General features: G+C 39.9%; 2 protein-coding genes across 2 annotated transcripts; one reads left to right on the top strand and one right to left on the bottom strand.

The window, feature by feature from the left end:
• The first annotated feature begins 3560 nt into the window (after positions 1 to 3560).
• ndufa10 (NADH:ubiquinone oxidoreductase subunit A10) lies at positions 3561 to 10552 on the top strand. The gene is made up of 10 exons (XM_063888475.1): positions 3561 to 3725; positions 4969 to 5137; positions 5486 to 5701; positions 6331 to 6417; positions 6530 to 6651; positions 7033 to 7112; positions 7208 to 7262; positions 7354 to 7439; positions 7720 to 7828; positions 10345 to 10552. The coding sequence occupies exons 1-10, from the start codon at positions 3651 to 3653 to the stop codon at positions 10411 to 10413; spliced, it is 1068 nt and encodes a 355-aa protein (XP_063744545.1). The 5' UTR covers positions 3561 to 3650; the 3' UTR covers positions 10414 to 10552.
• Positions 10553 to 33909: 23357 nt separating this feature from the next.
• On the bottom strand, positions 33910 to 129327 carry cntnap5a (contactin associated protein family member 5a). Its single transcript, XM_063888714.1, has 24 exons — positions 129149 to 129327; positions 110318 to 110428; positions 108752 to 108945; positions 97638 to 97785; positions 93234 to 93437; positions 91924 to 92108; positions 89508 to 89651; positions 84433 to 84700; positions 77236 to 77379; positions 75798 to 75957; positions 71612 to 71718; positions 69615 to 69734; positions 66007 to 66207; positions 60893 to 61049; positions 58973 to 59100; positions 57433 to 57603; positions 56184 to 56402; positions 50382 to 50621; positions 48486 to 48713; positions 45012 to 45145; positions 43298 to 43385; positions 42982 to 43182; positions 38008 to 38082; positions 33910 to 36542 (listed from the first exon to the last, which is right to left on the bottom strand). Exons 1-24 carry the CDS (start codon positions 129219 to 129221, stop codon positions 36346 to 36348), a joined length of 3897 nt encoding a protein of 1298 aa, XP_063744784.1. The 5' UTR covers positions 129222 to 129327; the 3' UTR covers positions 33910 to 36345.
• Between the last annotated feature and the right edge of the window lie 14852 nt (positions 129328 to 144179).

The following is a 144179-nucleotide window of genomic DNA, read 5'->3' as shown; positions in this document are numbered from 1 at the left end:
CAAAACAATATAAACCTCGAAAGCTTTTTAGCCTAAAAGCCTTTTTGGATATTGATTATCCCCAGAGGATGAATCACAATGTTTTTGGTGACCCTTTGACCTTTCCCGAAGTGTCAACAGCAGGTTAAAATGTCCACTTGCGCAAAAGATATCTCTATGTAACTTGTGCTATTCTAGGATCGTATTGATTATGTTGACCCCTCTCTAAACGCCGTCTCCTAAAATTATTGTTTTTAAACATTTAAGTACACTAAAAAAAATGAAATGTTGACTTTAATTAAATGTATTATGTGACCAAAGTTCACTGAACTATAAGGTATTAGGTTAGTTGAAAGCAATAGCATTGAGTTGAAGCTATCTGTTTTGTATTGAAAGTTAATATTATCCTATATGTTGAAATTATGCTTTTAAATATAGTCAAAGTTTCAGTTTTTTTCAGTGTAGTTTTGCCTAAATTCCTTTTGGACAGAAGTTTTTCCTTCAGGGAAAGTTTATCCGTGCCGTCCGTCCACTCACTGCTTTGTAATTTTGTTCGCAGACGTCATAGAGAGGGCTGGGGTTGGTGATACAGAGTCCAGAACTTTGGCAATGGAAACATTTTGGTTGAGGAAATATCAAGTTTTGGTAAAAAGTAAACATATCCAGACTCTTGTCAAGCCGCAATCAAACATTTTTTCCAAAACCTAAACCAAGTGTATTGAGTTTCCTAAACAAAATCTTGAGAAAGTTAAACATGGTTGAGTTCCTAAGTGGATATTGTAGGGAAAACAAATGTTTTGCAGATAACGTGAGGTTAAACATAACGCAACTTTGCAGGTTGTTGTAATATATTGCATTTTAGAAGACAGGGTCACCCTTTGACTTTATCTATTGCCTTTGTCTGCAAAAATGTGTTTACCACTACAAATGCAACACTTCAAAAACGGCATGTCATGATGTGAAGTGTAAAAAACCCTGCAGTCTCTGGCGGCAAACATTGGTGCTTAGATTCTAGTTCAGCAGGTTCAAGTACTCTACATTATAGAAATGTTTACCTAAAATGTGTTGCCAAAAGGAACATGATGCAGCCTCTAATATGACAAATACAAGTAAAAAGAGATTCCATTGTTGGTGTTGTTTGCTCTGTCATGCTGAATTGAATTTAGCACTGCCACTATTTTTTGTACGAGCAGAGTTGACTGTGTGAGGCTGAAACACTAGCGCTCATACTGAATGGGCTGTGAAATATGAAGCGGTGTAGCTCACTGTCAGCAGTGTTTACATTGGTGGTTTCCTAGCCTACAGAGGAAACAGCCAGTGAGTCACACTTGCATGCTGACAGACTGGGGGCGTTATGAAAAGTTTCGAGAATTCAGGTGCAAGTGCCCAGAGCTCGTATAGCTGTGAGGGGAAGTGCATGACAGATGAGACTAAATAAATCCGAAGATGGTTAGGGCAAGTCACAGTGAAACCAGAGTATGTAAGATCATTCTTAAAAAGTAGATTGCTTGGGTTCAGTGGTGGAAATAAACGTGATACACTACTCAAGCATTGCTCTTTGAGGTACTTTCATTTATTATTTCTTTATTCCTGACACTTTTATAGGGACATGCATGTATCTGTATGTATCTCACATATTTACTTACCCAAAAAATGCATAAAAACACTATAGTGTATATAGTATGTGTGCAGCAAACTAGCTTGCAGTTCACACAAGAAAAGCTTTGTCAATTCATCAGCTATCCCTTTACAGATAATTATAAACAATCAAGTAATTTTGTAATAATTCTGAATATTGTGGAGTTGTGTGTGTGTGTGTGTGTGTGTGTGTGTGTGTGTTTAAGTTATCCGAATACTTCCTCGAAAACTGTTTTTCTGTGTTACAATAACAGTTGCTTATCATGATCTTATCACCACCATCTGCACTACACTACAATGAATCATCACTGAACTAAAATGACATGGCGACGTGTAATGCATTTTTTCTGGTCTATTGGTGTTGTGTTATGACTATGAAAATTATGTAAATTCCAGTCAAGTCATAAAGATGAACCAGAAGTATTAAGAGAATTACTTTGAAGGTTTTCCCCTTGAAGTGTGGCTGAATTCAGGGTGGTAGTGACAAAATAAGAGACTGAGATCATGTTGCTACAGGCTGAACAAAGAAGGCCTTCAGGAGGCGTTTCCTCCCCCTGATATAAACTGCTGTATCCAACAGGATAATGTGATTTAAATCCTGCTGTTCACATCGTCAGATACAAAACCTCAGAGATACTTTTCCCGTCCAGTGGTGTAATGTTATGACTACCTATATTTCTTGTGGGAAACAGATTTAACTTAATTATTTATCGCATTTGTCTCATGAACCTTGTCTAAGCCTTTTAGCTGTTCACTCAAACCATGGCGATGAAATCACAAGGGCTTGTCTGAGAAAGAGACCATTTGTACTCCTGACAACGATGGTAGCACAAATCGGATCATGAGAGAAGTAATAGCGTCCAAATGTTGTTGAAGTATCATAAGTTAATCAACTCGTTCTACCAAATACCACATATCATACTGTATTTATAGATCATTAATCATGAGTTGATTATATTCTATAATGATCATTTTAGTCTGCCAAGTATGTTGTAAGTAAACCTGCACAATCAATGCAGTGAAGTAAGAAGTACCATATTCCCTCCCAAATGTACAGAAAAACTGAAGGACAATAAACTGAAAATACAGTGCAGAGTAATACTTTCTTTACCAAATGTATCCCTGCCTACTTCAAATATATTTTCTTCTGAGAGTTTTGGGATTGACATCAGTGGTGAGGCAGGTTTTAGTCAAATCAAATTAATACTGCCACCTGCTGGTTCGAAAAGACACACAACCACACACACATGCACGCACGCACGCACGCAAACATACACACACACACACACACACACACACACACACACACACACACACACACACACACACACACACACACACACACAAGGATATGAGAAATATTTTAGTTGTTCATTTGGGGGAACCTTGTATACATGTAAGATATGTCAAGAAATGTCTGGTTTATCATATACAGTTAAGAAAATATAAATGTACATCAAATATTTTATACACACAAAACATTGACGTCAGGGGTACATACCGTACAAAGGTACATATACAGAGCAAACCAAATCAAATAATGTTAAGAAAATATGTATAAAGACAATGGTGATAAAAACAAAAGGCAAGATTTCAAGTAAACATATTTACGAAATACACATTTGGATTTGATTGCCTTCTTATTTTCTGCTATTTATAAAAGTGGTGCCATATTGTTGTAATTATAAGTAAATATATATATATATATATATATTTATTCAGGCAATATTTAGACAGACTGCAAATACGTGCTGCTTAATTTGTTAATTTTATAATGTTTGACATCTATGTATTCACTGTTATTGGCTGTGTATTGTGCTCTTATTCCGATTCTTGTAAGGTCAGACATATTTGGTTTATCACATTCCTTAAAAGCAAAATATCATTCAGGCAAAATGTAGATATACTCATACGTACAATATACGAGACAACAGTATGTAAGGCCCCGCCCTCCCTCTGACGTGTTATTCAGTCGCCTGGTAGCTGTGGTTTCGGGTCAGGTCGGAGGCTTTTTGGAGGACAGTTTATTCATCATGGCCCTGAGGGTGATCCGACAGATCATCCCATCGGGATCAGCTGCTGTTAAAGCTGCACACATCACACAGAAGGTGGGGACCGAAACACAGACACTGTGATTTCTCCTTATTGTCCTGTCAAGTTCACAAGGGCAAGCTAACTAGGCTAGCCGACTAACTAGCCGTTAGCATCACAGTCGGTTGCCAACAGGCTGCTGGTTTGTTATTGGTTTTGTTGGGAGTTCAGAGCAGATAAAGTAAGCTGTTAATAGGACTGCATCTGAGTCCATTTTCAATGATGTTTTATTGATATGACATGGTGTTTAATATGCTGTTTGGTTAGGCTGCTGCCAGCTAACTCTGCACCCGTATATGGTTTTGACAGATCCATTAGCTTTTATCCAAAGAGACGAACAATAAGAGCAATAAACCATAAAGATTCAAGTTAATGACAACAAGAACAGTGTTGACATATTCAGTTCCAACAAACAAGATCATTGTCAGTGCTGCTGCATCGGGAGGAAACTGCATTTCCCTGCTATCCATTTTTTCTATAATATCTACAATTATAAACATTAACATCTATTTATGAGTTTAGGGCAACATAAAAAACAGCTGTTCTTCACAGATCTGACAGCTGTTCTTGTGTATTTCTTTTATATCTTGTTGCATAATGTTTATTTTTAATGTGTTGTGATTTTGCAACTGCCTGTTCTCTCTTGTGAATTGATCTCAATGAGACCTCCTGTCAAAAAACATTTAGATACCAAATGTCCTTTAAACCAAATATTTGACAAGTTAAAGTTTTTTGTTAGCCTCAACACTGGTGATTGTTCTTTAATGGAGCAGCGTGAACGATTAGTCAACTGACCATATGAAATATATTCATATATTTGATTTATGGTTGCTGAAAAATACTGCTTTCAGTCTCTCAAATGTGTATTTTTCCTGCTCTTCTCTGCTCTATATCATATCAAACTTCATATCTTTGGGGTTTTACTGTGTTGTGTACCAATACAAATAGAAATGTAAGGTCCTGATGGTAGTTTGGGCCTTTGACCTACACTTATGTTTCTCCTTGTGTTATATCTAGTTCAAAACCTGTAATGTGCCAATTAAAATAATATTACATATTCTCCAAAAAAACGTAAGTTGACATTTTCAGAAAGTAATAGCCGTAATTCAAAAAAAGTGCAAGCTGGTGTTTTATGTGTTTTTTTAATACATTTGGACGTGGGCAAAAGTAGTTGCAGGTAATCTGTGTCGAATGATCTGGATCTGGTCAGTGTTAACCCCAAGTGATTCATTCAAATGTTGTATTTTTTCTGTCACACAGGCGAGTGTTCACACGAGCTCAGCGAGGAGCCTACAGTATGGCTGGCTGACCTACGCTTTGGGCGAGAGGACGACGCCAAAGTTAACGCCGACCAGCAAAATCATCACCGTGGATGGCAACTTGGCCTCAGGGAAAGGGGCTCTGGCCTCCAAGCTTGCTGAAAAACTCGGTACTTATTTCAACATTCATAGATCAGTGATCCCCTCACTTTTAAAGTCATACAGTAGACGGAGGAAGGCAATCACAGGCTAAACATGTTTTCGACTGTGATGACGATTACCAACAGGGAAGTTGATATGTCTGTGATAATCTATTATCAGTCAGCCAATTTATTTACAGGCTTTCCTATATAAATAACTGTTAAACTCTTGGCATTTTGAGTAATATGATAAATTGTTGTCCAAATGGGAGTTATGAGAGGGGAGTCGCACGGCAAATCACTTGAAAAAAATTACATAACGACATCATGGACAGTATTTATGTTTAAAAACCATAACCTATAAATCTGTCTCTACAGGGATGCTTTACATGCCTGAGGCTGACACCCACTACATGGACAGGATGAGCGGGGAGAAGGACCCCCTTCCTGTTGACTTCAACGGGATGTGCAGCATCGAGAAGTTCTACACGGATCCCAAAGCTGCGGACGGGAACAGCTACCGGCTGCAGCTGTGGATGTACAACATGAGGCTGCTGCAGTACGCAGACGCCATCGAACACATGCTCACCACAGGTATCACTGACTCAGAGGTGTTGCTTCCTGTGCTCAAGTTAGTTCATTTAAATCGCAGTTTAGATTATATAAACAAGGAGTTTGCTGCTGTGTGTCGTGGTGCATACTTTACTTGAACACAGTGAGGAATAATGTTGTTTAAATAGGAGGAAATAAAGGACTATTTACAAAGTGTTTAATAAACTATTTAAAAAATATAAGAATAAAAGAGGGTTAATGGGACATATTAATATACAAAAAAAGAAATAAAACCCAAACAGTGTAATTCTAAATGTTTGTTGTATCAATTCAATCAGCAGTCCTGTTGATAAAGGTAGAATAATGTACATATCAAGAGATAATATGATAGAAAAATAAACATGTCTAATAGAGGTATAAATGTATACGTTTGCAATATTGCTGTGATCAAATATATTTTAAAAGGTTCATAGAGTAATCAGAAGGTATACTTTTGGTAGGAAATAGCTAATTCAACTTCATCACAAGCTACTGCCACCAGAACGATAATGAAGTTTCACCAACCCTGCTCCAATACAGTAACTCTAAGTATAAATATATAAAGGGTTGTGTGTGTGTCAGTTTTTATAGTGTATTAATCTCTTGCATAATCCTGGTTTTCTGTGTTTTAGGCCAAGGAGTGATCCTGGAGCGCTCTCCCTTCAGTGACTTTGTGTTCCTGGAGGCCATGTTCAAACAGGGATACATCAGGAAGGAGTGTAAGCACCTAGTGTCACCAGCAACCTACAACAGCATTTGCTTACAGAATTAGCAAAAACGGAATAGTTCTCCACATAATACGCACGTCTTAAATGTGTGTTTGTCTTGCAGGTGTGCAGCACTACAACGAGATCATAAACATCAGCCTGAATGAGTTCCTGCCTCCACATCTCACCATCTATATTGACGTGCCCGCTGAGGAGGTGCAGAAGAAGTTGAAACAGAGCGACAAGGTAGTGAGACACGATCCCTACATTTTTAAAAGATGATGTAGTGACATGGCATAAACAAAAAAGGGAAATACAGTTAAGAAAAACATACATCAAGAACTAAATAACAAACCAGGGAAAGAGAGAAGAAAAACAAACTGATTAAATACAATTTTTAGGATAAAGATAACGGATACAACAGTCATTGTCACATCTAACCAGAATGTCATCATAACATTCTGGAAAATGTCGAGGCCTATTGCCTATAAAGAACACCTGATACGCGATCATTTCTGAAAAAAATGAACACTCCAGAGAATCAAATAAACTCGTTACAATTTACAAATAGTTGGAGTGTTTGAATCAAGCTTGGGTTACAATATATTTCTATTCTTTTTCTCCCAGTCCTATCTTCACGATGTGCCTCTGTCATATCTGAAGAGCATTGAGGATGGCTACAAGAAGACGTACCTGCCCAAAATCATGTGAGTACTTAACCACTTGAAGGAATATTTCACCTGTAATCACTTTCGAAATACACCAGAATAATTTTGATCCTCTTGTGTGTTTCTTCTTTTAGCGAAACATCAGAACTGCTTGCTTACGATTCAAACCAAGCCTTAGATTTTGAAAGGGTAAGACCGCGAAGGATCGTAGAAGAGGTTTTTGGGTGTATTTTTGATCCCTGTGTCTGCAGACCGTTTATTTATTGTGTGTTGTCCGCAGGTGGCAGAAGACATCGAGTATCTGAAGTTTGAAAAAGGGCCGTGGCTGGAGCAGGACGACGTCTGCTACCACCACATGAGGCTGCTGTGAGTTCTTGATTAATGACATCAATTCCACATTTAAATGCAAATTACACAGAGGAAGACCTCCAACAGGTGAAGTCGGATTCACAATCTCAGCCTCAGCCTGTCATACTCATTATGGATAAATATGCAAAGTACCCGAAACGAATCACGGCGAGGACTCAAAATGCAGATTCATCCCTGATTGCATTTTTATATGCTGTCCTCCACCCATAGATCAGCATACATCAAAGTTTGCTATGAGCTGATTTATCTTTGCTGTCGTTTTTTCTGTGTTTTACAGAGTGGGAGACAAACAGGGTGTGTCGCAGCTGACCCACATCGCCAGGTTTCTGCCGGAGATCACCATCGGGGCCCACGATTACGACGAAAAGTTCTACGCCTATAAATCGGTACGTAAACACACCTCTCGCTGGATTTCAGTTTTTCTTTATGCTGATATTCAGCAAGGATATTTTTTCATGTGGTCTGGTTTCATCAAGCCAATTTATTGTTCAGTTCTGGAGACTCAGAAATGCGCTATAATGCATCCAACACATCTTTACTATGTCAGTACTGCTAGAGAAGTGCAGCCATGACATATTTTTGTAGACCCACCCAGAAGTTAGCATCACAAAAGGGCTACCTTGACAAAAAGCGATGGGATATTTACGTTGGATTGTAGAATATCGGAACAAATGAGTTCTGTGGCTAACACACTTTTTATGATAGGCACAAGTTCTGTGTAGCAGGGATGATAAAATAAGATGTACTTAATTAATCCCAAATTGGGAAATGTCTTTGTTGCAGCAGCATGTAAAACCAAGTGTTGCACATGATAAGAAATAAAAAATAGTAGAAAATAAACAATTATCATCAAATAGATATATAATATATATAACACCACTTTATCACAGCATAAATGCAACTTCCAGAAGTAAAAAGCTAACGGTAGGATGTTAAGAACTATTTGACGGTCCCTGCTAAGCTAAAGGCAGCTAGTGCTAGACATTTAGTAGTCTTGATAGCAACGGTTAGCAACAGCAGTTTAAAGATGCTTTGGATACTGAAGCGTTTACATATTTAATTTGTGTTCTATGTAACGACGGAGAACAAACTGTGTCCCCTCAGCTTGTGTTCACCACAGACCTTATTTCAGGCATCTATTGCGTTCAAAAACTCATCGACTTTAAGACAAGAAGTCCAGACTCCTTTCCAGGTTTTAGGACCTTCCTACACCACACTACGTCTGGTTACATATTGGCTGCGTGTACACGGATACAGAGGTAGTGTGTCTTCCGTAAACTAATACCTGCTTCGTCTTAAGTTCACAGTAAACAAAGAATATTTTAAAAAGCCAGTACAGATTAATTAAACAAAAGGTTGTAATGCTGATCCCACAGATCAGCTGGGGACATCCCTAATGAGACACTTGCTGCTGTCTGCTGGTCACATTAATTAGCTGTGTTACTGGAGTGTTGGTTGCCCTTTCGTTTTTAAGTTTTGTAATTATCTAAGGAGAACTTATATAATTGTGATGATCACTTCATTAAACGTCACACAGAAGAACCCTGCCTGTGTCCCCAATATCCTTTTTATATTGAATACTTCTACCCTTTATCTGTAAGCCTGGGCAGTCCTGTCCGTGTAATGGAAGTAATTTCCTTCCGCAGAAATATTGAACAAGTCGTACTTACAAGAAAGGCAAATGCCAGATATGGAATATTCTACAAGGCTTTTGGTATCATCAGTCTTGCAGGGAAACATTTGGGACTGACCTTTTGTGTTTATTGACAGGAGACTTTTTTGTCTCCCCTTGCTGCGAAAAAATCCGGCTGCATAATTCTACAGGAGGCTGTGACCTGACATTTAGTTGTGAGCCTGGGTCTCAGGAGTGAGGGAATGAGAAGTGTGGCATGTAATCTCCCCCAGAGTATACGAGCTGACGGAATAAAGTCACGGAAGGACATTTGCAACACTGTGTTACAGCTTTCATTAAATGTATGACAAATATGACATAGAGATAGAAAAAATCCAAGATATTCCCTTTCCTAATGGTTTGTTTTACTCGCATAATTATAGTAATTGATACGCTATCAAAAGTGAGCCTTACTGCTGTTTGAACAACAAACATGCATTTATTTTAAAGTGTTGCAAGTTTCATATTCAACTCTGCAAGTGACCCAATTATCTTGATTACAGGCTTTTTAGCTTTTTCAATTAAAACAAATGGTTTGAAATTGAAAGTGACTCTTAAAAAATGTTTTGCACCTATTACAGCTGGCATCAACTTTATTAAAAAATCAGAAATAATAATAAAAGCCCTAAAAGTATTCCCTCTCCAAATGTTTTAAGTACACGGGTGATATTGTTTTTTTAATTGCATGATTTAACTCATTGATAGGCTATCGTAAATGAGTCTTTCTGCTGTGTTAATATAAACGTGCATTTATTTGAAAGTGTTGAAAGAATCATATTTAACTCTGCAAGTGACCCAGCTATCGTGATTAGTTTTCAATTAGAGCTATTTATTAGGAATTCAAAATTAGACTTGTCGTTTTGTATCTACTGCAGCTTACATTAGCTTTTACAAAAACATATTTAATAATGATAAAGACTCTGAAAGTATTCCCGTTGCAAATGGTGATGGGTAAAGGTTTATCTTGGTCTTCACTCGCATGATTTTACCGATTACAAAGTGAGTCATTTTCTTGTAAATTAAACCTTTTCGTGCTGAAAATATCAACGTAAACTCTGCAAGTGACCCAGTTATTTTGATAGGAGGCTTTTTGGCTATTTCAATTAGAAGAAGTTCAAAAAATACGTCGGAGAAAAAAGTGATTGAGGTATTTCTATGTGATTCAGATATTTTTGAATTGTCCATTTTGTTACTTTATCTTTCTCCTTTTTATTTGCTTTGTTCTCGTAGCTCCCTGGAAAGAAGTATGTTGCCGGTTATAACGCAGATGTGGGAGACAAACTCATCTGGCTGAAGTGAATCCACAGCTGCTCACTGTCATCGGCTGATCCGCTCTCAGAGTGACCTCCAGCCCACTAGTCAATTATTGATATAGTTCTATCCTGTTGTACATCTTAAATAATATGTATGTATTAAAATAATACATTTTGAAACCACAGCATGTCTCTTTGTTGTTGTTGCGCCTCTGCATGCCAGAATTAGTCCTCGTAAAGCAACTCAATTAAACTGCTTTGAATGCAAAGCCAATACATGGTTACAATAACATTCTTTTCTTCTTGCCATTGGGGGCCATCCCTCGTATACAAATTGGCACTGTTTGAAAGGAAATCAATAAAGAGGGGCAGCAGCACTGCGCTCTGGAGTGAAGCTACTAGACAGTGTTGGATATGTCTGAAAGTGCTTCGGCAGCTTCCTGAGAGAATCTTAACACCCTGGACACTGCAGGAGATCATTTACTCCTAAAGGTGGCAGTAGTGCAACATTAAGGTTGCATGCTGCCGTAATAACCTGGAGAAGAAGAAGAACCTTGGTTGGTTTATGGAGGAGACGCTGCCAGTTTACATCAAAGTTTATACGGCATGTCTTGGGGTTGGTTTAGGAAGATGATTTCATTGTAATGCAATGAATCTGCCAGCTGAAGTTACAGGGCCAGTAAAGTCCATTTGTTTAGACGACTTCTCTGGTCATTGGTTTTAATCCTGTTTGTCGGACAGCCAAATGAACACGTCAATGTCACTGACCATCCTCCCTCATCCCTAATGACGTTTAAATACAACTCGTGTCATTCAATTATTTCAGAGTCAATACGAAGTGTGAGTGGATATATAATGGAGTTTATTAAGAGTCTTTTTTTCACCATCAAATTACGGGTTATATGTTTGGTATATTTGGTTTTATTGTTTCAGCATTTTCAATTTGACAAAAGGCTCCACATTTGTATCTGTAGGCCCAATGTCACTTTTCCTAGTCCAATTTAATCAAAAACAGTCCACGTTGCAGGAAAATGCCCAGTCTGGCAACACTGGGTCAATCTGCCCTCTTTTTTTTCTCTTCAAGGCGGTGGTGGCAAAGTCCATAGGGGCTTGGCCTGGGAACTGGAAGGTAACCAGTTCAAGTCCCCGAAAGACCAAGTGCCACCGTGGTGTCGCTAAGCAAGACACCGGTTACCTACATTGCTCCCCGGGCGCCGTACATAATGGCAGCCCACTGCTCCTAGCACTAGGATGGGTTGAATGCAGAGACCTAGTCCAGCAGTGGCTCAGTAAGTAGGGGCTTTGACTGGGAATCGTAGGGGTCGCCGGTTCAAGTCCCCGAACAGACTTGAAAATATGGAAAGTGGACTGCTACTTGGAGAGGTCCCAGTTCACCTCCTATATCCTGCTGTGGTGCCCTTGAGCAAGGCACCGGACACCTCCAAACCCACCTCCCCATTGCTCCCCGGTCGCTGCACAATAGCTGCCCACTGCTCCTAGTACTAGGATGGGTTAAATGTAGAGGACCAATTTCACTGTGTGTGCTCTGCTGTGTGCATGTATGTGACTAATATAGAGGGTTTCATCCTCCGATTCTATCTAACTTTCCTCCAGAAACACATGTTCTACATCTGCAGGTATTTTGACAACAGCCGGTCTTCTATGCAAACTCAGGGTTAAAAAGCAGATAAAGAACCCCCCTGTAGCTACGAGCTGCTCGAGGCCTTTGCTATGTGTCAACACTATCAGAAAAAGGCCACGAAAATAAACAAAATCAACAATATTTTATGCTACGTTACCATTAGCCTAATCTGAGCTATCTAACTGGGTTTGTTTACTTTTTCCTCCTCCTAACAGCTCCATCCACACTAATATGTCTGACTTCATAATGGGTTGCGAAATCTCCAGAAAACACATTACGTTCCCAATTGTTAAAAATAAAAAAATATATAGTAAAGGATTTCCTTATTTGAATCAGTCCTGTGTTCCCAAATCACTTAGCAAACCATAGCCTCTCTATTCAAAGCTCAACAGTGTTTTGTTTATTTAGTCTTACATTTTATTCTACCCCTCTTTGAGAGAGATTATTATAGTGCCTGTTTTCTGGAGGAGGCTCTTGTTCTAATCAAACAGTGATCACCAGCACAGATACACGGATAAACTGGGCTCAGTGGCAGAGTATACTGGAGGAATGTGAGAAAATTTCCAATCTCTTTCTTCCTCACTTCCAGATCTCAGCCTGCTCTAACCACAACAGATTGGTACAAGGCGAAGACCGTACAATGTTATCTAGATGTATCAAATAGCTCCCCAGTTGATTGTAAAAAAAAAAGTTACATCCTATTCCTCGCATAGCAGTTACCCTGGAGAACCGGTGACACATATAACCCCTATAGGGACAAATATAAGAAGTATTTTTTAAAACCGCAGGGTCAGATTTTATCACAAGGTGTGGATTGCAGAGGAATTATACAACGTCTCACAACCTAAAAAACGCTCGTCTTGGTTTTGGCTTGAAAGGGCACATGATTGACTCATTGGCAGACACATAAAGAAATAACAAGAGTTTGTTAGTGCTTTGATTGAAGACGCCCTATTCTGCACTTTGGAGTTTTCCCTTTCCTGTAGTGTGTTATATAGATTTCTATGCATGTAAATGGTCTGCAGAGGCTAAAATCCCAAAGTTCCTTCTTCTATTGGCTAGCGCTCCAACACATTGTACTTGATAGGTCAAAGGGCGGGACATCTGTAAACGGTTGACCAATCACAACAGACTGGCCTAACAATCAGAGCAGACAGGGCTCTGGCAATGGGTCAATAGATGTGGAGTGCAGTATAAGAAAAGCATGAAGCACAAAATGAAAATTTGAACCTGAAAACTAGCATAATAGGTCATATTTAAGTATTATATTTGGCTCGATATGATACCATGAGACTGGTAAGAAAATGCGTATACCCACATAGTCTGAACCTGTTGTATGGTGGGCTGAATTCAATCAGAGGTTTTTCTTCCTAGCATCTTGAAGGCCAGGCTTCCATGACCCTGTTGCTGCAGCCATCAAAGAACATAAAACAAGTTTTTCTTTCCAAATGTTCAGCCTCGCTGTCTGGGGGTAAAGGATAAGGCCATGAATCTTCAATCTCCATAACCTTTCATTCTTATTATATTATTAAATTATGCTGCCCTAACAGTCCAAAGCCTAATCAAAAAGACATCATTATCTATCAGCATCTCTTATCAGATTTTAGAAGGGTTTTCATTCAAACATATGGCCAGATCAAAGAGGACCAACTCACCACAGTGCCTTGCTTTTTGTGATAATGATCGCTACATAAAAACAAACTCGGCCAACTGGTTCATTGAAATATTTTTGGACATGTTATCTGACCATGAGTAAGTCTTCAGCGTAAAGAAAAAAGGGGATCTGCTTTTTGTGATAATCGGCTTAACAATATTCAAAGAGCGATCATGGACGCTGAAAAGTCAGTTTTTTCTTCAACCTCTTTATTATCCTGTCATACAAATGACCGGCTCATAGAGAGTCTCCAGCCTGACACTTTCCACTGACAAAAAATCCTGCTCAGAGCTGGAACTACTCATTGTTAGCTTAGCATATCTTCATATACATAGTATGGTGGCAGACAAGTGCAGAAATGCTACAGCGGCCCAAAACATTTCCAGAGACAGGTGGATGTATAAAGAGAAGTGTCTGCAGCGTTGGAGGCAAAGCCTTGTTTCTTCCAATGAAATGTGCGTATTTGTGTTTGACTAGAATGCAAAATTACCCAGATCTTCCAATGCTTTTCAAATCCATTGGTCCCATAAAACTGTTTCTCCTAGCCGCTATACATCACGTCTGGTCTTTGCTCTGTCAAGTTACTGAAGTTGTAATTCTTCTGTTTATCCTCTAGGATGCTTTGCTTTAAAAACCACTTCCTAGGGGCTTTCATGGAGCTTGCCACGTTGCTCGCTCATGTTTCTGCAGTCGCCCAGAAGAAAGGACAAATTAAACATTGGCTCTAGAGAGGGACTTACACATTTTTGTCGAAGTTGAAGTTTGAATGCATTGAGAAAATAACTGACTGCCACTTGGAAAGGGAAGGACGGCAGGAACTCAACCTCACTGCTTTGATGTCACTAAATCCTACACACTGGTCCTTTGAGTGATGACAAAGACAGAGAAAGTGCTACATAAGTGCAGTGTATTTCCATTTTCCATTTAAGTCCATCTTCACAAGAGGGCCTGCGTCTTTAGAAGTTTTGTTTTCCAAGAGAGCGAAGTAGTTGTGAGGATGTCCACTCCCAGAGAGAAGTCTCCTCCAGTACAGAGAGCTGGTTTTGCCTCTGTAAAAATGTATTTTATGTTATTCTCTTTCCATCACTTCAGACCCTGAAGTGCCCCAAAGGAGCCCAAGGGGAGCTCTGTCTGACGGTTCCTGGAAAGATCCGAATACCCTGTGTTGAATGGGAAGTTGCCTAGAGCAGTCGAGATATTTCTGTCTGTGCAGTTTCTATATTTCAGGTGTGGTAGACAGTTACATCCCTTATAACAAGCTCAAACTGCCCTAGGAACTGAAGAGGTGATAAATGATAAAGGAGGAAAAGGCTGAAGTAAAAAGAAATAAATGTGCTTGTTATAAAGTTCCTCCCATTTGTTTTGATGTCAGGTAACATGCAATTCTTCCTTTTCAAAAGACACTTGAAGCATACAGTACAATGGATCCTGACTGATTACAGCAAGAGTTGTGAATTAAGTGGGAAAGAAAAAAAAAGCACTTTACAGGTCACTCAACGTGGAATAAAGAGAGAAATCAGCTGTGGACAGTCAGCAGACAGGGGGGCCGGGGGCCTGCCAGGAGCTGAAAAGAGGTTGTCTACTTGCACTCCTGGTGCCAGAGCACCAAAGCTACTCAGACAAAGGAAGTGTGAATAATTGACAGCAAAGCAGCCTGGTGCAGTCACACTGAACTAATGGAGGATGAAAAACATGAAGTCTGGAGAAGGGGAAGCTGGCGCACTACCCTGTCTGGGATAATGTGACACAGAGGTCTTATCAGGGAGGGGAAAAGGTCACATTTCAGAAGGGGGACTGATGTGGAAAAAAATAACTATTGGTGAAGTGAAACCCACAGACTGAAGAGAAAATAAATTCAGCACACACTGTCAGGGGAGTTTGAGAGGGAATAGAAAACTTAATTTTCATGAGAGTGCCCAGGTGAGACAGGCACTCAGCAACCTGTAATGGAGTGAGATACCTGTCGACAGGAGGCAACACTCCAGGTTTCTAATCCATGATGTTTACATACTTTACTTAGACAGCAATACTAATATACAACTTTCTTTAACTAAAACTTTCTGCAGATGTTCTACTGTAACTCAATGCAAGAGGACATTCAGAGAGAAAATAATAGAGATAACGTTTTGAACTGGTAACTTCAATAAGTTAGCTCCCTTCCGGAAGTTGCAAGATAATGAGCTTCTGTGGAAAAGAAACCTGTGCAAAAAGCAGAATAGGAATTGGGAATTTTCTTTAAAGATACATAGTTTTATGCATTTTGCAAAACCCTCAAGTTTAACAAGGTATAATATTGCTACTGATATCACTACAAAACTTCCCCAGTAGATTACACCCATCAATAATGCATCACACATCTTTTTCTGTTGAAGTTATATCTCTTTAAATAAATCATGCCTTACTACCAGTATTAATTTATGATTACCTTATCAAAATTTAAATTATAAGAAGGCTATACTGTACTCAATCCATCACCCCCTCTTTTGCCTTGAATCAGTAATATACAATAAATATAGATGAAGACTTGAATTTGGCAGATTTAAAAGGAAAACTCCTGTCATTTATCATCTGGCTGAGTCTGTAACAGGAACATGAATGGGTTGCAGACTTGTGGATCCAAATGGTGACTACAGGGGCTTTGTCATGTGTTAAGGATTTTGGAATTGGACATCCCTGCAGAGCACTTCACTAAAAGCCAACATTAAACTTTCATCTAAAACTCACAGCTTCCAGGATTAAAACTAATTTACCGCTATACAGCAGACTGGTATTCAACGTGTTGCATCAGAAAGAAAATGTAGCTCTGTGGAAATGCCTCGGGAAGCCTTGCAATAACTCAGCGATGAAGCTGTGGGGAGATTATTGATGCTGGGGTTCATTTCTCAACTGCAGTGAGCTGTGGCTGCTGCAAGGTATCATGGGAGCCCCTGAGCGTAGAACCAAAGCAGGAGGGAAAAGGAAGGTTAAGTCCCAGTAATCACAAAGGCTAATTACAATTTATTAAGCAACGCGACAAAATCTGCTTACAATAATAACTTCATGTCTTTTTCAGGGTGTGTGTTTATTTATGAACGGCTACAATGCATGCTGTGGTGATTATAACACAGCAGGTTTTATTCTAGAGGCAGCAGATGGCAGTGTTGCTATCTGGATTCATGCAGTGTGAAGAGGAAGGGTGTTAGTATGTACCCCTGGGCACGAGCCTCTGAGTAACACCGCTGCATGGTGAAATATAGATAGCCTACTTGAGTTATTGTGTGAAACACCTTTCCCTCCTCACTTTGGCTGTTGTTTGTGAGATAGGTGTGTAGAGCTGCGAGGTGAGAGGAGCTGCTGGCTACTGAAATCATTTCCCCGCTGCATATTCCCACCCTAATGTTTTCTTTTTACTGATATATCCTCAATATTCATAGAAACGCTGGATGAGTGATTATAGAAAATGATGGATGGAAGGACAGAATATGGTCTGCTGGATGATTATTGCTATCGCTATTACATACATTTTATGGCCACCAGTATAATGTATTTCCTCCTTGGTTCAAAGAAACTGCTTCTTCGTCTTTTGGCAGATGGCTCCAAATCCCCCCCATTGAACCTCAGCAGCTGTTGCTCTAGAGAAGAAGACAGAGGAGCAACATGTGAATATGCTTTGTTTCAATTGGTTATAAAACAATGTACCTTAGTTGTTGACTTCATCCAAAATTGACCCAGTATTAAAAGGAAATTCATTTAAACTGAATGCTTTATTTCTGATAGAGCATAACTAAATGTTAAAGAGGACATATTAATCTCATTTTCAGATTCATAATTGCATTTTCTGTCTCTACTGTGACATGTTTGAGTGTTCAAAAAGCTCTTTATTTTTCTCATACTGCCTGTGCTGCAGCACCTCTTTTCACCCTCCGTCTGAAACCAGAGCCCAGTCTGCTCTGATTGGTTAGCTTGCCGGCCGACTCTGTCGTGATTGGTCCACCTCTTAGAGATGTCCCGCCCCTTACAATGTGTTGGAGTGCTAGCCAATGGAAGAGCGAGTGTTACATAGGGAAGTCAATATGTTACTGAAGTAAACAAAGGAGTTCAATGGCGGCGTTTGATTTGCACATGCACAAAACACTAACACAAAGGACACAGAAACCTCATAAAGCATAATAGGGCCTCTTTAATTTTGTGAATGTTGGTTCTTTACATAAATCTTGCTTTGGAGGTATACACGACTGGTTGATATATATTTGTTTATTTTCAAGAGATTCCACAAAGTGTTCCTAACATAAAAGGCATTATATTCTTTGAATGTCTCCAAATTCCTTTCACTTTTATGTGGCACTCATTTGTTATTTTCTTTCTGATACTAAAGATATATAACCAAGAGGAAAAGAGAAAATATCTCAAACAGGAATGAAGGGTGTATGTTTCAGCTGTGAAAAAATAAATCCATATTTGCTGCACTAGTGAGTGGCAGGATGTATGTGCGGTTCATGGTTATGAAAGAACATGTCACTCAGTGGAACAATGGGACTTATTAGAGTAGGCCTATTGTTAATAGCTTTGGGGCAACAATGGGGTCCATGACACAGAAGACTGAGCTACATCAGGATTTGGATGAATGGACAAGAAGCTGGTACTTTCTAGATTTTCCTTCAATTGTTTGTCTTCACAGGCTTTTTCTACATGTGACGTTTTATTACAGAACCTGCAGTTTTGTAACACTTTCAATGATCTCCTGTACTATTCATGTTCAAGAGGAGATATAATGCTAATTTTCAGGTTCAGGTTTGTATTTTATGTGTCTACTGTGACATGTTTCCATTCTTTATGTTAAAAAAGGTCTCTGTTTTTGTCCTACTGCCTGTGCTGCAGCACCTCTTTTCACCCTCTGTCTGAAACCAGAGCCCAGTCTGATCTGATTGGCTAGCAGGCAGGCTCTGTTGTGATTGGAGATATCCCGCCTATTACGTACAATTTGATGGAGCGCTAGTTAATAGAAGTGAGTGCAACATAGGGATGTTCCAAAGAACTTTCAGATTTTAGCCTTTGCAGACCATTTATATATATAATATATGTAACGCTACAGGAAATATAAAACCCCAAAAGCATAATAGGGCGTCATTAATCCAAGAATTGGCTGTAACATTGTTTTTAATTAAGGTAAAATGTATTCGTGCTGTACTGGAGTATGGTTTCCCTCCACATCTCCATTCCCTGCTCCCCACTTTCCCATGAGTAATGTTGTTCTCTACACAAACACACTTGCGTCATCATCTGCGTAACATGTATTGACAGCCAACCAAAATATACCAATCCCAAACAATGGAATAAACTTTCGCACTATGACAAGCATTGTTTTTCTGGACGTTTTTGCAAATTGTGGAGAAAAAGTCAAAAAGAACTTCTCGAATGCCTTCTTACTTTTTCACCAATGGCTGTGCAGTTCAGAGGAAGATACCAGAGCATGCTGTGCACTTGCTCACATTTCAGAGAATAAGTGAGTTCACACTAATCAAACCAAGTTGACTTTGGGGTCAGGTGCATCAGCTGGAGGCCAGGGACCCTGATGTGAAATCCTCCGTAGGCACACTCGATTGTCTGCAGAACATTTCTCCTTCTGGCCAAAGCAACACATCCAACTTAACATGTCTTTAGGGTTCTGTTGTTGACAGGAAGCAAAGGTGCTTGCTCTTGATTAAAGTATTCCCACTTCACCTTGCTGTCACAGGAAGCTCAGTTCAACTCATCACACATACTGCTAAGTGTTATAATGTCACAACAACAGTTTGGATTGCTAACAGTAGAAGAAATAGGGAAAAAGTGTTAGATGTGATGTGACATGGTGGCACAGTTCTCTGTCAAATATTCTGACAGGTCATGTAATAGGGTTATTGATAATCTGTCACCTCTGGTTCTTTATGTGTTGCTGCGGTTCAAGTGTGATATTTGAGCGAAAGCGCCTCAAGTACTCGCCAATGTCTCCCCCGGAATAACACAGCATGAATGATGTGTGCAACATTGACCTGACCTGTTATTTCCATCCTGTCTGATTCCAAAAAGTGTTACCAATATTTTCCTTTACAATATATGTGCCTGAAGAGCTGTGTCGAATTATAACTGATATCTAAAATCAAGGCCAGACACAAGGACACGAGTAAAATACCAGATATGAGCAATAACCAGATATGTATTGGAGAAGTTGAGCCAAGGACTTACAGTTCTTTGCTTCTGAATAAAAACCATGAAAAAGTCCATTTTTAATTCCTTTTCTTCAATTGATATGATGTTTCGCACGCCTTCTTCAAGATCAACGACGAAATATGTTTTATTAAAAACCACATCTGATCTGTATTCTGACTTTATTTTTGCCAAACTATGAAAAAAATGTACAAAACGAAACATATTTTCTACTCTCGGCATCTACTGCAGATTACTAAATGGACACTTAAACCGAGACTCTAAAGTGTATTGCGACTGTAGGAGCCCAAAAGAAAAAGCCACGAGCGGCTAGATACAGCAAGAAGACACTTTCACGAGCTTAAAACTTAAAACCCAGTAGTAAAGTGCGATGGAGATGAGGTGGTTGCAGTGAGAAATGGTCTGAATTTGCGATAGATATTGCGATGGAAAATGCTATCAGCAGAAAATGTTACCTACCAACTCTCTTTCCATGTAAACTGAATGCTGCCAGGTTAAACCACCTCTAACTCACATAACACGGCTCATACAAAAGGGATAATGTATTACCATCCATGTTAGGGTAATATAATTTGGTAATAACAATTGGTATTCATCAATATTTTTGACTTCCTGCCTGCTGCGTAACGGTACACATGTGGTGGTAGGAAAGGAACAGGATGTACAGTACATATGAACAAGAACGGGATAAACGTTTCTATTCCTCTGTGGAAAACACCACCCTGTGTGCCATTTTCAAACTGTAATTGAGTGTCCTCCAGCCTCCTGTGCTGCCTGTCCCTGAGCTGCTTCACTCAGAGCATTGTGACACTTCTTGAGACGCACTCCGAGGAAGATAACTCAAAAATATGTAAGCTGGTATCTTCAAGGAATTTGGGGCTCAGGTGAAGACTTCATCTCCTTTGTCGGGAATTTTCATCAAGATTTCCCGTGTGTTAACTTGGAAAATCACTCACTTGGACAAGAGGAAATTTCATTGCATTATCTGACAAAAGGTCCTACACATGTGCTGCCTGTCTTGGAATCTACCGCTAATTAATGTGCGTGATACAGGCGTGCAGGATACATTTGCAATTGGTTCTTGATAAGTCTGCAGAATACGATAGTGTGAATGAAATTTCCTTCGTTATCTTTTGACTGGTACAAATGGTTGTATAGCAAATGTAATTTCCAAGTCATTTCCTTATCTCTGGCCCTGGTTTCCCATACAATAGCATTGCTTCTCATACTTGTGGAGAAATAAGATCATGAGATGAATGAAAACTATCCCTTTGTTTCATCTTACAACCGTGGCAGTGTATTTTTTTTTTCATTTGCTTGGAGCACTTCGGAAGGATATTCTCAAGGAGTTGCAAGTGATGGTCATGAGGAGGTGCCCTTTGCTAGAGCTCAAAGAACAAAGTAGTGAAAAGGAGCAGTGAGTTTCATGATTGACAAGCTGCAGCCAAGCCCTCTGAGGGGTGGTTAATCTTCCCCTGCGAGTGAAGGAATTATCTGGCTGGACCTACTGCCCTTTCGCTAAGAATAAGAAGTCAAGTTTGGGAATTAGACAGCGCAGGGACGTGCCTCATCATGTTTCAGCTGCACAAGGGAGGAAATTTAGGGAATATCTCATTTTCCTCAATAAGAAGGTTAGGCAGGTGTTTCCAACAGTTTCATTTGATTTAAATTCAAACCAATGCAGAAACAGGAAGGGGAGGTGATCAAAGCTTCCTGGGGGAGATTGTGCTGATTGTACTTCAACCTAAGGACACAACTAATGAACAAGTGAATTAAACAAGAGATAAACACACCCTGGTTAAGATCATCCTTACATCATGTTCTGGATCAAAGGATTTGTTTGACATTCTGATGCTGTAGAGATTTTTTACTGAAATAAGCATGCTTATCGACTAGCCACAGTCTTGTAGTATCACCCGTTCCTCTTGAGGCGATACCGAGTCACTGTAGAGTCATTCCAACGCCCGTTCCTCTTGAGGCGATACCGAGTCACTGTAGAGTCATTCCAACGCCAGTCCAGTGACTGAAGAAGAGATGGCCCAGAAATTAGCATCACAAAGATTCCCTCGAAGAAAAAGTAATGGGATTTTTCCATTGGATTTTGGAAGATACATGTTCATGATACCTAAACATTTTGTTCAGCAGAATACTTCCATATAATAAGACTCATTTGTGATTTTTGAAGTGTAAATGCAATAATCAGAAGAAAAAGCTAACATCAGGCTATATAGTAGTCTCACAGTTTTTACGACACATAGATGCTTTAGAGACCAGTGGGGTACGACATATGTGTTGTCGTTGAACATAAGGTGAACATCTCTTAAGCTTTTGTTGACCGCAGACGTTATTTCAGGCATCATCTGACCAAGAAGCAGTCAACTTCAAGACAAGAGAACCAGGGCTGGTAAAATGCTACCCCTTTTCCGGGTTTTAGGACTCATTCTTGCACCACTCTATATAGGATTTGTGGATATATCTTTATTTCATTCAATGGCAGCCACAGCAACGAACAGCTTATGCTTGAGTTTAGTTGTCTCCGCCGCCCTGCTGTTTGTGAGTGATTGGCTTTTTATTTGTTAATTGTGTTTATCACTGACGTCTGTAAATGTAGATTGTGTGAAATCAGTGCTAGAGGTGAAATGTTGCCCCCTGTTTGTTTGGATCATGTGACAAGCCGTGAAAGATTTCTCCTTTAACGTAATGTTGATCTCAGACTCATTATTTTCTTATCTCAAGCAAGCAGTCTTGCTGAGAAAACAAAGCAACTTCCTTGCAAGCCAATTGTGGAATAAACAAGGTAAATAAATGTACCTACAGATCTCAAGCATGGAGCTGGGAATGAGCTTCCTGTTGTGCATGGAAATCAGAGGGAAATAAGAACTATTACATGAATATACTTCAATTAACCAACCACACAGATTCTGATCCAACAATATACTTCTGTTCTAAGGAGGCATATGTTGTAGTTCTCTTTGGATAATTGGTTGTCCCTTGAATACATTTTCAATAAACGGTTGGTTAGTTATTTTAAAAGTGGGGAAAGCGTCAGAGAAATTAACCCAACATTCTGAAAACAATTTCTCCCCATTATTCAGTAAAGTTTGCACATTCAAGAGTTCTTATTTATACATTTTGCCCTCATTTGTATAGCTCTAGGAATTTTTCTGGCCATTTAAGTGGACGCTTATGTACACCATCCTCTACTAGTGAGTAGATCTGCGAGAAAGCATTGGTTAAAAATAGAAGCAAACAAGAAATCAAAAAAGAACAAATAACCAAATGAATATATTCTGAAAAAAACATATGAATCATCAACTAAACTGGATCCATAATTGATTACATTGCTATTACAGAACTAAAAATGGTAATCAAAGGCTATTCAAGTGATAATAATGTATTCAAGGCAGACCCCAGCACCCTGTCACTATTTGCATCTTAGCTGTCACTGATTTCTGCAGGACCTGAACCACGCCAACTGTCGGATGCAAACAATGGGACCTTTTCACAGCAGACACTTTGACATGTCATAGTTTGGAAAGTGCATGTGCAAAAAAAAAAAACAAGATTAATGATGGCTGAAATCCATTAGGGGAGCCTTAGTTTCACAGGACTGATATTGTGCATGCTGGCTCACTGTCACACTGTCATGGCTTACTGGGACACTTGCATAAAATGGACCCTTAACTAATGCTATTAGTAAATCCTGTGTTTGTCCTACAAGAAAAAAATCCAAAGGGTTTAAGAGGGATTTAAATTATGCAGTGTCTCCTGTCATCAATGGAAATATTTATGTCGTTATACACTCAAAATTAAACGACGCAAACAAAACCATTCTATACAATAATTCTCGCCTGTGAATATTTTGCAGCAAAAGTACTTATACCAGCTGTAACACAAATCTACAACAGTTTCACCTCAATTTCTGTAGACAAAATGCCAAGTATGAGTCCTGAAACCTGGAAATAGACAAGCAATTTACCACTTCCTGTTTCCTTGTCTCAAAGTCATTCGTTTTTTGACATGTTTATTAATTAGATGCCTTCATGTTTTGTGTTACGACATTAAATGCGTCCCTTCTATATGTTATAAAAACGGCAGTTGCTCACAAGGGACTAAATGAGATTACTAAACATAATCGAGCTGAACATTAGCCACCTTTAGTTTAGCAGGGATGACGCAGATCTTATTCTCTGTATCCAAATGGAAAAATCCCATTCGTTTTTTCAAGGGAATCACTTCAGTGTTGCTACAAAAACATGTCATCAATGTACCGCTCTACTCACAATACACCACAGTCCTATCTTTTGCTTTGGTTGGTTGAAAAATATTCCTGAGAGCGGTTTTGTTTTGCACATTTGTATGCACATGTAACCAAAGCTATTGTGAGTAAAGGTTAGGTTATCTTCTGGTTCATCCTTGATAAACAACAGTAGTTGTTACTGAAGTGTGTTGTAGCGGCCATATTGGTATTCCAGTCACTTCTGTGCTCATGCTTTTGTCTGAGTTTCTCAATCTCTCACTTCCACTTGAGAGCACGCTGTTGGTTAATTGGAATTTTTTTTCTCTCCTTGGCCAGCAAGAGGAGACATGCAAGCTTGTGACAGGGGCAGGGGGCACACACCCCCCCACATCCCCCCCCCCCCCCACACACACACACACACACTGGAGCCATTAGTATTTGTCGTAGTGTATGTTAATTATAATTGCTGTCCACACTGTACTTGTAATTACTATCATTATGGTGATGGAGTTTATTAGCGGTTGATGTGAATGGGGGTGTCGGAGAAAGCAGGTTAGAGAGTCAGAACCATTAACACCATTCACCTTTTTTTCTGTAAATATCTGATCAGCATATGTGTTGGTAATATCATGAGTTTTAATAGGGCTTTTTTCTGTAGTGCATATGCACCTGCAAATCAACACCTACATGTAGAGATGAATGCCTCATGTTTCCTGATGATGTGTGAAAATGTTTGTGATGTTGCTGAAAGAAAGACAGCAAATTAGTATTTTAATTTCGTTCTTGTTATTTTCCCTTTATTCCTGGCTTACACTTATTATTTCTTTATTAGATTTTCCAGAATAATAGACAATACATTATGTCAATATGCACACCTACAGAAGACAATTGAAAACGACAGTACATTTAATTACATAAAAGGAAAAAATACAACATGGCAGTTGTGGTGATGTGGTTGGCAAGCTGTAGGAGAGAGTGGGGTTGAAAATGATAGCAAGGCTGCACATCTGGGTGCAGTGTGTGATATTTGAGCCATCAATGGTGACTAAAAAGGACTTGGCAGAACCGGTGAGGGAATTTGGTCTGATGATGAATATTTATAATTTGTTGCAGTTTATTTGAAGTAGGTAGCTATAGTCGCTTCCATAATTTAAATTCAGTGAATGTGGGGACAGGTGGGGAGGGTTGTGTTCTTGGCAGAAAGGTAAAGATGAGTGTGATCGGCATAGCAGTCGACATGGATGCAATACTTCGGGTAGGTTTTGTCCGATGGGACTGATGTACAGGATGAAGAGGAGGGGACCAAGTCATGCACCCTGTGGGACGCCATAAGTGGATAAGAGTTGGAATGGGCAGTTATGTCGGTTAGGAATACATGAAGTGAACTGAGAGGGAGGGGCCAGTTTTGCTAATGATATATTGAAGGGGTGAAGGTGAGTTGTTACGAGACAATTATTGTGCTGGGCTTGCAATTAATGAATTTAATGGTTACTTCTTGGAAAAATGGACAATGCTGAACTGCTAGTACATTCTGTTAATGGTTTCTCACCTTTGCACACATAATGATGGCAGAAGACTCTCATATGTTAGTTTAAATGAATGTTATTTGCAGCAAATTAATTGCAACTCCTGTAGTAGTGTTTTTTTTGTCTGAGCTGGAGAAAAAAAATCAACAACAGCAGAAGAAGTAGTGAACTGCATTTGGATCGACAGCTCGATGGATCAGCCCACAGGCAGCCCGATGTGGGAGTTGTCGTACTGGCTCATGGTGGCCTGGCGGCGTTCTGTATATCCTGAGTGTGGAGGCTCCATAGGAAGCATCTCATCAGTGGATGTCTGCGGGCAGACTCTGTTGAAAAGTACTGAAGTCCTACCCTGTCACTTGGCTATAGACTCGGTTCACCTGCATCTGAATATAAAGGGTTCTTCCTGAAAAGCTGAAATATGGTACTGCGGTTTCTACGCCTGTGCATCGAAAATAGCTTATGTTTTAGAAACTAAAATAGGCCTGAATTAGCTCTACTTGCTGTTTTAATGTATTCTTATTAGTTTCAAAAGTCTGCCTCACTTTCTATCCTGCTGACTCAGTATATGTCATTAAATGTACAATGAGAAACTAAAATAATTGTGGAACAGCAGCAATCTCCAAAATAATGCTTACCTGTGTGGGGAAGAAACCTTTCAATGACCCAGCAGCACATAAAGATCAGCAGTGTTAGAGCTATTGGTTACAATACAGCATATAACATTCATTAAACTGATGATTTCATTCCTCTATTATTTTAGTTTCAGCAACGTAACTCTCATACAGGAAGTAAAGAAGTGTGCTTAAAAAGGGCACCTCATACACCTCAGCTCATTAACTCAGAAGTTTGGTGCAAAGTAACTCCAAGTGTCTCCAACTTTTCCCTAATGCTGAAAACTGTTTCTGTGCTCCCTGGAGATGTGTAGGTGGCCCTGAAGTCAAAACAGAAAGTAACGCATCTAATGAATAAGGAGTGGAGGTGATTCTACGCACTTCATTGCATTTTCTCTGGTGTGTTAGATGCGTAGTGTGTGTGTCTCTGTCTGTGTGTGTCTGTGTGTGTGTGTGTGTGTGTGTGTGTGTGTGTGTGTGTGTGTCAGGGTCTCAGGGACAAAGCAGGGAGAAATTCAACAGTTGGTGAATTGTAGACATGTGAATCAATCTCTGGTGATTTAAAATGAGTACCAGCTGTGAGGCTGTTACCAACATGGAGTCATTACTTCACTTCTGTCATTTCATTACATCAGACTGATAGAGGTTCACTCAACACAACTCGTGTCTGGTACTGTATATTTTCTGCCCAATTTAACATGATTGGCATGAATAATTATGCTCCACAAACTCTAGGTACACAGATGGAGTCCTTTCATAGTCGGCACTGCACGTCTTTGCAAATATGAATATTGTAATTAACACACAAATCAAAAGGTTGTGTTACTAGCATGACTGTTTTGAGGTGTGGCTTAACTGGAAGGCAGGATGACAGGATGCCACAGGCCAGTTTTTAAACAAACACTGCCAAAATTTCTCAGATAAAGTGAAAACTAAATAAAATTGCCATAACTCATCTTTTATTTTCCATTTAAGTGACTTACTAAGCCAACTCATCAACTAAATGAACTTGGCCAAATGCTAAACTAGGTCAATTTGACAATATTACTGCATTTAAGAGCTGTAGCTGCATTTTATTTGTAATTGCTTTTGCTACATTTGAGTTTAACACTAAACACCTCTTCCATCATGCAAGCACTCAAATATCGGGATGATTAAAACACAATAAAAGTCTTTTTATGCATTCTGGCCCTTTTTACATTTGAAGTACAACACAATCCCATTGTGAATCCATTTGTGTTCATTGTTAATTAACAAATGGTCAGAGGGCCACCCGGCTCCTCTCTGCAATAAATCACATACATTTGCAACCCCAGCAAAGATAACATTTCAAATTTGTTTTAATCAAAAAAGCTGGCAAGGGTCAAGCTCAGGTGGACAGATCGAGCAAACTCATCCAACAAGAGACAAGACAGTGATTCAGGCAAGCAGGCAGGCAGGCAGAGGGAAGAGCAAGGTGAATGCAAAATAGACAATCTGGCAGAGACAGAGAGGAGACAGCTCTGAGTTTTTACTGCTTGACTAATCAGGGGAATGTGGAGCAGGTGAGTGTCTGGGTGGAGGGGGAGTGGCTGGATGAGTTAGTGTGTTGCACAAAGCTGAATGAATGTCTGCCTTAAGTTCTGAAGAAAGAAAAAATATTAAACACTTACATCATAACATGGCGCTTGAAAAAACCCCACCTTTGTGGCTTAGTTTGTAATTAGGACGCTAAACCCAAGAGTGTTCACAGAAATAGTTATTTTGTGTTTAATTGAATCATAATGAAATCAAATACTAGATCCCCCATCTTCAAAATAATAAAATGATGGCCCCTCCTACTTTCTGTTGAAAGGAAAGAATTGGTAGCCAACATTTCTTTTTCATCATACTTAAAAGCTGCTGTGTAATTTCCTGCATGTCAAACAACAAAACAGAGCCAGAGAGTACATTTTTCTTTACTTTTACTTTGGGAAAAGGACAGGAAGATTAAATATGGGTGCTTCACATCCTCCACAGAGAAGACGGAGATGTTAATCAATGGGACCCCGGTCAGTCGACACATGTACTTCTGTGGGAAACACCTCGACTCAGCTCCATTATGACGCTTATACGGTTCACGTCAATTGTCATTAAACAGTGCTAATGTCAAAGTACATGCATTGAATTATGAGACACTGACAAGCCAAGGAAATCCCAGTTTCAGTGTTATCCACTTTGTCCACTGGCTGACAGAAAGGATATCCATCCCCCATTGATTTTTAATTTCACCATAAATGGAGTCCAATCATCGATCTCCAATGTAATTATTTGCCTGACTGACTATCGTAATTGGGCTCTTTGAAGATAAGAAAATGCATAGTATGCTTAAGTTTTTGATTTGATTGACGGGAACCTCTGAGTTTGTGTTTCCTGCCAAATGACACTAAGGTCGACTGAAGACTGCTTAGTCAGGAAAACAAAAAAAAAGAGTGGCTGCTTTTCCAAAATCCTTAAATATGGGAGATTAGGGCAGACGTAGAACACCTTAGCAAACATTAGCCAAGAGGAGATTGGGAGCATGTAATAATGCTAAATAAATATATTATCATGCATGTAGTCATAATTAAATACTTAGAAATGTATACATTCCCATCCCTAAAGGAAAAAAAGCCAGCTAGAAATGGATGCCACTTAAAAGCTGGTGCAATCTGCAGGTCAAATCTGCAGGTTGCAAAAAGTGTTAGAAAGTTGGAGTGATACAGCTGTCATTATAAGCGTGTATTTGTCATACAATGTGCAAAAGCTTTGCACGTGTAGCTAGGCAACATAGTTAGTATGGGATACTTAACCCTTCTGGTCAAGGTGAGTGAAATGATGATACCGCCAACACTGACTCCTTGAAGTGGGAAGTCTTTTCTGACACCGACTTCCACATGTTGCCACATTGAGTTTAATTCATAACGCAAAATAGCCGCATACGATCGTTTTGTGTATTCAAAGAATGTGAATAAACTGCGGAATCAAAGACGAAACTGGTGGGAATATCCAAGAGGAACCACAGCCCAGCAGCACTTAGGAGGGCAGGAGGTGAAAAGCACATCAAATCTCACAACTAGAGAAAGCTGTCCTAGAAATAAAGTGTAAAATGTACAACTGCATACAAACACAGAGAAAGAGTTGAAGGAAATGTTGATTCTCAACTTGTCTTCAGGGCTAAAAACTGAAGGTTCAGACGTTGAATCAATACACATTGAGCACATTGTTGAATCCCATAGTTTTGCATTTTGCAGCGCTGACTAACTTTTATTAATAATTACAGGGTTGCAAAGTTTTCATGTAATACAATTGAGAGTTTCTATAACTGTATTTTTAAACAATGCAGCACTTTTATTCCAATGAACTCAGGTCACATCAGATGGGCTTCTGTATTGCGTGCTCGAGGGTAAAACACCTACTTTTAGCTCATTTAGTTTGGAGGACTTGTCAAGTTAAGCTGACTAAATTATTTCAATTTAAGTCCATTACTTCCTTATTCTGGAGTTTTAGAGGAAAAAGACCTTTGTGATAGAGCAACAGGAGTGGGTATCAAGGTACAAAAGAAACTCTGATTAAAGAAGTAGGATGTTGAGGGACTGTAAATGCATCACCTTTTTATGAAATCAGTTCCAACTACAACACATACCCTTCACTCATATGAGTACGCTCTGTTGCCAAATATGTCAATCAAACTTAGAGCTCCTCTAAATGTTTGTTCAGACACAAAGACATGTTTGCCTGCTGTGTTTCTGTGAATTTGACCTCTGGATTGCTCCGCTGTTGTTTGATGTTTGCCAAAAAACTGACAACAGAAGAGCGATGCAGGGGTGGGCCGGTAAGTTGACGCTCGACCTTGTGTGTCTGTGGAGGAGAATATCCATTCCCCTGGCTTCAAACTAAAACAATGTGCAAGCTGACAACGTTTCATAAATTGTTGATGAAAGTGCAGGCTACTTATTGTGTGCAAACATTAGCAGAGTGACACGTTAGAAGTGAAGTCTTCCAACTTGGATGAACCTTAACCGCTCTTATTATAGCGCTTGAAATACTATTTGAAAAAGACAAATGTTAAATATATCACAGCGGTACCGTGGATGAATGTTCTTTTCATGCATCAATATTTAAACGACAGTACATCCGACATATTTAAAGGTGTGTTAAAGGGGCCCTTTTGTGGGTTTTGGGTTATTATCCCTTTCCTGTAGTGTTTTCAATAGGTTTCTGTGCATGTAAATGGTCAGCAAAGGCTAAAATCCCAAACTCCCACACAGTCCCCCCCTGCCTGAAATGCCTCCATTGGACTCCTTTCTTTACTTCAGTAACATAATGACATCACTATGTAGCACTCACTCTTCTATTGTATGTGATAGGCTAAGGGGCGGGACAGATCCGGCCAGCTAACCAATCAGAGCAGACTGGGCTCTGGTTTCAGACAGAGAGCGAAAAGAGGTGCTGCAGCACAGGCAGTGTGAGAAAAATAAAGAGCTCTGTGAACATTAAAGCATGGAGACATGTCCCAGTAGAGACACTAAATACAAATATGAACCTTAAAAAGAGAATAAAAGGGCGCCTTTAAAGATGTAGTTGAGCTTATCAGACAACATGTGTATCTACTCCAAGGTAACACTGAGCAAGGCATGTTTCCAATGTATGAAAGACAAGAGCCTTGATAGAAGAATAGGAGAAGTAGGCCACCATGGAATAAATAAGACATCAAATTCAAAGTGTGAAATTGAATTTACTTTTGTTTGTGCAAACAGTTCAGGCACTAGGAGTCACACAGAGCATACAATGAAAGCTTGAAGTAGCAGAGACTAAGGGGCACCACGTACCAAATAGTTTTCTTTGAAAATATATCCGTACCGGCATTTGAATTGATAAGCAGAACAAAATGAATACATTTACATATGTTACAGATGTGCCTGGCTGAGAATGTCAGACGCTTTTCAGGGTCGCGTACGTTTGTTGCACTTCTGACATCCTGTGTGAGCGGAGGATGCACTCCGGGTAGACAAATGTTAATGATATCTGATGCTCAAATGTCATTAGATTAATTGCCGGTGTGCACGCAGAGCGCACTGGTTGGTGTGGGCAAAGAAGCCATTGTAGCTGCTTTTACTAAATAATAAGAAAAAGTGTCCCTCGCTTTCAGTGCCGCCGCTCCCATAACGCGCATTACGCGCTGTGCGTAGGGCACCAAGTGTCGAGGGGGCACCACCAAAAATAGCCTAATGAAAAATCGTCATAATAATTATAAGGCCGAAATTATTTCAGTAGACTATAGAAATATGAGGCACTTTTTAGGCATACTACTCAAAGGTACCGATGGTGCCCCCCTCTCCCCTCCCCCCTCCCCTCCCCACTCACTCATCACAACTCATAATGTTTTTTTATTGGGGGGGGGGGGAGGGCATCATGAAGGAATTATGCTTAGGGCACCAAAATGGCTAGCAGCGGCACTGCTCGCTTTTATAACTCACATAAAGAGCGGTCTGGATAATGATGGGAGTCATTTGATGATTTGCAATTAAAGCTGGAGTGCAGAACTTTTAAATGAACGTCTGTTACATTCAAGCCCTTTCCAAACGAGTTCACGCAATGCTTATTAAGCCTCTCGCCGGCAGGGAAAGCTGTCTGGATATCACATTAAACACACAATGGCGAAGCGTTTCATGTCAACCGGCTAGAGCTAAAAGGGAGAGAAAGAAGCGACGAAGCAGCAGGTATGGGGAAGCAACGGCGGAAAATCCTATGAAAAAAAGTTGGGAAAAAGTGTATCGAATGGATTCCCCAGACAAAAAAAAGAACCCTGTGTTTAGACCAAAGACTAAAGTAAGGAAATGTACTATTCTCAGCCCTGCACTTCATAAACATCAAATGAATGCATTTGTTTTTATGAAATCAGATCCAAATATAACACATTTTCCACATTATTATTAATATTATTTCATTGATCTTCGTGTGCAGCAAAGACCCACGCAATACTTTGTATGGCTTTGAGAGTCAGTGATTAGTTCGACCACGTCTGAAGCCTTTCATGTTTTGGTTATGAGCGCTCAAAACTCTTTTTACCAGCTTCTTGCAGATGCAATATTCATCAAATTAGAACAGGATATAATGGCATGAACTGAAAATAGTAAATTAGTTTTATAATATTCTATACTGCTTTCCATTTAATTGCCAAATTAGCATAGGCTGGGAGTGTTTGACATTAACACGTGACCATATTGCAACAGAATGGGACTTCGAGCCATCCAGGAAATTTAAAGGAATTCCATTTGTTCCGATAATACCATGATGCAAATGCCCTTAAAACTGAGGTAGGTGGGATATTTTCTGCATCAATGGGCATAAAAATCCGTTATAACCTTAAAGCATATCCTATACCCTTCAAGTGACGACGATTAGCAACACATTGGGGACAGCAGTAGCTCGGTCTGTAAGGACTTGACGAGGAAAGCCGGTCCAAATCCTGATCAGACAGAAGTCTCTGACAAGACTCCAAAAGATGCATGTGTGTGTGTGTGTGTGTGTGTGTGTGTGTGTGTGTGTGTGTGTGTGTGTGTGTGTGTGTGTGTGTGTGTGTGTGTGTGTGTGTAAAACTGAATTTATAGGACTTAATTAACCCTTGTTGTTGTGGGTTTGATAAAGTGCCTTGTACTTCTATGAAACCATTTTCCATTGTTGTCCTGTATGTAATCTCTAAGGGTTTGCCGTCCCGCAAGATTGCAAAGAAAAAAGGTCTGTTTTATCCCATAGAACCGCTGAACTTCAGAACAATCACGATAATGTTTGTACATGTACAGGTTAGTGTTACAAGCACATGCATATCCCCGGGCTTACATGCAGGGTGGGGCGTAGGATAGGGACAAAGAGGAAGGCTGTATTTCTTTTAATTCTGCCATTCTCTTTACCTTTCCTGGGGTACCACTTGAATTACAACATGCTGAAAGGTTATTGTGGTATTTGCTGCCAACAATACACCCACTTCCCAAAGCATTAAGTCAGTGGTTAGGACTCCAGCTTAAAGGTTTGGCACCAAAATCCATTTTGGACATGATTTAGGCCAGCTAAATTAACATAATTAGGGTCTTAAATTCTCAAACAAAGGATGAAAACACTTTCAAAATTCTAGTCTTTTTGTAGCTTGAGATGTTTTTTAACTCATTTTGGAACTAAATAGAAAAGAATAACACTTTTCAGCACAACATGGGAGCCTCTTACAATCCCTTTCCAGATCCCCCAAAAGGTTTACCAATGTTGGATTTGAAATGTACTTTGCACAAAAGAACTACTTGCACAAAAGCACTACTTGCACTACCGTCAAACTGTGTTGATTGTGTCTAACATATGTATATATTACTTAGTTGTTGTTTTGTATACCCTTTTTTACCCACCTTTTTTTTCTAGGCTTTTATCTTTTTATGTTCTTTTATATTTGCACTGTGGGACTGCCAGAAACGGTATTTCAATGTTCTGTATGTATAACACATGTGGAAACTTTGACAATAAAGTGGACTTTGACTTTGAAATGAATTTGAAGCTGGGGAGAAATACACAGAGGACCCTGTTCAAAGTAGTTCAAGTCAAGCCATTTCACAACAGAGGGTTAATCAATATATTGACTTTTATTATTAAATTATACATCTATACAATAGATCCTTAATAAAACTGCAGCTATACAAATCATTAAGAAGAAGAAGAAGAAGAAGAAGAAGAAGAAGAAGAAGAAGAAGAAGTAACCACATGATATTGCCTATTGCAATACAACCAAAACACTCTGAGAGGTATGTATTCATTCACTGATACTTGAAATCTGCAGACTATCACATCTTGAGACATACTTAGATTACAAGGACATGCACAGATGGGGCCCGAAGGGTGAAGACCCTATCTTCTGACCATGCCACTCTCCTGTGTCTTTTTTTCAGTAAAGTAATCTTAAGCCGAATGGAAGCGGTGGAACTCCAGGAAGTATAGTCAGTCTTTCCGTCCGTCAGTGCATTTGTCCCCAAAATTGGAGCGAAATGTCTTCACAAGTGTTGAAACGCTTTCCTGGAAATTTTGTACAGATCCCAAGAGGACAAAATGTAATGTATTCATTCATTCATGACAGAAAAAAAAAGGAAAATAGTCTCAGATTCAGATTCAGCTTTTTCTTAGAAGCTTAACCCCTCGTGTTTAGCAAGCTCAAAGTACGACTGACATTTACAAAGACAGCTAACCTGCCTGAGAGCAGCTGAAGCCTCTGCATAATGAGCCAAATCCTAGCAAGCAGATTTTTTAAATGTAGGTAACACCGCCCATCCTCGGGCAACACCTGCAGGTCAAGTTCCTTAACCTCACTAGTGGTATAGATCTTTAAAAAGACAGTCTCCATTTTTAATCCATGCTTTAATTTGTGTTCAATGACTTGTGCATTACTGGCTAGCTCTAGACTTTTTGCCTTTTTAGTGTGTATGATTTTTTTTCTTAGGATCAACTAGTGTCTGATGGATATAAAAAAGCGTTTTGAATTATATAGAAAACCCCGCTTATCCCTGTAATCCAGGTTATACATAAAAAACATGATGTCAGGTGGCCTTTTCTCAGTTGCAAAAAGCTCTAAGCGCTGCAAAATCATAGACAAACTAAACTTTTGTACCAGTACTTTTTTGAGTTTGGTACGCACCATTTATGTCCGTTTACTTGGGTTTTCCGTCTAATCAAAGCTACCGTTTTAAATAAAACCCTAACCAGTGGGACAAACTCGCTCGAGCACTGTAACAAAGTGAAGTAGAGAAATGCTGTGACTGACACGCTGACCCTGGAGCTAACTGACGCTGTACAAGCACCAATATGCCTTCTGCTGTGATTGATTGCAAACTCAACCTGCATGCTGGCTGACCCAGTTTCCGCCGGTACTCGCTGAACTCCACACTTCCTGTACATACCAATCTGCTGCCCGTTTGAACACCAAAGATGCCGCTTGGGAGCTTTGAAACTTGCCAGATTTGCCAGAATAACTGTATGTGTTGGATTTGAGCGTGTGGTTGATACTGCAGTTACCCCTTACTGTACGTGCTTGGATTATTTTAAGATATTTAAATATAATAATCCTCTCCATTCATTTCTGCTACTTTCATGATACAATATACATCAAGTCCTTTTTATTTTGATGTTCTTAAAACATGAGTCACAAGCCAATTAAATAATATCCAAGTCATTAGCTAAAGATCCAAAGAAGTGTGGTCTGAATGGTGTACAACGCTTTTGAAGGGACAAGAGAAACTGAAACACTTGAAAGCCTGGAGAGTTTTGCATCTGGTATGTATCCAGCTAACAACAGATTACAGGATTAAGGTTTGTCAATTTCCATGCTACTTTAAAACGCCTGAGAAAAAAAAACAACCCAGTGAAATAAACATTACGGAGAGATGTCGTGCATGACGGGGGAATTATGATTCCCTTTTACTCTTTGTGGTGTGGGTAGCAGAACTGAATGACAATAACCTCCTCTGTGTAAATGTGATTGCCTTTGTGCAATACACATGAATAACTTCTAAAATGTTCAAATAAAAACTTGTATGCAAATTAGGCACTCATACAGTATAGGCAGTATTGTCCCCTTTTTACTTCTTCTACAACATTCACCACCACTGAAAAAACAAAGACAGCTGCGAATGCGCGCATATCTTACAGGCTTGGCCTACATTTTTCCCTCGCTCGCGATTCAGAGAGTCCCACCGTCGCGTTGAAGGAGTCAGCGTTTGAGGATTTCAAACTAAAAAGTTGTGCGCCTTCAGGATGGACAGCAGCTCGTTGTACCCGTCGTGTCCCTTTGTCCACCCCCCGCGGAACATTCATCTTTTGCTTTACACATTTTTGCAAGGACAGAAACCACAGCAGCTTCAGTTTCACCAACATCAAAAACACTAACAGCTGTAAAGACTCAGCTGCTTGCTTGCACTGGAGCATTACGAGAGTGGACTACAGGCTACAGGTTTTGCAGAGTTCCTGGGAGACTTCCCCGGGCACGGAGATGTTATTTTATAAGAATCCTGCAGCGGCGCGCGTCCACCTGTTTGTCCTTTTATAAGAGAGAGGTAAGTTTGTGGCTTAGGGTCCACAGCGTGCACTCTGCAGTCAGATGTAGTACTCCTTCATGTTTTCCCTGACTGAGTTCTGGAGGTGCAGCTCTGTCCTGTAGTCTGTGTACATGCTGTGTCTGTTCTCCTCTTCTTTGATGCTGCCGCTCCTCCGGGCCTGCCGCTGCTGGTAGAGGAGGCGGCTTATCACAGCCAGAGCGCAGGCAGCGATGAAGACCACCGCTGTGACCACACCTGAAAACACAGCAGGGCACACGCATTAATACACACCGAGGAACAGCGCTGTCAACCAGAGCTGTCCCCGCTAAGTTTCTTCTGGATAAATAAATCCTGATTCCAACATAATGTGACTTTAATAATTGAGTGTGAGTTTCAACTATTTATCTATGTATACTCTAAACAGAAATGATATTGGAGTTCATTGTGTATAAATGTATCCCCTTTTTTAATTTCTGTTGTCATTTTCTATGTTAAATGTGTTGTTTACAAAGATAATCACAACATTTTCAAACTAAAATAGTTTGACAAATTCAAAAAAAACCTTTAGGAAAGTTAATAAAGATTTACATGAGTGTGCAGTTTTTGACTGAAGCACAGAAATGAAAATTGACGGAGCTGATTTGTGCAAATTTAAAATAATTTGAGGATTTTCTCTCCCTTTGTTGATAAGTTAGATTAGAGGATTGATGAACTCTTAAATCTGTTTAACAAAAACCCCTGTAAAATGTAAAATGACTGTTCTCACACTTTCTTTCTCTAAACAAGATACAGATGTGTTATTAATGAGCTGTATGGATGCAGGAAGGCAGACTGTGTTACTTGATACTATTGGAGCTGTACAACTCGGCTTCACACTGATGAAATAATCCATATTTTGAAACCTTATTGTTTTTAAAGGTGCCCCATCACGCTGTTTAGGGTTGTCCCTCTCCTGTAGCGTGTTGTTGTTGATTCCTTTTGCATGTCAATGGTTTGCAAAGTCTAAAATCCCCAAATTCACGCGATAGAGAGTTTAACAAAGTGGCCTCACTACACTCACTCTTGTATTAGCTATCGCTCCAACATATTGTTCGTGACGGGACATCGGGCGGGACATCTCTAAGCGGTTGACCAATCATAACATAGCCGGACAGCTAACATCTCTTAATAAGTTAAAGTCCAGGTTATTTATTGGATTGCTCAGCCTCTTCTAGGCTCAAACTAAATGTTATGCACACATCATTCTTTATTTCGTAGGTTTTACTTCCCACCCCAAACCCACCAGAAAGCTATTATCTTTTCCCTCTTTATCCAATTGTTTTGACATTTTGGTTTGGATCCAGTATGTATTTCCAAAAATCAAGTTATACCGTTTATTTATTTGATTTGTCTCTTACTGATCCTGTGGATGAGCTCGGGGCTTCTTTATTGTCCACAACAAAAACAATGCGTAAGAGGACATAAACATGCACAGATTCCCTGTTTGGAAAGCACACCGAAATAATCATCACAACTTCAATTCAATTTCTACCAAAACTGAGTTAGTGTCAGTAATGAGAATGAGCTTAAGCGATGACTTATCAGGAGACCGGGAAAGAAACAAACATATTAGGATGGAGGCAAATGGGGAGAACATAAAAAAACAAACCACTGGGAATCACTTTCAATTAAGCAAAGAAATAAATAAAGCGAGAGAAGAAGAAGAAGAGGGAAAACAAACCTGCTATCACAGCCAAATCCTTCTGTGTGCCGCCGCCGTGCTGCTCTTTATCCTTATTTGCTGTCACAGTTTGATCTGGAGAAGCACAAACAGACAAATTAAAAGACATTAAAGTGTGAAGTCAAGATCTCTGCAATCTCTGGTTGTCACCCTTACCTGTGAAGTGCAGTTTGTTACACTTTACTTTTCAAGTCCCAGAATAACACTAAACGATATTACATGATGAAAACTTCTCTTTGACTCTCCGTTTGAGCCCCTCATTATCGGGTTTCACTCCCTACATCTCTGGTTGACTTTTAAATGTCATCGTCTCATCTCGTGAGTGGGCCCACTATACAAAGTTCAGTGTTTACCCTAACTGAGTAAGATGAATTCGACGGTAAGTAAAATATTAAATTAGAGATTTTACCACAGTTGCTTTATTTTTTAAATAAGCAAATTAAATAGTTGATAATGTTTTCATGAATTAATCTGCAAGTTTATTTGATATACTTCTGTTTCATCAGTTTAAAGGGTCCTTTTTTAAAAAACCCTTAACAAGTAAACCATCAAGGTTACTTCGAAAAACCCAAACTAACCAAAACACCCCATCATTCTTGTCTAAAGTAAGCTAATGTCTAATATATGTAAGCATAAGAAATAGTGCTGGGGTGCTACATCAGTATCATTGACAGATTGGTGCATGAGTCGTAAAACCAGGAAACGAGTTAGCATTTTAGCACATCCGGTTAGAAATGCCGCCTGTGGTTAACACGAGCTAAAGAGATGTTCCTGTTTTCATAACATAAAATACATCAGGAAATGTGAATGTCTGAAGCTGATGTCATAAGAACTGTTGATGCGAACAAGTGACTTAATGCCTAAAATGTCATCATGCTTAACATGAGCCGCCTTTAGCTTAGCGGTGCTAACACATAGCCATGTGACCGTGAACATTAGTTTTTCACTTCTGGACATGAAAAAAATGTGAATTTGCCACAGATCTCATTTTCTGCAACATTCCAAACAGTAATGGAAAAATCCCATTGCTGTTTGTCAAGGGACTCTTTGCCATGCTAACTTCCTGGCAGGCCTAGAAAAATATCACTGCACCCGTTTGTGCCGGGCAGAGTCAGGCAGGAGGACGGTATCGACGGAGGAAAGATTAGCTGATGTGTGTTGGTACATTTACCCTGAGCCAAAGTGTCGCTGACTGTGGTACGGTGGTGAATGAGCCTTGAAGTCAGTGGCTGGTGGTTTCATGGCATGTATGAGCTCCACGAGATGAGCTTTTTCGTGTAGCGGCAAAAACAACGACAACATTTTCATTATGCTCTGAATGAAAGAATCGCCGTGCTTCAGCCAACTCGGAGCTCAATCTGCTGCCTCAACAGACGGGACCCCATCTGAAATGTATTTATCTTTTATGATGTAGACTTAGACATGCTGGGGCAATATGGCGTTGGCTGGATGTTTAGATTACCCCTGGTTACTGGCAGACTCTGTGTGCACATCAGTGACGCTTGGTGCTCAGACACCATTCTTTCCAGGTTGAGGAAGTCCTAAAGCTGGAACCCAGACAATTCCCCATTTTTTTACCTGATGCAAGTTTAAAATAAATGCTCTAGAGGGATGCACTAATGTTTTTGTTTTGCTTTTGTAGCATAATGGACTAGGCTGCAACCCAACCCTGTTTGCCATAAAGAACTTAAATGATCCTTGAATCCTAAAATGTGGGCAACACAACAACTAGTGCTGAGTGAGAGCGAGAACATCCACAAATCTTAATGTTTCTGAGCAAATACCTCAATATCAATATTGCAACGATATTCTAGGGTTGACTATTGGTGTTTTCACAAAGTACATACAAATTGACCCTTGATAATTCACCGATTAAAGATATAAGGACTTAGAAAATGACATTCTGTAATGCAGCCTTTAAAACCAGTTAAATAAAACTCCAATTATATTACAATTACCAAAGTCTAGGATGATATTTAGTCTCATATTTATAGCAGCTTCAATAATATATATAATATCTAAATATTTCCTAGTCCTACTTCCTCTGCTGACTCAAAACAAGATGCGAACTTGTGAAGAAGCTGTGTAATCAGTGCTTCAGCTCACACAACAAAAAACACGGTAAATCATTCAAAGTGTAAAAACGTGTGACTTTTATGACGCTGGTTTTGAAAGCTCCACTGGTTAAACTAAATATAAATCTGTTCTGTCACACAGCGGGAATGTGCCCGGCCTGGACAGACTGTAATTAAATTCACAAGTCACGAGGTACAACTCAGTCCTAAAAACTGTTAAACAGGAAGCCAATTACACTGATAGCTCTGCTTTCATTTTTCATTTTAAGAAAGCCTGGGGCTCGTGACGCAAAGAGAAGTTATTGGGTTAGCAGTTATTATTTTTAGAGTTCACTCAGGTTTTCTGGTAGCACAAAACTAGGTCAGTTTTAACCAGGGTAAATCACTATAATGCCTTTACAGGTAGGAGTCCACATTAAAGAGGCCCTATTGTGTTTTTGGGGGGTTTTCCCTTTCCTGTAGTGTGTTACACTGTACAGGTTTTTGTGCATGTAAATGGTCTGCAAAGGCTAAAATCCCTGTGTTCCCACCAGAGCGATTTTCCTCTCCCACACACTCGCCCCCTGCCTGAAACTCCTCCATTGGACTCCTTTGTTTACTTCCGTAACATGATGACATCACTAAATAACACTCATACTTCTACTGCCTAAAGCTCAAACAAATTGTACGTGATTTGCTAAGGAGCGGGATATCTCTAAGCGGTTGACAAATCACAACAGGGCCGGCCAGCTAACCAATCAGAGCAGACCGGGCTCTGGTTTCAGACGGAGGGGGGTAAGAGGTGCTGCAGCACAGGCAGTATGAGAAAAATAAAGAGCTTTTTGAACATTAAAGCATGGAGACATGTCACAGTAGAGGCAAAAATACAAATATGAACCTGGCATGAGAATAATAGGGTCCCTTTAAAAGCAATCATGTCATTTTTAAAGGACCATGACAAGGACATGTGTTTCTATTAAGAGCAGCTCATAGAATGGACACTAATGCTTTCATCAAGAAACATAAAACTTGTGTTCAACGCCTGTCAAAACACCCACACCTATTGTTTTCTGTAACAACATCGCACACGCCTTGACATCTGTCTATATTATGGGTCTGACGTGTGCTACAGGCGCCCGTAAGTGACTGACACAACGGGTTCAGTTTGTGGAGATTCACTGCATCCAGAGAGCAGGAGAGGAGTGTTGGGGGGGCAGTGGTAATAAAGAGCCAAATAGCTAAGCAGCAAAACATCAAGGACAAGAAATGTTGGCACAGGCCATAAGCAGTGGCTCAGTCAGTAGGGGCTTGGACTTGGAATCGTAGGGTCGCCGGTTCAAGTCCCCGAACAGACTTGAAAATATGGAAGGTGGACTTGGAGAGGTCCCAGTTCACCTCCTAGGCCCTGCTGTGGTACCCTTGAGCAAGGCACCGGACACCTCCAATCCCCCCTCCCCATTGCTCCTCGGGTGCTGCACGATAGCTGCCCACTGCTCCTAGTACTAGGATGGGTTAAATGCAGAGGACCAATTTCACTGTGTGTGCTCTGCTGTGTGCATGTATGTGACTAATATAGAGGGTTTCATCCTCTGATTCTATCTATAAGAGAAATTAATGAAGGCCGTAACTATCTCCCTTTTTTATGATTGTTGATTAATGTGTCAATTACTTTTTGTTAATTAATGATTAAGTCTATAGAATGTGAGTTTAGAGTGAAAATCAACCGCCATAATTTCCCCTTCAAATGACTTCCTCTGTCCCTCAGTTTTGAGATATTTCATGCACAATGACTTAAAGCAAATCTGCGCGTTCAAACAGACAATGTTGCTGAATAAATAAGTGGGAAGATTAATTAAAAATCAACAGTTTTTGTCACAAACTAATTGATAAGTGGGAATTGAGTCAGAACTGTGTTTTTTTTTATCTCACTTGTGTTTGCAGGCCTGTACAAAACGTTAAGAATCCAATCCTAAACTCCAGTATTCAGAGAACTGCAGGCGACCACAAACACATTTTAGTCAACCAGTTAGAATAAAAACACCTACATGTTTGTGTCTCTAACTGTTATCACTCAGTGTAGTTTCCTGCATTTGTTGCTCGGCATGCTTAAAGTAAATCTTTAGCTAATTCCTTTTAATCGGCGCAGCGTCAGAACGCCACTGGTGGAGAATTTGGACCAGATTTGGACCACAGCTTATAGAGCATATTTTTCAAAGTGTATTGATGAAATAGCGCTTTTTAAGTTATGTTAATATTCAGAGCTGAGTAAATGCTCATTCATGTTTTAATATTAATTCACCAAGGATTTAAGAAGATTAAACTAGGAAACAATCTGTACCCTAATAGCATGGTTCTTTGGTCAGTATTTGAGTGAATGTACTTGGTTACTTCCCAACGCTGTCAAGACGGCTGTAACGTTTTGCATTGCACGTTATTGCAGCTACTGATGGTGCGTCTCCGTAGCTGTAGTCATTCACCCCCTAGTGAAGTTGTCTGTCAGCAGCAGGAAGTGATGGAGAGGGACCATGGGGAGGGTTATGTATTTCATTCTTTGTGGTCTGATCACCCCAAGCTAGAGTGATATTACTTGAGGTTGAATTTCGACTGACTTTAGGTAGCGCGTTTGTTTTCCTAGACATGTTTGGACTACAAGCAGATATGTCCTGAGAGTCAGAGAAGTATGGGGAGCTGGGGAGCGTTTGAGAGTGAACACACTGTTGTGTTTCGTAATGACATTGTTTGTTCTCTTGGCCAAGACGTTTAATTAAACCTCCAGTGTTATAAGACATCTCCATGTCTGTCTTCAATCAATGCTCCTAAAAGTATTTCCATCACAGCATGTACCTGCAAATGACTATTCAGAGGCAGTATGCGTGGGGCGAGTTTAACAGCAGAGTGTGTGTGTGTGAGTGTGTTTTACCTTGCTGTGTGTGTGAAGTGGACTCCGCCAGTGCTCCACAATTCGACTGGACCAACGGGCCGCGGATGGTGACCAATGAGCTTCCTCGATTCGTCAGGGCAGCCTTCAGCGGTGCAACGTGATTGAACTGCACCGAGGAGAGGCAGCCAATGAAACCTTTAGAAGCGGCGTGCGTCACTTCCTCATTCAGGTTCTCCCTCCCTGCAGAAGAACAGACAATTTGATGGCGACAGTTTTTGAATTACAGTAAGTAACCAAATGAGGCATGACGTGGGAGTTTTTGCAGCAATTTCCTGAACACCGTGGGAGGACTTACTGGTGACTTTGCCCAATGTCAGGGATCTGATTAGGATCAGCTCTGCATCGGATGACAGTGTGTACTTTCTGTGGATGTCCTGGTCGATCTGGTTGAGTGGAGAGAAATCAAATAACAAGGCAATTACAAGAAATCTAAACCGAGGTAACACCAGCAGCAGCAGCAGCACATTTCAATACATTATAGATTGGGAATTGTCTCCTCTACAGCTTCATGCAAAACCATATCCGCCCACAGCTAGCTTTGAAGTGATATAGACCTTTCACTTCTGCACTACACCACGCTGACTCGGTTGCATCACTTAACCTGATGAGCCGCAATAAAACACTGCCGGGTTTTGATTACGGCCACTTCCGTTTGTGAAATGCTTACATAGCCATTTAATGACCTGGGTAAGAATAGATTTGGATTGCAGTGGAGAAATAATTTGAGCACCATCTCTCTTGTGTATGGATGACAGGTAGAAAATGACATCCTATCCTCGTATGAAGATTCAGACTCATTAAAAAAGGATTGCCCAATGTTTGTTGTATAAGCCTAAAACAATAAGCCTTTCTGTGATTTTACACTGTTGTGTTTGTTTCACATATATTTATTGTACTGTTGACAAAGGTGCTCGTAGCTCAAAGTTAAATATGAACCTAATCTTTCTCTGAGACTGACGAAACAATATTTACCGGCGCTCCACTCCCGAGCCTTTTTGGGAGCTTTCAAGCACATCTAACAGCTTTTGTCAGCAGATGGAGCTTGCTCAGTTGTCATCACGTGTAGAAAGTGTGCAAGTATGTAAATGTGATCACCCTCAGCCCTATATATAGAGGAGACTGTTATCACTGCCAACGCACAATACTGTTCCTCAGTGCGGAGCGAAATCCATCTGCTAATGATGATGATGCCCTCTGTGAGATTCTGGAAAATCGACTGTAAGTTAATATTATTTTGTCAATCTTACTATGACTATGTTTTATTGGTTGCCTCCTGCATAATACTATATCCTAATACAGCTCAGCCTTTCTTTATGGATCATAGGGAATGAAAAATGTGATGCAAGGGTGCTCAAAATATTGACAGGGAGCGCAACATTCCTAGTCATTCCAATGCGTGCTTTATTTGGCAAAAATGTGATATTTCGGCAGATAACAAAGATGTTAAACACTTCAAATATAAGTTAGTTAGGGTAAACGTTATTAAAACGTACAAAAAAGTGACTAATGTTAAGCTCTGTGTGGCCATTTCTCGCAATAGTGTGTTGCTAAGAAGAACAAATCCAACAATTTATCTGAGAAATACAATTTTAGTATCAGAATGTGTGAATGTATGGAAGTCATGAGGCTGAGCGGGTCCAATATTTGGTTTGATGGCCCTGGAGCGAAAAATATCTGATATAATTCATGTTCACTTCTTCCATTGGAGTTAATAGACTTAGACCTGTTGCTACTCAATCCCTAAAGAGACGTGGCTGTGTCGAAACCAATAAGGGACAGATACAGGAAATTAACTTTGGAACGATCTTTGCATTTATTCCTTCTAAGCCAATCAGATAGGACTGTGGAGGGGGGGTTAAAAAAGCTTTGCAGACAGAGGGTGAATAGAGGTATTTTGAATGAGACAGTATGAGGAAAAATTATGGATTTTGTATACATTAAAGCATGTTATCACGTTCCAGAAACCCAATATGTCCCCTGTATTGCAAAGTGGAAAATGTCCTGCTCACCTGTACATAGAGGTTTTTTCCCACTCGATGGATTCTGATTCGATGGAGTTTTCCGTCTGCCAGATTGGTGAGGACAGGGCTGAACACGTCTGGACTCCTGTCTGTCTGGAGGTGATACCAGATCTGCAGACTCCCTGGACACAAAGCATGAAAAGACACGTGACACTTTCCGGAAAAGAGACCTCTATAGAAACATCCGTTGAAGCACTTTATGACGAGTGATTTATCTCTCGATGATAATACAGCCACAGTCCACTGGATCCAAAACATACTTTGGATTCAAGTTCACTGTGTGCCGAATACTGAAAGAGAACACACAGATTTACTGAAATGATGTGGCTGTTAAAATATAAATAGACCACTATATCTAATCTTCTTCAATTGCCTCTTTTTTTTTTAGATATACAAATATTTATCTCATTGCTCTTTTCTCCCACACCGAATAAGTCAATATGTGCTCTGGTTCCTCCCACACACACAATCGCTACCAGATCAAAGAGTCAGATAGCTATGCATTGTCAAGTGGAGCTGGGTCAATATTACAATTCCCGGTCTGTAGGTGAAGGGCTTTGTGTAGTGATTCATTTCAAATCCTGAGAGTGCTCCTATAGATGAAGGTCACTGTGGATGAAGTGTCTCCTCTGCCCTTCAGTGTTTACAGAGGCCCGTGGAACATGGGATCTCTGATTTAACACGAGAGAATGTCTTAGGACACTGACACTGACTCTGACTAACAACTGCACTGTCACTCAAAATGACGCTCTAAGTTTGGATACAGCTTAAATGCTGTCAGCTGAAAGCTTCCACGCTTTTCTCGTGTCAGTCGCTGGAAACGCTGATACTGCACTGACAGCAGGAAATAGTTTGTAACAAGTGAGGACCTTTTTCTGAGATTTCCTTCAGACGTAAAGTGATCAGCTTAGTCCTTTTGTTTAAATGTTTTCATTACGATACGATAAACTTTACTGTCTTGTGAAGTCTGAGGTTTTTATTGCATCACAGCAGCTCCTTCGCAACAGGACACATACTTACAGCATTTAACATAACAACGCTGTCAATAATAGTGCTGCAGATAGCTGTAACAATCTTTCAAAAGTGGATACACGCATACACATGTCCATGTTCATCCCTCTGGGGCCATTTATCGAAAAACAATTTTCCGAGATGGCCATCATTTCCAGCCAGGGAAACCATTTTTCACCACAGAGTGTTAACTAACACAGCATCGATGTTGGTGATTTTGGTATTGAATACATGTTTTAGACTATGGGAAAGTCAAATGTTCTCTTGAGAAACTTCTTTAAAGCTTTCCGTGCCATTTTAAACACAACATGTTCAAATGTCCGACTTATTAGAAAGTATTTGGGTCACTAAACCACACTAAACTAGTCTTCTATGTTAGCCCAATTAGTTAGCTGTCACTGAACACCATGATGTCACCAGTACCTCCTCTACTACACCCAGAAACACCTACACCACCTCCACTACAATACATGTTAGGCTTTCCAGTTTTCCATTGGCAGATTATTTTGATTGTATGGCTCAGATAGATATGGTAAAAAGAAGCTTCAGGGTTATTCCTGACATCTGAATTTGGTTTCTAGGCACCAAGGTCATTCATATAGGGCAAGTGAAAGGAGCTTCTGTGGCAAAAAAGGACAAAAAAAGAAGAGTAACCTCACATGAGTGCCAATGTGCCAATTATAGAACCCCTTTTCAAAGATTACCTGGTATATTGAGTTACCTGCAGCACCATAAAGACAATATGATTAAGACTCTTTAACGTACAATACACCTGGGGCTTATTTATTGTTTACCCTATTTTTTTCAAGTTTTCCCATGGATATACAAGGACCTTCACTGTGCACGTGGTCACGTTTAATGTATTGGACTGTTATCGTCCCAGTGGAGACAGATGCAGAGGAGGAGCAGAACCGTGGAGGGTAAATCTATTCATTAGCCCATAATCAGTTTGCACAAAGTTGCGTGGGCGGCTCCGGTATTATATCCATGCTGGAAGCTGTAGCAACAGAATGATGCACATTAGCTGCCTGTTAGCCGACACCCTCATTTCGGTTCAGTTTAACACCTTTCCACATGTTGGTCTTAATGTGTTTTCGTGTTAATTAGATGGCCCGAGACCCTTTAAAAAAATCCCCCGTATTTCCCACTCTGTTTTGACAGGCATATCTGAATATGTCCATGCATGCTGTTCTTGCCTGGTGGTTAAAAAAAAACATGTGAGCTGGAATGCAATGGGATTTTGATGGAATCCTTTTAATGTAATTGGGTTTTTTTCCACCTAAAAATATAACGATGCTCAAGTGAACGCTGGAGCGTCTCATTTGTGGAACGAGACGCAAAGTGGACCAGCCCACTGTCAAGAATCTCTCTCCCACTGTATGTAATTATGCAAAATGATTCGGTACCCATGGCAGCACATTGGTGTCAGTATGTAAGAGCAGGGATTTTTATCTGATCAGTTACAGGAAAGTGGTTATTGGTGATCCTGTGTCCTTCCCCACAATCCTCTGGCTGTGGTTTGATCCTGTTTCGGCCTGTCATTATTTAACCACCTATATCCTCTTGATTCACCACAGAAAACATACATATAATGAGATTTTGTTGAGTTGTTTCCCCCTGTTGGCCCATGTAGTGCTAATGATGCAAGAAGGCACCAAAACAGACATATTTGAGTAAGTTTCCATCCAATGAATTAAGGTTATTCCAAAAAACCCTACCTTACCCTATTTTTTCCTGCAGTGAAGCCACTTTACACTCAGAGTATGTTAGTTAAAATTGGATGACGACACACAGCTAATGACAGCGTTATTTAACATTGAACAATTGAAAAAATGTAAAAAAGGAAACATTTGCACTGATTAACTTTCTCCCTTGCTGGCAGATTCACTAATTGCTTAGTAAGTTACAAATGAAATCTCAATAATTGACCATTTTAGCAAAGCGCTTGACAGCTTTAATTACTTAGCAACAGTAAGTAATGTTTCGACGGCTCATCCTCAAAAACCAGAACAGAAAATCTAAATTAAGCTAGATTTTGACCTTACAGTCGTCATGGTTTGCTTATACATAATGACGTTAGCTCTGCAGTATTTAATCAGACATGAGTTCAAATGGTTTTAATTGGCTGTGGGCAAACAGGTGTAAAATTCCTTAACCGAGATGCAAATATGATATTTTCCTAACAGTATATAAATATATAAAACAAATGGTCCACTGTTGTTCCTGCAGCATTGATTCGGTTCATGTTACAAGGTGGAAGATGTTTGCTAACAATGCAGTTGCTGAATGTACCCGCTTGGCTGCATAGCAAAGTTTTTCCGCTTTGTTGATAAAGGCTACAGGTAACATTGAAAGAAGTATATAAACACTCAGCCATATATTTATCATTGCCATAAGTTTGGTGACAGGTCTTTTGTCTTTCATACTTTTAATGTATAGAGCTGCATGTACCGTTCTTTGCCAGGATGACAGCGATGTATTGCTGGCTGAAGGTGCTGACAGTGAGCAGCATGGCCGGCCTCTGGGAGGTGACAAAGCTGAAGGCCACGTCCTCTCTGGCTCTGCTGCTGCTCTCTGTGGAAACACTGGAGGCCTGCGAGCTTCTGTTCTGCATCACCGAGAAGGGCTCCTGGAAGGTGTAGGTCACCGAGGACTCCATGTCGAAGGACACGGACACCTCTGCACACACCGGGACACAGAGAAGGGAGGTTTCAGTGCCGGGAGCTCTTTTACAACTGATTTCGGAACGAGATTAAAAGAAAGAAAGCCAGCTCATGGCCTCCAGAGGATGCAGGCTTCAGCACAACTGTGAATATAAATGTGTTAGGCGTGTGATGAGCTGATTTAGATGAGAAGGAGAGGGGTAAAAAGTGTAAAGAAGTAGGAGGTCACAGTATGCAAACATCCAATGGCACCATAATATCACATGTCTTCAATGACACTGTTGTACAGCAACACATACACAATGACAGTGCCAAAGTAGTTCAAATTAAAAAATAATAATACAGCATCTTTAAAGACGGAGTTCACATTTGAAATGCAAAAGGGGAAAAAAAAAGCCCACGAAATATGCAAAGGAATATTGGAGAGAAGACAGATGAGGATAAAAGACAAACATCAAAATGAATAAAGCCAATAAAAGAAATAAAAGATGACATCTCCATAAAAGCTGGTATTGGGAAGTGATTTAGACCGATTCTACGGGCTCAAAGCAAAGGGTTTCTTAAAGCGAAAGCACAGTTCCATTTAGATGTAATTCAGATTTTTTAACGAACAGGTCAATCTAAGGACCCGAAGCTGCACACTGGCTCATTCAGGGTCAACCTTTTAGCTTCGTAGCTTTTGGGCAGACCACGCTGTGCTTTGAGTGTGATCAGTTAAACCTTAAAATCAAGATTTATCATCCGTTAAAACCAGTGAAAAACTAAGTTGCTGCATGAGGAATTAGCTAGTCAAGTCTTGAGAAGATACTGTAGATGTGGTGATGACTGAATGTATTACAGCATGTACACTCATAATCTCAATGCAAAAGCGGCATATCATTGCTGCTAAGTAAAGTACTTACACATCTAAACACTGAATAAACACCACAAGATAAAAGTGACAAATCTCCTTGTGAAAAGGCAGTTTAATCATACTTTTGCTTTAGATGTGGAGGTCTTTGATTTTGTCAAAACTTCAACAACACAGAGCTTTGAAAATCGGCCATCATACCGCTCAAAGCGTTTCTCTCAGAACTTGCTTTTACATCCAAAAGTTTAACTCCCAGAAGGGACACAGATCAGAGGGAGAGTCTGTAACCTGCGTGACATATCTGATAGGCACAACAACAACAACAAAACTAACAGTGGGATCCAAGTTGTAATAAAGCAGAAATATCTTTGAACAGCAGTCGGATTAACTTCATTCTGGCATTGCCGCCACTTTTATATTCAACACTATGAGAAAGAGAAAACAGTGTACACAGTGCAGTGTGGTCTGTCACATTTGCAGCCAAATTTTCCATCTTCTTGTCGCTCCGAATACGCCTTCAAACTGTTTCTGCTCTGCGTGTCTGCACCGTGTTTGCTCAGCCTGCTGCTCTGCTGGGCTTGGCTCGTGTTGGTGCCTGTGCTCTGCTCTGCACTCACATACCGCCCGAGATAATTTGCTCTAATGCATTTTAAATGTTCTCGGAGTCTAGAGCCAGGACAAGTATTAATTGCCCCTTGCATTACTTGCATTTTTATTGATGCGCTGTAATGGAATAACCTTGGCAATGATCGATTATTTATTTGTGGTAATCAACATTACCCTATTTAAAGAATTACATTAAGTGTGAAGCTTTCGTTGTCGATCGGCCCTCACCTTGGTCGCAGGTGGTTCCCCCGTAGGCCGACTGGGAGCAGTCGCACACGTAGCCGTTGCTCTTCTCGATGCACCTCCCTCGGTTGTGGCAGAGGCTGCTGGAGCCGCTGCAGTAACCGGGACACCCTGAGGTCACACCGGGCGTCATCTTGGCCCTCTCTTCCAGATCGAAGCTTGCGCCGTTGACCGTCAGAGTCCTGATGCAGCCCAGGAAGCCTCTCTGCTGGGATGCCGTTCCTCCTGAGAGGGGAACAACCATTAGTCATATGTAATGCTCGCCGGCTGTGCTAAGAAGCAATCTTTGATGATTTTATAACCATGATTCCCTTCAAGGCTGATGAGGATTTACGATAAGAAATTACATAATTGCTGTTTGCAACTGGGGCAGCTCTGAAGGCACTTGAGCATGAGGAAACTCATTAAGACTAAAAATACAATGTATTGGATTAGACAGGTTTCCTGAAGACGCAACTATGGGACGCAACAAATGTTTATTACAGGCTGACAGCTGCTTATTTACACCTCAAAGAAATGGGACACTGATGACTTTTGATGGAAAGGTATCATTGTTATGCCTGTAATTTATCCCAGATAAAAAAACACACTAACAGGTGGTTATAATTTCCTCTCATTATCCCACGAGGCTGATAAATGAGGCTCCATCATAACTTTTGGAATTTGTCTTGCATATGCAAAGTGTTTGGTAAATTGGGATGGCATAAACAGCAGCTCCCATACATACTAATTTCACTTCTGATAATATTAACCAGGAAAAACTTCTTTAAAGAGGGGCTTTCAGGGAGTGAAAGCACACTGTCAATGGGATAAAGTTTTAAGACAAAAACACCAACAACCTCCAAACTTTAAACATTATGGTAGCGACCGGTCAATGACAAGGTAGCCCTGATACAAGCACACCCTGCTTTATGGTCTATTTTACTCTAAATGTGAAGATAATTTAAAAAAGGAACTCCATGCCATGTGGAACAAGGCTTGAAACTAGCAATTGACACCATAAAATCAAGCCGAAAAATGTTTACTCAGGAAATCAACCATTTTCTTATAGACCTCTATACATGCAACCAGTAGAGTCGCCCCCTGCTGGCTATCAGAGAGAATGCAGGTGTGTAGCACTTCTGTATTAGCTTCACCTTTCAGACCTGAGGGTTGCTGATTATTTGTAGTATAGTTTTAGTTGAATGAATACATTCAAACTGTCATCTTATGGTTCAGGACATGCAGGTCATTTCTCACTACATACAATTGCAAACTTCAAAATGTTTCTGCTAGCAGTGCTAATGCTAATAATGCTAATAGTAATGCCAAAGTTTCTCACTGAAAATCCCAATGTCATGTTAGCTAGCTTGAACCAGGAGATTGCTATCTTACACACTATGGTATATGGTACACACGCACACATACATGCACCGTGTCAGGTACCATGGCTTACACGTCATCAAATCTACGAGTATTAGTTTTGTTATACAACTTCAAAGCTGCTCCAATGCCCTTTTGCTTGAATTACCATGGTGCTGCTGCTGTCCAGTTGCTCATATACCGGTCTTTGCTTTTGTCTATTTTGGGGAAGCTGCTCCGTAATTTAAAATGCTCCATTATTATATGTTTTTGCTCTGCTGCCCAATCTGTGTTGGGCATTTGTCTGTCAGTGTTTTACCTTCATTGATATGCCCTTTATCATAATTTTGGTTTTACTCTTGTTTATAGATTTTTAGGCTGCCAACTTCACACCTGAACAGGGACTACTGATCAAAACTAGACTCCTCGCAAATTCTGGCATATTTACAGTAATGTTTTTTTAATACCCACTGTCCCTGAGAAATACAAACAGAATAAATAAATGATGCTCGGACGGGAATAACATATTTATACCTCTAAAACAGGATTTTTTCTTTTGAACACAGAGGTACTTTTTTCCTAAAATAATTGCTATAACTGGATGTGTGCATATAAAACCAATTACTAACCTGGTCTCTGCAAACCTGCCATTATTTGTTCAGGGTGACTATCACAAAGACTTGATTTAATAAAGCCTTTTAGTATAATTACAGTATGACTGCACAGACACAGAAATATAATTTAGTCAAATTCAATTTCTGTTGACTATAATCTAATAAAGAAAAAGTGCTTTTGAATAAATAATTAGGAGCGTAGTAATAAACCGTGAAACTTTTGAATATTTTAAGTAATATTCCTATGTGGAGTAGGTGATATATGCAGCACGAATATAACACCCTTTAAAGAAGACCTATTATGCTGTCGGTTTTCCCTTTCCTGTAGTGTGTTGTCCCAAAACCCCAAAGCTCCCTCCAGAGTTTCTCCCTCACACACTCTCCCCCTTGCCTGAAATGCCTCCATTGGCCTCCTTTGTTTACTTCTTTAACATAGTGACAGGGTGCGATTTGTAGGGGGGGATGGTGAGGATTTCCCCCCCTCTGGTTTTCCTATCCCTACCTCTGCTAAATTATTTTTATCTCCGGTGGGGACAAGGATTTCCCCCCCTTGATAGCGATGAATGCAACTTAACTGCTAGCCTACTTAAACTCTTGAAATCTAACGATCTTCAGTGTCTTTACATCAGAGTAGGCTATTCAGCAGCCTCCTGGCAGACGGTGCATATTTCTGAACGTCATCGAACACAAAAACATTGTAACATTTTTGTGCGGGAACTTCGCAGGAAATACAGCGCTGAACCAAACATGAAACGCGTTCAGAGCAGCATATCATCTTACTTTACAGGACCCATTTGCAGAATTGTGGATAGAAGAGGGCCGAAATGCTGCAGACAATGCCCCGATAGGAAAAACGAAAAAGCCACCACAAATTTGTCACCAGAGCCGACTGTTTACTTTGTCTAGTTTTCCAGACCTGTCCCTGAGTGTTGACAGCACGTTGTGCTATTTAGTGAATTATTTTGAGTGTTTGATTTAAGTTAATTGGAGGGTCTTTTCATGGAGAGCATTGATGCTGTTCTATGGTGCTTTCTGCCTGTTAGTGCGTACGCATGTTTTTGTGACGTTGAATAGAAATCCATGTATGGGTTATTAAAAGTTTTGCCATGTTGTGATGGGGACTAATCCACGGACCCGAAAAAAGGGCCTGTCTACTTTTTGCGTTTTTTTCTCCCTAGTTATGCAAGTTAAAAGTCCAATGTTCTTGTCTATGAATAAATTAAAAAAAACATCCCCCCCTCTGTTTTTTTGTCAAATCGCACCCTGCATAGTGACATCACTTTTGCTTCGAATGGCTAGCACTACACGTTGTACGTGATAGGCTAAGGGTCGGGACATCTGTTAGTGGTTGACCAATCAAACAGATTCATGTCTAGGTAGAGGCGCAAAATACAAAACCTGAAAATGATCATTGTATGTTCTCTTTAATATTCTGTCACCCAGTTTTTGCCACCAAGCTGCAGCTTCCTCACAATAGTGTTATTAAGATATTATTAAACCTGTCTTTTTAGAAGGTGAATTGAATAATAGTGTTTAGTTGTTTCATTAAATAAATGGAATTTTATTGCAGCTATTATTTGTGCAGAGCACTTTTTTATTTTATAAACTGGTCATTATTTATCTTCTACTTTTCCAATTAACCAATTAGTTTGAAATCAGCAGGGGAAACCTTTAAGCCATTTCACCTTCGTATGAAAACAATTAAATCTTCACTGAATGAAAGTGTCTTCTGAGATCAACAGAGGTCATTGCTTCAATTTCCATTTACCCTCCTTATAAATGATTTCTAAAAGTAAATTACCCATTGAGTGCACGAACTGTAGGCCTACAGTATGAAAAGGAGAACACGTGAAGAAACAGCTCCCTTTTTAAAATGGGGTCTGTCCCCTCCAGAGGGCTGGTGTATTAATAAGGAGAAACATTAAAATGTCAGAGGGGGGAAAAGGCTGCTGGAGCAAAGCGAGAGGAGAAAGAGAGCAGCCATGCTTCTGAATCAGAGCAATAATGAAAGAATAATACAATACATTAGTTCTTCCGAGTCGCTTACAGGGCAGGTTTGTATTTCTTTTTATTGTTAGCTCTAATCACTTCTCTTCATTTTAGTTTTGAAAAGACACCTTTGCAGAGTGACTACATTGCAAAGGACTGTGACAGAAAAGACAGTCTCTGCAGCAACTCATTTTAAAGTTCAGATAGAGATAACATAAAACCTCTGCAGAAGCCTCATGTTCCTTTCAGCTGTTCCTTTATTTCATTATTACTCTTTCAAAAGCACAAAAGGCATTTGAGTTTAGTTTTAAGTCATTTGAACTTTGCTTTAAAGCTGCACCAATCAATATTTTTATATTAACAATTAAAAAAGTGAACTGTGTTGCTCCTGATGACAAACCAAGAGGGAATTCTTCCAGACTATAAGTTATTATATCTTTCAGCTCGTTGCTTTGGTAGTAATTGCCCACACATTTTCTAACTCGATATCTTTCTTTCCACCAACAGGCTGTTTAATTTTTCACAAAATCTTCCACAAACCAAGGTGATTAGTATGCTACACTTGTATATTTGCGTCTGTAGATTTATCCAAAATTCCCCAATGTTTTGCATATTTAACACAAGATTTGAAATGTCATAATTGTCTTAATGTAATTAATAAGCTGACAGAGTATCAAGGTAATATACATTCATTTGTTTTTTACCCTACTCACCTGTAGTGTCTTGCGAGATAGCCTATACATTTCTTACTATACCGTATATCTAAGGTAAAACAAGGCCGTTCTCTCAACATGTTTTTCTATAATGCTCTGAGCTAGAAATCTCCTCTCCTCCGCAGCACTAAACCTTTCAGTTTTATTCCTCTATGACTTCTGAAGGTTTTTAAAGGGGTTTGTTCATGTATCATTCAAAGCCTGATTTATAATGTACATTTTATTCATAAGAGCATGGCAAAAATAGATGTTCTTTAAGGACTGTTGATAGTACTTTCTGCTTTATGGAATGGTAAAGAGAAATCCAAAATTCCCTTATGGGTAATATCCTAAAACCCTGATATGTTGTGAAATGAAACAAGACTTTTGAAACCTGCTTCATCCAAGGTTCAGATCTCTGTCTCTTAAAATGTATACAAATGAGGACACATCAAACAACTCAAATAATTGTCTTATTATAAGTAATCAACGGGGGAACTTTAAAGCTGCTATTGATTAGTTTAAGAAGCCATATTATGCGTAGTATGCAGTGTGATATATTGTTTTTTGTGCATGTAAATGGTCTGCAAAGGCTAAAATCCCTGTATCCCCACCAGAGGGAGATTACCAGCCCCCCCCCCTGCCTGAAACGCCTCCATTGGACTCCTTTGTTTACTTCAGTAACATAATCCCATCACTATGTAACACCCGTGCTTTTATTGGCTCCAACACATTGTAGTTGATATGGTAAGGGAAGGGACATCTCTAAGCAGTTGACAAATCACAACAGAGCCGGCCAGCTAACCAATCAGAGCAGACTGGGCTCTGATTTCAGACCAAGGGTGAAAAGAGGTGCTGCAGCACAGCAGTATGAGGATCATAAAGAGCTTTTTGAACATTAAAGCATGGAGACATGTCCCAGTAGAAGCACAACATAGAAAGCTGAACCTCAAAATAAGAAGAATATTTCGTCTTTAAAACTGTTGTGATTTTCACCTCCCCTTTAAAGGAGGGCTAGCTTTCACCAGGCAGCCTTTATAATGGTATAATATGTCAACGTGGTGCTTAAATCTTGCTGCAATGACTGCAGGTTGCAATAAATGATAAACCAGTCTCTGGTGGAGGCATGTTCAGTCTGACAGCGAGCCTACCTACGAACAGCTGGCTGCTGAGACGTAAGCGGAGGTGTCCGTCAGCGGGAGCCTCCAGGAAGCGGAGGGGAAGCTGGTCGACCTGCAGCGAGGCCTCCTTCGCGTTACGCTCTGCCCTCACGTAGTGCCACTGTCTGTCATTCAGAGGAAGGTGGGACTTCACGGACAGGATCGCTGGACCGTTTCCCACATCAAAGGAGAAAGTCACCACAGAGGGAGCTGGAGGGCCAGAGGGGAAACACACACCACACACACACACACACACACACACACAACCACACACACACACACACACACACACACACACACACACACACACACACACACACACACACACACACACACACACACACACACACACACACACACACACACACACACACACACACACACACACACACACACACACACACACACACACACACACACACACACACACACACAGGTCAGACTGAAGGAGATATGAGGTTTTTTATGTTTCTTTCTATCCTGCCTTTCTGATGCAATGCGATACAATGCTGCTGGGAAAACTTGATGACCTGAATAGATTTATGAGGGGGCTCAGCTGACAGCACGTCAATATTTTACAATGTCTCCGATGCTGCAGCAATACATAATGACTCCAAATATCCTGAGAAGTCCTCCCTTAGGTTTGTGAACAAAACACACTGTAATCAACCATTTCAAAACTCTTTTAATAACAGCAATTATTAAACTAATCCACTGCTGCTAACACTTCCTCTCTAAGGACAGGATAAGTACTTAATACTGTACCGTTTCTGTTCTTAAATACTTAAAAGCTACACTGAAAACCTTACACAACTGCAGTGCATTTCTTCACTGGTGGTCCTGTACAGGAGTCAGTCCTTTTTTTATAAATGTACCTGATTGGCAGCATTTTACTACCTTTTCCCTGTGCAAGACAACTTTCATTCGTCTTGGGTCTTCATTAAGGATTTCAGCGTTGCAACATGGGTAGTAAGGACATGCTTTTAACGTCTCCTGTGACAGCATCACACAGCTGTTGACTGTGTCATTAGGATTACATCACGCTGTGCGCACCTGACAGCCTGCTTCTAGGGGAAATTAAACTGTCAACTACAGTACAGCTAGCATTTCCATCTATGTGCTTTTCCTAACAAAAAAAATATATCCCTGACAGCTTAGTGTGGGTGTTCTTATGTTTGCATGCCCTTGTCATGTACTTCTCTATCCCTACTTGTCTATTCTGGTCAGAACGTTGACTCACAGCTGAGCTCCACTCTGATGAAGTCCTTGAGGCCCTGGTTCTCCAGAAACACTCCTGAAGGCGCGCTGGACTTGAAGTAGAAGGAGATATCAGAGGCGAGCTCGGCCTGCAGCGTGGGGAAGTAGAGGTAGGAGGACTCCTGGTAGAAAGACGCCGCGTTCCAAATAGACTCTGTAATGAAAAGAGAAAACGAGTTGAGATGGGAAGATTCCTGACTTGGAGGCTGTGCACAAAGTAAAACATCCTTTTTGCCTTTTTTCAGTTTCCCTGCTTGCCTAATTTGCACCTTTTCATCAGTTTTGGATACGAAACCTGAGGAAAAGCCGTTAATGAAACATGACATTTAATCTGTCATCAGTATTTCCACATTTGACTTCAGGTGGCAAACAGGAAGGCGCCTTTGGTGTCAGAATACACACTCTGAACACCCGACTGTCTCTTTAGGAGGTTTTAATAAATGTATAACATTATGACTCCAATTCATTTCCACTAAAAAGCACCAGCATTATTCACACAGCATTGCAGGAGATGTGGCAAACAAGTTCCATAATTGTTTTGAGCATTTCTACAGAAAACAAATGCTGCAGTTCCTGTTGTGAGACAGTGTTTGTATTTCACATTATATGCAGATTCTCTTTTCAGCCGTTTTATTTAGCACATTAAACAAATGTCCAGAGCCTTTGTTAGGAGGGCTCATTGCTCGGGGATGCTGTGGTACTGAGGTTAAATGATAAAGTCAAATAATACCATTAAAACTAAATCAGTTCCTCGTATAAAAACGACTTTGAATGTGAATTTTCGATTACATGAAAAAGGTTTATTTCAAGGGAATAATAAAGTCTGGAAACTAAATGCAAATTACCAAAGCTATTACTCCTCTTGGCAAACTGTTTGTAATACAATTATTTGCATAATAGAAAACACTTTTCTGTACATGTTCATACATTCATAACATTATGGTTTAGCTGAGAAAAATATCTTATAATGTCGAGAAATTGTTCCGTAGTGGGAAAGAGGAAACTAAATAGGTCACACACAGGAAATATTCCTCACGTCCTGTGCAGACATATTTAATTTCTGCAGGAAACACTCTCTCCACTCGAATTTGAAGTAAAATCATGGGGGTCTGAGCTACATTTGACTGCAGATGAGCTACTAAAAATTCCCTGCCCTTTGTCCACACCTCACTCTGGGACATTAAGCATAAAATATCTACAACCTCTTTCATGTTCCCGTGAAGCTTTTCAGGCTCTGCTCCAACCCCTCCAACCCCCCCCCCCCGGTGTCTCTCCTTATTTTTTGGACTCTTGCCTGGCTGCACAACATGAGTTTGCAAAGACAGATTTCACGAGGTTATAGTCCTCGCAGCCAGAGGTCTGACTTGTTAGAAAACAGATTTGTTTTAACTTTGTGCTCGTGAATAAACACATGAGGCGTGAAGGCATCCTCAGAGCTCTGATCAATCCTAAAAGTGGGAATCAAGGTATCCATCTGCAGCCAAATCTGGCACAGTCGCTTCAACACTGAGGTGATCACCTACTGTCTCCATAACAACGCAGAGGGCCGATGTGGTACACAGCCTGCGAGCCCGTTCGGTTGGTGTCTCCAATGACTATCTGGCTCACTGGCAGGTGGTCTTTATAGGAGAGGATTCCTGTGTCATTAGCCCTGTGGCACACAAAACAGAAATAAATAAATAGTAACACGGTGCCCTCGGGGTGGATGACTTTCTGGGGATTCAGATAAAGGCATCCATTCCTCTGCATTAGCACCTAACGTAGAGTAAACACATTAAAAAAGGAGCAATCTATCACGGTGCAGACAGCTGCCTCTGGAAATATGCAAACTGAGCTGAATCGAGAGGAGCTTTGCATTGGATTAACACACAGTAAACAAAGAGCGTCTAATACACCACCACTACAATGCAGGTTTTGTTTTTTCCCTAAGAGCTTAAAACTATGATTAGATTGATCCTGATTGTGGTAATATCTGAGCTGTAATTAATCAAATCGGGGTAAACACCTGGTATGAGATTGTTTAAAATTCCGCCTCAATTGATTCGAATGAACTTTAGATAGAGGCAGAAAGAAAAATAGAAAGCAGATTCTGGACTCTGAGATGTTCTAGGTGCTCTGTGACGTAGATTCATTCTCTCCTAATTGATTTTGGTTGAATCCCAAATCGATAAATTGGCTTAATCATCATGAGTAGTTCATCTGCGGGGTTATCTCAGGCTTTCAGTTTATGGATGAACCAGAGAGCGAGCGATTATGAGATCATTTATGCTATTATTCATCTGGGTTTTATTTCTCTCATGGTCTTGACCCATTTTTCTTTTGCATATTTGGACATTTACACGGGGAATCTTATTTTTAGATCAGCACAGGGTGCCTTTACAGCCGCGGAAAAAAGAACAAGAGACCGCTTCAGCATCATCACGTTCTCTTGTTTTATTATTTATAGACATGTCTTTGAGTTAAACTAATATTCTTTATTGAATTCTTTAAACTACTGACATTTTTTCCCTGTGTTGGAATCCAACAGACACTGGACTGGCTGCCATACATGAAGAGATAGAAATTAAAGAAACATTTAGCGTGGTCTCTTTATTTTTTTTCCGGAGCTGTATACTCATCAGCCACTTTAATGGGAACCCCCAGCTTAAACAAATAGATCATCTATTAATCAAGCCTGTAATGTTCAATTGTTTTTACCGACAGAGGTTGATTTAACGGTGTGCTTATTGTGGATGATGAGGTGGGAGGCAGTGGTGGAGTTTGAATGAGTACATTTACTCATACTACTTTTCTATAACTGCACAAAGTTCAGTTAGTTGTACTTCAACCCCAGTACATCTGAAAGGCTGAGTAAAGAATACAGTGGTCCATAAAGTTTAATATTACTTCTTAAACTGTAGAAGCTATTTAATAACCATTTACAATCAGCTGGATACAGGGTCATTCTTCTGTTTCGCTTTGACCTTTTAGAACGTTTTTTGCTTCTCACAGAACAGCAGAAGCTCCATAAATATAATGGGCTTATACAATATGATGCAGTGATGTAGATTATTCTACCAACAGTAAACATGGCGTTAAATAAGCACAAAAACAACTAAATGCAAAACTGTATACACATGAATGCAGCAGTGAAATGAATCCAAAAACACTGTATATTAAATAAAACACTGATAGGAAACATTTGACTGCACAATAACTACTTCAACGTATTTTACAGAGTGGTTTAAGTATTTCACTTAACTCAAGGATCTGAATATGTCTTTTATAGCTGGTTGGGTGGTGCTTCGAAACCGGGTTGCAACATTTTGCCTACCCTTATAGATATACATGTGGTGGACAAAATAATAGAAACACCTCTTCCAATAAAAATATTGCAGGAAATGTTCTCTCTGGAGTAAAAAAATGACCAATTGTGTGTGTGTGAGTGTGTGTGCACAACATACCATGAGTCACTATCAGCATCACAGTTGCAGAAGTAGTTCATGTCCACGCAGTTCTCCTCCAGGCTGCAGGAGCACTGCTGGACTCCGGGCAGGAAGCCTCCCCAGTAGCTGCGCTTCTCTCCCTGCCAGTCCAGCCACCAGGTGAGCGGACTTCCATCTGAAACAACACAGCAGACAGTCGGTAACCGCGTGGAACACTCGGGTTCCCGGCCAGAGCTCACGCTTAAGTAGTTCAAGGTCATGGGTTAAAGAAGGAGGGATTGCATTTGTTTTGCTCCACTGCATCCATCTCAAAATGTAAAAATATGAGGGTGCACTGACGAATAAAGACAAACAAATACACCAAACAAATATTAAAGATGTATAGATAGCATGCAACAGATACAACTGTTCTGTGAGAGGCTGCAGCGCGAGAGGCTTCCACTGCATGAGACATCATACACAGGATAAAATCAAACAAATAAAACTGATTACGGTTTTTCACAATATTGCGCAACATTTTACCTAAAAAAATAACCTAATTAGACCATTTTAGCTTTAAGTCCACAGATAAAGTGTTTAAGCAGCAAGGAAAATGTGTCTACTTGTTAAACATGACATAATATATGCTTGCACAGACCCAGCTTCATACACACACACACACACACAGTTATATTCAATGCATTCACACTTTAACGTTCTGTAACATCCTGTTGTTTTGCTATCAACTCCAATTTGAAAGCCGAACCAGTGACATGTTGGCTCTATACATTACATCTGCTGCATTGCTTATTTGTATGTACGTTTTATGTGAAATAAACAAACACATCTTTTTTTTGCGTAAATGGATTTGTTATGTTTCTCTGCTTGGGCTTCGTGATAAGATTCCTATGTGAACACGAGGTAAGACCGTAAAGGCATAATTCATTGCCTCCACTATGGGGTTAAGTGATCCAGCCTCAATCATCCGTCACACAACGTGACCGTGCATCGAAGATGAGGCCAGCGAGAGGGAGAAGCCCATTAAGCCACATGTCACAACACATAATCAAGTGTCACATGGTAAGATGCCCTCGTCCTACCCGGCATACATTACAGCTGCATACGTTTAAATGTATGGATAGACATGACATATTAGTATGATACAGCGAACAATGTCCCGTCTCTATTAACTCACCCTCCATGTGAAATTCTGCGTGTAGATAACACAACAGGATCTGACAGCCTTGACAAACGGTTTAATGCCACCATGGTTTACTCGATGACAATCAATATGGTGGTTAATTTTCCAGAAATCAGAAATAGAGAAAAACTGCCAGATTTAAACTTAATAATAGCCATGGATGGCATTGAGGCTCATGATGGAGAAGGGGGGATAAATGCATTGGAACAGACATAGGCTCCTGTTACTGTCGTTGCGTAACACCCAGGCCAGGCGACAGGATCACGTGACTTAGTGTTGGGGGGTGGGGGGACATTGCAAGGTGGCAATTTTCTTTATTAAATAAATACATTGATTTAACCGTGCAATAGCAGCGTTGCGAAAGGCTACTCTTTTTTTAAATTACAATTATGAATCAGAGCCCTCACATGGGAAGGTAACACGAAGAGAGCCTAAACACATTTTGATTTTGTTTACAATTCTCCGTCACAATCAGCAGGGGGAGGTGCAGAAACACCCCCGCTGCCCCGCTATTTCTCTCTCTCTCTTTCCTCTCGATGTTGCTCTCCTTACAACCATGGAAAAGCATGCAGGCTAAGAAACCAATCAGTGAATACATGTTCTGTCTGTTTGTCTATTGATCTCCTCTGTTTCAGTGCTACTGACAGCGCCACACCACCCGACTCAACAAACAGCGCTGTCTACGGCGTCGATAGACAAGGTGAAAAAATGCTGAATTATCTAATATGCTATTAATTACATCATTTAGCATATTTCCTAACATCTTGCAGGCATTTTGTCAACACTTAATTAGTGCTGAGCAATCAATCAATATCATATTAATATTATGAAATGAGACACGGTTTTAGATTTGGGATATTTTCATTAGTTGTGTCTTTTCCTGGTTTTAAAGACTGCATGATAGAAGTGTGTTGTATTTTTAGGAATTGTTATGGTTGTTCTGTTAATTACCTTTACCCTTTGTCATTACCTGCCAATTTATGACCGGTAATTGTTAAAGTAAAATCACAATGTTTGAATCTTTTGCGAAAGCGACATCTTTTGCAATATTTCAAGGTTATTTAATGAAAATATTGTGACATTTGCTTTTCTCCACATCGACCAGCCCTACATGTCAAACAGGGAAATGCCAAAAAAGGTGAGTCCGAAAAGCCAAAGTCTGAATTGAAGTACAAAAACAAAAGAAGACGAACAGTATTTGCAGTTGTTAATAGGACAGAAAATAATGTTTGCTATTGCAACCCTGGCCAACAAGCCAACGTAAGAATAACAAATCTTGAAATCAATTAACTCTTCATTGTCTTTCAACTGTTTCCTTTTATTAGCTCACTGTAGATCTGTTCCCTTTTAAACGGCTGCTCATCTTAAATCACTCCTCAGACACTGAACACACAAATAAGACAATCAATACTTCCTGAAGCAGAGATGACTCTCATTCTCCTTCTCAAATTGGCTGGATAATGTCAGGACAAGTTCACAGCCAGCAAAGCAAATGCATCTCTCTGTCTCCCCACTGAGATTAAGGGAAATCAACATTTTGACAACTCCTGCACATGAAGCCCCTTCAAGCAGTGCCTAGAGTCTGCAATGTTACTCGCAGCTCAAATACGAAAGATTTGAGAACAAACAGCATTCGAGGATTACTGTGACAGGCCGAAATTGGAATGGTGATTTGAGATTCTGATGATGGCACTTCAACGCCAAAGAAACAAGTGCTGGTTGTCGCCAACGATTGGTGTTTCATCAATCTCAAACAAACAAAAATGAGAGTGTTTAAAGCGTGACACTGCAAATGACTTTTTCTCAAATGTAGACGAATACAAGACACAGCTCAAAAGCTGCTGGTTGAACAGACTTACATCACTCAGAGAAACCATGTCTGGCAGAGAACTTTAACCTGCCACCTGCAGAAATATTCGGATGACTCTGCAGTGGTAGGGTGTATAAGGGATGGACGTGAGGAGGAGTACAGACCACTGGTTGGTGATTTTGTGCAGTGGACTGGGAAAAATCTGCTTCTCAATGTGGCCAAGACCAGAGAGACGGTCACTGACTTCAGGAAGAAGACGACTTCTCTACTGCCCCTGAGCATTCTGGGAGAGGATGAGGCTGTGGTGGAGGACTACAAGTACCTGGGAGTGCACCTAGACAACGGACTGAACTGGAGGGCCAACACTGACTCTGTGTACAAGAAGGGGATGAGCCAACTATTTCCGGAGGAAGCTGAGATCCTTTAACGTGTGCAGCAAGATTTTGGAGATCTTCTACCAGTCTGTTGTTGCCAGTGCACTCTTCTTTGCTGCGTTCTGCTGGGGGGGGGGGGCTATCGATCTATCTAACAAGAGTGAAACAAAACTGGCCAATTCAAACATTTGGTTTGTTCATTCAGTTGGTGTCCTTTTGTAAGAAACACAATCAATCCCAGTTGGGTATTAAAACCTAAATAGATGTATCAATACTGAAAAATCGTTCAAATAAGAACGTGAAAACAGCAAGCGTCACTTTGTAAAAACAATTGTTACCTCTTAGCGAACTGGGTTCATTACAGGTGCTAAACAACAAAAGTGTGTTAACAAATGCAAAGCAGACCAAGGTTTCTTTTACAAAACCAGTAAATGACTGAACCTGTTAACTGACAGGAAAGATGGCAGAGAGGTGACATGTTATTCAGCTTGACTTCAGATCTTCTCGGAAAATCCCTGCATAAACTCAGCGGGCGGATTCAGTGCTGCTGTTGTTTCCCTGGAAATTAGCATGCGAAGTGCAATGTTGTCCAAGGATCAATTTGAATATGCTGTAAAGTATATTTAATATCACCAGTGTTATTTTTAATGTCTACACGCTCAGGAAAGTGAAGCGCGGAGAGACATTTGACCTTCTTCCACAGGAGATTTTTGTGCCAAACAACAAAGTAAACCATTGAAAACCGTAGACTGTTTCTGAAATTGTTTGTGAAGCTTTAAAATAGGCTGCTTCCCGTTTTCTCTTTGATGTCTAGTGTGATAATGAACTTGTTTGTTTGTACATGCAAGGCCCCTGGGGAAATTGGGAATGGCGAAATCTGGAACTTCATGAATGTTTCATGATTTAAGAGCAAATGTTTGGTTGTTTGGGACACCGTAGGTGCCAAAGCAGTTCAAGATGAATTCACACGAAAAGATTGGAGACGACTCTCCAGTTATTGTGAAAATATAACAAGAGTGAAGCAGAAGGCAGGGTGTCCAAGGACCAGCAGCTTCCAATGTGACAAAGCACAGACAGCCTGACTTTCAATTCACAATGTAACAACAACCCCCCCGCTGATGCTGCAAAGTACAGAACAGTCAAGTCACACAACTTACACACTGAGGCCATGTTCAAATGAATGATAGAACTGAAAAAAAGCAGACCCTTATTCATTCAGATGGGGTCAATCTGGCAACACAGAGGGGGTGCGCAAAGAGAAAGCTATGGCAACACAAAAACAGTTGCTAAACTTTTACAACAACAAAATGCAAGGTTATCTGTCAAGGTGCTGCACTGGCCAAAGGGATATGCGCACACTCACAACCCTGTTAGGTCACTTTCAAACCCTAACCCTAAACTTTATCCCTACTGAAAAAGCCTGCCACAGTCTAAGAACACACCATTCATCCAACAGCTGGAGATTCAAAGGTTCCCAAACCTTTCAGGGACAACAACATCAACCCCAACCTTGTGCCCTCCATCCCCATACTCCAACTGGATGCTTATTTTCTCCATTGCTCACCTCACTTGGACCACCACTACAGCCAAACACTCAACTCAAAGACATCAAACACCATTGTGGAGTAAGTTTTGCATTTGTAGGCTTCCCTTTTTTATTTTAGTTTAACAGCTAAATATCTTCGTTGTTGAATTTGTTGTTTTTGTTGGCGTGAAACAATGATTTAATCACAGCTCATACAGCACTACAGCAGGTATAAATACTCACCTTTTGTGTTAAAGAGACGGGACTTCTTGCAGTTGTAAACCACTTCCTGCTGGCACTGCTCAGAGCCCGACACGATGGCACGGAGTTGATCAGCCGAGGCGCTGTAGTTGAAGTTCATGACGTAAGGTTTGAGAAACGAGGAGCCCTGGACTGTAACTGGAGCCGTGATGTTGTGCGTCAACACCGTCCACACCTTCTCCTCTGCAAGAAAAAAGTTTAGCATCTGTCAGCAACGTTGGACTTTCCTCACTTTCTAAAGTGAAACGTGTCAATGGCTCAATCTCCAGTTCACACCTCGTATTCTAAAGAGAGCGGTGTGAACATGGACCTAATGACCTTCCATCTGTCTAAACCCACTGCAATAAGAAGCATGCTACTTTGTTAGCATTTTGCCCACAGCTCACCATGTGATAGCCTGTTAGCATGAACTGCATCAGCACTATATCCTCAAAAGCTAATACTAAAATGTTTTGTTTTTTTACTACAGCAAATATCACAATCCCATTACTCATGCAAGGGGCATAGTGGGCATATTTCATATAAGGGACCCTCTTGTTTTGTTTGTCAATGGAAAACAGTTAATGTGCCAGAGCCATTATTTACTTTATCAGTGGGAGTTATTTCCTAATATTACCAGTCAAAGGGCCAGTTGTGACTTTCATGGAGAAGTGCACTTAAAATCCTAAATAACAAATTGTAAATTAAAGACTAAATGGAAAAGTAAGCAAGTAACAGAATTGGCAAAACAAACGAAAATGGAAAATCCCCAAACAGGCAAGTCCACAAATAAAAACAGCATTTATTTTACAATAAATCCTGTGGTGTGTGATTTGATTTGTGTGTCATATATGACTGTAGGTACACGTCGGCACTTCATTAGCGAGTCAGTTGTTCTGAGTTGCTGGCTAAGCTATCAGTGTTACTGTGACATTTCAGAAATCTTTGTTGCTGAATCACTGAACTCCTAATGAATGCGTTTGCTCTCAATCCACGATTGTATGACCTTTTGAACGTCAAACATCTTAAATATAAACCTTTCAGTTCCACAGGACTGAATCTGTGCAGCAGGATAAGTATTAGTGATTATTTGCCATGTATAACACTTGAAAAAGTGGAGAATTTGTAAAATAAAATCAGATAAGGAGTCCTACTTCCTTCCCGGCTCAGTTTCCATTATCTGGAATTCATGTTTACTCTGTCTGAGAGAAAAATCCCCCTCCACTTTGTGATTATTCACATCAGGTTGTCAGGCTTAGAGCTATTTACATATCTAATAGATTCCTTAATTGAGGTCAAGTAGAGGCATATCTGCTGCCGAACAATGCAGCTCTGCGAGGGGAGGACTGGAAACACAAAATGCCAGAACCAGACAGCGGGGAGGTGGCATCGCTTCCCTCTGTAATGTCCCCGCTACATTAACCTTGCAAAGGACAAAGTAGCCGAGAAAGTAGTGACAGGCTGGTGATGAATGCTGTCTCCACGGTGTCAAAACTTCACTGAATGTGTTTTGTCCTACATGTCAGGAGGAGCGTGGATCAGGTTGTGTCCAGCTCGCTGTCTTTCAAATGTCACATCTCAGGTGGCCGTTCGGGTGAAAGAGGGCACATTGGGTATTCCTGCCATCAAAAGATCACAATGATATGGCAGAGTCTGACGGGGATGACCGAATGGAAAGTGATTGTTTCCATATTTAGACCAAAGACATACATCCAACAATCCTGCAAAATGACATTAAAGTATTTATATACTGTGAATAATCAAATGTCAAATGGAAATGTACACAGATTAGAGTGAATTTAGTTTGGATTGCTCCTTGCTCTTAAATATCCTCATCTTTTAGCAAGAGGTCAATTATTAACCCTTGGGCGGCAAATAAAATACAAAGAGATGTCTCATAAATCTAAAGGGTAATTGATGTGGATATTCATCGTCTCAGTGGATGAATCTGTATAATGTTTGGGAAATCCTGAACAATCAGACACGAAAAAAAATCCACTCCAATGAGCAGATCGTTGTTTAAATACATGAAATGAATTTCCATGTGGGACTATTTTCAGTGGCACTACCCTCTGTCCAAAATACCAGCCAACTCAAAAATGTTATCATAACTTAATGGCAGACCACCATGAAATTTACTGAGCAGATTAATGTTCCCAGGGGGATTAACCCCTTTGACTTTAATGACCCTGCTCTAATGAGAATTGCTGCCTCTTAAGGCCACTAGTGGGGCTTTAGAGACGTAAGCCTGTTAAGTTGTGGCACATTTAAATTTGAGAAGCCATAATCTGAACATCATTATGATACCCGGAAAGGATGCTTCTAGTGGCCGAGTGGAACAAGTGGAACTAACTTTATTTGTTTGGGGCCCTAAAGCCGATTAAGGGAGAGTATTGACTGGTTTTAGCGAGAAGAGTGTTTATTCTTAAATAAGAGTTAAAGCCCCAATGACAAATTGAATTGCTATTTGTGTGTTAAGTAGAGTTGGTCTTCATTCTAGCCTTTTAGAAACAACAGAGAGGAGTAAACATGATGACCCACCTGAGGAAATAAAACTCGGGTGACTTGGAGGACACACTGCACTTTTTATAATGGAGAGGTTTTACAATTTGAAGTGGGCCATGGGGGGTCCAAGAGGGAGGCTCAGTGAATTGAAATTAATACATATTAGATTTGTTTTCAAATGAAGGTCACATTGAGTCACAGAATAGCTTAACAATGTTTGATTTAGTCAACAAGTTAGTTCAGAAACAAAGTTGTTTGGGGAACTGTATTAGTGTCGCCGATTTCTCCCTTTTTATATCCTGAGTGTAGTCTAGTGTTATGTCAAACTATCATGTCTTATGTTGACTCTCAGTGGGCTCAAATACATAATTCTGATCCCATTGGCATGCAGGAATAAATACAAATCAAGCAATCCAAGGGCGGTGCGTTTCCCAAGCTTTCTCAGAAGGGGAAACCCATATTCTCAGCCTTGGAAAACCAATGATTTATTAGATATATTACTGTACGTCTCACCTGGCTTACAATAAATAACTATAGGGAATTTTTCAGTGGGGTTATTATTCAAATTGACTGCATGTCATGGAAAAATGACAAACATATACTGACAGGATGAAAAGGAGCAGGAATACTCACATGGACCTGATGAAAATAAACCACTCTGACACACAAGTGTTACCATAGGTACCAACATATTTACATAAACGTATTACATGGCTCATATGAACAATTTGAGGTTTGCTTTCTGAAGAAAATCACAATCAGCAGGAGTGGGAGCTTCCACACAGGCCCAAATAGGGTTTGTTTTAACCAAACCAAACAGGAAGAGTGTAAAAGCCCCAAAAGGATGCTTAAATGTTGCAGTGTAACCACCTGGACTTTGACTAAAGCTATTGACTCCCCGCTGATATGTCCTGAACTCTCAGGGACTGCCCTGAGTGTCCGTAATGATTTCTTACTGGATCGTAAACTGTCAGATGGCCGTGGTGGGACGGATCGATGCAGTGTGATCTCTAAGTGAGTGGACTCTTTACACTGAGCAGTCTGCCAGTCCTCAGTGGGACTCAAAAAGGGTAAAGGTGACAACATGTGAATTACAATGATCTTACCTGTCATGTTGCAGTATACCTGTGTGGGCCCCAGGGGACCACTACCATCTGGATCAATGGAGTAGAAGCCTGAGGAGCTGCCAATCAGCTTGTAGGCCTCACAGGAGGACTCATAGATGGCTGGGGAAACAGAACAGGGACACAAATCAGTTTTTCCTCCCAGAATCAGCCCACGCTCCCAACAGTTTCCTCCTGAATGAGTCATCTGACTGCAAAAACACTATATACTCCTTATTGAGGATATTTTTAAGTTATTTTTGTCATATCTTAAAAACAGGATGTCGGTGACATATGGGCCTTATTGATGTCCTGCAAATTTAATTTGTATGCATCTTTTGCTTTTGAGGCACATTTTAGATCAGCAACATATTATTAATAACAGCTTGTTTAAAGGTCCCTATTATGCAAAATGCACATTCTCCTGTCTTTTATACATAAATACGTGTCCCCGGTGTGTAAGCAGACTCACAAAGTGTCCGAAAATACAACCCTCTCTCTTTTCCTCCTTACCCACATCTCTAAAAACGGGGGGTACAAACGAGCTGATCCAGATTTGCTGCCGATATGACGTCATATCGGAAATGTGGGCTGGCTTTATATTGAACTCTTGGCAACGTCCCGCCCACATGACACGTCTCAATCTATCGTCCGCAATATGCAGCCGCAAGCTGAATCCCCTCTGCAGCACCTCTGTGTCTCTGTGCAGGATGTCTGCAGGAGGGACTTAGAGTTGTTGTTTATATGATACATATACTGTCTCTGTTCTAGAGGTAAACACTGAGAAGTGTTTCAGAAATAATGCTGGATGTGGTTTGGAACATAGTATGGGGTTTAATCACGGCAGTGTTTAGCTGAGTGTCTCGGTAGAAACTTCTCTCTTCAGACAGAGAGATCATGACGCTCCAAAGGGGTGAGGCCAGCTTCAGCTCAGATTTAAATTGGCAGTCACCGAATCAGCAATTTCGAAAACGGGGTCTTGGATACTACAGTTAGGACTCCCTGTCCTTTTCACCATTTTAAAATCTAGAGGATTTGAACAGGATTTATCAACAGAATGCAATCTTCTTATTGCTCAAACGGCATTAAAGTATCTGAAAGCAATCATCAAAATGGCACATGTGCAGCTTAACAGTGCTAACAACTGTAAGTTACTATATATTGGATTTATTGGGTTTTTTAATTAAACCTACAAAATATTAAGAACTCTTTTGTTTTGGAAGTGATTCCAGTAGTAAGCTAAAAAGCTATGCTAACAAGGGAGAATACAACAAAGACACTATTTATTACATTGCTACATTTCTGTTCATGTATTTTCTAATATTGCAAATAAGAAACTACCCTCCACACTTTACATGCAGACATCACCCTTACTACAGTCAGCTGTCAATCTGTTTCAAAGGTTTAAGTCTTCAGATATTAAGTTTGAGCTCTAAGAGGGAAAATGCAAATGTAAACATTGGGGGAGTTGATTGAGTTAAAAAAAAGGCTTATTTCTAATCCAGCCTATGTTCTTATCTGTCATGTTCCCTCCAACATGCAAAGAAAACTCTGCTTCCCTGCATATATACAAGAAATCAAGATTCTGGGGCAGGGGAATTTCACACATAGTTTCTAACAGCTGTCGCCACTGCATATATCAAGCGGTGTTGCGGAGCATCATAAAATAAAAGCAACACCCATGAGAGAAAACCCTTGAAGTCAAGTCAATCTAAAGTCAGCCATAAGCTATTTCAGGATATAGCGGAAAAAATACATTCTCCGAAATTTGAAAGTGAGAATAACAGCCGTGTTTGTAAGGTCACGTCACGTTGAGACAGGACCAGGTTCTGCTTTCCTCTCAGTTGCACAAATCGAAGAAAAGTTACGAGCAAGACAGGTGTGTGCTGAATCAAATGACACAGCTCAGTAGACCTAGAAAATATGAGGGGGTGCAGAGGGCAAAATGGCAGGTTGAGACTAGACGAAGAAATGAAAAAGTGCGAAGAAGAACTGCTCACAGTTGTGACAGGTGGCTCCGGAGTATCCTGTTCCTGAACAGTCGCAGGAGAAAGAGCTCCACGTCTGGGAGCAGCGGCCTCCGTGTTCACATAGGTTAGGAAGGCATCTGCAAAAAAAAAAGAAAGACGTTTTTTACACAACCGTGTCATATCAGGAGAGGATTCTCAATACTTTCTTAATTAGGCAAGTTTATTTGTAAAGCTTTGCAGTACATTAAACGCATTAAAGAAGCCCTATTGATGGAGTGTCTCTTTCCTGTAGTTTGTTATATAGGTTTTAATGCATGTAAATGGTCTTCAAAAGCTAAAATCCCCATATTTCCCTCCAGAGAGAGTTTCACAACCCCCGTAATGCTCCAACACATTGTACATGATAGGCTAAAGGGCGGCCAGCTCACAAATTACATCAGACTGGGCTCTGGTTTCAGACAGAGGGTGAAAAGAGGTGCTGCAGAGCTTTTTGAACATTAAAGCATGTACACATTTCACAGTAGAGACACTAAATACAATTATGAACCTGAACATTTGCATTATAGGGCCCATTTAAGACTTAGTATAAAAGAAACAGGGTAAAGCAGAATGAAACAGGTGTAAATACAAGATAAAAGTCACAGTGCAGCGTTAGAGCTTTTGATTTAACAAAAAATGCAGCAATTATCACATTCAAAAAGCTTGAAAGCGAAATAATTATCGTAATCATTTTGAATAGTAACTAATTATTTTTCCAATTGGTAGACTAATTGGCGAAGCCTGCCAGCTAGTTCAGGCAGTCAACTCGAGCACCAATGATACATTCGCACATAACGCCCCTCGTCACACTTAAAACCAACCAAACATAGTCCCCTAATCTGGCGCTCTATTTAGGCTGTTGGCCCCGCCTACCTCTGCCGCGCTAATGCTGCTGCTGCTACTACTGCTGTTTCCACGCTGCTAATATGTTCACCTCACCGCTGCTGCTGCTGCTACTGCGTTGACGTTGGCGATGCTCGCCTGCCTCACCGCCACCCCAGCTTCCTCCCCAGCTTCCACCTGTAGGCTCGGGGATAGTTATCTAATCATCACTCAATGTTCTATGTTAATATGTGGAGTGATGAGGCCCGAGCCTAGACGCCAAACTCAAACTATACTGTTTGTAATAAACATATTAATGAAACAGGTGAGTTTTCTGACTGAAATAGAATAACCGCTGCAGCTTTAGGTAACTCATAATACAGTTTTACCTACAACCTGGCAAATGTTCCACTACTTTGATATTTCCTCAACAAATATAGCTATTAGGAGCGGCAAAAAAACATGGCAATTTTTAGACAGCAAAACAAAAGATCACACAAATCTCCCAGGCATTTCTCACGCATTAGGCAGCATAAAGATACTGCCTTTGTTAGAGTTTGCAAACATAATCTTTTATTTATCAGGTAAGAAAGACCCCTTCTCCCTTTTCTTTTTATTCTTTTGTAGGCAATTATGAACAAACGCTTTGAAACTCAACCCCAAAAGACTAATTTGCTGTTTATTCATGTTTCATTAAAAACCCCAAGAACTGTGATATGACGGTGTCTCAAACTGTGCTCCGTCTGGATTTGAAAAAAGCTGACATGTCCTGGCGTTTTTCTCTAAAAATAAAAGCATTACTGTCACCTTCAGACTAGAATGCCTGTTAATGGGATTTCGCCACAATGAGCGCTTCACAGAAATTTCAAACCGCACTCTTCTGATTAATAGTCCCTTCCTCAAGCCTCCTTCAGTTTCACATAATTGCCAGCCTTTCAAGCATGCATCTATAATTTCATACACTTTCATCTTTCACCTATTAACAGCAGCAGAGCGGGCCAGCCGCAACACGGATAAGGTTGCAGCCATTGGTTTAATTACCATCATGCTATTTTCTGATGGGTTCATGGGCTCCCTTACAGGTCACAGAGTTACAGTAGCCAGCACACCTAAGCGCACACACTGACCGTAAATTGAGCCGCAATGTTTAATTAGACACAGGAAAAGGAGATTAACTCTGATAAAAGCTAATTTCTCAAACACTTGGGTCGTTGAATAAGCTGCAGCGAGTGAAATGCAGAGTTAACATCAATGCAATAAACATTGACAAAGCTGTACTGCAGCCTCACATGTAATTTCCTCGCTGCGGATTATAGCACAGGGAGTGCAAAGACATCAACTCCACATCAAAAAGAAAAGGGTGGATGTGTCACTCACTCAGATATTTCATTTTCTTTGGAGCTGAATATAAATGTACTGCGTAAAGCACAGACTGTTCATTTGCAGGAGAAATCCCAAACAATACATTCTGCAGTGAGGGTAAATTCAAATGTTCTTTATCACTTAGATTTCAGTATTTCTTTGTAGTCTGTAATCAATATTTTTTGTATAAATGATGAGTGAAAAAACTGCAAAGTCTGCCATATGTTGTGACAAACCCACAGAAAGTATGAATCACTCCTGCAAACTCTGATAAACCCATCGTATGGCTTTTGCCGACCACCGAACGAACTACAGCTAATGTTAGCATGTAGCTGGTGATGAAAGTGACGTATTAAGCAGATAAAGAGCAAGATATTTACATCAGGAATTGTAGGAGACAAACATGAGCTAAAAGATGGGTGGATCCTGGACTTGGTTGTCTACTAGATGTGTAAATAGGCAAGTGTTTGCTACCATGTAAAGCACAACTTTACAAAATGTTTGTTGCACTTTCCTCTAAAAAAAGATATATATTAGGCAACTGTTATTGGCAACATCTTTCCTTCAACTTATCACAATGAATAAAGAATGTTGATGCAAAAGGATGTACAATGACACCACCATCAGCTTTAGATTGGTGCCCATATGAATTTAAGATGCAACGTAACCTGCTGTGGGATCGCAATATCCCCTTCAAAATAAAAGCCCTGGAAATACTCAATGTCTACCAAACAGCACTTTGCTAAAAGTCAATAAACAATATAGCATATAGTAGCTATCCTCAGGTAGCAGAACAGCTTGGTAATGCTCACTGTGCAAAATCCACCTTGCAAAAGAGCCCTGTCAGTCCATCAGTAGGTCACGCAACCTGCTTCTTAATAATATTACCGCGTGCCTTACTCTGCCTTTACTAGAGCACTGAGATCAGGTTTCTGGTTCTGTGGGATTTCATCATTGTTACTTGATCTGGAGAGTAACGTTGGCTGCTAGCGGATGAAAATCAAAGGCCAGAAAATATATTATTAACATATCAAATGCACAAGATGTTTGGAAATTAAGTGCTTCCTGTGGTATTGGCGGTTTGAAACTTTGCACTTGCACACTGGTTTCATTTTTGCCATTGCTCTCATAGTATAATACGTTTATATAAGATTCTTTAGGGCATTGTCTGTAGCTTGTTTCCAGGTTCCCTTACAGGCCAAACATTTAACACTAAGGTGTAGCTTGAAATGTTTACATTATTAGAATGTTTGTGATTTATTTATTGGGACCAGTAAGAAGCCTTCGTTCATTCAAAACATGTTTGCATCTCAGCTTGGGTAATGGAATCATCTCACTTGATCCTCCTGTCATTTCCTACAGTGCCTCCCTTCTCCAACTGAAACAACAGACTGGCAGCGCTGTGGTGTTTGCATATCATCTGACAGCGAACAATCTGGACTAGAAAGCAGGTACTTTGACAAAGGAGGGATTCTCCTCGGGGCAAACACAGGGGAAAAACTGCAGTTTGCATGTTTGTCTCTTTCTTTTACAATTTCCAAACCACATGCAGACATTCATCGAGCTTGTTGGTCTGGCAGTCCCATTCACAGGGCCCACAGCTGTGCAGGGTAATGAGGGATAGGGGTGGGGGGGTGGTGGGGGGGGGGGGTGGGGGAGGCACACAGGACAGCAGGGAGCAGCTTGTTAGCATAGTCCTCTGCCAGAGAAGGTGTTGGCGAGTTTCTTTTGCAATTTAATTGGATGATCCTGTCAGTGTGTTTTTCTTTATAGGACAAGATGTCAGTGACTTTCAGTGAGTTCTGCAGACAACACACTGCCATCTCAAAATTAACAACGTGGGCATGAATAAGTCTCTGCTGCCAACTTGGATAATGTTTTACAGATTGTCACGTTTGACACATCCTGACCGTGCGCTGTCAAAGTCTTTTCAAACATCTGTTTAATATCTCTCCCCTAATAACATAAAAAGCGCAACTTCAAACTGCTTTACCTGTCTCGTATGTTGCAGGTGTCGAACTGAAGCTCATTATAATTTCCCAGCAACCCTTGCTGTACATGATTGAGATACATCGGCTGGCTGTTGATGAATATAAGCCGCACACACCCCTGGAAGTCCGGAGTCACGTACTGGCAGTCCATGCTGGGGCAGCCTGGATTAAAACAAAAGACATATGATGCAGTGTTAGTGTGGAAGCAGAGGTGGAAGAAGTACTTTATAAGTATGAGTAAAAAATACCAGTGTAGAAATACAATTAAAAGTTTGGCATTCAAAATGTTACTTCAGTACAAGAACAAGGGCATTTTAGCATTAAAATAAGATAAGAGTTACTTTATTAATCCCAGACTGGGACATTTGAGTCCAAATTGTGCAACATTTTGGAATAATATACATTATATCACTGAGTTTTAATTCAATGTATTTGTCCGCCTGTAAAGATGGAGCTTATTTTACTTACTTTTATACAGCTTGGTTACTTAAATCACACAAATACATCATAATTCACTAGTTGCTTTAATTGTACCGATAATATGAACCTGCAGATAAAGGAACAACGAAATGCAGTGAGAAGAAATGACAAAGTCAGCCTTTAAATTATACTGCATTAGTAGTATCAAAAAAGGATACAGTGGAAATACTCAAGCAAGTGCCTCAACATCTCACATAGGCTCAATTCCAAACCACACCCTACCCACTCCCACTCCGTCTGTAGTCACACTCGCAGCTGAATGAGGCTCCCTTCTTTCCGGGGGACGGTGTGAATACAGCGGCGAGCTTTGGGACGAACTCCCCTCTCTCCGGCCGAAACAGGAAATACAGTAACTTTTCGTAACAACGGTTTCAAATCAGCATCTCTTCAACAAAACATAAAATAATAACTAAAATGAAACTCCAACAATTCGTACTGGCATTTGCAAACCTCTTTTATTTTTGAAATATATAAAATATATATAAGCTGCTTGGTTTCGCACTAGTGTGTAAATACACACACCTTCATTATTAAACAAACACCGTTTACTACACACGGGTACCGTATTCCTGAGTAAAACAAATAAAGCGTATCAGTATGACGATATGTACCTAATGTGTATCTTGATTTGCGCAGTCCACCAGTCTGAATGTTTGCAGGAACTGTTTGTAGACAGCATGTTTCAGGACGGACACACACAGCGGTGAGTCCGGTCAGGTAGAGCAGCAGGTGAAGGCTTGAAAACCCACTCCCCCTCCACAATCGTTGGATTGGAACGGCACTTAATGTGGCGAATCCACAATAGTGTGTAGGGGGTAGGGTGTAGGGGGCGGTTTGGAATTGAGCCTTAGTTTTTGAGTACTTTCCTCCATTGTGAATCTTATATGTGGTTCTCCATGTGTTAAGGAGAAATAATAATGCTTTATTAATATTGCACAAACATCTGGAGAGTTCACCAACCTCCAAAGTAGAAGTTGCTTCTCGACTCGAGTTGTTCCCACAGTTCAATGGTGGAGGATGGCTCACTATCCACCGTCAGGGTGATCTGTAGATTCCTTGTGTTGAGACTCACGGAGTGCCACAGACCGTCGTTGACTCTGTGACCTGAAGAAGAACATTTCACATTGAGCCTCAGTGAAATGGCAGTTTAATGGGCTGTAGCAGGGAAAGACATATTGTGTCCATTTCCCTGAAGACCTGGAGGCTGCGAAAAAAAATCCTACCACAGCATTCTGATTCATCTGAGTGTGATAGAGTCATAGTGTTTTCTCAGCAACGAGCCGTGTTAGCAGGGTAGCACACAACAATGGCCACAGGAGAGCGGGACAGTTTATACATAATTACACCTGGGTTAATTTCTATAATAGCTGCAATCAAATCCCAGCGTTTCCTCACCACACTTTTTCTTCCTTCGCACGGTTGTTTTCACTTCCCCGTCACAGGAGGCAGGCGGAAAACTTTCAAGCCTCCTCCGTCACTCTGAGCCTCAAAAGTAAAATATCATACTCCTCCGCTCTGTCACTTGTCAACAAGATTCTTGCTGCATATTTTATCAGTTAGTTAAAGTGTAAATGAGGAGGAATAACATCAGCTTGTTCTTTAAAGATTATTTTGGGGTATTTGTATGCCTTGATTTGTTAGTGATAGTGAAGAGAGACAGGAATGGTGTGGAAAAGAAAGGGAATGGCAGCGGGGCATGTGATCTTTCTGCCAGGTAGTATCGCGTTCACACTTTTTACTTCGATTCAGTTTTGTGACAGATGAGTCATTTTACAGACTATGATACCACAGCTATTATGAGCGTGAACAATATGATGCTTTGCAAGGTTGTGATTAATCACCTGCAAATATCATAGGACCCTAAAGAGCTAATTTGCAAACTTTTGTAGGAGTAGTTTCACATTATAGTGTTGGTACTTTGAAAGGATCTCAATCGACTCCTCCCTCCTCTGATTACTGCCAACAACGTGACGGATGCTGAAGTTGTTTTACGATGTCCATGAAGTACAGTTAGTGTCTAGTGTTTAGATGTAAGATCAATCCCTTTTAATCAATAACTCCCCAAATGTATTCACCTGGACGCTTGTTAGGCCACTATGTGTTTCTGCTCCAGTTTTAAATAAAGGGACAACACTCGGTCAAATCTCCATGAAAATATTAGCTCTTTATACAAATTCTTCTCATGCCATAATTTGACTTATTTTAGGATAGCCAAAACGTTATCACGGCTTCTTCGTTTCACCTTGACATTTGTATATTTCTCATTTTTAGTTTTAGTTCTACTTATTTGTTATGCTTCTTATTTTTGTATTTCGCTGCTGAAATGAAAAACGATTTCCCAGTTTGGGATTAATAAAAGTATTTCTGATTTTGATTCTGATTCTTTATTAATTTTCTGTCAACCCAACCTGGGACTAAAATCAAGCTGAAAAATAACCAGTAATCAATAATGTTTGATAGTGTTTAAGAATCACAATTTAATCATATATTCATTTTTAAATGATTGTGATACACAACAAGCACATGCTTACTAAAATGTGCCAGAAACTCTGATGTTAAATATTTTCAGGGAATATTACTTTATATTTGCCAAAAAAATGATGTAAACTATATAAGCTATGGAAATATTGTGATGATAATTCCGCACTGCAGGTCTAAAATGACACCATAATGATCACTGTATTTAATTCCCAAAGGAGTGTAAAAAAATAGGCTTTACCATGTGCTCTTTTGATATAGACTATACAGATTACATTTTTGTATCGGTTTTGATAAGATATGAAATGACCTAAATCTTGATGGAAGTTATTGGCCATACCGCATAGCCCTAGATAAAACCCACAGAGACGATAATCAGTCAAATCAGCCTAATCAACAAACCTTTTATCTTTAATAGACAAGAGACAGCTCATCTCACAGAGCGGCAGCTTTCAGGAGGACGAAACACACAATTGCCGCGGTGAATGAAATTACTGAACCACACCTTCAGAATGTGTTAGCCCCACACTGAATTAGCATCCAGATTGAGCCGTGCTGCGGTTTGGGAGATCAGAGGGGACGAGACGGTCATGCAGAGTGCACACTGGGAGTTCTTTTAGTTAGTCTAAAATCAGATGGGTCCAGTCTCCGGGGAAAACTTCAGAATTTCACTCACTATCCAACGATGCCTGTCGCATCCAGAAAACCTTTTATCCCAGAAGACTGTGAGAGCCGTGGGTGTTTCTTTCTTCACTCCATTGACTGTTTCATGGAATGAGCAGTGTAGCCGCGAGGGACTGCAGGGGAGTATCAGTGGGAGTTTCCTCCACCCACCCCCCCACCATGCTTCAGCTCATATATATCTCATGATCTCCTTGCTGTCCTGCTGTTGGCCAAGCCTTAAGTGTCAGAGGGGTATCTGACACAGATCTAATGTGTTTTTGTTACACAGCAGTAACCTGAAGAAAAATAAAATATTTGCCTTTTCTTCTTCTGTCTGGGGTGACACCGCAGAGCCCCACTGCCGCCTCCAGGAAATACACAGTGTCGCACTCCAGGAAATACACAGTGTCATCATGTCATGGGACAGCTTCATGTCATTACTGCACTTTGTTAAAGGGGGCCCTATATGAGGTTTTATCTTTCCTGTAGTGTGTTCTATAGGTTTTTGTGCATGTAAATGATCTGCAAAGACTAAAATCCAACAGTCCCCTCCATAGGGAGTTTCTCTCACACGCACCCCCCGTTTAAAACACCTCTATTGGACTCCTTTGGTTATTTACGTAACACAGTGACGTCACTTTGTCACACTTGCACTTCTATTGGCTAGCGTTTCAACACATTGTATATGATAGGCTTAGGGGCGGGACATCTCTAAGTGGTTTACCAATCACAACAATTTAAATTTCCCCTCTGTGGGACGAATAAAGGGATTCTGAACAGAGCCGGCCAGCAAACCAATCAGAGCAGAATGGGCTCTGGTTTTAGACGGAGGGTGAAAAGAGGTGCAGCAGCTCAGGCAGTCTGAGAAAAATAAAGAGCTTTTTGAACATTAAAGCATGCAAACTCACACTAGAGGCACACAATACTAACATGAACCTGAAAATGAGCACAATAGCGCCCTTTTAAATCCTTGAAGACTAACTCGCAGTAGATGCATATCGTGGTGAATAAAAGATAACAGATGTTACTATGCAAACGCTATCATCACCTGGTTCGACCGCAGGATGTTTCCTTGCATGAAGGTATACTGTTAGTGCACATCATTTCTGTCTGTAGAGAGGAAGATTCAGATCGATATTGTTTCTACATTACAGCTCTTGTGCACTTAGCTTGAGTACAGCACTTTATCAACCAGGGCCAATTGCATTTTACCCTAAGCAATTGTATTGCGTATTTGTCAAACTGGAAAAATAAAGGTTTTTTAAACACTGATGTGATGTTTCCAATAACACGGAACAGAAAAGCAGGTTACATTCAGATTATTTTTATTTTTGCCACTTCGGCGATCCCTGCAGCTGGGTTTAGTACTCACTCGGAGACACCTCTGCTTCTCCACATTGACATTGCTGTGAGATATGTTATACCTTGTACCTTGGGAAAAGAGGGGGGGGGTGGTGGGAAAAGTGAGAGTGTTTTATAATCCATGAACTTGACTTTCTTTTTAATTACATTTTGAAAGATTTACTACTTCCTCTCTTTTCTGGGTGTTAACATAGCTTGGAAAGTGTACAGAAATACAGGTGCAGACATTTCCTCAAACTAATGGTGATTTTGCAGGTGAACAAGATACAGCAGCAGCAGCTGTTCAAAATGCTAGCAACAGGCAACTCTTTTAACTTCAAATAACCCGAGCCATGCACAGCACGCTCCTGTTTTCTGACCCTGCCGATCTTCTCGCACCACAGGAACAATGCAGAATTACCATCGGAGGCCAGTTTTCTCTGCTGGTTATCATATCTTTCACAGAGAAGCTCAAGTAGCGTGTACCCTTTTAGCATTACTTTGGGATGCTAATTAAATTAAGCAACATACCCCCCATGTTTCATGAAGCACATTCACACAGGATAAATCTGCGTTTTAATCACATTTACAGACTAGATCCCAGGGATTATCCCTCAGAACGCTTAAAATGTTACAGCCTTCTGTGCTGAGTAGCTAGATGAGCCACCCCCGAATCTGAAATCATGATGCTATCAGAGCTCTGGCTCAATAAGAATTTTAGCTCTGACCTTCAAAAATCCACCCAGGGAGGAAAGAGAAAATGGATACATATATACACAGATAAATACTCAAACTTTCTAAGAAGTAAATTCCCATCAAACTCAGACCGCCTCTTTGCTCTGGTAAATCAATCTGCAGAGAAACTTTAAACATTGTTATTACAAACAACAACATGACTCTAGGTCAAACGCCTCCTGTGCTGCAGCTCTGAGGATGTTACTCCCCAATGCAGATAAGTAATTAAATACAGCTTGAGGTAAATTATATAAAAGGGAATATCACCCCTCAGCTGTGGTTGTCTTTTCCATCTATATTTCCCTGCAGCCAGCCATCTGCTGAAAGCCTGGCTTCCCCAAACAATCACAGTTATCTGTGTTGTATTTGCTAAGATATTTGTTTTTTTCCTCCAGTAATTCCAGGAAGAGTTTATGATTTATTTTGGTCGTTTACAGAGGACAAAGGCGTTAAAAGTAAGTCGCAGGAAATAACTTCCGCAAGCCCGATACATTCTGTCTCAGCACCGTGGATTTGGGCGGCGCTGTCTTTCATTATATGTCGTCTCAAACGAGTGAAGCTCACAGAGAAGCAGCCGGGTGGAGTTTGTGCAGTCCATACAGCAAACAGGGGTCAGCCTGTGGAGGTGGATGTTTGTATCTCGAGTTTTCCACAAGTAAGACGAAGGAAAATGTCCGGCGTATTCATCTTTAAGGTCAATTTTAAGGTTAAAGGTTATAGGCTGATAATATTACATTACAGGACATACAGTATGTACCGAAAGCTATTGATCACTGGGACAACAAGCAGAGTTTAACTTATGGTTGTATAAATATAGTATTCCGATACGGTGCAGTTGTCACAAAACGTTATTTCCACCTGCGATTATTAAAGTAAATCGTTGGATTGACTGCAGAATCATTCATTTACTCATTGGACCTTTCATTTCACTTGACAGATCATTGAGGGGAAACTCTTAATTGCAATGGTTTGGATTCTTCATGGAAACCAAGACAAGGATAAAAAAAAAATAACAACGACAAATGTAAAATGATCACAAACTAACGAAACCATTAAAACTTGAGATGTATCCCTCAAGTTATGATTATACGTTGGGAATACGGAAGTATATATACGTAGAAGATAAATATCTGGGCAAGGTAATCCTTGCTGCTGGAAAGACAAGTGGCCTTAGATCCATGCACCAGACAGACAATGGCTGAATATCATCGGGAACATTATGAGGAATAATTGAGAAACTCAGAGGTTAAAGGTTATGGGAGACACATTTCTCAAAGGCAGGGGAAAATGGCACTGTTCTATTTAAAAGGAAACGCTTGTCTGTCTGTAACTATACCCTAGAAAGAACGCAATACAATAAAGTAAAACAAAATACAAACAAACAAAACACTTAGTTTGCATTAGAGATGCCATAATGCAAAATAAAAATATCTATTTGATGTGTGTGTGTGTGTGTGTGTGTGTGTGTGTGTGTGTGTGTGTGTGTGTGTGTGTGTGTGTGTGTGTGTGTGTGTGTGTGTGTGTGTCTCCTTTTTGCTTTCATACTCTTTTTTTCATCATCTACATCAGGGTTAAGGTAAAGATTTAAAAGGAGAGTGATGTAACTTTTTATGAAATGTGGACAATAAAGGTTTTTTCCTGTTATAGAACATAATTAGTAAAATAGTCAGGATACTTGAGATGTCACATAAAAGCCCCATAATTTAGCAAATAGGGTGATTAATTTCATAGGTGATTTGAAACGATTAATATGCTAAACAAGTAGCAGTGGGGGGAGGTTTAAGATCACATTTCTCATCATTTTAAGGAGATGCTGTGTTTTGTTTCAGTAGTGATGTGCTCTCAAATGAAAGCAGTTTTTTTTCTCCCAGGAGCCAGTCAGTGGAGCGTGAGTGTGTCTGATAAAACCCATCTCAGTGACGGAGCAATTCTGGAAGGTAATATTCAAATGTTCCAGTAAGGGCTATTTAGAAGAAAAGATAGCAGGGAGTATCACGTCTCTCTTGAGGGAAAAAGCCCACCCAACCCTATCATAAAAGAAATACAGTGATCGTCGATATCACAGGAATGAATCTCAAGGCGGAGTTTCAGACGGGTCCAGATGTTAAAAAATGTAAGGATGCATGATTATGAACATAAGACTGACGGGAAAACTGGCTCAAAATCCATTCGATTTCTACTCTCTATACTCTACAAGGTTTTTAATTAAGGCATAACACAAAGTCAGGGCTTCACTTCAGAAGGGCCCTGTGGAGATTTCCTCTTATCAAACAAAAGTTGTGTTTTCACTCAGTGGTAGTAAAACGTAAAGTGTGTATCCTAGAACTACAAGAAATGTGAAGAGAGCTCTGTGTTTCCCTCACCATGGAACATTTTTAAATCCAGCATTCATGTTTACATTGGCAATTGACAAATGGCCTTTCTGTTCTGACACTTATCACCAGATATCTGGGTGTTAAAGCCATGTTCAGCTGTGATGTGCACCACTTACTTAATAGAAACCCAGTTATAAAAACAAAGCTCCTAGAACACAAGTAAAAAAAAAAAGATCAACAGTGGACATGCATGGAAAGTACTGAAGCACTCTCATACTACTAACGAAAATACACCCTTTGAAATTGTAAAGCACATTTTGAAGATCGATTGTTTCGATAACGAATCCTCGAAAAAGATTATTATAACATCTTTGTTTCCGTGCAAATCCCAACTCTAACTTCCCCTCTTTATAAAAACACGCTTGTTCTATTTTAGTTATTTATTCTCAAATAATATTCTCAAATTCTCTTCTACAGATTTCGCTGGGGGTGAATACAATATTTAGATTTTGATTATTAATCACAACATAGCTTCTTTTTTTTTAAAGTAAAAGCACAAAGCATTGGAAATGAAATATTCATTTTGTGTTTCCTGTATGTGTGTGTGTGTGGCCTGTGCACTCACCGGCGGAGACCTGTGATTTGGGTCGTCCCGGGCTGTGGAGGGTCAGCAGCAGCCGGCTGTTGCTGATCTGCAGTTCCAGCCTGTGGGGCTCCGGGTTCAGCTGCACCGAGAGCAGCAGCCCGTCCGGGTTCCACGTCCTGAACTGGAAGCGAACGGAAAAACCTCCGCTGGCAGACGCCGCAGACGGAAGTGACAGGAAGCTGCTGCTGGAGCTCAGGAAGGTGCAAGCCACCAGCTGGGGCTGTGAACACGAGAAGGTCACGTTGCCCTGGAGGACAAAAAAAACCCCAAGGGTACACATTAACACAAATCTTCAGCTGCATGTTCGGGTGATTTGGTCTCACGGGAAAGCTCATTGTGACATAAGGATATAAACATCATGTTGATATGCACAAAAAGGGAACAGATGGTTCAAGAATCATGAGCAATCATAGTTGAAAACCAAAGCCGAAATATTCAAATGTAACCTTCAACAAGTTAGACTGAATTATTCGTCATCAGCAGCAATTTTTGCTTCTTCAGTGAAAATATTTCAAATAGAAAGGATTCAAAACAGCTGAATGTAATAGATTGTAAGCATGATGGTTGAATGAACAGTTTGACATTTTGTGATATATGCTTATCTGTTTCTTGCTTATAGTATTAAATGGGAATATTGTTACCAATCTCATGTGTATCATCTGTAATATACATATATATTATATCACAAACAACATATACTGTGTTAGTAAGCTTTAAAATGTGTGGACTTAAACCCATGCTAGCTGTTTCCACTCGTTTCCAGTCTTTATGCTAAGCTAAGCTAACTGGCTGCTGGCTCTGTTTCAACATCAAAGGAAAAATGGAAATTTCAGCACACACTGTTCACCTCTGCATTGATTTATTGGAGTTGACGTTGCATTCAAAAAGACCTTTCTCAAGACATAATTAATCATAAAGTGACACCCAGTGCATAACCCGCTTCCAACCAACACAGATAACAGACAGGGACTCTTGACAGTGGACCACAACTTTAAACCAATGTAGGAAACCAGCATTATGGGAACATATGAACAGTTTCCTTTCAAATTATAATGTAGTGAATACATCCTAAGGAAAAAAACAAACATGATTGTTATTATTTGAGGAGCGTTCTTGTTAATGTATAATATTTTTTTGCCATTAAGGGGCTCTGTGTGAAAACAATGGAGTGTATTGGCGGTTTATCATTGCGGTGGTCTTCTCCTAATAAGGATTACTTTATTGTTCAATGTCCATGATATTATTTCAGGGAGAAAAATGATCCGCAGAGGACTCTACCTATCCAATACAAATTGATCCGATGAGTAAAGCTGGATAAAACACATCTTTTACTTTGAAAATCTGCATTTTCACTGTGAATATTGGGAGGGTTAGCTACGGGCCTAAGGCTAAGTTTGCTCAGCTTATTACTTTGAAAAATTAAGATCCAGCCGCTGATGAGTATAAACTTTCTATCTGGTATAACTGTAGTTAAATACAACAGAGGTTTAAAATGTGGGTAAAACATGGCCTGAAACAGAATGGAAGTCAATTTATGATAACCATGGCATTGACGAATCGCTGTTACCTTAATTAGAATGTTCTCTCCTTTGGAAAATTGTTGTTTTGGTTGAATTGGTATTTAATTACAGAACTAAACATCAACAACTATCATAGGCCAAATTGTTTTTAGACATACGTTTTGTGGTATTGTTATTTCTTTCATTTGCATAATGTGTAAAACAAAAGCAAACAGAACACATTATGTCTTTTGCATCTGCGTCCTGAAACTCCTTAAATTGAAACATTTACCAAACAATTAATCAATCTATTCAATTGTATCAATCAAAACTACATAGGCCACAATTAGGTGTTTTTAATTGGGTCCCCCAGGGATAGAGTGTATTGGTATTTCGAAAAAGCACTAATTGAAATAGAAACAGAAAATAAAGATGAGGTTAAATGGAAACAAAATGGTTGACAGAGTCTGGAACTAAAATGGAATAATAGAACAAATCACAGGGACTCTGGTTTTGTAGAGTAAGGGTTGAATACAGTTGATAATTCATGATAGCCGTGTTGGAGATGTGTCCACGATCAGACACAGGAGAAAAAGCAAAAGTCTCCCGTCAGCAACATCACATCCATAATTTACAGGAGGAGTAGAAGTCCACACCCACAACGCTTGCCTTGTGTCCTTTGTGGTGCAGGAAATCAATTTAATTTAATTATAGCTTTATATTTACCATCCAGGAATAAGAGTTTATCTGTCTGCTAAACTTGTGGCACCGAAATGCTGAATGTATAGATCGACTCAAAGCGTTGAAAAACATTATAAACCAATGACAAGATTGAACCAATCTTGTCATTTAGCACTCTCTTGTCAAAGAAAGTATTTAATAAAGATTAATATCCCCTGCTTCAGTCCATGTGGCACAAAGGTTGTCTACACTCCAAACTAAGCGGAAATTGGGAAAAAGCATAGATCCAAGATTAATTCATGACATTTATTTCTTCCAAAGCAATATGGTAAATCATCCAAGATAAGGTCACACTTTTCCAGTGTAATTCTGTGTGGTGCAGAGGTCGTGTTAGGTAGATTCAGACGTGTCTGCTAAGGTCAGAGTCCTATTAGTCCCGGTGCCTGCAGGGCAGCACACAGCAATCACAGCTCTTTTACTCTCAATGCGATTCCCTCCCATCAACCTCAGGGAGATAGTCCCATTGAAATTCCATTACAGCTTTCATCATGACAGCCTCACTGCTTCTGTTGTCAGTAAAGGCTTTTTAACGCAGCAATCAGACTTTAAAGGCGAAGGGGTGTCTCAGATGAGATGTGGCGTGTGGATCTCCGGCCGACCTGTCTGATTTGTGAGGGGGGATGGACTCTTCAAATGAATCCATTCACACACTTGGAGTTAATGATATAGTGGTTATTCTCACAATGGATGTCATGATTGTTTCTTAACGCTTTTCTCCCCTTCCGATTTCTGACCAGAATGCCTTGAATCAGACTAATCAAATGCAGTCAAAATCAGCAGAGCCATTTTATTCAAAACAGAAACTTCTCTATAACTATTGGATGGATTGCCATAAAGTCAACCAATATCCATATATAACATACAGCCACGGAAAAAAATAGACCACAAATTTTCTCTTGTTTTATTATTTATAGGTATGTCTACTGACATTTTTTCTCTGTGTTGGAATTCAACAGACACTGGACTGGCTGCCATACATGTAGAGATACAGATTTAAGAGAAGTTTTGAATGGTCTCTTCATTTTTTCCGGAGTTGTATGTCAGAATGACTTCCTCTGACTCCTCCTATAGCAGCAACATGAGGTGGAAACGTCTTGTTTTGAGTAAAAATATCACGATAATTATTGTATAGATTGCCGTCACTTTTGGTACACTCGTTATTTCCAACCCTGGATACTCTTCATCTAGGTCATTATGGAAATATTCCTGCAAAATGAACTACATTCAGGACCCTCAGAGATGCTAAATGTTAATTGTTAGCATACTAATACACTAAATATGGTTATCATTATACCTTTGAAACATCAGCTTGTTAGCATTAGCACTGTGAGCATGGTGATGTTAGCATTTAGCTCAGAGGACCTCACATCATTGCACACTGGTAAGTATTATTCTTTTGTTTGTACTGAAAGTGAAGTAGTGACTCTTAATTTGTTTTTTACTTTATTTTTGACGAATGTTAATTGAATTGATTGCAGTTTAAAAATGAGGTGAACATTAAAATCTATTCGGTAGTGCAAAGCTGGACATCTCTAATAATCTAAAGGACATATTTTCTTTCTTTTATTCATACAGCTTAATGTTATACTTCTTTCTTTAATCATAAATGCATGTAAATCATACACGATAAATAAATCAATCATTGCTCAAGGAGAGATGAACCCTTGAGTTAATGGAACATAAAGTCGTATATACACCTGCCATACAGGAGACGTTTATGAATGTACATTCAACCCACATTTATTTACGTCAGACAGCTGTCATAATTTAATCTCCGGTCGTCACTCTCAGCAGAGACTCCAGTTTGTGCTATAGCTCCAAACACTTTACTGCCAACCATTACACTTGTCCTTAAATGTCATTAAATCAGTTTCCATCCCTAGTAGAGATTCTCCGGCGTGTACGATGCCTTTCGCATGGAAAAGTGATTTCTCACATGTCGGTGCTCTTAAATGCAGTAATTGTGTTCTCGGTAGAGAAGCACAAGGTGTAAACTGAGCTCAAGGACGGACTCAACCTGGATTTACAGGGGAAGCTGAAGATATATTTCCCGACATGGTACAAAGAGCCTTTATCCTTTGAGCAATAGAGCAGGACAATAGTTCAACAATCGTCTGATATTATCCTATCACAGTGATATTCAAAAGATATTGGTAAAAATAAATACAAAAGATGCCTTTGGGTCATTTATAAACAATGTCGTTATTAGAAGAATACACCCTTAGAGGATATTTAAATTCTGCATTTGACCCATCCTAGTGTTCGGAGCAGTGCTGCCATTATGTACGGCGCCCGGGGAGCAGTGTAGGGACAGTGCCTTGCTCAGGGGACACCTCGGTAGCACTTGATCTTTCGGGGACTTAAAACAGTCACCTCCCGGTTCCCAAGCGATATAAATAGAGAAAGCTGTAGTTATTCATTTCTAGCTCAAGGCATTTCTTGGGGTTTAACAATAAAAACATACCATTTGATTTGAGTGTGAAATCACAGGTCTTTTGGTTTTGAGATTTTTAGGAACTTGTATTATTCACATTTAATTATATTCACATTTGTTTAAAAAACAGCATATGTGTCTCTATAAACTCAAGCTTTTGTATGCACATACAATCAAATGTGTGAAATCCGAGATCTCACACATTTGATTGTACGTGCATACAACCTTGAACTCCTTGAAAATCAACAATGGCCTAAAAGATAAGTCTGGCTCTGCCCCCCCACTAAGCTATTCAGAGTAACATTATGGAAAGAGAGATCTTACACAGTTTTCTGTACGTGCATACAACCTTGAACTGCTTGAAAATCAATGCAACTCACCACGCTGTGTATCTGCGGCTTGCGTCTCTTTGCCAGGTCTATGATATTGATCCCGTTGTAGTAGAGGTTTTCCATGCAGCCGTGGAAGTTCTTCCTCAGAAAGGTGCCAGGTTTACCAGGAAGAGGGATGCCTCCAAAACTCAGCTTTATTGAAAGGGAAACAGAAGAACCCTTAGCACAAGATGCACAACTGAACAATCAAGCAATAAAAGATTAGATTCACCTTCTGTATTTCACTGTACTCTATGTTCAATTGTCACAGTCTTAAAATACATGCACAGACATATTATCACCGGTTGCTGCATGAACAGCTGAGCTTGTGATTCAGCAAGTGAGAAAACAACGCCTCCACACAGGATCCAAACATACACAGAGCGTCAATATGCATACCGTTGGCCTATTGTGGTCTGGGGCTTTTGTTCACCGTTTGGAATATGTTCTTAAGTTTCAAACAAAAGGGAATTTTAAGGCAACAGCAGCTTGAGAAATATGTTTTTATAACAGAAAAAAACACCCATGCACACAAAAAGATGTCCCTTTTTTCAGATTACTGTGTGGAAGAACTTGGCTGGCCTGCACACAGCCAATCATACAAGCTGAGAGCCAGCCAGACCTTATCAACCCAACATCAGTGTTGGACCTCACTAATGCTCATGTGGCTGAATGGATGCTAATCCCTGCAGCCAGGTTCCAAAAACCTCTTTGAAAGCCGTCCAAGACAAGTGCAGGCTGTTATAGCAGAAGATTAATCACATTTTGGAGCTAGCAAATAAATCTTAGCCACCTGAAAATAATGTCTCAGGCTGATGCAATGCATGGTTAGTTAGGAACCAGCTCTGTCAACACAAAAACAATCTATTGCACCGTACAATCCTCTGTATTCTGCACTGCCTTCACCTGTGAATATCTTCTTGCTGTGTAATATGTATGTTTTGTTTTAATTTTATCAGTATATAATATATATATAGATGCTTACAATAAATCATATATGTTGTATGTTTTTACTGATGTGTTTTTAAGGGTGACTTACAACATCTGTCCAGCGACAACAGATCAAAAAGTGCCTCTTGTGCATTTACAGAAATGTTGATTCATGCTCCCTGTCCCTGTTAAATAACCCCAACATATAATAAAATATTAATAATAACAATAAGATATATTTTTGATATTATCATTTTTAAATATACTTGAATATAAAGAGTTTTAAATATGGACTTGATGGTCACATAAATGATATCATATTTAACGCCTATTATTAAACTTTGATTTGACTATCACGTCTAAGGGAGGGGTTTAATCTCTTAAAGTAGGTTTTTAATATTTGTACAATATTCTGGAAAAACAAAGTTTACAGATTTAAAGTGGAGTGACTGAATGTTACAGCTAAGGGTAAGCAGTATATCTCTGGTACCTTTGGACCAAAAATCTATATAACCTTTAAGAAAATTGTAATTAAAGTCTGAGAGAAAATGTGACTTTTGCACCTTCTTTTGCAGTAAAGATAGCGTTCCTATTTGCTGTTCTACAAATAAAGATGTATCTCTTCAGATGATGAGAGCAACTATGTCAACAACTGCTTACACTGAAACACAAGACCAACCAGGAAGATGGACTTCAAAAAGGGAGTCTGACAATATCGTCGGATCGTTTCAGAGATGGAGAGAAATTGTTGCGAGTAGTTTAACCTTTCTGCTCAAGACTCACGGATACGGTAGCTATACGGAGTAGCTTGGGGCGAGCGATATTTTCCTCTTCATCTCTGAAAAAAGCACTGCTGCTTCTGTAGCTTGCTTTGACTTACAGCCACACACAGTTTGTAAAGAAAAGAGGAAGGCTAATAGAACTGCAGCTCAATGACTGTATCTGGACCACAATCACGATCCGGATGATGTTTAAAATTAATGACTAGTACTCGTACAGGTTACTGTATGAATCCCATGCATATTCCTGTGCTCGTCTGTCGGGAGGAGCTCGGGTCAGAGAGGGGAGTGCTGCAGGATGAAAGCTGTATTTTCAAATTCTGTTTTACCTGTACCTAGGGGTACCACTTGAATTACAATTTCCTCAAAGTTTATTATGGAATTTTTGCCCTATAGCGTTAAAAATGAACTGCCTCTCCCTGCTTTAAATGCAGTGCAAAGGTCTGTGGAGATTGGCAGTCCACTCGAAAGTCCTTTGAGACAACAAAGAAAAAAACCTTCTGTGCTCCTTTCTGTTTGTTGGTTTACTATCATTCATAATTAAACTCAAAATACCACTTCCAAGGGCTCACAGTCACATAATAGACGCTGTTTACTGTAACACTCCAAGGCTCATTACAATGATATTATTAACAGAGTGGTCAGGTGAGGGTTTCAGATATATATTCACTTTTACAAAGCCGCTGTTATGTAATTTAAACATCCCATTGACTCACCTCGTAGTCCACCTCCAGAGAGTGTCCTTCTCCTTTGGTTTGGAAGTGCTGTGTGTGGGAGTCCACTGTGAGGTTAACCTGCTTGTTGAAGCGCTCTATGTGAACAGAGTGCCACTGCTGATCATCCAGCAGACTGCCCACAGTGACTGCAACACGCCCGCTGCTGAACCTCAGCCTGCTGTCGTCTGCACAAACACAAAGAAAGCGGCAGGAATGCAGTGAGCAGCATTACACCTTCCACAGTGAACCTGTAAATACGCGAGTCAGAAAGCCAGAGCTCAGGTGTCAAAGGACCTAAACAGGCATCATCATTTCCTATACATACACTTTGATGATTATTTGATTTCCTTTCTTTAATATGCAACTACACTGCTCTACTTCTCTTATTTTTGCCTTTGATCTGCACTGTCTCTTTGCTGTAGAATTGTACATTTCCCCGCTGTGACAAATATGTAAAAATTAAGGGTTTCTAGACATCATTTCTAATTCAGATTCTGCTGTATACCGGAACAGAAAGCATTACATTGGTATAAAGGATGGCATGTACTGCTTTTATGGTTATTAAGAGAATACATTACACTGTAAACCATGAATAATTCATCATCATTCTGATAATCAAGAACTACATTTGGTTTTTTTTTGCTGGCATAGACATTTTAAATGGGACCATTTTTTGTATTATCCCTCATATTGATAATCAATTGATACGATTATCAATGTGACTTAAATATATGTTAAAGGGGCCCTATTATGCTTTTTGGGGTTTTCCCTTTCCTGCAGTGTGTCATAGGTTTTTGTGCATGTAAAATGTCAGAGTTTCACACAGAGGGTGAAAAGAGATTCTGCAGCACAGGCAGTATGAGGAAAATAAAGAGCTTATTGAACATTAAAGCACGGAGACATGTCCCAGGAGAGGCACAAAATACTGATATGAACTTGAAAATGAGCCCCTTCAGTGCAGAACGCCCATGGTTGATCTGGAAACCTTCACTCATATCTAAGTGTCAGAAAATTGCCAATAATTCAGAAATCCTGTTAGTACAACACTAAGCATTTATTTGTGTTTTCCCCCCTAATGAATGATTAATGTGATCTACATGATTACTTGTTGATTGACACTCCTAATTGAAATCAAACCATCCTCTGTTTCCTTGAAGTGTAAGAAAACAATCAAATATAACTCGTCCTAAGGATGTAGTAAAAACAAACACTCGTCATTGCTGGGTGGAACTCTGAATCGTGACTGTGACTAAACTGTTGTGGAAGTAGGACATTTATTTCCGAGGGAGAGGTTAGCAAAGCTCAGTTACCTAAGTTGAGGTAGAGGTCCAATCTTCCTCGGTGCAGCTCCAGGGTGATGTAATCTCCTCTCTGCCCCTCTCCGTGCAATAAAACCCCCTCGGCCTGATTGCTCTTGAAGCGCAGAGAGATCACGTCCTTCACCGTGGACATGGACTTCTGGTTAAACCGATACAGCAAGGAGCTTCTGCCGTCAAAGTCTGCCACATATGACTCTGTAATGGCATCAGAAAAAAAGTTCTTGGGTTAGTTATCCACCCTGTACTTTTATACAATCACAGGTAAAATACTCTATATTTGTAAACAATTGCACTATATTTTACAAATGTTGAAAATATGGTGTCATGGGTTTTGAAATATTGCTCCCACAATTGAATCGGCATGGATTTATGACCTGATTGCATCATAAATAGTCATTTTCCAACTTATTTGCAGCTAAAATGGTTTACAATCAGCTGTCAATAACATAATCACATGCATGTTAAAACAGAAGACAATTTCTAATGATAGATGTTGCCCGTGTCTCTAAGGAGGCAAGAGAGTTAGGAACATTGTGTTCATAACATAATCTAACATGAGATGGATTCATTTATTTCGGCATCGATCCGATTGTCAGAATAAGATTTAGTGTCATAAGGAACGATTCTTTGGGGATCGATTCCCCTGCCTCCAGTGACATGCTGTTTAATTTAAGGCATAACATTACCACTGGCTCCGATAATATGTAATAAATTCAATTTATTTTTTGACACCGCGATAATCAATTCAGCGTTGCCAGCATCAACACCACAACAATTAGAAATGTGTTTAAGCAGCAGAAAGAGTAGGATCAGTCTTTCCACAGTGGAGTCAAAACATAGCTACACATTTGTCACTCTGGTGGTTTCTGCTGACTATTTTATGATTATATCAAATACATGTTCCTCACATCAATCAGACTGAAAGATATTTATACCTCTTCATCCTTGGCTTTTTATTTACTGACTTTAAAACATTAAAGCTTTTTTATAGCTATCTATCTAAAGAGTTAGCTCGCCTATGTTAGCTGCCAGTCTATTAAGCTATCTAGCCAATGATAGCTATCTAGCTAGCTAGCTACCTTCAGATTGGTGGCTCTAATTTAAATATGTGTTGTTTAATGACCTATGGTTAAACTTGCAGTGTGGACCTGTTATACGGTTATAACAAAGAGAAAAATTGTGTCAACATTGTTGTCATGTGGTTTTTATTATCAGATCGGGTGCTCTCGTACAGCCAGCAGCTCCTCGCAGCTCTGAATATCGCTTTCAATCCCAAATATGTGTATTTTGGATAAACTGGTTACATATTGGTGAGGTAAATGGTTAGTTTCTCGCCTGAAAAAGTGTTAAAACTTAACAAACGTTCAATCAAAAGCTTTGAAAACAGTTTATTTGCTAAGTAAAAAGATTGATTAAGATGGCAACACCAACACACCAACACATAACAGGGCAACGTGGAGGCCCTGGAGCAGTGGAAGCATAATGTGAATAAAGTAAGTCATGATATCTGTTAGACAGCAGCAATCTGAGTTAGAAAATAAAGTAGGCAAACATCTCTATCAAAATGTTCAGACAATCAATCTCAATTACACTCTCCTTGTTTGTCATCAATGTACAATTGATTTCCAGAAGCCCTGAGAAATGGATTTGAGCTGAGTAGCATTGTCCGTGTCACCTCTATATAATCCTGACGCTCATGCCTATTGGAGTCTGTAATGCAGCTGAATGAGCTACAAGGCAATGTAACCTTTCTCAGACTTCTTGGCAGGAAAGTATTTTCTATAACTTAGTCATACATCAGTTATATTGTTATTCATTTCTTTTTTTCAGTGTAAGCAGACACATCAATCCCCAAAAATAGTCCATTGCAGAAACACTGAGTTCACAAGGCAGTTTTATACCTGTTTGCCCAACATTAACACACTTTGCTGCTGTGGTTGGGTACCATAAAACTGACTGATAACTGGGGAATATTCTGACGGTGTTTCACAGCGCATTAATCCACCTGCTCATCTAGTTAGTGCTGCTTCACAATGCGTGGGAGAGGTGCGTCAGTGAAACCGCATTAGATGTAGTTTATTGAGAAAAATAACTGTGAATGTGCGTCTTTTATCTTGCGCTGTGCGGTCACAGAGGTCCTGTTTGCTTTAGCATCTCATTACAAGTGCAAGTATGGAATTATTTTAATGTACTCATTCATGATTACATCTTGCTAGATAGTAATTGAATTGTGTTCTTTCGAGAATTCATTATCTTAAGATAATTAACTGCAGAAATGAAGCCAGACATTAAGGCCAGAGCACGCTGGCGCCTTTGATGCACACTTAAACCCGGCTGTGTCTTGGCATGCATCCGAACGCATCTGATGCTCCAGAAAAGCAGCAATCTTCACATATGTTCCCAGGAGTGGCACACCCCAGATACCGTTTCTTGATTACTTCTTCCGTCTGTGAGGCACATATGGTGCTGAGCGCTGCCCAGTGTGTGTTACACTTAGTTACTTCTTTTGTCATTTTGACTGTGTCCAATATGTGGGACACTTTGCTTTCACACTCAGTGCACACTCAGTGATATGAATGAGGTATAAAATCATGCAACATTTTTAAAAAACGAGGTATTTTTGTTGTGAAATCAACAACAAAGAAAAGAACATTCTGTATAAAAGCCCTGACAGGAGTTGGAATACTTTTTTAATGGTATTTTATTTTTTATTGAGACGTTTACATTTTGAATTGTTTATTTCTAGTCTTTTAATTTGACTCTGTACAATGCCTTGTCTTTTATGCTGCTGCAACGCAAAAAAAATCCCAAATTGGGATCAATAAAGTACTTCCATCCATCCATCCATCCATCCATCCATCCATCTTTTGGGTGGACAATGTTGGTGAACCTACGCATGGGTTATTACCTCAAAGCATCCCCCCCCCCCCAACCCTGCCTCTGAGGGCTTCCATATTTTATTAGATTTTTTTGTTTGTTTACTTTTTCTTTGTGAATCACTATAAGCTGCATGTTGTGTTTGAAAGGTGCCATCTGAGTAAAACGTTGTATTATTATAATTATTATAACACGAGGTGATAATTAAGTTTCTCTCTCAAAAGATAAACAAACAAACAAACACACTATTAGGATTTTTGTATTTATGGCTGTGAGTGTAAGCATCACAGACTGCATCAACAGCATTACTGTTATTATCCGAAATGTAATGACCTTAGCTGCATTGAGCATATTCTAACACAGTGGTTCTCAACTGGTCAATTCTCAGGACCCACGTTTTCCTTCGTCAATAAATCATCAAAGTTTTGAACTTTGGGTCGTGATTCAAAACTTTTTCTCTGTGTTGGAATTGAACAGCCACTGAAATGACTGCTATACATGTAGAGATAAAGATTTAAGAACAATTTGGAGTGGTCTCTTATTTTTTTCCGAGGCTGTGTATAAATATATACTATATAGAACATATTTTTTGTATTAAATAAAGAACAGACTTGGAGCCAATCCTGGATCACTACGTGACATGCATTTTTCAAAACCGTTTCTGGTCACAGACATTTTCAGTCAAAGATGAAAAGATTTCGTCCTTCAAAATAAAAGGGGCCTTCAAAATAAAAGTGGCCTTCAAAATAAAAATGGGGCCGCGACCCACCAGTTGAGAACCACTGCTCTAACATGATATGTCTCTACTACGTTTGTTTGTAGGCATTATTTAGCAAATCATGTTGGATTCTGCAGCATCATGCATCATGCAAATCTCATCACTTGTTTTATAGCTGCTACATGGTGAACTAAGCTATAACATAAATCTGCTTTCTAAACTAGCAAAGTCCTGTCAGGAGTATTCTAAGTTTTCTGGACAACAAATAAAGTCTTTATAGCTTCATAAAATGTTGTTTCTCTGCATGTTCAAAATGATATTCCCTTCCACTGTTAAGGATGCCGATGTTAATTGAAAATGCAAACATGGAGCCCCAGAGTCTCCACCTGTTCCTCCCATCGTCTTTAGCACTTAACTTAAAGAATTATTCAGGAAGTGTTGCACGAGATGACATCCCTGTGCATATATGTGTCACACCCTGACTGTCAGGCAATTTGATAAGCCATTTTACTGCTGTCTGGAGTATCAAACGGCACGTTAAAGCCAAGTGTAGAGAAAATAGTTCTCATTACTCTCCATCAAGAGAGTGAGGCTGCCGTGCCAAATGTATAAATGAGAAATTGTTCTTGGTGGTGTAAACCGCAGAGATTTGATGTGGGGACGGAGTGTTCAGAGTGTTGTATTAACTTGAAGGTGTGTGTGTGTGTGTGTGTGTGTGTGTGTGTGTGTGTGTGTGTGTGTGTGTGTGTGTGTGTGTGTGTGTGTGCGCGTGTGCGTGTGCGTGTGCGTGCGTTACTCACTGTAGGAGCAGCCGAACGCCTCCACTCTGAGGCCCATCCAGCCACTGGGGTTCCAGTCGAGGGGGACGAAGCGCAGGAAACGCGTCCTCACTGGGTGCGACAGCTTGTTCTGCACAACAGCCTCCGAGTTCACATTCCCCACAAATCTCTGCAGGACCAGAGAGGGACAAAGACCATGGTTATCCACCGAGAAATAAGGAAATTACCTCAGATCCGGGAGTGAATAGTAATATGTTCATTCACAGCGGTCTGCTTTTTTGAGATGCTTGAAATAGAAGCACAGTGAAAATATAAATCCTTGAATGGCACGGAAAACAACAAAGTGCTGACAGGCCGAACCCAAGGGCAACGTCTTCTTCCTATCCTTGAACATACTATTTGATGTTAAGTGATAAGAATCGTGGCCTGGTGTGGAAATATGAGAATATCCGTTTCAATGAGTCTATGTGAAGAGGAGGAAAAATCACCACTGAGGCAGCCAGGGGCAATAAGGGCTCTCGTATTGTGTTTTCTCCCTGCAGAGCTAAAAACAAAAACCTCTGAATACAATTGGGAGATGTCATTCTTCTTTTTCTATTCCAGCCCTCATCTATTCAGCCTGCAGCAGACAAAGCCAGGGGACATTAACAGAGAGTGAGAGTGAGAGACAAACAACCTTTCCTCTCAAATGACTGATTACCACCTCCGTCATAACTGATTCTAGGCAGGTGACATATCAGATCAATAAGCATCTCCTACTATAAAGGACCAAAAATATAGATCATTGACAGTGTAGCCCCGAGCTATTGTGGACAGTTCAACACACAGACAGACATGGCCAATATTTCAACTTTCCGCAACAGCAGAGATACAATTACCAGCCACACAAATGACCGTCCGATGCTTTCAGAATGCGGCAAAGCACAAGCATCATTAAATGCACCAGGATGCTGCTTCTTGGTAGATAATCAAGGCAACAGTGTGAGTGTTCAGGCTTTTATTGTGATTTATGCCACCACTTTCCCTTTTTGAGCCATTTACCGAGCAGGGACTGGTGGCTGAATCTTAACACAAGCCAGGCTTCTTTACACATGCACAGTATTTCAGGGCTGCACAGGACGGATTAACGAATGGCGCTAGGGCTTTGTACACTCGGTCAAATCAAGTGTTTTACGTTTTACTAGAGTAAACTAAATATGAGAAACACTTTGGCCTTGAAATATCAAGATTACTGACTATTTTTTTTTTCTTAATAACTTTTTCTAAAAGCTTTCAACCAAAAACATCTAATGGAGCCGTCAGTCTTTTATTGGGAACCAGGCGGATGAAAGCGTGTTGCTCTGCTCTTACCACGACCTTGTTATTTCCAGGCTTTTGTGTGCGAAAACACTGCGGTATAAGACTATTTCAGCATTCCACATTGCTATTCTAAAGCTGTCAAAATATACCTTCATGTCTCAAGCATTTCTTCATGAAACATGTTCAAAACAAGACGAGTAACAGTCAAAAGAACACACATGTTGGATTCAAAACATGTTTAGTCATTCTTTTTAAATTAAAAACATGACTTATCTTCATCACTGATGTGCGGTTTATTGTGCTTTGACTGACAATGCTGGCAAAGTATGCACACAAGCCACCACCTGTCACACACACTGCTTCATATGTTGCTAAACACATGACATCACCTTCTAAAGAAACCTCGGCCAATTTAAACCGGTGTGAAAAGCAATGACAGGACGGAATGAATACGAGCAACTGTTTTTACCTTGGTGGAAAATGTGTATGCATGAAAGACACGTCTGCATCCACGGGGTAGATATTCCGGGTATGGAATATGTTTGGTATCCAGCTTGTTAAACTTTTCTTTTCCTTATGTTTTTGTTATCATCATTAACCCCGTCTTTCCACTCAACTCCCAGCTGAATGTGTGGAAAGTCTAATGAACCAAACAAACTCTGATTAAGGCTGCACTGCAGTTTTCAACCAATTCATTAGCTAGTAACACACGGACACGTCAGTGTGAGTCATTAGCATTCAACAGCAATATCACTACAAGAATACCACCGGGACCGTCCTGGGGTATGACGTTTGTTTTTTTTCCTCTTTGGAATAACTTGCATCAGAACATCCTGTGTGTGTTTCAGCTGGGGGAGGAATTAAGGTCCCTGAATGAAAACCTGAGGGTGCAGAAGATTTTCAGGTCCAGAGGAGGGGGTCAGTCCTTATCCACATAAACAGCCTTAACCCCCACCGCGACTTCATTATTTCTATTTATGCTTCTGTCACTGTGGAACAGTCTCCCTTCCCATTCATTAAGATTCTTTACTCTTCCTCTCCAGTGATGAGCTCCCTTGTGTCAGATTTCCTTTCTGTTGCGTACAGCGTAGACGCATACGTTTATTTTAATCAATGCACGGGGGATAAACCCCGCTGCTGGCAATGAAGATGCTACAGTATCTTGCAAAAGGTCATTGGTCAGTTAACAGCCTAAGGGAAGACATAGTAAGCAGGAGTCTGAGAGTGTGTGACCTTGCCGTGACTGGAAATGCTAAAATATTTCCCCCCGGCGGCCAGTCAGTCAGCCATAGTCCCCTGACCAGGATCAACAAGGCTTTAGACAAGTCTTCAAAATGATAGGAAGAAGCAGAGGATACATTTTCTGTTAATGTCAATAAAATAATGTCTACGAGTATTGGAATAAATGTAAAGCTATGGTTCAATTGACACTCATTTATTTAATGTATTTGTAATTCATTCGTTACTTATTATATCTTTTTTATTTTCTGTATTTTCATGTAACTAAACCACTGCTTTCAAATACAACCCAAACTCTAAGGCATGTTTTGTTTATTTATTGATCAAATTTGGGTTACTGTTTGATTGATATTAATTTACATTATTTTCAAATCATTCGTTGTCCACATTTATTTACTTTATTTTGAACTTCATATTTTCTTTTTCCTTCAAGAGAATAAATGCTTTCAGATACAAGGCAGATTTTTCTGTTTTGTGTATTCATTTTGGGTTACAGTTATATAATGCTATTATTTTGAAGTATCATTATTTATGTGAAATCATATGGTTAGTATTTTGAACAAAGTACAGGTAGACAAAATCAGTCAATAAATCATAAATATTATGTATTTAAAATAATGTATTAAATGAATATCACTATATAATGTGTCTAGAGTTGCATTTAAGGTACTGTCTACAGCCTCACTCTCAGCCCCGAGAGGCTGCACATGCTTTGAGCTTAATGTTAACATCGCCATGGCAACTGTCTCAAGCGCACCCTGGGTATTCACCAGTGGGCTCGATCCTGCTAGTGGGGATATATGTTCCCTTTATCAGCCTGATAATTTGCTTCCTCAACATATCCACGTGGATCCAAAAAACATACTTAGAGAGTTACGCTTCCCTTGCCTGTTCTAGTGGTAGCATCGTTAGTTTCTGCAGAAGCTTCAGAAACAACGCTTTTTAGGAATTAGACGTTACACGTTTGTGCATTCAAGCAACACTACAGGCAACGTGTGTTCACAGGCAAGCGGATTTCTACTGTAGAATAGTGTTGGAATAACTTCAATTTTGATATGATGGTAGTGCCGGATGATAACTTCATCAGGGTACGTTAAATATCCGCACACAACGTCATCACGATCCTACAATTGCCGATATATTTCAACCAGATCTCCAAATGTAAACCTATTGATTGATTAGAGGATCCGTTAAGTAGATTCGGGCAACTCGTGTTTCCATACTTTGAGCCAGAGTTTGCCTGAATTTCCTGTGAGATAAGGTTGTGGAATATTGCGAGTGGAATCTTGATACACGATGCAATTACGCAGATAAAATTAGCTCAAACAAAACACATTTTAATCCTCGTTAGATTTCCATCTACCTGAACTGCTAACAAGCATGGAAATTATGTATGAATTCCCCCCTAACACACAAGAATTTGTTTCACACATTTGTTCAAAGCTGCATTAAAAATAGATTCCTGAATAAGTCTTTTCAAGGATAATGAAGGTAATTTGAAACCCTTTGCTAGAATATACTCCTCTTCGCACCTGTGAATATTTGCAAATAACATGCAGCTAATTCACCATGGGGTAGACGGCAAATATTATACAGGGAATTAGGTTAAAGCGGTATTTAAAAAACGGGGGCTCTGCCGTTTTTAGAGTTTACTTTAGAAGTACCAGCAAGCAAAGTCCATCCATTTATCCATCCAAGATAAGTCACTTTGAGTTTCACAGCGCATGATAGAAGTCCATATTTAATTTACTAAATGCTTCCGCAGACTGAAAGTCATTTTCAAAGATTTTCTCCTCTGGTCTTCGCTAATTAGGTTAATATCAGCTTGTAATTTAGTGCCATCATGTCGTTTCACATGTTCATCCCAAACCTCTATAAGGCTTATAAGACTCAGAATAAGCAGGACACATTCAGATCAGAGAAACATGACAGGAAGTTAAAGGAAGAAACTTTGTAATATTCACACAAGAAGGCAAAGTTCTATGCCTATATGTGTTTTCTATATGTCAAATACTTTAGTAATAATATGTATCATCTATGCTCAGTGTCTTTGTGAGGAGCTTAATGATGAGTTTGTCCTTCAATAATTACTGTCCAGATTACCATAGTATGTGGTATGGATACTAATGGTTCTCAGAGCATGGCTGTCACTGATTTCAGCCTGTGACTTTTTCTCTAGAGCTATCATCAGAGAGAAATGAGACCCACCCAAAAAAAACTGCTGTTGTAAATACACAAAAAAAGGCAACGTTGCACACAATAGTGTAAGGGACATTTGTAGATGATTTGAAGTGAGGATGTGCAGATAATTATTCAAAGTGAGTCCACTGACTAGATCTCGCTGAGCAAAAACCATTTTAGTAATTTAAAAGAGTGTATATTATGTTTGATTTCAGTCTGATCTAAACTAAAAACAAAGGGTGGATCTGCGTCATAATACATGCTTAGTTCCACAGTTTGGATAAAAGTAGTGCAAAAGTGAAGAGCTTTTTGTAGTAGTCAACTTTAAGTGCTGAAATGGATTCCAAATATAAATCTAATTCAATTCAGAAAAATCTGAATTATTAATTAAGTCACTTTTGGTCAGATCTCCAAAAATGTTTCACAAGTGGTCATCATGCTCTTCTTTACTAAAATTAAAACGTGAATTTATATGAAATCCAAGATCCAGGAGCATGTTCATGGCAAGCCTGAGCCAGCACCAACTGCTTCTACTTAATCAGATTCTTTTTAAGGTGGTTAAAATACGATTACATCCACAGCGGTACATTGCTTTGCTGATGTGCATTCACTCGCATCTGCTTGTTCCAACTTAGGTCATGCCAACCACCATCTAGTGAAGGTAATACATTATCTTCGGATAAGTACCTCACAACCCTATTTCAAACTTTCCCTTTCAGAAGAAATGTCTGTAGCACCACTCTCAGGACCCATATTTCACTTTGCTAAACTGCACTGTGTTAAAGGGGCCCTATAGGGCTCCCCTTCAGGTTCATATTTACATGCTTTGACGTTCAAAGTGGTATTTTTTGTCATACTGCCTGTGCTGCAGCACCTATTTTCACACTCAGTCTGAAACCAGTAACCAATCTGCTCTGACTGGTTACCTGGCCGGCTCTGCTTGGTCAACCATTTAGAGATGTCCCGCCCTTTAGCCTCTCACCTGTAATGTGTTGAAACGCTAGCCAATAGAAGCACTGGCGTTACCTAGTGTTGCCACAATTAAACAAAGGAGTCGAATGGAGGTGTTTCAGGCATGGAGGGGGAGTGTGTGGGAGAGAAACTCCCTTCTTACTGTAACTATTTCACTATTTCATATTTGCAAAGCTGCTCTTATTGTTGATACATTTAGTTTATATTTAGTTATACTTAGTTTATACTTAGTTATTTAGTTTATATTTAGTAATATTTGATGTATATTTAGTAGTTTAGTTATATTGAGTGTATATTTCTCTTCCTTCTTTGTATTGAACTGTTGCACCTCAATTTCCCTCGGGATAAATAAAGCTTCTTGAATCTTGAATCTTGAATCTGGAAGGAACTTCAGGATTTCAGCCTCTGCAGACCATTGACATGCTCAAAATATCTGTATACCACACTACAGGAAAGGGAACATGCAGAAAGCATAATAGAGCCCCTTTCAATATCCAGACTATTGGAAAGACATAACACATGTAAAAACGGATTTGTTTGTTCCAAATCATCTCATTTTTAAGCACTGCAGTATCCAGGGGATGCCAGCAGGATTGGCGACCTTTAGACTCATTTTTAATGGAGCTCATTTTTCCATCGAGCTAATTTGGCTCATAAAGCTAAGAATGGCTGAGAGCTAGCAGTCCTATCAGCAGCTGCTGCTCTCTCATTAGTCCCCCTCAGTTCAGTTTCTGGCAGTGAACAGTTACCTTTGAGCTTCACTTGTTAAAATGCCAGACGGATGTGAGTACGTATCAGCCAAAGGTCTTGGTGAACGCTGTAGTAAGTCAGCTTGAGTGTGAGTCTTGGAATAAGAGATTTCTGACTAATTGGCCGACATTCATCCTGCACCATATAAATTATACTATAAATCCAAGTTCACATGAACACCAAAGAAGCTATGGGTGGCGTGGGGTTTAAATTGTCTTTGTGAGTGTGCATTAAATAAACATTAGTAAATATAAAGCCCAATAAAGGCTGCGTTTAATGCTTGCCAAGTTTTCGGGGATGATTTTGTTTTAACTGGTACGATACAGCGCTGTATGCTGTTGTTGAAAAAAAGTTCACTGTTTTATGTTTTCATCTGAAGCTATCACCCAAGGAGTAGCGATGGGAAACTGTGGACAGTAATCAGGGCTTTCCACACGGATATAAAGAAAGTCAGCCAGCTGGAACAAGCAGTCATTTGTGGGGTCAGGGGGCAAACTCACCTGGAGAAAAGAAATTGGCCATAATAAAGTGCAAAATATGGCACATTGTAATGCCACTGATCCATCATATGGATGCCCCTATTGCATATTGTAATAGGTTTGCCCACCCATCTGTAAACATGAAGTTAATTAATGTAAAGCACAATTAGGTTTCTAGCGTGTGTATGCCCAAACAGTCTGTAAATATTGATTCATATTTATAACCACACCTATTCATGACTGATCATACATTTTGTAATTAAAAATCAATGATATTTTTGGGAGAAAATTCCCAGTGTCTCAGTCAAATTGACTATGTTAATATTTGCCATTTTGTGGCAGTAATTCAAAACTAAGTTCTTTCCTCTCTAAGATAAACATATTCATCTCTAGTTAATCATCTGAAATGCCATATACACAGTTGCTTGATTGTACATTAAATTTGATCTGAGGCATCAACACACTAAGATGCTACTTAAATCCCCACGCCCATTCAGAGCCTACAAAATGGGCAATTTACACATAGAAAAAGCCCTGCTCTTGCTTTAAATGTTTGAGTAGTATTTGTTGTTATATTTAAACCCTCTAAAAGAATTGCGTTACACTAATTTCTATTCAGGTTGACAATTGTGCATGGAAAGACAAACTATTTGGGGAGAAAAGGCATTCAACAACAAACATTTTAAACTAAAAAAATAAGGTGTGTTTTTACAGACATAGAAAGTATACTTTAAAGACTATTTCAGCCTTGGACTAATACACATCTTAACCTGTTTTACAATAAGAACCTTTTTATTCAAACTCATAATGTTTTCTTTTTCTATTACTTCCTCCAGTGGATTAAAAACGATGGAGGAGAAACTACTTATTAGCGGCACAAAACACCTGACCTGATGTGGTCTACACAAAGAAAAAATGCCACTTTGCAGCATTGACATGCCAGTGGGAAATAAAACACTCTGCTAATTGGACTGCCAAGTATAAAACTCCCATAAAAACTACTTAACATCTTGTCAGCAGCAGTTGACGTAACTGGGGCAAACACAATTAAGGATTAATAACATGTGTCAACATCGGGCTATTTTCTGTTAACTTTATTCTTTGTATAACCTGCCATAACAAGCCATGACGGTTCATTGATGACCAGAAAAACTGTTTAATAATTGTGTTGACACCTCCAACCCCTCACACCTCGATATGTGTTGGAAAAAGAGAGAGGATTATTTGACTCTCACCTGTAATGACATCAATGAATCTGTCCACAGAGAACAGAGCATGGAAAGGTGATGAAAGTTCATGTGACATAGGACTGATACATTGGGTAATTAAGGAACTGCAGGTTTCCCCGAGCAAGTTGTTATCCAAGGCTTAGGGAAATGATAGTATATCTGAAAACAAATGAAATATGTAATAAAAACCTATGGGTGAATAAGAACTTAAAGTCAGGGAAGATTTCTGATTTTTGGACAAGTTGCAAACATAATTAAAGGGGCCCTATTGTGGTTTTTGGGGTGTTCCTTTTCCTGTAGAGAGTTACATAGGTTTTCTGTGCATGTAAATGGTCTGCAAAGGCTAACATCCCAAAGACCCCTTTAGAAGGAGTTCCTGAAACGCCTCCAGTGGTTTCCTTCGTTTACTTCCGCATCAAAGTGACATCGATATGTAATACTCGCACTTCTATTGGCTAGCGCTCACAACAGAGCCGACCGATTAACCAATCAGAGCAGACTGGGCTCTGGTTTCAGACAAAGGGTGAAAAGAGCTGCTGCGGCACAGAAAAATAAAGAGTGTCAGGGGTGGGGAAACAGGACCGAAGTGCAGTAAATCAAGGGGAAGCAGGTAAGGGTCAAAAACAAAAGGCGAGCTTTATTCAAAAGCTGTTGACGACAACAAGAATCAAGGGGAACACAGGACATGCAAAAACACTTAGCTCCAGGCATGAAGGGCGACAGGAACAGGCAGGTATCTTGGACAAGATCAGTGAAGAAATGACGACGACCGAACAACAGACAAAAGGGAGACAGGGACTAAATACACATGGGTAATCACAAGACGAGAGACAGCTGGAAGGGGGAGGAGAAACACAGGGGCAACAGGTGAACACAATGACACAATCAGGCACAGGAGGGAAACGCGGACAGGAAGTGAAGCTTAACCTGACACGAGAGGGGAAAACATTTCAAAATAAAACACAACACAAGGACATGACAGACGAAAGAAGCATCATGACAAAGAGCTTTTTCAACATTAAAGCATGGAGACATGTCACAGTAGAGGCACACATATGTACCTGAAAATGGACAGAACATGTCTTCTTAAAGATCTATTTCTCTAAATCTGTTACCCCCCCCCCCCCCCATTAATACTAATAGGAACATTACACTTGATGAAGATGCCAGCTCATTTGAGAAAAGCCCACACGAACAATTAGATGTGTTGAAAGCTGATATGAACAACACTTTCTCTAAGGATATAACCTAGATACTGTACTCCTTAAAAAATAAAGTAGCATGCTGGTTCAGCTCCTTTCTCATCTTATTAGTGTTTTCTTCACAATTGGGTGATTCCCAGATGGAAGGGAAAATGCCATGGTATTGCCTATTTTAAAATCCGGGGACACTGAATAGATTAGTGACTACGGAGCAATTAGTCTTCTTTCAGCCCCGTCTAAAGTGCTGCAGAAGTTTGTCTCAGAACAATTGCATTTGATTCCATGAAACTAAATATTTAAATAAATCTCGATACACAAATGTACACAACCATTGATGTCATGGTTTGAAAGGTTTTAAAAAGTGTGTTGTGATTAATTAAGGTGTCTTTTCTTTGCAAATTGAAATAGGAATCCCCAAGGAACTTTCTTGGGTCCCCTCATTTTCTGTTTGCACTTTCCAGAAATAGGGATAGGTCTTCAAATGAACCAGCTGGCAAAATCTGTGAAGCTCTTGCAGATGTATGTATGTTTTAGCAGGTTTTACTTTGATGCCTCCTGTTTGACACTGAACACTTAAGAGTATAAAGTCAATCTATATTACTTAACATGCTACCTGCAACAGAATCCTTGAATGTTAGAATTGAAGGTAAATGTGTGGATGACTTCAGATATCATATGTTTATTTCTGACACGAGGTAACTTTAGAGTTACACTTCAGGTATGTCTTGAGGTAAAGCCTGTGTTAAATTGAATTGGACTATACCCTCAGTCTTTATTCAAATTCATCAAGCAGTGACAGAGCTGCAGGTCCACCAGGGCAGCTTCAAGTCGCAATGGTTAGGTTCTGCAAAACCTTTGTTGCTCTCAAGCCTTTTTTTTTTGTGAAAGCAGAGAAGTCTTGCTAACGAATCACTTGCAATTTGCTGCAAACTTCCCCTTTTACCTACCATCGAAATCCTGATTAATTCAGCATCAAACCTTCGCTAATGTCAATCTTTAATATGAAGTGTGCTTTGTTGTATTGTCACGGTATTCAGTTGACTTTCTCTCATCTAATTGTTCGAGTCTACACGTTTCATTATAGTCATTATAAAGTTTCGCGCACCTTCTTCAAATTTAATTTCCGAGACTTTTCAAGGACCATCGAGGGCCCAACTTCCTCAAATTAAAGGACCCAAGACAGTTGAGTTGGAGACACGGATCAAGGTTAATTACTGATAAGACACTGGCAATTTATATAATGAAAGCAAGCAGGCTTTACAGATACGCACAAACAACCGTTATAAAAGAAATAACCTTGAATGAGAGAACATTTCTCAATTGTGCAATGATACGGTGACGGCAGACTGTGTGCCCTCTTCTCTAATGCATCGCAGCAAAACAACATGTTTTTCAAGTTGAGCGACAGAGAAAGAGACTTATTGGAGACTTGAAGAGCTAAGTGAAGGAACATTGCTTTTTCTGTTTTCAAATACTTTCAAGGTCTTCGTGTTTTCTCCTAACTTTCACTAAACTTTCAAGAAGCGGAGGGATCAATTACTTCAAGAGGTAAGTATTGCAAATAAACACGATTCTTACATTAGGGTTAGGGTTACCTTTTTCAAATCTTATATAATCGATTATGCATATTCCCTGTAATGTCTATATATTTCTTTAACTATAAATAGCCAAGTGTAAGCAGCAGACTTCCAGTAGACGTATATACTGTAAGTCTAAGCATACAGCACACCAACGATAAGTCATCCAGAGAGGTGATGCAATAACAAATGTGCATGCAGACTCACCCCTACTCCGTCCTCATGCCTGTACTGTTTCCAGGCCCGGCCCGTGTCACTGTAGAGTAGCAGGTAACTGCTGACCCAGTCCCAGCTGTCATAACGACCCTGTGTGGCCACAGCCGTCACCTCCATCTGCTCCCTGAGGTCCACCTGGAGCCAGGGCTCTTGATCTGTCACCATGGGAGACCAGCCTCCGGCTCCTGAGGGAGGGAAGAGAAATACAGCCAGAGGGCGGCCATTAAACATCCATATTGTGGATATCGATACGATGAACGGTGGGTTGTTGTGATTAATGTTGAGTCGCCACAGGGCTCGGATTGCAACAATGTATTCAGCCCTGATGTGAATACAGGGAGTGATTGCATATGAAAGACTTCAAGGTGAAGTTACACTCCAGTAGACACAATAGAGGTCAGCCGCCTCACTTCTTGGAAAATAGCTTATTCATTTTGAAATGTGTGCAGCCCGGCTGGAGAGCTTATGAAGAGCAGAATCCTGCTAGCTCAACAAGCTTACCTCTGTTCCACAAGTCTCCCCTCAACAATATTGAGTGTGCCTGTCATTTGTCTCCCTGGAAAACTGAAACATGAAACTGGATATTATTTGTTCATATCATCTACAAGTGCACCTGCTGGTAGCATTTGAGCACCTTTTCTACTATCTTATTACTGTTGTTTGTTAGAATGCACGTCTGTGTCTCTAACAATATGCTGATGGAATATATATGAAGTATGTCTGAAGCTTGAGGGAGCTGTAGATCTTTTGTTCACAGAGACATTATGCATTGTATCAGGAGTCCACAGTAAAGGAAGTTCTGAACCTTTGACCTCATATGTGCAAACATCATTATACTCATAGTTTATGTAGTGTTGTTGGCAGCTCATTGTTACGATTACTAGCATGCACATTTAGTGAAGTCACACTTTAGTTTGCTTTAGATAAGATTGCCTTGGTTTTCTAATCGCTATTTATTTGAGTGTCCAGTGCTGAGGTTGCTGCTGCTGCTGCTGCTAGAGGAACATTTTGTCAGGCCGAGCCAAAATTAAAGCCCTTAAATACAGGAAGTAGTCAGTCAGAAAGAACCAAGTGTACTGAGTTTGGGATTAACGAGAGACTCTGTTGGTCAAAAATCTGATTCTGTACTTTTCCCTTTGTGGTCAGTTTGTCAGGTCAGATTGCGTCATTTGAGAATCAGTTCAGTCAGTTTTATGTAAAGATAACAACGCCTGAGTTTGGTACTGTCTGATTTTGTTGCATTTTTGGTAAAACATTTTTGTAACTTTTGGGTAAATAAAACGTATTTTTGCTCAGCCCTGTCATCCTCATTTAATTCTCATTTTATTATACAAAACCACGTCTTTTTTTCCCCGTCAACATAATGAAAGAATGCCTCTTTAAACTGCAACATATGTTAGCAAGAACCTGCTTTATTGTTTGTTATTGTTTTGAAGAATAACCACAAGACATATGGATCATATGAGCATTTCATGGAAGCTGATTGTGTAGCAGACGGGTGTCTAAAGCATGTAGGAAATATGGAAGCCTTACGAAAAGCGCCTCTCTTGTACTCACCATCTCTTCTGTTGAGCTTGGCATTGTGAGCTGCATAACTGGCCGACGACTGAGTGGAGCTCTGAAAGGATGAATGTGGTAACGCGGAGAGCAGAGGACCATTGCAACTATCTGTGAAAGAAAAACATAGAGAACAGAGTCCATTAAGTCCAAAACATTGTGCTGTTTCTGGCTGCAACCAGCAGCTCTTCAGCTTGCTCTGTCGGTCGCTCAACAAAGGTTTACCTTCCCTATGACGTCTACATTTTTCAGCTCGGGAGGCTATAACTTGGCATGGAGGTCAAGCACTTGGAGGTTGTGTGAATGCATGAACAGGCATGAGTGTATGTGGTCACGACTATTGCATATTTGCACATCTATACATTTGTGCATGAAGTTTAAATGATGTATTATATGACTACTTGAAGGCTTCTGCAGTATTTTCACAGCTTGCCGTACTTTATTCAGATGCCTGAACTAATAGAAAAATTAATCCTTAAGAAGCTTAACATGTTGGTTCAAAGTGCATCTTTACCTGTCGGCGGTAGAGCTTTAAAGCAAGAGCTGGGGAAAATAACAGGGCTGCCTCACTTATCCAGTTCACATACACCTCAAACACTCTATTAACCCATGCAGTGACCCTTGAAAATAGCACAGAAACCTCCGTGTCTCCTTTTGTGTACATGTGTGTGCCTGTGTGTGTTCTTTTTAATCCCACAGAGTGAGATTACATCACATCCAACACGCGGCAACAGATTAAGAGTCTAGTGATCTAAACCTGTCAGTCTCATACTCCTCCAATCCGTCCCGACCGCCACAATAAGAGCATCTAGTCAACAACAACAGCCTCTCCACTGTTTGAGAGCAGAGCTGCATTAAGGCCTGTATCTGAGAACATAATGAAAACTGGCACCTTCCTGATTACAATTACCCCTGTACTCTCTCCATCAGTGTGCAGTTCACTGCTTTGAGTGCGAGAGGCTTTTTGTTTTTTTCCTTTAATGCCATTTTACTCCGAGTTCAGATGGATTCTGAGCACATCTGGAGTGGCAATTGGACATCCATCTGGTAGACAAGAGCACAGCAGAACTGACAGCATGTGCTCGCTCTCCTTTTTGGGCATCCCACGGAATTCTGACTGACCTGATTTGATTGCTCTCAGATCGTCAGCCAAGAGATTTCTCTAATCCTGATTTCAAGTGTGACTAAAGTGGATCAAGCTGTTTAGTCCAAGACTTTAAATTATGGCAGAGCCGCAGTTGCAGATGTTCATAGGGGGGATGAGAACAGTGGCATGCCGTCTTAACACAACGCTACTGGAACCCGGTTTATTATGCAAGCGCAGCACTCTTAATCTGTCAAAAGTCTCCCAAGTCCCACTTTTAATCCCTTAAGGATAACATTCAGACTCATCTTCTTTTCAATCTCAACATCTTTTCTTGCACGATGCATTTAAGGTTAGAGAGCTGGAAAACAAACCCTCGACAAATGCCTTCTTTCCATCCACCCTTCACGTGACCGCATACAACAACAAGACCTCAAATTGACAGAGGATGTGAGGCGCTGCGTGACTCTCTTCATGCGAGAAATGTTGGTCTTCCAGACCCAGTTGTTGTTTACAGATTTGGTCTTGAGCCAAATGCTTGGCTGTCAGTCAGGGAGACTTATGGATGGAGGATGATTTGCCTGCAAAGCTGCTCCTTGGCCTGTGGGATAACCGAAAATCCTCTGAAGCTGACTCACGATCTCTATGCAAGGCTCAGGAGCTTGAATCTTACAGCCAAATGAAGCCAGACGTGCTTCTGAATGCATGGACACAAACACATGCGCACAACAGCTAGTGGAGAGGGAACACTTAATCTCTTTTGAAATCACAAGTACACGAGCTGAAATCAAGAGCTTTCAGTCTCACTCACAGAAGTGCTGAGGATGATGGGGTTTTTTCTGTATAGACCAACAGGAGGCCAGCAGAGAAGTGCCGTGTTGACGCTTCTGTGTGTGCAGCACACCAGAGGTTATCACTGATTGTGTTGGCGATAAAAATAATAGATGGAAAAGAGCAGCGCCTGCACACTGACTTCGAAGCCTCAAATGTATTTAGTGACCTGAAGTAGCCCTGAATGAAATCAAAAAATGGTCTATTTAATTACAGTACGTGTGTTGTTTGGAGTCAGTGTGTCATTACAGTACTGTATAGGGTGTTATTTTATATCCCAAAAAAAGACTAAAACCACCCCTAACCTCGATGTCAGCTCTAAGCCGATTGGTTTCTTCTGATGATCTTTCATGTGAACATGTAGCTTCATTACGTCAAAGTTATTTTGGGGACAGTAGTTTTAAATGTTACTTAAACAAGAACACGTTGTACATTTGTTGGGGACTTTTTTCAGCTACAGTGAATATGGGATTAAAAAACAGTGCCTTCATTTACCATAATGAAGGAACATGTGATAAAGGCTCATTGATGCATTTTAAAAAACGAGCTCTTCTGCAAAAAGTAATAAGCCACAGAACATCAGGCTTGGCTACAAAGACAGTATCAACAGGATCCTTTCTCTGTTGGTTTTGGGCTTTTCGAGACATAAAGTATAGAATATTGCCAGCCTTATCCTTTAATGCTCTTTTCAAAAGCCGTGCACCATTTTCTATCCTTTCATTAAAAGAGAGGAAGTCCGTCTTCCTAACAATTCTTTCTCCAATGAATGACTGCTAACATGTTGAGATTTAAAACGAGATGTGGCTCTGCTCTATGCCCTGTTAGAAGATTGGATCAACATCTGTGTCATTTCTAATGAAAATCTCTAATTAACTTCACACAAATAAGCTTTTCAAGGACATCAAGCAGCTGGAAATGAAACATACATACTGTGTTTCTACTTTCACTCTAAATCAGGATAACAGTACACCCACTCATCCCATTCATTCAGCCTTACATGAGATCAGCGATGGACGAAGTATTCATCCTTTACTTAAGGAAATGTACTGTAAATGGTACATTAAGTGCATATGTAGGGCACCTCTCAAACTAACCGGACAAAGCGCTTTACAATTTGTCACTCATTCAAACATATTCACTCAGTAGGAGCGAACTGGGGGAAAGTGTCTCGCACAAGGACAACTCCCTCTATATAACCCTCGGAAAGTCTTTCAATCAAACTCTTAAATAAAAAGTATACACAAAGCTACCTCTATCCGCATGGCTTTCCACCTACTGCACATGTTTTACAGGTATATCTATATATCAGTAAATATTGCTATATTTTAATGTTATACTAGTTTTCTTACAATAGTTTCTGGATGTGTTTATGGATGCGCCATGTACACCAAGACTAATTCCTCGTATGTGTAAAACTTATCAACCTGTTTCTGATTCTGATTCTAATCAGCTAATTACGTGCGTTTCACTCCTCTATTCAAACCAGATTTCACTTCGTACGAATCGCCGCAGGGTCCAGCTCACCAGATCCAGTGCTTAGGTACTCAGGTTCTGCATTACCTTCCTTTACTATATTACAGATAAGACTGAGACTTTTCACATATTGTTTTATAAATGGTTTTAAACTGTAAACCTTGTACATTCCTCTGCACACGTCTGCACAGTGCTAACACTTTTACACCGTGGACCGGGCAAGGTATGGGTACAGAATCAGGGGGACATTTCAGTAGCAGGGAGTTTATCAACATAGTCAAGTAGCGGTTTCCAGTGTGAGGAAAACTTCTCGGGATGGCCCCTAAGGCTGAATTTGATTTTCTCCAATTTCAGTAGAAATAATAAATCGTGTAGCCAAGATTTAAAGGAGGGTGGTTGGGAAGATTTCAATAGGAGGATAATTTTTCTGCGCGCAATCAAGGACGCGAAAGCTATGACATTTTTCTGCAAAGATGTGGTTACGAGTCCATCGGGAGGCACTCCAAAAATAGCTATCTGTGGCGAAGGACTAACAGATATTCCTAGGATGTCAGAAATAGTAGTCAGTAGTTAGACAGTTTAGATCATGTCCAGAACATGTGTTAGATTGCAGGGCGTCTGAGAGCATCTGTCACAAGCTTCAGTAGTACTGTCTGGATACAATTTGGAGAGTTTGTCTCTGCTATAGTGGAGTCTAAAGAGTGCTTTAAATTGGATAACAGACAGTCTGGCGCAGCTAGAGGAGGAGTTAACAGCTTCCAATGCTTTTTTCCATAGAGCATCAGAAATGCTTGCCTGGAGTTCGGATTCCCAGTCAGCCCTGCTCTTATTTACAGATGAATCATTTGTTGGTGTTAAGAGATCATAAAGAAATGAGACGTGGCCCTTAGGCAGAGACTTAGCCTGGAGTACTAAGTCTATACCACTGAGGGGTGGGGCTTGGGGGAACTGGGAAGAGTGGGTTCGTGCAAAGTCGCGAAGTTGGAAGAAGCGAAAAAAGTCTGTGTTACCCAGTCCAAAGGTCAAGCGTAGTTGGTTGAAACTGGCGAACAGTCCATCAATGTACAAGTCACTCAAGCAACTCAGGCCTTTATTTTCCAGAGCTGCAAAGTGCGAGTCAATCCCGGCTGGTACAAATAAGTGATTATTACAAAGAGGTGTACTTTGAGGTAGGGAGAGCCATCCAAACCGTTTCCTGATTTGAATCCAAATTTTTAATGTATTAGTTACAATGGGGTTAGATGTAAAATCTGCGAGAGAAAGGGGGAGGGTGCCACATACTAGTGCCCGGAGGGATGTGGAGCATGAGTTTGCCTCCAACTGACACCAACTATGTTGAGGTGAGGTGAACCAGAGCAAAATCTTTTGTGTGTTAGCCGCCCAATAGTAGCCAAGGAGATTGGGTAATCCCAGGCCGCCCGATGATCTGCTCCTCTGGAGTAAGGATTGATTTGCTCTGGCCCGTTTACCTGCCCAGATGAATGTGGATATGATGCTGTTGATAAGAGTAAAAAACGAACAAGGGAGGTAGAGTGGTAGGCACTGAAAGAGGTAAAGGTATCTTGGTAAGATATTCATTTTTACTGTTTGCACTCTACCCGCTAGAGACAGTGGTAAACGGTTCCATCTTTGAAGATCTTGTTTGACTGCTGCTGTCAGTACTGAAAAGTTCTGTTATTTCAGTGTGCGCATAGATCGGGTGACCATTATTCCTAGATACTTTATGCCTATCGCAGCTGTTTTGAATGGTATGAGGTGAGTTGGGATTTCTGTGGCCAATTGATTTATTGGGAAACACATAACAAATGGTAACAAAAACTTAACAAACCACAAAAAGCAGACAAAAAAGGTCTCGTTACCAACCCATTCACTAACCCCCCCACCCCATCTGTGAGGAGACCTGGACTCCTGCCTTTGTCCCCTTTCATAACCCTCCCAGCCCCTAGAAATGTCATCTAAACTAAATTGCTCATACTTCCCTTTCTGAAGCATCTTACCTCAAGAAGTCATCTCAGAGCCCATAACTCAAAAAGTGTCATAATATGTTTTACATAACCCTTTGAACCTTTAACAAAGTACGTCAACGTCACCAAAGCTAACTCCTCTTTTGTGTAAACCTATACTTGGCAAAAAAACCTGGCAAAAAATTCTAAATAAATCTAAATTGTTCACAGGGAATAAAGTCACTCCTGATTGAAATATGCTCATGTGGCTGATCCGGCTAACAAAGGACAGAGAAATTGGATTACAGCAGACATGAGTCTACAGTCTTTGATCAGTCAGTCCTGTTAGGTAGCTTTGCTCCCATAATAATGCTCATCATTTGTAGAGCCTTCGGAGTACACGTACGTCATACTTCCTACCAGTACAGTGTTTGTTAGTGGCATTGACTCAGTCGTAATGTACATACAGCCCCTTCTCAAATATTCTCCTCTTCTCATTAGCAAGCACGCCTTAACCTAGGTGCACAAACAGATGGTGCTCCACAAAGAAATCAAACTCAATTATCACAACAAAGTGCTTCTGTGACACACATGGGCTGGATATTTCAAGTTCTAGTTGCAGAGGCATAATCGCACCTGAAGAACACTACACGGCCAAATCAAATAGACATGGCCTGCCGGATATATGAGGAAGCCTGAGATTCCTCTTGGTTGGCGATTCTTATAGGAGATGTACAAACAGTTTGGATATGAGAAAATGCCAGAGGGATTTCCTAAAAATATAACTTGCAGTAGAGATTGTCTGAGGGCTTTAGCAGACATCTCATTCTGAACTGATCCTCCTCTCCCGGGCGGATCAAACCCATGTGATTAAGTTGCAGCTGCAATATCAGACTGACAGAACACGCATAGCTCGACAAGATTGACAACCGTATAAAAAACTCTTGATCCAGATGAGATGATGTAGAAATGAACTGATTATTGGTTGAATTAATTCTTGCAGATATTTGACTTCTGCTGATCAATCATAGTAAATAACTTTAAACATCAGTGGTGGAATAAAAAAGGGCATGCTGTGAGTATTGTTGAGTTCATTGTAGGTACTTTTATTGGTAAAGATTGTACTTTTTATTGTTTTATATTACTTTTAAAGCTACTGGTTACGTTTTGGATATAACTTTTGCAAATAACTTATTTTGGATGAGTTTATTGCATCAGCATACAAAAAATAAATAAGCGTCGCAATGCTATTTAAAAATAAATGCACGGTACAATTACCACAATATGTTATGTGTCAGACTGTCGGATGTGTGGGGGGGGGGGGGGGGTTGGAGCTCCAGAGTCAAAGAGAGAGTAAAATACAGAGCACCCAGGGGTGGGGACGGTACGCAGACCAGCTCAGGGAGAGCAGAGGGAGCGAGAGCGGGTGTGCTCCTGAACGAGGTCGGCCAGATAGGTGGGGGCCAGGTTGTGGAGGGCTTTGTATGTGAGCCGGGGGTTTTTGTACTCAATCCGGTGTTGTATAAGGAGCCAGTGCAGTGGATGAGGATGGGGGTGATGTGGTCAGAAGACTTGGTGCAGGGGTTAGAAATAAGAAAAATATGTATGAGATTATTTTTCTGCATGCATACAAAGTGAAGGAAGCAGATTAATACGTGCGAGTATGTCCTGTACAGATTCATCTTGATGTGTTTAATTGTATTAGTGTAGCGAGCGGATTAAGAGTATACTTTGCAATGCATTAAGTAAAGGATTTGCAACCACAGCTGATCCACCACACACAAGTTTATGTCATTTCTGTGCAAAAGGAAGTACTTGTTTTACTGTAACACAACACATTATGGTTTGAGTATAAGGCTTTAAACGAGTATATTATTTAACATAAGTCCATGTTATTTATTGAAGTTACAGTAAGTTTTTGAATGAAATTTAGATTCTGAATAACTAATGGCCCATGCGGTATTTCTGTCTCCAACTGCACATAAAGTCCTCCATCACTGCAGAGCTCATAAAGCACGTTGTGTGTCTTTGTAATCAATTTATGTTTAACAACTAGAGCTGCACATTCTGCTGGTTTCCTTTAACAATGAATCATGTTTTTAAATAAAAAGATCATTCTTCTTTTCGCTCATTTATATATGGTGGTACAATGAGAGCAAACTACAAATAAGGGATAGAATTGATAAAAGGAGCATTAAACAAAATGAAAATGGGATTTATATAATGTCCAATGCTTTTTACAAGTTACCACAGGATGTGTTTTTTAAATGCACAGTCTGGAAGTGGTCAAAGCTTTATTTTACATTGAAAAATAATAAAATAATACTTATTTTATTACTTTTTTCTGATAGAGATGAAAGGGTGAGACAGAGGGGAGGATCGGCTCGGGATTCAAAGCAGCGCACTAGGCAGCAGTAAGGTAAGCTTTATGAGGAATTTATAAAAGTTGTCATCTGTTAATATTTGTATGTGGTTATTCTGACTAATGTCTCAATAACACACAGAGGCCAGAAAGGCCAGGGGGATGTGCTTAAAACAATAAATGATTACTTTAATATCCTCCACCTCAACCATTACTAGACTGGTGATGATTGATAACAAAATGCATGCTAATGGTTGTGTGGAATTTTGTGTAATGAACCTATGCACAACACCAGCTCCAGTGTTAATTATTCACAATATTTTGCTCTGTTTTTCCTTTTTTATGACCCTGAAAAATGTGCGTATTGTACTCACTCTTCCTCACCACATTTAAATAAATAAAACATCTCAACTACTTGTCAAACTTAAAATATGCGTCGTCCCCTGTGCTTACCCATTTTGTCTTTGAGTGGTCTATTCTAACTTATTATATTGTACACTGTTGATATGTAAATACTTACGGTTTCAGTTTGTTATTCATGTTATTGTATTTTAAACTCCTGTGTTAATCCTGTGAACATGCTGCTGTGACAAAAAATAAATAAATCCCAATGGAGGATCAATAAAGTACCTAATCTAATCCACCCCACTAAATAATACAGATTAAATACAAACATATAATACGTAATATTACAAATACAATAAGTAATTGACCATGAAAACAGTGTCGTAAACATACACATCATGATAGTTGTCTAAGGGCAAAAAAACACTTAAAGACACATGTATGACAAATTACCCGCCGTGATTAGCATCACTAGAACAAAGGCTCTCTGTTGGAGGCTGCACACGTTCAACACAGACCACAGAGTCGATAATATCAAAGGGCCAGCAATAGTATCATGTAACGCAGTGGCCTCAGACTCCTGTGTGGTATCGATGAAGCTTCATATGATACCTCGCGTACACTCAGGCTTTGGGGCTCCGTGACCTCTCCTCAACGAGTGGAGCCGAGGTATCAGTTGACAATTAGTCCCAAACGCTGGCTGAATTCAAGGAAGCGCACATCGATACAAGTGATTGAGAAACACGGGGTGGTTTACTGTAGCACTTCATTTCTCTGAACACTGCATATAATCTAAAGGGACCTTTAAACATTTACAGGCAGCCTGCGCAAGATGTTTTACTGTGGGATCGACAGCTTTACTGATTATACACATCTCTTCTTCCCAACATTAATTATTCAACCCTGATTCAGGACGGTAGTGGAGCTGGATTTGTGTTAATTTTATGAATGATTTCCACCAGTATTTAAAACATCAGCTCGGTAAAGACAAGGTGTTAATCTTTTCAACAAATGGGAAATAATGGGTGTGGTGATTAAGAAAGAAGTGTATTAACCACAAGGGGATAGTGTCTTATTTCTGATGTAATGTGAAGGGGAAGGATTGCTTTTTATTGATCTAGTGATATCATTATAATGATTTCTGGTGATAAAATAACAACTTTAACTGTGTTTAGTTCAGGATTTGTTTGCATGCTCTTCTCCAAAATTGGGCTGTTTGCTTAAAAATGGTTCCTAAACTTAATTGAGGCTGAACTGATAGGATTGGGCGGTATTGAAATGGCCCTACTGACAGTATTGCTGTAAGAAAAGAAGCAACATTCAAAATGATCTTCCAAAACCTGCTGAACTGAGAGAGATGTATTTATATATGGAGACGCAATAATACCAATAAGTGGCCACAATGTCTTTGAAGTAATTGCTACAGTATTTAACTAAAGGGCGCTGAAATCAATAAATCTAATCGCTCAATTTAAGTTATTTTTATTCACATATAGCCAGATATACACCTTCATTCTCATTCAAAACTACAAATACAAGTTTTCATCAGTGAAAAAACCTTGTTGTGTTTGAATACATCCACAAGATGAATAATTACATAGCTTTTATGAAGCAATACATTGTTTTCTAATACCCCTAGTGACTGCCCTTGTACATTTTAGCCACTGTTGTTGAGTTTTATTTATATATTTAGTTTTCTTTGCCACAAAGATTGAGGAAATTGCATACAGTAATTGGAGTTCAGGTCCAGATCTTTTTATGTTTTCAAATTCTGTATGGCGATGTTTAAGATGGAACGCTTTGGGACGTTTCCATCTTTAGTCCTGACTTGAAAATTACAAATCATTCAAGTCACTCATTTGGTTCTCCTTAGTCATTTTGTCCAAAAGCAAATAATGGCCAAATACAGCAGGTGCATTATTTTTGCTCAGGAGGGTGGACATGTTTCCTGCTGGATTTCGGGCCACAATGGTAACTCAGCATCAATCAAGGCTAACATGTTTTTGCTTTTGGTTTTAATACTCTACAATTTTTTTGGTCAAGCAAAGGGAAATCAAGAGATAAGAGACGGACTAAATATAGCACAGAATTCATAACAGCTTCGCATAATTGAACATCTTTCTGAATAGTGGAGATGTTGAGGATTTTTCTGGGCCCACCAATATAGTGTTCAACGATTTCCTTATCATATCGCACAAGCCTTGTTCATCAGGTATCATTTGGATATATATAAATCTATAGGGAGCTGTATGTATTGTCGCTGTTTTACCGGTTATTAAAATGCTAAAGAAAATCTTTAATAAAATCAGAGTATACTTCAGACTATAAAGACCATCGATTTAGACCTTGGTTGAGACAACAGAAGCAAATGTTTGGGGAGAGTGGATTTCTCGTGGAGTGGTATGGATTTATTTTTTTTAAAACAGGCTTTTGTAACCGGTTGCTCCTACAGGGAATGGAACTTCAGGCAGTTTCACACCAGTGCAAGAAGTTGATTGAGTTTTGGCCTTGTAGCTTTATATAGCGTGTGGTGTGTGAGTGAGGTCGTGCATGGGCAGTCACTCAAGATAACACACATTTATAGATATGATGCCTGTGTCATGGTGCTGCCCTCAATCTGTTCTGAGATATTTATTTGCTAAAAGCTCTTGCAACAGGGGGAGTAAGGGTTCATAAACCCTCACAGTAAAACCCTGTGTTCACACTGTAAAAAAAACAAAATCCTTCCAATGCAATGACAGAATACATGTGTTTCTAATCTGTTCATGTAGACTAATACACCTCCCATAAGCATTGTTTTTAGGTTTCCTGTATTTGATTGAACACACTGGCACACGTATTTTAAAGGGGATTGTTTTCTGAAATACTGCGTCACAGCGCAGCTTCCTTATCTCTTGGTCTGCACGTTGATCCTGTGAATCAGCACCTCCAGGTTTATTTCAGCCCTCTATGAAAAGCATCATAATCAATATCAAATCATAGAGTGTAGAAATGCAGGACTGTGTCTAACTCTGAGGATAATCACACGATGTAATTACATAAACTAATAAACATTGCTACACATAATGTGAAATCTGTCCACGGACTGAGCAGGCCTTGGATTATTATTATTTTTCCTTTTAATTTGACACGTTCAAAGTATTTTTCGCCTTGTTTTTCATCACTGCGGGCGTCCCTTGCTGATTATTGCATCAATCTTATTGGCACAGTCGATAGAAAGTGGGTGTTGATAATCCTTTAAAAAGCCTGTGCCAGTAACACTGAAAATAAATAGAGGATGGAACTTACAGACTTTACAGCTATTTGAAGCATATTCATTGCACTCTATAGATTAAGGATTGGTGCAGCATCCCTGTGTGACCAAAGCAGCTGGAAATGGAAAGGCCTCCACTGGCGCCGCATTCATCACAATAGATTTTTTCTGCTCCCGAGGGAAGGGGCAGAAATTATTTCTCTAAATAGTCTTATATCATGTGTCCACTTTCTTCTTATTCATTACGATTAAAAAGTATTTTGTTCTGGATCTGCAGAGCATGCTTTCTCCTTATACCATACACCAACACACATACACTCCCTCGTGTAACACAGTCTACTGAAGTCAGGCAATATAATGAGGAATGTTAGGAAATTATATATATTTGTCTGCTGTAAAGGATTGATACGTGTATCATGGTGTATGAGGGCGCAGATGCCACTTCCGGACACAATTACTGTCCTGCCCACCATGCGGCAAACATAATGCATTAGATCGAAGCGGAAAATAATAGTTTCTTCATGTCTTAAAGCCGCTGAGTCATATATTGCAACTCAAACAAATAAATCTTTACTTCGTTTACAGAAAAAAAGGAGAGCAGAATAAACTAACTCAGAAATGTCAGTTTCAGTGTAAGCCTTCTGCCTGCCACTCGTCCGCCGGCAGACCCACCGGACATCCATCCCCTATTTATTCAGAGCTCCATAAAAAACCAATCTGTTTCTGCCGTCTGACGCTCTGTTTGACACAACATTTTTTGGGAGAAATTATACCGTTTTTGACTAACAAAAATATTGGTTTCTGGCATCATTTTAAAACCTCAATGGGAAAACTTGCATTTTGGTATGAGGGCACACCGACAGTAAGGGGGCGCAGTGCCCATTACCCGGTTTACACGGAACCCTGGTGTCAGTGAAAAACTTCCAGCATTGATAAAATACTATTATTTAACAAGGTATTTAATTTAGGAATCAGCTTTTTTCATTTGTCATGGCTATGCATTCATACAAATGATCCAACTAGTCTTATATCATGTGTCCATTTTCTTCTTATTCAGTACAACCACAAAAAGCATGTTCTTGATCTGAAGAGCACAACAGAAGGAAACCAGCCTGACATTCAACGCAATCGACTAAAGTGAGGCAATATAATGATTCATATTATGACATGATATACATCTGCTTTCAAGGACTCTTACACATCGAGGTATGTCATTTACAGTGTCAGCTTAAACATGTTGCCCTTTATAATGGTTCTATTCATCTGAGATGGATAGATGGATAGATGGATAGATGGATAGATGGATAGATGGATAGATGGATAGATGGATAGATGGATAGATGGATAGATGGATAGATGGATAGATGGATAGATGGATAGATGGATGGATGGATAGATGGATAGATGGATAGATGGATAGATGGATAGATGGATAGATGGATAGATGGATAGATGGATAGATGGATAGATGGATAGATGGATAGATGGATAGATGGATAGATGGATAGATGGATAGATGGATAGATGGATAGATGGATAGATGGATAGATGGATGGATGGATGGATGGATGGATAGATGGATAGATGGATAGATGGATAGATGGATAGATGGATAGATGGATAGATGGATAGATGGATAGATGGATAGATGGATAGATGGATAGATGGATAGATGGATAGATGGATAGATGGATAGATGGATAGATGGATAGATGGATAGATGGATAGATGGATAGATGGATAGATAGATAGATAGATAGATAGATAGATAGATAGATAGATAGATAGATAGATAGATAGATAGATAGATAGATAGATAGATAGATACATGGATAGATGGATAGATGGATACTGTAGATAGAAAACCTTGATCCAGTGACAGCAGCATCTGTCTGTGTATTTCCACATCACGAAGCCTAATACCTCAATAGCAAAGTATCAGAAGAAACAAAATGCTTTGACCGAGATGAAATGAACCTTTGTAAAAGCCTTCTTTTCATGTCCCTGCAGCGCTGCAGTCAGTCAGTCAGTCACACACAGATCATACAGAGAGCTCTGAAATGCTCTATTTACTCAAATTTATCCAAATAAACACAGAGTTCTCTGTAGCGCTGAGTGCTCCGTATTCAACTTCAGCTTTGAAAATCCAGTCACTCGGACAGAGACGGATCTGGATGGGAAGATAATCATGTTGGTTTGTGATGGCTAACACTCCCCACAATTAGCATGTATAGAAATGTAGAAACTGCCACTGTATTAAATGTGTGTCCATTATTTGAAAAACTGGTTTTCTCTTTTAAGTTTTCAAGGTTTTCATTAGAAATTCTGATAGTTAGTGCTGCCACTACTATTTGTTATCCTGTTGTAGGTGGGTAAGTATTTTAAGAGCTCATTCTTTGAGTCCATATTAGGATGCAACACTATTCTAATAAACTGCAAACATAACATTAAATATGACTAAGCAAAATAACTAAATATAAACAATAATACAAAAAAAATACATTAAAAAAAGGATTCAGGAAATGTGGTTCTTGGCTACATTTCACACATTTCAGACAAAACCTTATATTCTATGTAGGATCAAGAAGATGAGAAGAGTAATCCTCATTGCATAATAATATATTTCTGAGTATACTGTCATTCCTTCATTCGTCCACATTACTTTCAGTTGGTTTTGTCTCCCAGAAGAAATGCCATATATGTTTAAACATGAGGAAAAGTGCCTGACTGTCACACTGTATTGCTCTGCCTCATTTACCTTTTGATCAATTCATCAGGCCTTGAATATGTAGAGCGGTAGGTGTTCCTTGAGTGGCTGCTTCACATTCATTAGACGAGTGAATGTGCAGCTGCATCGCCTCCATCACACACACGCACACACACCCTCACCTCTACTGTGATGCCGAATGCCAGCCCTGCCACAGCACGTTCATGTGCTTCAGATGGGAAATAATTAGCTCTGAAGCATCTACTCGCTGAGCTAACTTGAAGCATGAAATTTTAAGTAAATATACGTGTGTGGAGCTTTGCTAAACCGGAAAGAGATTCTGGCTTATAAAAGATAAATGCCTGGCGCAACGGTCTCCACCTGCTGCGAGGGGAAACACTGAGAGAGTAGCAATATTCCTCCCACAGACCTGTGGTGAAGAATGTCATATCATCTGGTAATAAAAGCTTTCCAGCCGAGTGGCTCATGTATCCACTCATGGCAGAAATATTCCCTTAAAAGAAGCCTCACTTTGGCCCATATGACAGGGCCTCAGCATAATGCATACTCAAGGTGATGCACCAGGGAAAGCTAATTATAGGAATTATGCCATATCCGGAGAATACTGTAGAAAAGAAAAGGTGTATCGGTAACAAAAAAGCAATAACACCAAACAGGATATGACAATCACAATTATCTAGAACCATTATGCCTGAATCAATTAGTCGATTTTACACCATTAAAATAATTTTCTTGAGAAAAAAAACAAGCAATTAAAAAAATAATCAAGGGCTCCGGGACGTTGTGTTGACCCTATTTCGTACGGATCAAATGATTAATCAATTAATCAATACATAATTGGCTCGAAAAGGAAAAAGACCTTTAGTTGAAGCCCCAAGATTCAAATCTGTGTAAATTGCTGTAATCAATTACTATCAATCAATTACTGGTAACATAAAAACACCTCTTCTGTATTAAAGCTGATTAGAAAGAATCTGTAAACAAGACATTTTGGTGAAAGGAGCAGCCAGCCTAATGTTCAACAGCTAGCTGAGCCAGCCCAGTGTCACACGCGTTTACAGCTCAGCTAGCTTCCAACTCCGTCTGCGTTATCTAAGGAGATACAACGTGTAAATAGGAAAACTTGGGAGGTATCTCCGTGCCACAATGCTAAGCTAAGTCCTAGTCTGATTTAACGCACCATAATAAAAGTAATCACACCAATCCTCCGATACAACTCCTGACATAAAAATAAGGAAGCTGAAATATGAAATGTCTGGAGAGTGAATTTGGTTTAGCTTCCGCAGCTCTTCAAACAGCAGCAGCGTGCAGAGGCCTACATGTTCAATATGAAGCTCTACGTAGCCCTCTGTTATTAGTTTTGCATGCACAGACATGCCTCGTGTTTTGATAACAATTGACAGGAGTATAGTGACAGGACTTTCAGTGAGGGAACTGCTGCTCAGGTCCATTGGGAAACCAAAAGTTAACTTTGATTTAACGTCACATCCTTCACGTACTTATCTTGTATCTTATCGATACATAACAAACATATCTATTTAAACCCAAAACATGATCATTTTCCTAAACCTTATTTAGGATTTCTGCAATTCAAAACATCAAAGTGTTTTGAGAATGACGCTTAAAGGGGAACCAACGCTTTTGAAAGTAGTGTCATGGTGACCTGACCTAGTATGTGATAGGCTAAGTCCTGGAGATGTCCTGTCTTCCTGTCCCCATAAGAAACTATTGATATTTTTAACTGAAAAATGAATAAAATGTTCTCAGTGTTGTAATACAAATGGCCTTAGTACGGTAGGAATATTCTGGAATTTATTTATAAGGCACTAGCATAAAAAAAGCTCTAACTTGCAATATATCATTCTGGCATTGGGTATGTTAGTGGCAAATATAAAGCCAGTCTTGCTAGTGCTCAGGGGTGCAGGTGAAGTCATTTTTAAAATAACCAATGGAGAAATGTGCACAGAACTGAATTCAAAGCTAAATCTGTGTTGAAAGAAAGCAGTCAACCCTCAGTGTTCTCACTTTTGCTATTACTGATATGATTTCAGGAGAGCCTTGTGGTTTGTAGATGACAACACACATTTCTACAAGTGGACAATACAGTTGCTGGTAACAGACACAGCCCAACACAGCAAATAAAAAAGAAATGTATATCAATACATTTGTGAATAGCTTCTCTGTTGCCAGTTATTTGGCAATTACTGTAAAGGTCACGCCAATACGGTATCTCATGCTGAAAATGGCAGATCGAAGGCTGACATATCCAGTGACGTACTTGTCTCTTTGTATAGCCGAATAAAGTGCAGAGGAGCTGATAGGAAGTTGCTGGCAGCTGACGACGGCTTCACAAACCAGCCATGACACATCTCTGCTCCCCTGCTTTTGTTTCTCGCTGGTAAATATGAGAGCGGCTCTTTGACCTCCAGGAGCATCTCATCATTTCATTTCGCACAGCATGTCAGAGCCCATCACTGCACACATTTGAGAACCACAGGACTGCCATAAATGAGTAATGCAGCTGTCAGTTTAGCTCAGTTCATCACCTTAACATAAACTGTTTAAACCCCAACACAAGCCTGGTGTCACACTCGCCCTCAGAGAGCAAACATAAACCCAAAGATCAAATGATGTCACGCCTCTGGTGTATTCATTTTTACATTTTTAACATGACACGAAAGGGCACTGAAGGTCTTGAGTTTCGCAAGGAAGCGCAATTTATTTTAACAGCACAGAAATAATGATTTTGTTTCCTTTCGACTAAAAATGTAAAGCTTATTCAAAAGGATGCATCTGGAAGCACAGGTCATGGAGTCAAAACAGTCAAATAAAAAATGTGTATACCTTTGGGAGCCTGCTAGAATATAGAAATGCGTATATGACATTATCATTTTAAATAAGGTAATTTATTGTATGCAAAGTTGACATTTTGACCTAAAGTTGTGCTGGAAGACTCATAGAGATGAACAATTCCATCCTCTGGGGAGCACGAATTACCTTACATTAAATCAGTACATTCGGCCCATCTGCCCATTAGATACCGTCTAAAGCGGTGATAGGGATATGAACCTCAACAACAATCTCCATTAAAGTCTGACCATTAACCCCTGGAACAAAGTGCTGAGTCAGCAATTACCTTTGTCCAGCAACTCAAGCAATGTTGCTCATTTTTAATCAACCCTTAAATGAGCATTCAACATTTTAGAAAATTAAGGTAAGTTGCTATTTTCTACATATTACACTGTTATTACACCCATATTACATATTAATAGACCCCTATTACACCATTATAACACCCATACCCATGTCACACCAATTTGAACCCCATATTGCACCATAATTACTAATTATAATTAATCAGAAAGTGGCAGGAACAAAACACTGCGATAAAAAACATGTCTGACTATTCCAGCTTCGTCTTGTAATAAAAGCTACTGTGGCATCTGGGTTAACCACTGACAGAGTGAGCTCTTATATCACTGTTATATGACTTGTGACTGTTCTTATTTATGGAATTGTGTATATCGATTACCATATTTTATATTCACTATTTTCCATATTATACTTCAGCAACACATACAGCGTGACATGTGATGTCAATTTATCTAATTGACATCACATGTGTTACCTATTGGTTGTAGATGCTGCATATTTTACAGTCCCTTCACTTAGAGACCGGCATTCTTTTATGAACATCTTATCTGCTGTCAAAACAACAATCCACTCAGTAGCCCGTTTAATAGATCCACCTATCTATACTGTAAAAGTGATGCAGTCCAACAAAACACCCCCACACCAGTATGTCGCTGAGGGAAGACCTAATTTGGAAACCCCTCAACTAGGTGTGTCCCCAACATACTTTTTGTTTTCACAGTGACTTACGTCTGCAGGACGTTTTGGTATAATGGGTTTTCACCGGATGTGTGCACTGTAAGACATACCTAGGCTGTATAGAGATAATAGGGTTTTAACTATCCTTTTAATGATCAAATAAACTGCTGATTATTTTATATAGTCTATAAAATATTTAACAAAATTCAAAACAGAGGGCAGAAAAAAGTGTAACCTTATAGTTGAGAAGCTGAAAACATGTTTTTTGCATCTAAAAAAGACTTAAATGATTGACAGGTCTATCAAAGCCGTTTTAATCTGTACATACTGTGCCTCACACATATTAATGAATCACCTCAAGCAATTAAACCGGAGCTAAAGCTGTACAGCTTCATATTTAAAATGAAAACTCCCATGGGAGAGAGGCAGTCTGCCTTTTGTTGAGGCTCCAGCAGGCTGTGTGACTGCTTGCTATTTCCACGTAGGAGTCGACCAGTATAACAGCAGCTGTCTGTGCAGTTTACAGCTGTGGCCAGTCAGCAGTTCCTGCTCTCCACACACACCAGCAAAACATGCCTAAAGACCCACTCGTTAATAAAACAGCTTTGTGTGCTAAATAACCCCAGGAGTACCCGGGGGCTGCAGAGTGAGCACAGCCCCTCCAGACTGCGTTTGACTTGTGAAGGAACATAAATGTTTGTTTGACCTTCATCGCACAACAATATCCCACTCTGCTCCATAGGAATTAAGGCTGGGATCCACAACTTGTTATCCGCACGATACTGACACAAAGTGTTGCTCAAGTACATTTGAAATGACCAAGGGCTACATGTGTAATTGCGACGATGCTCCGTGCGCAACAACAGGAGGACAAAGGTACCAGCCGGGCGTTAAAACTTCAGCTTCTATTCCGATTCCGCACATCAGCCTGCGCACTGTGGAGCAGGGCAGCTTACAGGTGAGCTTAGGTAAAATACTCACAGTGAGTGGCGGCGGACGCTCCGCTGAAGACCCTCAGAGTGTAAAGGGTAACCATATGCAGCAGAAAAACCATCTTCCCAGCCGTGGTGCGGTTATTATCCGTGTGTCCGCAGAGAGGAAAAACAGAGGAGAGGTTCCTCCTTGCTCCTCCGGCGCGGAGGGTTAGAAGGAGTCTGATGTGGAAGAGCAACCCGCTCCGACGACGACACGACTCCCTCACTGAGAGGCACAGCCCGCCTCTCTCTCCCCGTCTCCCTCCCTCTCTCTCTCCCTCTCTCTGTTTCAGTCTATATTGGCAGGAAAAGCGCACAGTGATGCCCGAGTATTGTTGTGAAAATGCACCACAGAGGAAAGCTGTGTGTGCAACAGCAGTAATTCATACATGCTTCTATGAATTAACTTTAATGTGGAATAACAGGTGTATACGGTGTAAGCTCTGAGTGCTGGTCGGTAATATTTTTTTTCACTACCACTGGTGGCTTTTTCTAACTGTTGTATGAGCCAATCGAAGTGAAGCATCTGCTGGAGTGAGGTTTTTCATCTTATCATGTTTTCTGTCAAATTCAGAACAAATATAGTCTTTGCGTCTCAAACCTGTTTACTGATATGAGCAGGGTTGAGAAACAATAACGCAAACGGTGTATGTATAAACAAGAATAGGACTTTACAACGGCAGCAGTTTTATGGAGGGTATGTGGGAGGGGACAGGTTCACCAAGGGGCCCAATTAAGGAGCCCATGATATCACTCCCATCTTTTCTACCATAAATCTTTCATGTTTTTATGGTGCGTTTATTTTCTAACAATTTCAAACTAGTGTATGCGGTAAGGCAGACCCCTTTTTATTGTATACGAGTGCTACAGTATGAAAGTGCTGGAAATGTTGTGTCTCTGCTACCCCTTGAAGGGGCCCCTGACCTTCTCCCTTTTGCTCTTTTGGTGAACATTTAAATTAATTTTCAGACACCGTGTAATAAAAAATTCTTTCATTTTGTAATATATTTCAGTTTCAGATGAATTAATGAAATTACTCGGCACATTCATTTGAAGTAGATCTGTAAGGGACAGCTAGGATCATATTTCTAACACATATTTCATTATCAACGACGCTGATGGAGTATTCTACATCGTGGGTGAGGATCGTACTTTAAAAAAAAGAGACAACAAATATTACAAATATATATTTGACATAGTGTTCGAACTGTGAACATGAACTCACACATTGTAAAGTATCTAGTGCCTCGTTTTTTATTCAGTACAAAAACATAACTGTACTATCAGACTTTACCCACCATCTGTAATGATGCGACACCTACACACCCACTCGCACTTTATTTCAGCAGCCTAAAAGCACACAGAAATCCAGACGACAAAAGACACCATTATAGAAAAAGTAGTTTTCACAATCCTATTGTACAATTATACTAAAACGAATTGAAACCAAAAACAATTAAAACAGAATACAAGACCAAGTTAAACAATTACATGTGATTGTAATGGTGGGAGCCATATAAGAGTAAAGGCAATACAATATCTAGAGACGGAGCAGATTTCAAAGGAGCTCATTACAACTTAATGTGTTGGTCTGCTGGTTTTCCCTGTGGCTGTTTTGTTCTGTATGGCATGGTCAGTTTTTTCTCCCTTAATATCCCTTTGTTGTGAAGAGAGAATATTACATATCTGGCTATTTGAGTATTATCCTGAAGAAAATTGCTTTTTATGTGGCTGTAGAGAAACAAGAAGTGTTGCTGCATCTTGTTTTTGGAAGAACTAACTCAGTCTGCTTCCTCGAAGTTGCCAGGTTTCTCTGTGACAACCAGAGAACCAGAGTCTTCGAGCCAATTCCCGGTCACTTCTGTGAGTCTATTGGTTGTTTTTTCACTGTTTGATCACTTAGCAGCTCAGAAAATCTCCCACTCTGTTTGGTTCACCTTGAGTTTTTGTTGTAGATGTCCAGGGGGGTTGGTGACTTTCTCTTTTGCTACTGGGAGCTTTTCCAAATGATCTCCTTTTGGCAGCACGTATCTTTGTAAAGGTACAACATCCACTGCTGCATTTTTGACTACTGTATATATTAGAGTTTTGGGTGGGGATGAAATATATCTGAATGACAACCGTTTTCTTTATCTGTCGTCTTTTGAATATATATTTTTTATGTTCTTCCATTAATTGGTATTGTCTGATTTAAGTATTTTTTGGAGCTAATTCATTTTTTGGTGACATGCTGGAATTTTGAAAGTGATGTCATAATACCCCTACTCATCCAGTAAAAAATAAAATGACACTAAAATAAAAGTATATTTTACAATTTTTTGTTTGAGAGTTGATTTAATTAGCATAACTCCGTAAAGCATTCATATCTGCCATTATGTTTCTACATATTGTGTCTGTGTTTATTATATCTTACCTATTCTAAACCAATGTTGAGACTGATGAAAAAAACAGACACGTTAGACCATTTGGTAGTTTAGTTTTCAGGGTTTTTGTTTAGTGTAGGGTATGTTTTTGCTTCTCTATAATAGATGAACTCTCTCCAATACTAGATTCATCAATAATATGTTATTTAAATGCTTTATATTTAACGTCTGGGCCGTTATTCCTATACCTTTCCTATAGCTCATCTGCTTTGGCATCCAATTTCATGATCGTACTTGATCACATTTTCTCAATGTGTTCTTCAACCTTGAAACAACAAATACAACAATATAAGATGCTTATGTTTGACACACGTTTAAGGAAATACACCTGTTCCCCCAATTATTCAGTTCAAATTAGCTTTAAATGATCAAAATTAGGTACAGCATTGCCAATGCATGTTGCATGGTAATATTCAACATGTTAGAAAAAGATGGATGAACAATATTTTCAATATACATTATTCATCACACTATAAAACACTATCAAACTGTGGTAATATAGTCCACTTTAATCAAAGAAAAACACATCCTTTAAGATAAATCTATTGCGATAGTGCATCTGATGTGACAAAATATAGGGTACAAGTGGTTCTCCAGTGGTGAGAGCCATAGAAAGAGATAAAAAAACACTATAGCAACGAGAGGAGGCAGATTTTGAAAAAGCATAGTTTCATGTGTTGTTCTTCTGGTTTTCCCTCAGGCTCTGACACATATTGCTGCTTGCCTGGCAGCATCAGTTTATTCCCAGAGTAAATGTCGAATTTTGTTTTGGTCCGAGAGTGTGTCGGGTTCCTGGCTTTTCCTGGAGTACCACTACGTCAATATACAGTACTGAGTATCAGAACATATTAAACAACAAACAACTCATAGCTAACACATCCTAAGAAGTTTGTAACAGGTGAGGCATTCATAGCACCTGAACATTTAAATATACTATAGTGGTAATGTTGGGAAGCATGGAAGAGATTACATCAAGTAGAAATCAAAAGAGGATATTTTCAGCACCACAGCAGCGGACAGCTCCCTCTCCGTATAAAGTAAATGTTCTCAATGTCTTTGTAGATTTATTAAAGAGGGCCTTACTATGCTTTCAGGTTTCATATTGGTATTATGTGTCTCTACTGTGACATGTCTCCATGCTTTTATGTTCAAAAAGCTCTTTATTTTTCTCATTCTGCCTGTGCTGCAGCACTTCACCCTCCGTCTGAAACCGGAGCCCAGTCTGCTCTGAATGGTTAGTTGGCTCTGTTGTGATTGGTTGACAGCCTAGGGATGTCCCGCCCCTTAGCTGCATCTCATTCATATTTTGAGGTAATTTTAGAAAGGGAACTGATATGGATATGTCCGTTGTGAAGAGCCACCCACCACGATATATAAGTAGGTACCAATGTTTGTCAATGTCTCACACGCTGTACACGCACAGATGCTGAGGTGCTTTGCTTACCGAAGTTATTCTGATTTTTTTGGGGAAATGTGGACCATTTCACAATAAAGTGTGTCTAATTGGAAAACTTTTGTATCAGACCATTATGCACCAGACAAGATAAAGTGCGTCAGTGCAGCTAAAGGCTCGCTGTTAAACTCAATTGCCCACGCCCGCAGGGGCAGACGCAGCACCCTGTCAGAACAGCGTCTCAGGGCATGTTAACATTTAACAACCTATTAATGTGGCAGGCCCACTTAACGGGAGGAAACTCACCTGCCAGACGATATTAACCATTTTTACCAAAACAAAACATAATTCTAACATCAAGCGTCTGAATCAGCACTTAATGAAAACGAGCTAACGCTTCATTAGCACACGAGTGGCGACGGGGATTTTTCTACTTCATGCTATCTGCACAAACGACAGATTCTACAGATTCCATTGGTATAAGTCTCATGACTGCACGATCAAAACTCACTGAACTAGCGGCCAGGAAAGGGCAACAAACAACTTCATTTTTACAGAGCCATAGCCATAAACACGTCTTACCTTTGCTGTTTTGTGATCTAAGATTGTGTTCATGAAGGTTAATCCAATGTCTCTGTGTCACTTTGAAATGATTACTGATAATCCATCGTTATGTATTTGTAATAAAGGGGTTATATAGTTTAGCCAGCCAGGGCATCTGCTTTTAGGGTGTGCTGTGTCGGAGTTATTCTATCTGACCAATGGTAACGTTAACATGGATTTAAGCCCCTGGATTCTATTGGCTCTAATGGTTACAAAGAGGTGTCAATCACCCAAATTGACCAACAGGTTCTAGAGATAGGGCCCTGTAATGCATAGGTCTGACTGGCAGCTGGCGCACCATTACGCTTTGTGGCAAAAAAAGGTATAGAGGTCATAGTACATTTGAATAATAAAATGAGTCTTACAGTCTGGTACCTGAGAAAGGTCAATTGGCACTGATGGTAACCAAATGCACCCAAAGGTGAGTCCGCCTGGACCTACCTGTGCTAAAACTCTCTACAAAATGTGAAGTTTCACTAAATGAGCATCTATCCTGACACAGGGTACTTATATATTGTGGTTTGGATCCCTAAAGGTTCTGGGCTACTATCCCATCATTCAAGGTTGGTTTTCATTATAAATAGTGTTTGTTTTTTTGGCGGGGATTAGGATTGACTTTTTTCTACTGTGTTCAATCTGAATTCACTTTGCTTTGATAAAAAAGATTATTCATAAACCCCTTTTACTTTTGACGATATACTCATTCATTTTGAAAAATAGGCCTAGTGTTCAAGAGGTTAAAACAGTTGAGAGAAATTGGACTGAACCCAGACATTTAATTTGTGGGCCATCAAAGCAATACAATGAGATAGAGATGCTTAAAGGGAAACTATATTGTGGTGATGATACTTAATGTGGTTCCACAACTACTAATGAGCCTTTTAGACGTTAGATGAAGTCATTTGATCGATTGTCCGTAGCAGCTTTAATTAAAGGTTGTGACAATGTTTCCCCCCTAATCACAGCACCTTGCAGCGCCATATCCTCCTCTCGTTCCTTCTTTCTTAGATGTAGTTTTATTTTCTTGCATTATCTTTGTCACTTCAATTAGGATTTAGGGGACGTTGGGGGAGATGGTGCCTTCATATTATAAATGAGGGAACTCCAGAATATCCCCCTGCACTGCATCCTGTTTTAAACAAGAAGCTCACTCTGCTCCCTAGGAATAGTTTGTGTTTATTGTGGTATATGTTGTCTGTCTGTTCATTAGCTGCTGACACTGTGCGCCGGGCCAGTGCTATGCTGTACTGATGAAAAATTCAAACTGACCGCAGTCATTGAAGTTGAGCAAAATAACATAACTAACTCTGTCACTGTTTCCAAGACGTAAGCAGAGGCTACTTTAAAGTGACACTGCAACTTTTGTAAGAAGAAGTATTATGTTGTTTCTTTACATGGGCCTTTAATGCTTTATTTTAGATTCGTATTTGTATTTTTGCCTCTCCTGGGACATGTCTCCATGCTGTGATGTTCAAAAAGCTCTTTATGTTTCTCATACTGCCTGTGCTGCATCCCCTCTTTACACCCTCTGTCTGAAACCAGAGCCCAGTCTGCTCTGATCGGTTGACCAATCTGTTGTGATTGGTCAACCGCTTAGAGATGTCCCGCCCCTTAGTCTTATCATGTATTATATTTTAGCCTTTGTAGACCATTAACATGCACAAAAACCAAAAAGCATAAAAAAACACCTCTTTAACAAACAGGAAGTTGAACTCATAAGCGATAAAAAAAACACTCTTCCTCAATATAGTGCTCTGGTTTTACAGCTTCAGCAGCACGTTATAACCAGGAGCTCGTGATGGCTTATATAGAGTGATCAGTGAGTCAATTTACTGACTTAATATATATATTTGCCACTCATGCTACCCTAAAGCCACATTTTAGCATCTGTATTTCAGCATACCATTATCCTTTCATTGTGACTTCACTTCCGTCTTCTTTTTTTTCAATTTTGAATTAGCTTTTAACTTCAGGACCTGTGGGGGCATAAATGTATATGGTGTCTACACATCATTAAATATATATATATATATATATATATATATATACAGCTTTTATGAGTTTCCGTAGCTGGAAGGCGTAGCTTACCTAATGGTCTGCCCTTGAACTCAAGAGGAGATTTTCCTCCCAACCGCAAAGTGTAATTGTAACTTCCGCCCGGCTGTTTTCTGGTTAGTTGGACACTGATTGTGAAGGAGAACACTCTCCTCTCAAGGACACTGTCGTCAGAAGTGCTCAGGCCTAAATATGAGAGTTCTTTGCATCTGAAAACCCCTGCTCATCCATCATGTGCAGGAGTGAAACTCTCAGCAGTGTCTGTGTTTCCTAAATTAAATTCTCCACAGTGGCTGCATCAGAGGACGATCCACTCAGTAGTTTTGTGCCAGATAGAGGATCCTGACAAAGCTGCAATCAGATAGGTGTCACGATCAGGTGATCTGTGAGCCCCCAAACAGAGAAACGTACACTTTGCTCCCGTAGATAGCCTCAGCAGCGCCATTCCACAGCTGCCAAGTGGACACAATCGCCGTTATTCTGCACCAGAAGGGGAATTAGACTCAGCCTGAACGGCCCTAATGTTTTCCCATATCTTTATGCAGGCTTTTCCTCCACATAATGCAAACAAAGTTCTCATAGTCAAATTGCCTAAATCTGTGGCCATTGAAATACATGCCCTGAAATGTTCCCCTCCTCTGTATTTAGCTCCAGAGACTCATCAAAGGATCAAAGGACCATGGAGCGGCGAGGAGCTGAACACGGGCAAGGCAAACGGAAAATGGCCAACCGACATTGTCAGCCACTTCATTTTAATTGCATGGATTATGAAGCTCGTTTCCAAAGCTAATGTTTCTTGTTTCATTGCCTTTCACGTTCCTCCATGCTTTATTGCTCTCTCATAGCTTTTCTTTCCACTGAAAAGCCAATTAAGTTCCCCATGCTTTCATTTGAATCACATGGCTATTTTTGGTCACTCCAAAGAAAAATGGCCCACATGGGAAAAGTGGAAGAGGTCATTATTGCATTATTGCTGACTAGAATCCTCTGACTAGAGGTTAGAGAACAATTTCTCTTTCAGACAAAAACGAGGACAAAATTAAAGTGCTTTCAAGCTAGTGCTTTGTCACATTGATCGCATGGTTTTCTTGCATTGACAGAAGTGTACCCATTTTCTTTCATAACCTGACAAAACCTCCTTGATGTTATTCTCCGGTGGAAACAATATCAGCTGTCAAACCAGGGACAGCGGAAAATAGCCTGAAGAAGTGGCTGAGGAGCAAAATCAAGTCAGGACTTGTTCAGCGGTCTCGAAAGCAACTTCAGATGAATCTAATTAATCATTAAATCACACTCAAAACAGCAACACAGTATGTTACAGTATAGTACACTAGAAAGCACAAGAGAGCATGTTGGATGGACACAGGCTCCCATCTCTTATTAGATAGCTTCCTTTTTCAAGTTAAATCAAATACTTTTTTCAAATTTCTGGAGTTCAGAGTTTCAATACTAGAACTAATATCCAATCATTTCAAAAGTAAATTATTTTCCATAGCAGTAAAACAAGTCTGTTCACCCCAATACTTTTGAAGTTATCAGTGGTTCTCAGCCCTTTACAGCGCCCTGAGGAGGGTCTTGATCTCCTGGATGGCAAAAAGAAAAAATCTAAGTTTCAATAATCAAATTAAATCACCCTGGATAAGAAATTCAGAAAGGCTGTACTGCATTAGGAAACATGACGAATCAGGATCACCTAAAGGTACCCACACATACCGTTTCACATGCTGTATCATGTCAGAAATAAGGACTTTATGACAAGCTTATTGTTTGGTAAAAAGTGAACCACACCATAGTGGGTTCAGCCACTGTTAATTCAATTTACACTCGAGCTCACATGATTTCTACCTTTAGCACCTGCATTGTTGCCGCTATATTCCTCCGTGTCACATTGTGCACAAAACAATATGCTGCTGTAGTTGGCAGAGGAATCATATCTGGCAGGGGAACTGAAGGGACTGGGTGTGTGAGGTTTTCATTTCAGATATTTAATAATTTACAAATGTGCTGAATTGGTACTTCTCTCTTTTCATTTGTCTTTTCACAACCCCCACATCTTCCTCTGATTTCAAAGCATAACATTATATTTGTTACAGGCCTCTAACTAAGTCATTTAGGGTCTGTTGTTCTTCATGCATTTATTTAACAAGATCAGTGTACAATAATAAACATGTAAATGTGCCATTGTTAGCAAAGAAGGTTTTTTCATCTGTAGTGGCTGAGTCTGTTCCATAGTCTCCCTAAACACAAACTGTAATATTTTAAACATGCTTTAATGTTCAGAAAGCTCTTTATTTTTCTCATACTGCCTGTGCTGCAGCACCTCTTTTCACCCTGTGTCTGAAACCAGAGCCCAGTCTGCTGTGGTTGGTTAGCTGGCCGGCTCTGTTGTGATTGGTCTACCGCTTACAGATGTCCCGCCCCTTAGCCTATCACGCACAATGTGTTCAAGCCTAACAGACACTTTTTGAGTTTCTGCGCATCTGGTTTGAATTGAGACTCACTTTGCCTGGTCATTCATTAGGAAATGATACAGGTGAATATGTGAACCAAAATTGTCCAACTAAAATTGTTGCATCGATACTATCCTGCTCTTGCTCCATCTGCCTCTTTCAGTCTGAGTTAGCTAGGCTTTTGCTATTAGCTAGTTAAACACTGTGTCTCCTCTATCTGATCTCTCTCTGACTCTCTCTGTTCCTGCCCCATTATGCTTGTTTGTACTGTCCCTGAGTGCACATCCACCACTGAAGTTGACAACGTCATTCTTTTACTTTCCAACTGCGGTGCAGAAACAGTGGGCCAGGTTTTTGCTGAGCTGTGGGGGAGCCTTTAACCGAAACACCTGCATATAATGCATCGCTCATTTCCCCCAAGATCAGTTCAATAAATTCACCCAGAAAGCTGTGTGTTTGCAAAATAGATAAGTCTAACAGCTGGAGCTGTATCTTCCCTCCATCAATTAAAGCTTCCCCCTTGCCACAGGTAATGTTAAGCTATGTAATGTAACACCGGTAGTCGTAGAAGTAGACAGATGTTATACTTAGGTAAAAGTAGGTTTCAAGGTTTCAAGGTTTCAAGGTTTTATTTGTCATATGCACAGCAGATACAACGTATATGTTGGCAATGAAAATCTTATGTCGCGTGCTCCTCCAACAACTCCACATACATGGTGCAACACTAAGATGTGGAGTTGTTGAGGAGCTCGAGACACGGCAGCTATCCTCGGCGCCATCTTGCTCAATTCATTACATTAAAGCATTACCAAATTGAAAAATACTCTGTTACAAGTAAAAGTCCTGCATTCAAAATCATACTTAAGTGAAGGTATTGGCATTAAAATAACTTAAGTAGCATAAAGGCTGATTTTTGGATCATATCTATTACATTCATTGTGTTTTTAACCAGTTTGTTTAATGCTGCTGGATATCTATACCTACAATTATGTCAGGTTTTATTAATACGTTTATTTGCATGTTGTATTGGATATTATAAATTATTCATTGTAATATTTTATTATTTCTATTCATTTATTTTTTACATTTTAAGTTTGACCTGAATTTTTTGAATTTCTTGTTTTAATTCATGATGAGATTATTGTTGTTGAAGTGCTTTGAGCTGCTCCTAGTGTATCAAATGTACCGTACAAATAAAGCTTTATTATTTAATACTTTGAGCTTGTATAGTAGCTAGTAACTAAAGGTGTCAGATAAATACTGCATTAGAAAACTGTCTTGAGTAGAATTATGAAGTATAGCAAAACATATAGTAAGTGCCTCTTAATTGTACCTAACCCACATACTACCACTCTGTATGCTGATATACTATTATGAAAGGGAAGATAAACTGCACAGTCCTGAGAAGCAGTTACAAACCTTTATTTTTACCCAAATAAGGAAACGTTTAAAGCATAGACAGTCTACATTGATAATAATAACTTAAACTTATATAGCGCCTTTCATGGTACCCAAGGTCGCTTTACAAATAGGGAGGAGAAAAGGGGAGCGGGGGTTGGGGATCAAAGGACTTAGTGCAGAGAAATGTTTTGAGGTGCTTTTTGAACATGGGCAGTGATTGGGCAGAGCGGACGTGGAGTGGTAGACCGTTCCAGAGTGTGGGAGCATTGGCAGAGAAGGCCCTGTCCCCAGAAGTTCGCAAGCTGGTGCGGGGAGTGGCCAGCAGGTCCTTGTCAGAGGACCGCAGGGAACGTGACTGAGTGTAAGGGTGGAGGAGATCTGTGAGGTATTGTGGTGAGAGTCCATGGAGAGATTTGTAGGTGATCCGTGACTTGACTGGCAACCAGTGGAGCTGTTGGAGGATGGGAGTGATATAATGATATAATATATGCATTTTTAGTATTTCAAGCCAAATGTCCAGTGCCAAGAATTTTGTACCTTGGAAATGTAGCCTACATCACACACTCCAATCTAACACTTGTAATGAACGCAGTGCTTCACAAAGCAGCTAATTAAATGGATCCACAGTACACCTCGCTCTCATTTCGATTGGAACAGATATTCTTCACTCTCTTTGATAATTATGTTTTTCATCTCTCGTTCACATGTACGGCACTTCGACGCTTCCCTTTTTTCCCCTCATCAATGACTCACCTTGTCCTCAGGAACATTTCCTTCACAGGGTTTTCCAACGGTTATTGTGCTGCAAGCCAATGTTGATTGTCAGCTTTTGTAAACAATAATAATAAATAAATAAAAAACACGGAACAATAAAGGCCGTGTCGTTCATTTTCCGGTTCTTTGGCCTGGAATTGTTACTGTTTGAAATGCATGCATCACTCCCATAGCTCATAAGCGGCAGTGAACGGCTCCAACAGGCTCAGAGACAACATCAGTTATGTTGCAGACTAAAAGCTGAATAAATGCTTCCACCACCACAATAAGTACCTGCTGTAAATTCAGCTAATTTTGCCTGGGGAAAAGAAAAACCTTGATGCTGAAATAAAACTCCAGACAAGGCCCAAGGTTCAATTTACTCTTCCATAAAATGGTGTAAATTACAATACTCCCCTCCTACCAACACTGTTTACAAAACATCACACACACACACACACACACACACACACACACACACACACACACACACACACACACACACACACACACACACACACACACACACACACACACACACACACACACACACACACACACACACACACACACAAAGTGGAACCAGAGATAGCAGCAGCATAAAAGAAAAACCCAACAAATTAAAGTGTTTGTTTTCTCTTGTTGCTTTGTTCAGTCCCATTATCAGCTTGTTGGTGAGATAAGCTGCTACTAAATATTTACAAAACTGCAGTGGTGGCAGGGCAAGTAGCATGACCACAGTGTATAAATACTCTGCAGGAAGTGCAAGTTTAAAATGTTCCTCCATCAAAGTAGGGGCCATATTGTGCTTTTGGGGTTTTTCCCTTTCCTGTAGTGTGTTATTTAAGTGTGTGTGCATGTACTAGGTCTGCAAAAGCTAAAATCCCAAAGTTCAGGCCAGAGGGAGATTCTCTCACATATCCCTCCCCCCTGCCTGAAACGCCTCGATTGATTCCTTTCTTTACTTCCTGGTTCACTTCCGTATCACGCTGACCTCACCGTGATACGGAACTGAACAGGCTAATAGCAGTGCAAGCGGCTCAGTAAAGCCGAGCAGAGGAGACATGACAGGGAGAAGCTGCCACTTAAGCTGCAAAGCAAACCTTTGTTTGTTTGCCATACCTAAGGAAGAAGATGTGAAGAACAAGTGGATGCATTTATTTTTTACCTCTATTCCCCCGGAGCTAAAACCCAAATTATGGATGTATTCTCAACATTTCACTGAACTGTGGAGCTGTGGTGGGAGTTGAGCTGCAAGCACACTGCTTGCCTCGGCTAAGTTGCAAGCTAACGCTATCAACGCTCCGCTACCGAGCTTTCAGGCTGTATGCACACTAACTTTACCTGAACTGTGCAGAAATACGGGGATGGTTTTTCATTCACAACACTTTAACCTCTTACGCCCAGACACAGCAACTTGTGAGAAACAGCGTCTCAGGGCATGTTAACATTTAACAACTTATTAATGTGGCATACCCACTAAACGGGAAGAAACTCAGCTACCAGACCATATTAACCATGTTCTACTAAAAAAGAAACATCATTCCAACACAAAGCGTCTAAATCAGCACTGCAGGAAAACAAGCTAATGCTACATAGCACCGAGTGAGCTTTTTTTTTTTACTTCATGCTATCTGCACAAACCACATATCATATGAAACCTGACATTCCACAGATTTCATTGGCATAAGTCATCACTGTATTACAAACACGTCTTACCTTTGCTGTTTGTGATCAAAGTTGTGTTCAAGGGAATGCAAACGCTGCTGAAGGTTCATCCAATGTCTCTCTGTCACTTTGAAATGATTACTGATAATCCATCATTATTTATTTGTAATAAACTGGGACTGCACGACAAGCGATGCTGTGTTTTCACAGGTTTATTCAGGGGCGGGACATTTGACAAATCTCTAAGTGGTTGACCAATCACAGCAGAGTCGCCCGCTAACCAATCAGAGCAGAGTGCGCTTTTGCAAAGGTGGGGGCATGGGCTCTTCAGAGAGTTTTCAGACGGAGAAAAAAGTGGTCATTCATGTGCAGGCAGTGTGAGGGAAATTAAGCACCTTTTCAACATTGAAGCATGTAAACATGTCATAGTGGATCAACAAATTACATATATGGACCTGAAAAGTAGCATAATAGGGGACCTAATAGGGGTACCAAATTTAACATGCTCATCAGAAGACTCCATTAGTGAAACAATAATTATTGTGTGTGTTACAGCTGGTAAAGTACACATTATTTTTAATTTATAATAATATAATTTATCACTTGATTTATACAATGGTTATATAATCTAAATCTGCAGAGTTATTTAAATTGTCAAAACATGTTGTGGAATAAAAGTACAAAATGCACCTTCAATGTGTTCGGTATTTCCTCATGTTTTACTTAAAGTATGTAAAATATCCTCATTTTAGTGGCTAAAAACAACTAGATCAATGTAATATATGTTGTTGCTCCTTTCATTAACCTAATGTTTCATCGACTGCCAAACCTCAAGAAATACAGTACATATATTTTAAAGAGGACATATTCTGCTCATTTTCAGGTTCATATTTGTATTCAGTGTCTCTACTGAGACATGTCTCCATGCTTTAGTGTTCAAAAGGCTCTTTATTTTTCTCATACTGCCTCTCCTACCTCTTTCACCCGCTGTCTGAAACCAGAGCTAAGTCTGCTCTGATTGGTTAGTTGGCCGGCCCTGTTTAGATTGGTCAACCCCTGAGAGATGTCCCGCCCCTGAGAGATGTCCCGCCCCTTAATGTATTACGTACAATGTGTTGGAGGCTAGTCAACAGAAGGAGTCCAATGGAGGCGTTTCAGGAAGGGGGGGGAGTGTGTGGGAGAGAAATTCTAGCATTTTAGCCTTTGCAGACCATTTACATGCACACAAACCTACTGTATATAACACACTGCAGGGAAGGAAAAACCTAAAAAGCATAATAGGGCTCCTTTAATCAAGGTAAAGGTCTGATTGACTCTGGTTTCATTTGACAGATTTTTTTTTACATGAAACTGATTTTTTAGTTGTGTTTTCTACAGTTTTATTCCTGTCTCTTTTGGAGAGGAAAAGACCTCTACTGACAGTTTGTTTCCCTGTAAAATCCTTCTGAACGTCTGACTACCTGAGGAAACATTAGGGAGCAGCTCGGCTCGCAGCCCCTGCAGAGCTGCATTGGAGAAACACTGATTTCTAACATGAGCACCGTTTCATTCACTGTCTTTCACCTGTTATTATCATGTAGAAACAAGACATCTGTGCACTCGCTAAAACCCCACGGTCTAAGTCTTTTGAGTCAGACGTAATCTAAAAGTCTCTTTAGTCGTACAACATCCAGCTCTATATAATTTATGCAACAGTTCTGTATGAAAAAGGTTGATTTCGTGCTAACAACATCCCAGGGGAGGCTAGTAGAGCATTTAACAAGGTGTTTTCATTTTCATTTTTTCACTATTCGCATGCAAATACAACCATTTGGTAAATCCTCATCTGTTCCTCAATGTTTTTTCCCCACTGGAAGCTCTCGGAGCGCCCGTGCTTTGGGAGGGACTGATGACCAGAGGCTGGATGATGTGTTATTGAAATCTGCTGTAAGCAAATATTTAAGCAAAGCGATCATGAGGGATAAGTGTCTTTAATACAAATACCACAGCAATGCTATGATATTGAGGCTTGTTCTAAAGCAGCCTTTCCTGTGCTTTCACTTGAGTCTTTCTCACAGTTTTTCACAGATTTAGTTAATGAGTATGATGGAATAAAGGGAGGTAAATTGGTTTAAACTCGATTTCAACTGTATTATGGGTAGATGAATGTAACAGCAAGTTGATATGTTTCCCAGGGTAGCGTTCAAGAGGTCACGGTCATGTTTCACAAACTAACAAAACATCCTGATTACGCTGCAGATCAGTTCCTCAATACAAAAAGAAAAGGGCATTTTTATTTTCCAATTTTCATTT

This window comes from Eleginops maclovinus, chromosome 7 (genome assembly GCF_036324505.1).
Source record: "Eleginops maclovinus isolate JMC-PN-2008 ecotype Puerto Natales chromosome 7, JC_Emac_rtc_rv5, whole genome shotgun sequence".
In the NCBI taxonomy this organism is placed as follows: Eukaryota; Metazoa; Chordata; class Actinopteri; order Perciformes; family Eleginopidae; genus Eleginops; species Eleginops maclovinus.
This window is presented reverse-complemented; position numbering and strand designations above follow the sequence as displayed.

What these genes read in the sequence shown, in the direction of transcription:
- ndufa10 (XM_063888475.1), top strand. Translation starts at nt 3,651, where the DNA reads ATGGCCCTGAGGGTGATCCGACAGATCATCCCATCGGGATCAGCTGCT. An exon ending in AGTTGAAACAGAGCGACAAG is followed by an intron (nt 6,652 to 7,032) that starts GTAGTGAGACAC and finishes TTTTTCTCCCAG; the next exon opens with TCCTATCTTCACGATGTGCC. An exon ending in ACGTACCTGCCCAAAATCAT is followed by an intron (nt 7,113 to 7,207) that starts GTGAGTACTTAA and finishes TTCTTCTTTTAG; the next exon opens with CGAAACATCAGAACTGCTTG.
- cntnap5a (XM_063888714.1), bottom strand. Translation starts at nt 129,221, where the DNA reads ATGGTTTTTCTGCTGCATATGGTTACCCTTTACACTCTGAGGGTCTTC. An exon ending in GGCGTTCGGCTGCTCCTACA is followed by an intron (nt 93,438 to 97,637) that starts GTGAGTAACGCA and finishes ATGCCATTACAG; the next exon opens with AGTCATATGTGGCAGACTTT. An exon ending in TGTCATCCTGGCAAAGAACG is followed by an intron (nt 45,146 to 48,485) that starts GTACATGCAGCT and finishes CTTTGTGTCCAG; the next exon opens with GGAGTCTGCAGATCTGGTAT.